The sequence below is a fragment of the Megalops cyprinoides genome, chromosome 24 (assembly GCF_013368585.1).
Source record: "Megalops cyprinoides isolate fMegCyp1 chromosome 24, fMegCyp1.pri, whole genome shotgun sequence".
In the NCBI taxonomy this organism is placed as follows: domain Eukaryota; kingdom Metazoa; phylum Chordata; class Actinopteri; order Elopiformes; family Megalopidae; genus Megalops; species Megalops cyprinoides.
In genome coordinates, this window is record NC_050606.1 from 14,338,433 (window position 1) to 14,482,611 (window position 144,179).

A 144,179-nucleotide genomic window follows, 5' to 3' on the forward strand; every position below is an offset into this window, starting at 1 on the left:
CATTATGTAGGTACAATGTTATTTAGTTGTTATGTGGGCTATGGAACACCAATTATAATTAGACCAATTCTCTCTAATGAAGGTCCTACCTTCTCTTTCTGCCCATTGCTCTTTAATATTTTTTCTTGCACACTACCTAGAACTGGTCAGAAATGTTTCGGAGAGCCTGCATTGATTCAGAAATTAAAGCTTAAAAACAAAATCTTTTGAAGTGGGTTTTATATATTAATGTCAGCGTGTTATTGAATCCCAGGGCAGGACGTCCCCCAGCCAAAAGCTGCCTCCTTCTTTGCCCTGTCTCTCCTCGGTCTGAATGATGCGGATTTGGAGCCTGATGCTGAAGGTGAGGACCTCGCATAAAAAAGGACTTGGATTTCTGGCTGTGTACATATTTATGCATCATTCCTTCATATTTAATAATGTTTCTTTGAGCATACTAAAGTCCACAAAACACCAAAAGAAATAAGTAAGTATGACAGTGAAATGGTGAGAATATGAAATCAAGATCATAAGGACTATGTTCCTTGGTATTTCTTTACTGTCCGCATATAAATTTTTAGTCCAAAAAGGAAAAATGTTACCCAAAATGACCCGATTCCAAGGTTCAGAAGCGCTATTAGTCACATAACGCAAACAGAAAGATAATTCACAGAATATCCTGATAAGCGATGATCACCGCTTTAGTAACGGAACTTGTGAATAAATTTAAAAAAGACACGGTTTTATCAGGAGTTTATCTGCATGCTGCAAACCCCCACTCTCGCATAGTGATGAACGGTGCCGAGCAGAAAATAAATGGCTGTTGCTACCTTCCCGCTTTGTCTGACTCTGCGGTAACCCACCCCCCCCCCCCCTCCCCCTCCTGCTCTCGTTGGCTGCAGAGTGCAGTCACACCTTCACCGTGTACGGCCCCGGTGGCAGGGGGAACCGGGAGATGCCGGCGTTGGGCGAGATGCTGCACTGTCTGACGGGGCGGTGCCCGCATGAATACGAAATGTACGGCTGCTACTGCGGGCAGCAGGGCAGGGGCCAGCCACTCGACCAGCTGGACAGGTGAGGACGGGGCAGGTACAGGGGGTGAGAGATGGACTGCCACTAGGTCAGCCTGTAGGCTTTGAGCTGAGAAGAAATTGTGCCATACTTTCATCATCACTTTTATTATAATACTCTTTTTCAGTTGATGCGCCTATCTGAATTGACTTGCATGGCGAACACTGTTTACATGTTATTCATTTATGCAGCTGGATATTTAGGCAGTTTGGGTTGAGTGCCTGAGGATGAAACAGCAGTGACCCAGCTGGGAACTGAACTGGAAAACTTTGGGCTACAAGCCCTCTTTTTCTACAAGAAAGGAAAGTGCACCTGCATGACGTTATCATGAGCCCAGGCTTGCTCTTCTAAAGTAAACGACGTTGTAAAAACTAATTCTTTTATCTTGAACGGAGGGGCACATAGGTTCCTACTGAATCAAACTGCAGGAAAGTCTGTCCTGACTCTGGAATACAAATTGGTCACTTTTTGCCTTGCTTATACATCATTGTGTGTTTGGCAGGGGCTGAAAAGAACAATGTTTCAGGACAAAGCATTTAAGGGCAAATGCAAAACAGTGCAACTTAAAGGGGCCCTGGCAGCAGTGCGACAGTGTGTGGGTGTGCATTTCTTTCCATTTGTCCAGCTCCTCATACATTTGAAGTGAAAACAAATCAAACTTCTGAGAATCCCTCTCACCCATTATTATTTGCTTGGCAATGCACCCCTGACAGAGTAATGGCAATATTTAAATATTATGTGATCATATTACATTATGTGTATTTTTCAATATGCCTTGGAATAATGCCAGAAATGTCTGACGCCTTGTGGCCATTTCATTTAGCATCTTAGAGGGTTTAAAATGAATACCATCATTAATGACTAGATTTGTATCACTCTATCCATAAAGAATGAATGTCTCTCTAAAATCATAAAAGATACTTAAAAGATTGACCCAAATTTTGTGTTTCTCAGATGCTGTTTCTTTCACCAGTGTTGTCTGGAGCAGATCCGGGTGCTGGGCTGTCGACAGGAACGCATGGTATCCGCACACGTCACCTGCGAGAATGGACAGGCCCAATGTGAGTGGCATGCCAGCTGTCACAATAACGTGGAAGTGCAAACACGAATGACCCTGTGCACTGTGACAGCTAACTGTGCATGCTATTGATTCCCGTGGCCTTCCCTGCTTTCATAAACAGGAATGATTACATGACGACCCACAGGGCAGAACACAAGATTATTTTTTTCTCCTCTGATGTCAGACTTCATTAACCTAGTGTTGCTTTCTTTTATATTCTGTAGAACAGGTTCTGCAGCGTACCTCTCACTTATTAACCTTAGGGTTGTTCTCAGAAAACCAAACCAAAGGGAAAGTGTTTGGTTGGACGCGCCAGTGTTAAGAAATTAGCCTAGTAAAAGCTGCAAACTTGGTAGGCCCCAATAAATCCAGCTTAGCTCTCCACAGGATCAATCTTCAAACAGTTTTCCCATTAGACCAAATTTATTTTTAGCCCTACTGAGCTATACTCGACAAACAACATCCGCAAGGTTAGCTATTGATCATTTTTCTGAGAACAATCTGAGGTTCTCTTCGAGGAACATCTTAAACAGGTAATCAGATGCGTGTTGTGAGCTGAAATTGCCATTTCTCACATCTGTCGCTTCTGGTGCGCTGCGTGTTGTCCCCTTCCAGGCTTCGGGACGAGCGTGTGCGACAAGCTGCAGTGCGTCTGCGACAAGGCCAGCGCCGAGTGCATGGCGGCCGCCCACTTCAACCACAGCGCCCCGCTGCAGCAGTGCCGAGGGCCCCGGGCCCCCTGCCGGCGCGGGCCCGTCGGGGGGCGGCCCCGGCCGCGCCCCCGGCCCCAGCAGCCCGAGTCCAGCGAGGAGAGCGGGCAGCAGCCGGGCGGCGGGCGCAGGGTGACCAATAGTCACCCGCCCCATCCGGTGAGCGCGGCCACCACGCCCGAGCCACCCGGCGGGGATGTGAGTGCAGAGGACGACTAGGCAGCGGGGCCACTGCAGGACCCCGGAGTGCTGCCACCACAGCCTGTCCGTCCTCTCTGACTCCACAGACAAAGCCTCCCACTGACAGCTCCTTTCTGATGCTCCTGCCTGGTGCAGTTGGATTATTAGGACAATAATCTGGAAAACAGCTCAAATGGTCATAAAATTACAGTGGAGATGATCAGCAGCTGCTGAAATGGCTTCAGTCCAGGGCTCATGAAAAAGGAATGTCATTTCTTAAGACAACATATCCATGACTGACTGCAAGGTGTAAAACATTGATACAGTATGTGTTCAAATGTGTTACATGTAGTAGTGTCTCAGTTAACTTCCATCTGTATAAGTTCTTTCATACATGGGAGACTGCATTTCATGTCATATGCACAAAAAAACATACCAATATGCCAACAAAAAGTTTTTCCTGGTGTATTCTGTATATTTTTACATATATTTACTGTGTAGTAAAAAGATTTTGTATGGAATATGTGAGTGTGGATTTCCTTAAGGGACTCTGCAATGATAAATTGACAGATTTGTGTATGCTTTCTACACAAATACCATTACAGTCCCATTATATTTATGATTGTGTTCATTCAGCTGTTCACTCAGCTGCAGATCAATTGCACTCTGTACAAAAGGAGGATTTGTGCTTTATTGAAAACCGATGATGTCGCTAACAATGTGTGCTGAAGAAATGTACAATTAATACAACGTGGTTCCTTTCTTCTTGTGTGACAGTACTTCTGTAATAACAAATGCTAAGATTGATTGCATCTTTTAAGTGAGAAACACCTCTGCCAAGTTTATTGCTGAATATAATTTTGTAATATTAAGCTCAATGCTGTTTTGTCTTACAATGGCTTCTGAGGAGGGAATCAGTGCATTGCATTGGTAAAAACAGCTGTGTTCCATATTGGGCCTGCCAGACTGACTGGAGTTGTAGATTTGACACACTCTGCTCAAGTTGCATTCCCCTATGGGATGTCAAAACAAGTTTTGATATCAGTGAACTGCTGATCTGGTGGGGAGTAGGAGATCAGGGCATTTTTTCACTTGTTCAAGGGTATCAGTAACAAACGCACACACACACAACCTTGAAGATTTTGATATAAAATTTTAATAGGTTCTTTATACTTCTCTAACAATAAACTGCACTTAATGCACAATGGACTATTGAAGGTAATCTCTGACATAGTGGTTTCATTTGCAATAGATAGTCTGAAATAGGCCAAGCACTAGCAGTTCAGTGGTTTTGAATAACACCACTGCAAATATACAAAAGACCTCTGAAGGCTAAATATTGAGCTGATCTTTTTGAAAAATAGACTCTAAGTATTTTCTAAAATATGAGAACAGGAGCATGAACATTGCATGAGGACCAATAGCCTGGTACAGTGCTGATACAGTGCTTACAATTGGGCTAACTTTAAATATCACAGACTCCTCTGAACAAGATGAAACTCAAGAAATTAGTTTGGTTGAATGAGCCAATCTTAGTTCACTGAACCATTTTTGCAGTTGACTTTTTTCTCATTGAAATTAAAATGGATTTCAATCTTTGATATACAGCTCTGCCAGGTGGCAATGGTAAAATACAGCTTTGGTATTTTTGCAGATGAAAACCTTGATGCTTTTGGATATCTAATCTAAAATTATGCTGTGCACAATTTCAAACAGTTGAAAGGTTCAGTTTAACAAGACAAGGGCACTGTTTTATCATGGAATAGTTTTTCTTTAAAACCTGAAACAGCCTACATAGCACACAGCTATTCAGCTGGTTGATAGTAGAAGTTGAACTGGAATGCAAAAAGATCAACCAATCTCTAAAAAAACAACATAAATAAAAAAATAAAATTCAACATCGTCTTAATACATGTAAAAGGATAATGCAATGTATATATGAAGAGGATCTTTCTGATAAAGTTCTGTCTACATTTCACTATAAAAAAAAATCTGCAGTGAAATCTAGGACCCAGAAACCTGGACTTCTATAAGAGGGTCTGTTACAGCTGTGGGACTTCCACAACTGGTCAGAACTCAATACAAAAGTGCAACTACAGCGACTAAGGTTAGAACTACAGCGTTACAGACATGATACCCTTACCTGACTCACCACATAAATTATGGTCCTCTACACCAATGCTCACCTCACCCATACAAAAAAAAAAAAAAAAAAAAAAAGACATCCACAATAAACCCTATTTCCCCACTGTGCCAGGCATATTGGTAAGAGTGCATATATACAACACTATAATCTTGATTTCAGCATGAACAGCAGATTATGTGGCTCAAACACACTGAGCTCAGTGGTGCGCTATTGCGGAAGTTCACTTTAAACACAATCACTTTCATTAATGCTGAACTGCATATTTGTACAAGAGAAGAAGGCAGAATTTGGATCATGGCAAATGGAAGCGCTCTCTATTGCCCTGGCAGTATATTTGCAGTCAAAATGTATGCGTTTTAAAAGCTGAAAGGAGATGTCTGTCAACAACGGAGTGCATTTTACAGAAGAACGGTGGAATGACAGATTGTAGACTCTATATAAAGCAGACGGATTCATGTCCAAATTGTGTAAAACAACTCATGCAAATGCTTTTTCATGGAAACGCTTTTTCACCGCAGCTTAGCTGGGGGTTTCTTTTCGTGCAAGTTTACACGATACATGCAACTGCCTTCTCATCTTACCACAATTAGCCAAGAGGGCAGCTGTTCCTCTCACAATTAACCTTAGGAAGCATAACAAAGCTAAGGGCTGTATATAGAGCAGAGGGATTCATGTTCAAACCATGTAAAATCACTTATGCAAACATTTTTTCCATGGAAACACTTTTTCATCTCAGCTTAGCTACGTCTTTTTGTGCGCAAGTTTACACAATTCATTCAACTGCCTTCTCATCTTACCACAATTAGCCAATTCAAGCTGACAGCCGTTCCTCTCAAAACTCACCTTAGGAAGCACGACAGAACTAAGGGCTGTGCAATGCCAGCAAAATGCAACCACGGACAAAACAGACAACTACTTCCTGGGCTACCAAACTTCCAGGTAACTAGGGGAATAAACAGGCCGCTATGCTCCACTGTGTCACCTGGCATTCCATGTCAATAACTGTACAAGATGACACAGGGCGCCACCATCCAGCCGCAAAGACAAATGGCAGCAGAAATGCCGAGTGATTCAAATCACTCCAAAATAACAGCTGGCTTGAGACAGCAGGCTCATTTTGTCTCAATAATATTATTTGTATACACTAGTGCTAAATTCCAACCACATTTCATTTTATGATTAAAGGATGTATATCTAAGGAAAGTTTACCACAAGATAAGACTATTGTGATATCATGGAATGGATTTCATTTTACACCTGGAGAAGACTGCATGGCGCACCTTCCTGAATGGTTTGTACACGCCAGTTTTAACAAATTGTTAGTATAACCCAAATAATTTAAATATTATTCCAAAACAATATTATTAAGTGCTGCTCTGCACATTCATTTTGAGTTTGTGCTTATGTCAGAATTACAAATCATTTGCTCACTTTTACAAGGGAAGAAGATCAGTTGTCAAGACCAGTGCTCTTCAGACTCAAAGCAGCTGTGTCACAGTTAAGTTTCTCATTACCAGATTCTACTAGTTCATTTCTGACATGACTTAAAATCCATCAGTCAAAAAATAAAAGGCTCTTATTCAGACCACAAGTCCAAATAAACCAATAAACATGTTCACTTCTCAGTCTTGTATGTCAGCAAATAAGTCACCATGACTTGTTTCTCACAATAGCTAGCACCATCTCATCAATCCTCACCGTCACTTTTTTTGTCACTTCCTGTTACTTTCCAAATAACCTTCACCTTCCTGTCACCTTCAGCTACTAGATCGTTGCTTGTGCTTTAGCACTTCCTGTCCGATATGAAACAGGAAGTTGTTGTTTTTCTGGATGCACAGTGCACTCTCTGCCTACATTCCTCCAATGTCAAATGACACCACAAGCTAGTAACGTTCACCAACTTAAAATCATTCTAATGCTCATCCAAATGCTCAAATGCTCATGCAATCGTATTCCATTCTGCAAACACAACAGATAAAAATGACAAGGCCTGCATTCAACACTTCAGCATGAGACACTACGCATGGCAAAATATCACAGAATACGCCGGAACTGTAGTCTTTCCAGAAGGCTCCACCTTGGCATCCTTTGGTGTTGTATAGCATGCGCTATGGTTATGGTATTCTAAATGGCAACTCAGGTTGTATGAAACACTGTTGACAGCATGCATGGCTTTCATTTGACACACGAGTTTAGTTTAAAAATAAGCTGACTGCCAGGATATGCACAGCTGCTGTGATGAGACACATGTATACACAGATACACAGGATATATGCTTGCTGGTATGTGGCTCCTATTGTGCGCCTGCAGGGCTATATAACGTAACATCAACGGCAATGCGACTTACAATACTGCCGATTTAGCAGAATGTCTCACACACTAGCATATTTTGTATCTTATGTGACATTGTATTAACACACACCAAAAAAATCATATTTATTCATTTTTGTAACCGTTGAACAATTTCTGTTAGATTAATAATCACTTTCTGTACATGCCCCAAGTACCCCCATACATCTTGTAAAATCTCTGAAAAGCACAGGAAGTGCTTTTACCTGTGGCTAAGCTGGAACCAGAAAATAAAAACTCATCAGAAATGCTTTTTGAAATACTCTTTCCTTTTTATACAGTTCTATAACTGATGATGTCATTGATAAGTTACACTTTGCTAACAAAGATAATCATATGATTTTTGTTCTATTGCCTATTGCCCAAAGCACCACATTGATCAAGAGCTGTCATTGTGCCTTATGAAAAGTAATATGTTTGTGTCTGTGTGTGTGTATATACACATACACACATACATATGGTATGTTAGGAGATAAAACAACAAATCATAACACAAAATAAAATAAAAATATATTCCAAAATCTACAGAAGACATTAGAAAGTATAGCAGTTACTGCCACTATCATACATAATAGATACATATAGTATGTTACGGAATGCATTTTTCAGTATTTCATTTTTCAATACATTCTAAAATGTGTAGGCAAAATTCATATGTGCAAGAAATAATTAGTCTTAAACTAATTATTTTTAAAATAATTTGTTTTAAAATATTGCTGTGCATGTCTGAAAAAGATTCTACAACCAGTATAATTTTGCTTTACACATATTGGGCGCAACAATGTATTTTTTCAGGTATGTTGATTAATATATTGAATATACTGTAAAATACATCACTTGTCATATTAATGTAATCATGACGCCAAGTACATTTTGCTATATATAATTTTATTACATATTCTACAATATATTCACCAAATTACTAATGCTGAGCAGCTGATATATTTTCTGGTATACATTATACATTATTATACTGACATACTTAAAGGAATTCTGTAGATTTTTTGTTATTTGGAAATATTACTTTTTCATAGGGCATGGATCACAGCTGATACGACATACAATCATTAGTCTTACCTCACAAGAAACCTCCCCATGGATTTCCCATGAACATCCTAAAGTTGAGTTTTACCCAGTCACCAATATACAGTACCTAAAACTTAAGATTCAGTCCTCGGGCAGTACCTAGGAGAATCCAGTAATACCAATTTATATGGCATTTTTAGATTTCAGTAGATCAGCATTGTTATAATAATATATGTGTGCAACACAATTTAAACTTTTCCCCTACAGATTTTAAAACAAGGTGATGCTATCCAAGCAGGCCCACTTCTGTGTAAGTGCTGGGGAAAAAAGAAAAATAAAAAAAAAAACTCATGTCTGTAATGAAAGTTTCCAACATGAGATTAGGTGACGCTCAGAGTTGCTCTAACACTGCAGTAAATAAAATTGATTTCCTAATTTAGCCTACTGAGTGATTCTAATGATCTAAACAGCTGAAGTCGGCTGCAGCCGTTACATCACAGGGGCAGGGGTCTAATAGACACACAGGTCTGGGAACTTCATCTCGTAGACGGGCACCGACTGGTACTGGGCGTGGCCGGCGGTGATCGTCACGGCACCTGACGGGCTGGGCGGAGGCCTGAGGAGACAGTTGATAAAAGAGGAGACTCAATAATCTTGGCATTGGTTGAAGATCTTTACAGTGATGGCAAAGTCACCATTGCAACACAACACCTCCTGACACTAATGTCCCGGATTTGTTTCATCTGAGTTCTCTGTGTATGCGTGTAGCATTTTAACCTCACTGCAGGTGCTAAGTGGAAAGCTACCTGAACAGGAACCAATGAATGTTCCCTAAAGAAACCATGTGCTCAATACTACTATCATTATTTAATTTCAATCCAAATCTTAATATTCAACACAATACGCTCTCTGCAGTAAAAGTACATGAAATAAAAACTTGGTTGAATGTACCAAGCACACACACACACACACACACACACACACACACACACACACACACACACACACACACACACATACACATACACATACACATACACATACACATACACAGACACAGACACAAAATTTTTGACCTTTTTGAGTATGAGAAAAGTCTGGTATATCCAACCAAACAGTGTCCCTGGGTTTATATTCTCTCAGAGAACGACTGCCAGTGCCCTTTAAGGCTGGTTGTTATGGCTACAATACTGATAGTGAGGATTTCTCTAGGAGCTTACTGCTGGCCCAAAGGATTAAAGTTGTTCTCCCATGTACTACAAGGAAAGAACATTTCCAACTGAACCCCTCATTGGCTCTGGCCACCAAACAGAATGTTCCTCTAAGACAATGTGTCCAGCCATTGCAGTCAAATTTATGGAACACTGGCTGCTTGTTCTAGCCTGACCTTTGCCCCCGCCGTGAGGGAAGGCACTGGCCTTGTTCTCAGACAATCCATTAGCCTTAAATTAGGCCAGTTCACAGTATGTCTGGCAACCAGCAGCAGAAACCTGACTCCCTATTCTCCTGAGAAACACCTAAACACACCCATGACTGCACCTGCACTTTCACACAGAGAAAAAGAGAGAGATAGAGAGAGAGAGAAAGAGAGAGAGATCAAACAGGAAACTTTCCTTGAATGTACACATTGTACTCAATAGTATATGTCAAAGAGGCACATGCATTTTGGCTGCTCCATATTCAGCAAACACTAAAGATGCCAATTTGGAAAACAATGTAAAGTTTACATTGGAGAAACCGTTGACATACTTACCGGATTGTGAGCTCAAAGATCTGTGCCAGTCTGTTATGTAGCATATTCGCCTGAAAAACCAATACAAGTTTCCTATTTAACCTAGACACCTGAGACAAGCCCTCTGGAAAAAAATTGATTCAAACATAAAAACACATTTTTGGTCAATGTCTGAAATGCATTTTATGAAGGATAACACTATTCAATGGCAAAATTGAAAAAGATTTAAGACGATAATAGAGATGTGCATTTCTGCAAAACACTTTTCTTATCTTCTTTTTCTTAAATCTCAAACTGATATAGTTGACAGGTGAAAATAACGCAGGATTATTTTTCAATGATGGGATGACTTTTTTTTTTTTTAATGTACTTGCAACACTGTCATCATTTAATCCATCTTTACTCATTTCAGGTTGACCCCGTTCACCCTTAATTGCTGAGTGGGAGTGGAAGAGTGTTTCACTTTGCTCCTCACCTTGGATTCGCAGTGAGCGGCGATCTCCTCAAATGGAGCCTTCTGGAACTTCTCGATCACTTGCCGCCTCCTCTCCCTCTCCTGTTCCTCCATGCCTGTGGTGTCTGTGGAAGAGCCAGTTACTCAGGCTTCACTGCCTGCAGGCAGCATATTCTTTTTTTTTAACAAATATATTTATTGGATTTCTTAAGCACAGTAACAAACATACAAATACAGAACACAAAGGTACATATATGTACAAAGGGACAAAAGTATTTGAAATTACATTTCCTTTGCTGCTAGTAAACTATGTTTATATGTTAGTACACTGGTGATAGCCAACAGGAGCTAGACAGTGTGCATGTATGTAGTTAATGAGAGTTAGAGGCATCAGTTTCCTTAACAAGATGCAGAGCAGTGTAAAAGATGATAAAACTCAAATGTTAGTTTTGGCAGAATGTCTACTCTTACGTACTGTTAAAAGCACTGCGCACCTATCACTGACTTATCTTCTTATTTGAGCAGTTTATTAGTTCACTATTGCTTGCAGCAGATGCGTATAGCCATTAAGTTCAGCTATTCAGTAAAGCATCCATCGGACATTTCAATAAAAAGGGTTCTTTATTGCTTAAAAAAAAATTGTATTAAGGCTAGCAAGCTATGAACACAATTTTAGCCAGCTAACCTCAGGCCAGGTCAAAGACAAACACTACATGCTATAAGCAACCTAAAAGGACGAGTCTCTACAAGAAGTATTAGAAGTATTAGAGTATTAGAACCTGTAACGGTAGCCTGTCTGCAATCCTGCTGAAGAAATTTGAAACCTTTGTTTCCTCACCTGACTGACTGAGCCTGGTGGCGAACGAGAGGGGTTTTGTAAAAGAGGACGCAATGGAAACCCAACCAGGAGTGCTGCCAGAGTTTTGGTTTATGGTTTATGGTTTATAATTGGAATTCTCCATGTCTTGGGTTTTTACAGTGGAAAATCCACCCTTTTTCAAACCTACTTCAACCTGTTAGAACTTTGTGCTCTACCTGTCAGTCATTTCCTTTCCCTATATAAAGGTGATAAAAATCACCAGACCAAATTATCCTGAAAATTAGGCAAACACCCTGCCAAAACAGATACTGTATCTGTATTGAGTAGGCCATCACAGAGATCGCTGAACCCAGTGTCAGGAACAAATAGAAGCTAGTCACACATGAACTTACAAAGCTGTGAGCTGGTGTTATAGGTATGGAGGTATGGAGACCCTGCTGTTGTGACCTTATATCAAAGTACTTCATCTGAACTGCTCGAGCACTAAAGTAATATCTACAGAATTCAAGTGCAACGGCCCATCACTACCAGATTGTGGTCCAATGTACACCAGCTGAACTCACCAATAGCCTTCTTCAGAGTCTCAAAGGTGATCTCCTCAGCCAGCTGGGACTACAACAAAGACAAACAAACTGTTATACAGGCAAACTAAACAATGCAGTACTGCAGCGTTGAAGCTGTATGCCAATTCCTGATTTACTGAATGCCCTTCGGCTTCAGCTGACATTGAGCACCCCTGTTGAACATGTCAGCTGGTAGACTGTCTAGACTTTGAGAAGGCCTTAATGGGCTGAGCAGGTGATAGGTTGAACGCAGCCAATGGTCTTAGTTGGGAAATTGAAGAAACAGTATGGCATAAATGTGTTGGGAATCCATTGTGGCTGTCAGATTGCCCAGCGTGTGTGGTGAAAAATTTAAGCTTATGCAGACATGAGCCTATTAAGCCTGAGGGTTTCTAACGAGCACCCCGCCCCACACACACAAACACACACACACACACACACACACACACACACACACACACACACACATCTACCCACCCATCTTCAGCTGTCTCATCACTGATCTCAATAAAAACTCACACAATCTGTTTGCCGATTCTGTGTGGTCTTATTTACACACAGAACACCATCTTGTGTAAAGCTGTGATGAAGGGTTAGGCTTAATCATAAAGCTCCGAAATTTGTCATGCATTTAATTTGACTTCTTCACAAAGAGCACAAGATGAGAAGCATTTTGTCTTAGAATTTATAACAGCGTGAAGTCTACTGCACTGAAAAAGCTATGTCTATCAAAGTTAATCAAATAGCCCATACAGACACTGAGCAGTAAGTTCCTCAGGTTTATTACACCTATATTTTAAGGCCCCATTTATACCCCTTCAAAATTTTACTGTTGCAAAATACATTTCCTATTTGATCAAAAATATCAACATAGCAGCTTTACTGCAAGCTTCTACAGCCTTTGAAAACAAACATTCTATCAATGTATAAAACCTAACGTATAAAATCCATTTAAAATATAAATCCACGCTCAGGTGCCATTTGAGTACATTTGAAGGCGGCTATATGTAAATAAAGGAGGCATTTCGTTATTGTATTCATAAAAGTCAGATGCAGGGGTCAGGGCCACTCTTGAAATATTTGTGCAAAGCTGCAGAGGCTAGTAATAAGGGATGCAGTGTACTGCTGTACTGAAACAGGATTTCTATTAGATAAAGCTGGCATTATTCATTTCTCCTTCGGCAAAAGATCATAAAATGGCATTACTGGTGCTCAGCCAGCGGGAGTCATTTTGACTTAACTCTGTCAAACTAATTTTGGTCTTCTGGTAATGCAGTCTGAGGAGCATTGATAATGATAATGACACATTTTCAATTTCATTCTGTACATACTAAAACATAGCTGCTTCACATTTTTCTAATATGGCCATTAAACTTGATTTTCTTAAAAGAATTTGTACATATAATGACGTTGGGAAAATTAGCAGATGATTATTAATATTCTGTGTTTCATTAAAACTTTAGCCAAAGCCCCTGAAGGTTCCCTTAATTAGAGAAGGAAAAAGAAGAAATTCATCAAGAGCATTTCAGCTAACTACCTCATTAACAAACCAACTAACCTGCTTTGCTATGGACAGTGAAGCATTTTGATTGGTCCAGATTAGTCTGGCACAAAGCATTTGGTTCAGATGGTATAGTGCTTTAACGATGCCCTGGTTTTCTCATCATAACAACTGCAGGGTCATAGAGGATTTTACCAATCGATGCATTCAAAACCTGATATATACAAGACGGTACATTACTCAAGAATGTTCTTTGAACTGGCTGAGCTAGGAACCCTGAAATGATTGGTTGTTTACCTTGTCTGGCAGGCTGCTGGGGAGGATGTCCACCTGGAGTGAGATTGTGTCAACAAAGCTCTTCCTTCTAGAGAGGCGGTCTTCATCTGTGGGGTGAGGAGAAATCTCAGGGGAGCTTCACAGACACATCAATCAACATCTCATTGGGATTTCCTCACTAAAACTGAGCATTCAAAGCGGTTTTCGAGCATGTACACTGAACAAACACCTCTGACATGTTTTACTTGGTAGGTTTCATAAGCCACTTCAGAAGGTGGACCTGCCGTCTAATGTCAATCATGCTGATCTGAACCAATCAAAAGATCTCACATTTGGGCACAAGAGAAGAATGACAGGAGCAGTCTGTGCTCCATCAGTGCTCAATCACTTCAGTGGGGAAAAATCAAATGCTGTTCTTTTAGACAAACTCATACTGAAATAGGTCAATGTTCGATGGCGCAAGGTACAGTGGTTTAACAGAACAATTAGATCCACACTGCAAAAATAAAGTTATTATATGTGTTTCATCTTGTGTAAGTAATTGAAAACTTTTGTAGGAAAAATAGACAAAATATGGTCTAGCATGGGAGAAATATTGTTTTGAGAACAATGGGAGCCACGAATGAAACCATTTTCTCTTCAGCAATAAAGCATGTTACAAACGTTCTTTCTATTAGATAATTAAATTATTTTTGCAGTGCATAAACAGACAACCAAGGCAACACTATGACAACTTTATGAAATACAAAATGATAAACAGAAAAATTGGAAAGGTTTACAAGACAGATGCATAAGTCTTAAGAACATTAAATTTTACTTCTGTATAAAGCAAACGTACATCATAATTACAAGGTGTACAACATGTTATAAACAAGAAAAAAATATCAGTTATTTTCACAAATGAATTACCACATATACTCAAAGAATACAGTTTTTATAGCTGGGGGTGTGGAGGCACACCTGAACGGCAGTAGGAATACAGCTATGTGAATGTATGGGCCCTTATGTACAATGCAAGCCACGCGTACTGTGTTTGATAGCAGCGACTGCTTGTATTGCACACAATGCTACAAAGCTAATGCGTTTTTTTTTTAAATACCAGGTTGGCTTTGGTTTCATTATTCCTACGTGGCGAAACTCTTCAGCGTACGACAGGTGGCGGGTCGAGACAAAAATTCGGGGGTGGGGTTGGAGGGGGGCGCAGTCCACAGGTGTTCTGGCTGCTGCTAATGACCCGTCAATAACTCGGCGCCCCGCTGTTTTAATGACCGGCTTGAAGAGCGGAGGCTAATCAACCATCAAACAGACTGGCGCTGATCAGTCCCCAAACTTTAATAGGTGAGGATATAAAGGGCCCTGTGGTAGACGGATCGGATAATGAGGACAGCGGAAGTAAAGACGCTGTGCGGGCGCTTTCATTAGAGCCGGTCCGCTAATGACGGCAGGTGCCTCTGTTTAAGCTCCCGCTCGCAACATGCGAAGGGCTTTTTTTGGGAAATGAAGGGGATCATTGATGAGCGAGCGATAGCCAGATTGCGCCACCTGGTGGCTGATGCCCCCTCACTTGCAGAGAGCAAAGCTACTGACCATGCAACTACAAAACCCATGTCTCTGTGACACAGTGACAAAAGTTTTAGTCTCTCTAGTTCTGGTGGCCAAGAACAGTGAATAAACACCTCTAAAGAAATTCAGAAGCTGAAGTCTGAGCTGACTGAAGGAAGACACTTTGCATGATTATACAGAAATCAAGAGAACATCCACTGACACTAGGGCACACGGTTTATTGAACACAACTTTTTTTTTTTAAATGAAGCAACAGGAGGGGATTCTATTGCACAGATAATCACATTCACTGACATCTAAGACCAAACAGTCTGCAGTACTGGGAGAAAGTGCTTACTCACCATACCGGACATCCATGTGAGAGCAGGGTTGTTGGAAAAAAATACTATTGAAGATTTTGGCCAATTTTTTAAACAATACACTGTGCTTTGGTCGGGAAGGGGAACTGTGATTTTGAAGTATGTTATGTTGTATTCTTCATTATTTCTGTGATGCTACATCTTACTTTGACGTGGAAGAGGCTGGGTGATTTATACCACTTATCCTATAGTATGATACACACATAATAGTAAATACTCTTGTAGCACTGGCTACATTCTGCAATACCAAGATAAAATGTGTGAGTGATGACTTTGCCCATAAGGGCTGATCCAAACGAAAGGCAAAGTGAGGAAAAATGGAAATCTGATTTTTTTTTTATTCAGCTATTAGTGCAGCTCATACAGCCTCAGTACCCTCCATTATTGATAGCTCGATAAGCAATCTCTTATCGTCATGCTAGTAGGTGGGGTATTCGTGTCATGCGTGTCACCCGCATACACTCTATCAGACACGTGACGTCTTTTCATTACTGTGAGACTAAGCATGGTATTTCTTCCCACTCCACTGCAGCATAGATATATTTGCGTGATAAAATGGACTTCTGAAAAATATTTGCCTCACACATTGCTCACTGACCCTTGGTTTGGATAAGCCATGAGGAGGGTAAAGAAAACATCTTAAACTTGTTAAATGAAATAAAACAGGCATATCTGCAATATATTTACATTTATGTTTACACCAAATTTCTGTCCATTACAGCACCCTGAATGGATGAACACAGAGAGAGCCTGAAATGGTACAATCTCTTCTAAAAATTGAAATGGTTTTTTATACACAGAGAGGTATTATTGTCTGACATTGACACTTCGTACACGTATGACTGCTGCTTTCCGTGAAGTGCCCAGTTCTGCAGTCTGTCATCAGATAGGACCGTGTCGGAATGAGAATGAGCGGTCCCTGTCACATGGCTTTGTGCGTGTGGCCAGGGAAAATCACACCAGAGGTGCAGTTCAGAGATAACTGGAGGCTCCTCTACAATTTCACTCACCACAGTTACACTGATTGCATTTGTCACATCCGAGGCCTGCTAATGAGGACATATTCATGGACATGTGTACAATGAAATACAAATGGGAGGATCGTGCTGCACCATCCACCTCTGAATATTTATTTAATTGTCATTCTAAAAGGTTGCTTGGGAATATGTGACCATGAGAAAGCATAGATGAGTTCAGATACTGACAGTTTACTGACAGCATGGTTTATATAAAGAATACTCCAGGATGAACTCCAGGATTCGGCCAATATTGGAAATGCAAACTGCGTTTTGTTGCTATAAAATGGGGACATGGTCAGTGCGATCATAGAGGTGACACTTTTCAGGGTGAGAGGTCAGTAAGTGAGTGAGTGAGTGAGTGAGTGAGTGAGTGAGTGAGTGAGTGAGTGAGTGAGTGAGTGTGTGAGTGTGTGAGTGTGTGTGTGTGTGTGTGTGTGTGTGCGCGCGCGCGTGTGTGCGCGTGTGCGTGTGTGCGTGTGTGTGTGTGTGGATGAGCTGGGTTTAGGGTTCTGGGATTTAGGGCAAAAGGGTGATCTCTACAGAAGCTACATCTGCATAACTATGGGGGGTTTGCGGTCTGACACGCTCGAGTCCACACACAGCTAATTGGGCAGGTTACCTCTGGACGTTTGTCTGCACCTGTGCAGAATCTTCCCTACGGTATATAGCACTGATTCAACGGATGGAGAAAAGAAAGAAACAGGAGGAGAAAAATAAGCCTTCTGTAAATCATACAGATAACGTTTCCATAACAGGGGGAAAAAGGGGAAGAAGACTTCAATACTTTCACAGTTTTGGGAAAGTAACACAAGCCACGTCCATAAAGTATAAAGCTCTCTTATTACAATGTAACCATCAGTAAAACAGGATGGCTCTAACATTGGGTTTCCATTTCTTTTGTATAAATGATAATGAGCCAGTGTCTGAAGTACAAACCCTGTAATTTCATAAATAGAATCGCCTAATGATGGACAGAACGATGGCAATATAACAAGGCAGTGCGATGTTTCTCCAGGCTCTTTAATTATTGCCTTTTTTTCCCCCCAACAACTGCACTATTTTCGGTCTAAAATCTTTTAACGCATCTTCTCCAGCTGCCAAGAGAGCAGATAATAATCCTCCTGCACGGGGGGATCATTTACAGGACCGAACGGACCCACGGTGAACTTGTAAAGAGCTCCCCTTTGAGCCCACACTTCTCCTAGGTCTGAATAATGGCAAGCCTTTGAAAAACATGACTGCCTCCATCGTCTTTCCTACCAGGGGAAGAACAGAACATTCCCTGCAAATCAGCAGGCTTTCAGGACACCTTCAAATGCAAATCTGGGCTCAGAGAGTTCTGTTCTCCTCGCGACTTAATACAGGTTGTCTCTTGTCTCTTGTTTCCTGCTGATATACCAAGCAATTAGACCCCTTGCAAGGATTAATACAGTACACGCTCAATACACAAGACTCCTGCCTGAGACTGACTTCTGAATAACAACATGACTTTTTGACTTTTTCGTCAGACTTAATTACTGGAATACTGTGCTACTCTATGCTGTTACGAGCACTTTAATTATCCTCAGGGATAAGCAGCTGTACCTTTAATGTTCAAGTGGATTAATTAATTATATGCGAACAGTCCTTCGTCCTCGGATGATGGTGATTAAATGGTTCTCTTTAGGGAAGTGGCTGGCGTGGAGTTGGGTGCTTACCTGTCACTTGTGGTATGTAGGGCACGGACAGCCTGTCCACGTTGTAACCAGGGCCCGCCAGCGATTCAGCAATCTCGCTGGTCTGGAAGTACAAACTCCTGTCCTCCTTTTCCAGGGTGCTGGGTAGCCTGTAAGGAGGAGGCAGAGAGCGTTTCACATGTGATTGGAGCCGTGCTGCAGCCAATCACAACACACGTCAGATTGTTACAGCTTTCCTCTAGTCAAACAGGCAGGATGCTTCATTGGAAATACATCATGTATGCAAACACATAACTGAGAGAGCAGTCCTAGATTATGGCTGGTCTGTTCAAAAGGACATCCGTTTAGACACACCACTCCAACTTAAATCCACTTTTTTGAATATACAAATCAAAAATGTGTGATTGGCAAGCATTTCAATGATAACAGACAGCTGTTTAATACTTGCACACCCACATTTTCTTTATTTTTTTTTTTTTAAGGAGACCCCATCTGGATTTTGAGAGACTGCTGGCAGTCAAAATATTAGGTCTTTCTTGTTTCTGAGCTGCAGTAACTCACCCTCATCAATCAATTAACTCTGTGCCAAGAGAACTTTAATTTACTCCTATCTGCAGCCTGTGTGTTATCAGAGTTTCGAGCCTCTAGCTTCATTAGCGCATATCCCTCACGCCGGAGGGGCAGCTGGTGGACTTACTGGCACTTCTCCCGGAAGATGTGCTCGGGCAGCAGGTACGGAGCCTCCAGGTTTCTCATCTCCAGGACCTGTGGAGGGAGGAGAGGAGCAGGGGGGAGTGAGCCAGGAGGCCGAGCCAGTCAGAGGGGAAACACACTGCATCTACAGGGGCTACGTGTATAGAAAGTTTTACCAAAAAACCCCCAAAAACCTGTGTATACCTTTACAATTTGAATTTAGGGAGGGTAAAAAAACCTAAGTGCAACATATATTTAGGCATACATGAATAAAATAAGCAAAATGACTATAAAGCAGTATTACCTTGCTGACATGCTGACAGAAGGGTGGGTTAGCGATCATCTGACTGAGGAAGTTCAGGTAGGCCGCCACCAGGGCCATGATGCTGCAGCGGATGAACATGGCCATGTTCTCCTCATTGATCAGGACCATATCCTACACACACAACAAACATGCAAACACATTTCAACCTATGTGTCCTTCACTCGCATGCATTCAGGACCACGTCCTAAAAAAACATGCTGGAACATAATGAGGTCCAATTTTTGTCAGACTCAAATTCTGGCCAATTTACAATGCACACAAACTGAAGAGGAAATCTTACAGCTGGGTTTATTTTATACCAGGTGCGAGATTTCCCCTTGCCTCAAGGGTTCAACCACAGGATCCCATCTGAGTATGTCCCCCAGGTGCAGAGTCAATTGCTCTATCTGTTATAACTTGCTATTTATCATTAACATAATGATTTTGAAGCCCTTTGTTGCTGGCTTTTCAGAAGGGGCGATCATTTTTCAAACGTGCTTATAAATACTGTGCCATTAAGTCAACACTGACACTGAATAAAATCAGTGCTTTGTGTCGGCTCGTGTATTTGTGACATGTTTTGAAGAAAGTGAATGAAACATAACACAGAATTCTTGTGACTGTGTCAAGAACCAATTGATCACTTGAGCACTATGAGGGCCTGGGAAGCAGTGGAATGAGATGCTTTGTATTCCTGACCTGATTATAGGAAATGCTCAGCACTGCATTCATTAACCCTGACTGGCTCTGAAGATGCACAGGAAAAGACGATAAAGGTTACAGGGCCATGCAGTTCCATCATCTTATTCAATGCACAATGTATGTTGGTGGGAAAGAACAGTTTCTGAACAATCTGAACCTAAGATGTGATGCCATGCTTGCGACAACCACAACTGCATGGCCATATCCACTGTATTTTTAATATTACTAGTGCTTGGCAACTGTTAACACCGAGTCCTTAAACTGCTACCGCAAGCAAGACTAGTCTCTCTGGATTTTTCCCAGCATCCATCACTCTGTATAATGTGGCCTGTGGTTTTGGAACAGAATGCCTGACATTACTGCAAGGAGTGAGAGAGTGACAGTAATTACTGTGGCACTGGGACGCAGGCATATTGATGGCCAAGGCTGTTGAGGCTCCCTGGCAGCAGTGCTGGCCCCCGCCGGCTCTCACCCTTTTAACTCCCGTCCCCTGGCTGCTCGTGAAGACACTCTGTACAACCATCCGTGGCGGCGATCCCCGTGCACTGACCCCGAGTCAGTACAAATTGTTTGGAGTTGGATTTACAGTTGGGTTGACTGGTCCTGGATCAGTGCCTGCAGATATTGGCTTCAGATGCTGGTAGTGCTACCCATAGTATATCTGAGCATCTATACCATATTTGGTGGGCAGGAGCTGTCATCATAAATCAGGTCATTTGTTATAAGAGGTAAACTTGCAGCAAAGCTAAGCTTGAATGCTCTGTTCAATGGAAATGTGCTCTGAGTGTGCCTCTCTACGGATCTGCAGTGCATTGCGTAAACCTATGGATCTATGTAGTTATTCTCCTTTTGAAAACTACATTGGAATTAAAATGTCTGGACAATGTCAGGTGTGGGCCAGATTACAGTGAATTGAGTGAATTCTGTATGTTGTACCTCTTTATTACATATTAATTAGTCACTGAGTCCCAAGATATATGTTAATGTAAATATATGAACATATGAAAGATGTATTTTAGTGTGGGGAAAAAAATGTCCTGTATCAAAATGTAGGAAACAGCTGTGTAAGCAATTCTTGGAATGCACTGTAAAAATGTGTTGGAATTTTACACCTCATTGAAGAAATAATAGCTGATAAGTGCAGAAAATTACATCAAATTTGCAGACCACTGTGACAGAACGCCACCTTTTAATCAGGCTAGAGTTTCTTCAATCTGAAGTGAACTCAAGTGAACCACTCCCATAAGGTCCAATCAGGAACCCTGAATATAAGACCAGGAGTATAAAATGGGGCTTGTCATGTTGTGGTCATATAGCCTAGGACCCTGCTCATCTCTGAGTCTCCACTCGGGGCCCTTGCTGACCTTCTGGCACCGCAGTCAGACAAGTCAGCGACTCACGCCTTCGCCCCCATTTCACCTCGCCTAGCCTCCACCCGAACAGATTGCCCGAGCTTTACAAATAGTGGCGACGATGACCTTTTCACCACAGAAACAATTTACTCACATTTTCGCAAACCCCTTTATTGGGATTAAAATGTGAGTAATCCCTCAGAGTGGAGGCGGCCCCCGAGTTTGTGTTCGCTCTTATATTGGTCTGACCTTTAAATCTGATCAAATGGGCTGCGCGAGGGGGAAAACAGACAGCGGCGGTGCGTGTGTGTGTGCTCCGCCCGGCCTCAAATCGCCTCCGCGCCCGCCCCGGGCTACGTGGACGGAATTATGACATTTCTAAACGGGGGCTCCGTCGCGCCCTCACCTGACCCCATGCTCCAGTGCCGATCTGATCTCAAATATGAAATGTCCATCCAAATAAAGCATGACGGCGTGAGACTGGCAGCACAGCCTACTATAGCAGTCCAAAGATCTGTGCAGGGTTGTGTGTTCATGAGCAGATGCACTATACTGAGTACGTTAACATTTCTGTACTTGATCTGCATTGTTCTTAAATTTTCCATTCTTTACCCCTTGGGCTTAATCACATTTGACTCAATACAATTTGTTCACAAAATAGCCACAACTTCCCTTATACAGGTGATATGGACAATCCTATAGCTAAAGTGTTTCCCTTTAGGTGTGCTGTGTGAAAGCCTGTAATTCATGGTCTTTATAAGCTGCGCAGTTACTTCACTGTGAATGGTTGGGGACCATTCATAAAACTAGACACTGGTCTAGACACTGGCAAGCAACGCATTCTGGCCCATAGTGCAGTGGCTGGGGAGTAAACCCACTACACAGAGTGCAGGGTCTACAGCCCAAAGCCTGCAGGTGCGCTGGCGACCTGCCCGCCGCTCAGTTCACCTGCAGAGCGATCGCCAGACGAATGAGGTCCACGACCACCTCCTCGTTGGCCAGCTCGATGGTGATGAGGGCCAGGGCGGTGAAGAGCAGCTCGAAGTTCTTGTGGCCATTGTCCTCCTCCTTGCAGCCCAGGTAGATGTGCCTGTACAGCTGCTGGCCGTGCTGGAGAGGCAGAGAGAGAGACAGACGCCCGTTAGCAACTGAGCACCTAGCAACAGCAAGGCTGCTGCCCCACGTCACACAGAATGGTGCTTTGTGTATGAAATGAAAATCTCCATTAAATGAACAAAACGCACATCAAGTATTATGTATCTGCCTAGCAACTCTCTTTATCCAGGACAACTAACATAGCTTACATTTTAGATGCCAATATCCATTTATACAGCTGCAATATATGGTGCACATGAACCCAGGTTTGTAGCCAGCTGTAAATATCAGTAGAATCTCATCCATTAGATCTGGTAAGCCAATTGTCAGTTTCAAAACAAAACATAGGTTGTCCAACAAAATAAGACACACACATATGAAATACATAATGGACACACTGAGAACAGTGCTGATGTAAGAATTTCACAGCATAAATATCATTAAGTTTAAAAATGTGTTGTCAACTGTGCTTAAGAAGTCAACTACCTAGCTTTGTACTTTGCGCTCTCAACCAAAGGAAAATCCAACACGTGTAACACAACATTTCTGAACCCGTCAATTGAAAACCGGGGTTTATGCTGGAGTAGAGGAGCTCCTCGTTCCGTTTCGAAATCCATTCTGACATGCGGTCTTCCTTAACAAGACACAGGTGGTCTCTGATGGGAAACAAGATTTAACTGCTGGCAATGAGTCTAACAATCAAAAGCAGTGCTTTCGAAAGGGATAGCTCTTTTTACCGGCCTGATAACATGCGACCAGGTGAATACCATCACCTCATTATCGGCGGGCTGAAGTGGCCTTCATTAAACCACAGCTGTGTGTCAACAGGGCCGCTTTTGTGCAGACCTCAGTGAAGACAGAGGGCCTAATGAAAAGTGAAGGTATTTCGAAGAGGGACGGAGCTGCATCCAGAGATGATGAATGCAATTAGACTCCATTAATTACCACTGTCAGTGGCTGGGATGAGTAAGGATCACATGGCCGGCAGCCAGGATGCCGGGTTTGTATTAAAGCGGGCGGCTGTGGATCCTGAGCCGGGAGAGCAGATGCAAGAGCATTGATGATGCTCAGTTTCCTGAGAGAAAATCCATACGTCTGGGTGCTCTGACTCCATAATCTGATAAACCAGCACACACATATGCCTGCAAGCACGCACAAAACACACACACACACACACATACACATATGCCTGTGCGCGTACACACACACACACACACACACACACACACACACACACACACACACACGTATACACATATGCACGCACGCACACACCAATTTTCCATTGGCCTGTGTTCTCCAATTTCACACATCTGTGTGGCAAAGCTCAGTTTCACCTGATACCAGAAATCCCACGGGCTGCATTATAAAAACATATTCTGCAGGACAGCGGGGAGCACCGCACACACGTGAAAGTCTGTACCCCGCGTCTGTGTTCTTTTTGCATCTGCAAGTGGACCCCCCCCCAACCCTGTGAACGCCTTCGGCACTATCAGGCAACCGCCGCTGCTTCTATGGATTTCAAACGCCTGCTGTGATCAGAGCTGTGTGGCTTTAAAGCCATTGCCATGGCGATGCCGTGCGCGGAAAGCTGAACGTTCGTCTGCAAGTTTGGGCAGCGAGACAGGGAGCATGAGGGAAATTAAAAATCTGACTGAATCCTGAGTTTGATAGATTCCCTCAACGGTATTAGGTCTGAGTGAACCAAGATCGTGGAATTGTCTTTAATTAGCTGCAGCATAGTGCATGTAGGTACAGCTTTCATTTGGTTCACATTGGCAAGGAAGGTCTGCACTAACGCTGACCATTTACAAAATTCCACCAAAAGCTTGACTGCCCACCCACCACCAGCAGATGGCAACAATGAGCTACCGTGGATCAATCAAGACATACTCTGTTAAAAATCATTGTTATCCTGGCCAAGAAAAACAGGGCAGATTTGTACAATACCAACTCATATTTGCAATACTTACTTTCTGTTTTCTTTCTGTTATTATATGATCAATTATTTATAGACATTTATACACACCTCTCTGAAACAGAACAGTTCAAGATCAGAAGAAAAAAAAATAATAGTGCATATGGATGTGTTTTACCACTGTGTTTCTGCACAGAGAACCTTAAATGGCAAAAATGACAGCAGCCAAACATACTGCTCAGTCTAGCGTTAAATCAAGAGGTCTGACTACCTAACATACACTGAACACTGCCCCAAGGTGAGTATTTGGAGCCTTCTGTGATAAGCCTGATTTCCATTATTTCATGCAGCTATCCGAGAGCCTTTACTTCAGAATTACCATAAAACATTATCACTGGAGCAGCAATCTGCTCATTAATGTCATATAGGACCATACCAGGAGAAAAATCCATTTGCATACATTTTTTGATGCTTAACAAAAGGTTCCTACCATGAGATCATAATATCCTGTGCCATTTCTTGATGGGAACAGGACTGATATGAAGGCAGAAAAACATCAATTCGTGTAATTCATTGAATTAATACTCAAAAGACCACCAAAAGGGTTTCTTTGGTCAGAAAACTGTATAGCCTTTAGTATACAGGCTAATTAAGATTACATGCAGCTATCACATACAACCACTGCCAACAAGAGTTAAGTGGAGTCATTAAGGAATGATTAAAACCTTCTATGCATAAAGTATTTTGGCTAATACAGGTAAAATTCCAACATGGCTGTTCCCTTATAAAGCTATCATTCAAACACTTGACAGATATTTCATGTCAGGAACATCTCTGTATATGACATAAGAACTACACATATTTTTTTAATTGTGTTCCTCTGCTTTAAAATACAACTTCCAAAGGAGAACATTTCCCTCAAGCACTTTGTGTCTGGTAGAAATAAATTATTTCAGTGAAACCCTTTATTAAAGGTAAATAAGACCACTCACATTAATTTAAATCGCATCTTAAATAAATTGTTACAGTAGACTGTCACCACTTGAATCAAATTAAAGCATTCATCTGTCTTGCGGACATTTTGCACTAATTGTGAGCTCAATTAAACTGAATGTTACATTGCGAGCTAATTCAATCAGCTTTTTTTCCCCTTGTAATTTAAAGACACATCGTGAAACTCCATTATGAACAGTGTTGCTATTTTTAGACGTCATGCTCTGTCTTGTAAAACAAAAAAAAAAAAAAGTTTCATCAAGCTCCCAAGGAAATTGTGAGTAAAACACAGATATTACCCGTTTTCTTGTGTTGCCATTACCTGGGACACAAAAAACAATCAAACATGGACTAAAAATGGCAATGTAATCATGCCATTTCTTTAAGAGTGTCTGCGTACGATAATGAACAGCTTGTTCATATCAAGGAAAACAGACAGCACAGAAAAGTAAATGGATTATGTAGAAGGACACCAATTTTCTGTGCAGCCACAACTGCTACCATTCTTGGAACATACAAACATGTCTGATTTTAGTAAGTGGCTGGTGTGATTGAGATCAACAAGATAAAGAAAACGGGCACAATGTAACACCTCTTACTCATTTAGTACGTGAGCTCATAAAGTAAGAGCTCTGCTGGATCTAAGAGCCTTGAGCTTTGTCGTAATCTTATCCTAGAGAAACAAATTTAAGCAGTGCTTTGTTCCAACACCATGTTGATGCGCTTCTGTCTGCCAAGGAACAGAACGTAGTGTTCCCCTTCTTTGAGTTATAGACAAAGCAGGTTGGTAAACTGGTGAATTTAACCATTGATATAGGAGATGGAAGACGTGACCGGCTCTCCAAAGCTCACGGTACAGGCGGAGTTCAGGCTGATTTGTGCAGCAACAAGCAGCATGATGTACAAGGAAACCCAGTGAACAGGACGGCCCTTTATCACAGGGCGGAGAACCCAGCCCATCTGTTTTAATGCTAAGCTGGACACCGAGAGGCGGCAGGTACCGTTTCACATTGTCTGGCATGACTAGTGACCGTAAGCACCTTTGATTAATGTAAACGTGATCTCTTCCCAAGTGTCCAAGAGTGATTAACTCAACAACAAAAACAATAAAAAAAAAAATGAGGTCGGGTGCCAGATTTGGTGATTACAGTCCAGTGCCAGAAGCCCTGATCATGTGGCTTGATCTTATTAGACCTGTGAGACAGCATTTTGAATTGCTCAGTGTCAGCGCTGAACAGTTTGATAGGGGGCAGATCATGTAACGTAGTCTGCCAATCAGAAGCATACACAGAACTGGGTACCTCTCACACTGTAAAGTCAAGAACACACCCTTTTCCCTGTGGTGAGTGAGTGACAGGGAAATAACCAATCATTCACCTCACCAAAACGTAAGTGTGGAGTGCTAAAGGCCAAACGTCAACAGCATGACCTTTTCCAGATGTAATGGAGGACATCTCCCTGAGCAAAATACTTAGTTTGAATGCCATCAGAAACATCCAGGCATAAGAATGGACAACATACATGTGAGACTCATGACGTACACATCTCCTTGGACAATGCCATCTGATTAGTGAATAAATAATGCAATACCCTGTGGAGGGTAAGAGTTAGGCTAATGGAGAAAGCAGGGGCAGAAGAGCTAGTGACTATTACTCATAGTCTAAAAGTTGATTAACCTGGCAATGCGGATTTTAAATTTTAAAAAATGGCTTCAGGGCTTTGGAATTGGCTCTGGCGAAATGCATTTCAATAAGATGAAACTGTCCTCATTGCCCTGACCCTTCTCACTAAGACGGGGTTGTCCCGGACGTCCACAGGCACGGCCGCCCGGCTCTTCCTTGCCCCTCCACGACACCCACACAGTGCCTCAGTTGACTCAATGGAGGGCGACTGTATGCCCAGTGGGGTGTTTGGCTCTAGGACAACTCGGCCCACTTGGACCAGGGATGGGGTGACGTGGAGAAACTGCACACCCACAGCATTCTGAGTAAAATAACAGACTGGTGCTCACTTGTGGTGCTCCAACAATGTGACATAATTCGGCGCAACCAGCTTATTCAGATATCACGGGGCACGCTGCTATGGTTATTTCACTATCTGCATCTATCCAGCTTTTTTTCTGCATGAGGTGAGGGAAGTAACCTAACCTAATCAATAGGGATTGCTTTTTGCTCCTGGCGTTGGGGTTGCTGGGAAGAGGGGAGAGTAAATATAAACTCAGGGCCTGAGATTTCGCCAAGAGCAACACTCACTTCACGCAGTTCCTTTTCTCGGAAACCACTGCGTTCGGAGCGTGGTCCCTCGGCCCCCTGCCAGGTGTTGGGCTAGGTTATCGGCATGGCTTTCCGAGAAGCTGAGGAACGGAAGCGATCCAGAGGGGAGGTGCACAGGGGCGTTTCCCACCCTGCGCACGACTCACAGAGGCGATCGACTCGAATACTAGCACCCGTCACGCACCTTCTTAGAGCACTTGGGTGGTTTGAACGTGGTGTGGCTGTCTGCTCTGTGTGAGTTTTTTTTTTTCTTCTTTACCTTTTTCATGAAACTGACATCCTGCTTGGAGATCTTCTCCCTCTTGATCTTCAAAGCCGCCACATTAGGAATGATTCTGGAACAGAGGCAGTGGAGGTATTCCTTTACTTAGCATTCATTACAGACGACACAGCAAGTAAAATTATGGGTCTAAAATGTCAAGGTCATTGCTGTTCACCCCATTCACAGAGATGTCAATAAGCAATTACTTGGCCTTAAAAGTAAGAAAAAAAAGAACCAAAGAACCATTACAGAGAAAATACAGAACCAAATACAGAAACATTCTCACACCTAAAGTGAATTCTGTCCTTATTTCAAACCATGAAATCCTCTCTCCCCTTTTCTCAGTATGTATTTTGCCTACTCCTTTGATAAAACCAAGGCTACTGCTATCCTTTTAACCAGCTCCAGCGCTGTCTTTTGCAGGTCTAAAGAGGGATGAAACGACCCTGTTCCTCTCCTCTGACGGAGGGCGGGGCCAGGTCCTTGGCGGCTGGCATTACCTGATGCCCCGCAGCTTGGCCCGGTTGTCGTGGCGATCGATGATGTTGTGCAGGATCTCCAGCACCAGCTGCCTCAGCTCGCTGTCCTCCATCAGGGAGATGGAGAAGAGGGGGTCCAGGAAAGGGGCGGGCAACGCCGCCGACATGGTCTTCGACTTGAAGCCGGACGTCACCTGGAGCAGGGGGGGAGCCAAGTCAGCGGCACGCTCAAGCACTCGAGAGAGGCAGTGCAAGCCTCTCTGCTCGCCTTCACCACTTCACCTAAAACCTCACACTGACTCAAAGTCTCAGTTCTAGCCTGCGATGTCTCTTGGTCTGTCCCTCTGAAGCGAAAGCCTCTTCAAGATACAATGCACTGCTTGTTTTTTGTGTTTAACCAACAATACAATCGTTCTATTACTATGTTAATATTTACATCGTATAAGGACTGAAAAAAACTGTAATTAATACAATTAGTATTACTGACACTCCTGGTAAAACTATTACTAATAATAATAACAATAATAATAATTATGAGTGAAATTATAATTAAAATGTTGACTGAAGGGAAATTGCCCTCAGACTCAAGAATCAGGGTGCCCCAAACTTTCAATGCCAGCTTATTTTAACTTGAGCATGTTGGTGAGGTGGTGGAGTGTAAAAGCGCATATTGAATCTTGCATCTTGGATGTTTGAAACTGGCAGATGGCTGGCATAAATTACATATCACTGCCTGCAGTGCTGTCAGCCCTGAGGATCTCACTTATTTTCTGTTATAACAAACAGAGTTTATTTAAGAGTTTTAATAGAAAGCTTGTTTTTTCTGGGTTTCATCTCTGCCGCCGGTTGTGGCTGGTAAAAATAAAAAAAAATAAATAAATAAATAAAAGGGACGGAACGTTCCATTTTAAACCAGACGAGAGTCCGGGGGGTGCGCGTTTATTGCAAAATCCTCTTAACGGAGCGTCTTCTAATCTTGTATCTTCTGATTAAGCGCGGGTGACCTTTTGGCTGCTTCGATCGGCGTCCGAGGGCGGCCACGTCGCCTTAGATCGAACCTGCCGTTACCGCGCCGAGGCTTCATCTCGCCTCCGCAGCTGCGGCCCGTTATAAATAGTTTAACCTTTTGGCATTTCCAGAGGCGGAAGGAGGGAAGAGGCGGGCTGGCTGAGGTAATTGCCCTCCGAAAGGCGGCCGGAGCGCCGCCTGTGCCGTGCGGGCCCCCGTCCCGCTAAAGCGACGGGACTCCTTTCTCGAGCGGCCGCCCGCGCCGAAGCTCCAGGTCGAACCGAATGAACCTGACTGCAGCAAGATGTTTTTGTCGGAAGTGGTATGAGACAAAAAGTTGGACAGTTCATTTCAGAACATTTCCTTTCAGATCACTGCCATAACGCTCTCCTGAGTCAACAAACAAAAATACTTAAGTTTCTTGCTTGTAAGTTTGAAGAAGCGCATGTATTGGCAGGTATTATAGTCCCATGTACATGATTGGTGAAAAGAGCAGCAAATAGCAAACAGCAATAAAATGTGTGAGACTGCAGTGAAAAGGCCTTACCATGATGAGGGAGCTGAGCAGCATGGCCTGGATACGTTTGGTGCCCAGATGCCTGCAGAAAACAGGGTCTGATGAGAAAGGTGCATGAGTGAGGTATGCTTCACCACAGTGTACTCAATTAGCTCTCTCGCAAACTGCTTATCAGGCAGGACAACTAATCAGAATAACAAAAGAAATGCAACCAAAGATTCTGTCTGAATAGTTTAAACTGTTGCTTCCAATTTATTTTTTATAACCCATGTTATAAAGAATAAAAAATCTCGGCTAAGTCGGCTAAGTGCTGCTTGCTTTGTCATTAACTTGGCGCACTGAGTTCAGAAGCGTTACTTTTTCTAAATTCATACAACAGCGTGAGCTTGGCAGTCAGGGCAATTACCAACTATTGTGTTAGGCCAAGAAACGTGTGAAACAAAATAAAACAAAAAAAGAATGTAGCACTGGCTTTGATTCCCTTGTTAAAGTTAAGAAGAAAGGATACTGCGCCTTACAGAATGAAGGGTTCGAAATGTTGAACCAACAAGCTTGACTTCACAAATCCAAACTCATTAAGGAAAGGGAAAAAATTCGGAAAACACTCTACTCACAGAAAACGAATTGCCCAATATATAATACTATAATGAAATTGGTAAAAACAGGAACAAAAAATGGAATTGTCTGTGGGCTTTGAACGCTGATCCATTTAAAGTACTTAGGAAGGGCTGCAATCAGCATGTCTGCAGTGGTGAAAAACACAGGGAATGAAATTCTCTCCCTTCCAGCAATTAACACACCCAGGGAAGCAAGGAGGACAGCGCCTGTCCTGACGCGGGGGGGGAATGGGGGGGGGGCTGAAATGTTCTTTTGATTTTGGATTATGGGAACATGCGCCGGAGACCCTGGGGATTAGCCGTTTGAAAGGAGTGGGGATGATTCAGCGTGGACCTGCTAAAAATGAATTCATTTTGGGGGAGTAGAAGAAGAAAGAAAAATTGCGCTGCGAGAATAAAGCTCCTTCAGAAAAATATATTTTTTTAAGATGATTGGGCTAATGACCAATTTCGCTATGGGGTTTTAAAGATTTGCCACAGGTTAGCAGCTGGAAAGGCCAAAGTAGGAGGCGGGGGGAAACAATTTAACAATAGTGGGGCCTTCTTTCGATCCAGGCTCTCGCTCCCTGTTCCCCTGATGAAAAAAGGGCTGTGTTTTCGATGAATATTTCATTTCTGAGCTCCATCTCTAACCATTACAACTCTTTTCTTCTCCTTGAAACAGGCACAAATCAATAGCCATAGTGCATTTTCTAATGATTAGAGTATATCTATATAGAGTATATCTATATGACTGTATTTCAGAACCTTTCAGTGCAACATGTTCCTTTCTAAAAAGTACAGGTGGCACAAAAAAGTAAACCATTATAACTGACTGTACCAGATACAACAAGCTTTGTGTGGATACTTCCTGTGGACCTTAGCCTCAAGCGACATACATCTTTGAATATCATACATCAACTTAACGCAATGCCTGTTTTCTCTAAAGGGAGAAACTATGGCCTCCGCTCAATTTGTCTTTCGTGTTTTGTCTTTAAATAGTGCATATAAGTGAAAGTGAGGTGCGAAAGCTCGGCAATATAAAAACACAGACTTATTTTAGTAACTCGTAGCATGCACCCAGAAGGTGTAAAGCCGCCTGTCTCTCTCCCATTTCTGAGAGATGTGTGTGGGAGCCGGGGGACCCCATCTGTTAGATCGCAGACTAAGAAAAGGAAATTACAGCAGGCAGGGAACGTGTCAGAGATTTCTCTCTCTCTACTAGCCGACACCAGCTTCTTCTCCCATACATTCTCTGACAGAAACAGACAGGTCTGGATGAGACCCAGCAGCAGCAGTAGGCCTGGTGAGACATGGAAACTATCATTGCTCAGACCGTAGCTATAAAATATGAAATAAAAACATATGAAAATGATAAGAAGCAAGATCTGGCTCTCTCTTGCATCGCGGGCTGCTGAGATCGGTGGAGGCTATGGCGCGGCGGCCTGTTGCCGTGGTTACGCACCCGATTTTCACCGTATCCAGGGTGTGGCAGGGGGTCCCGTAAACTGGCACTTTGCCCATGATGAACATCATCACCTCAGCGCGCTGGTAGTCTGGCAGGTTGCCACCGAAGAACCCTGCAAAGTTTCCAAAATGGAAAAGAAATCTCACACGCGCACACATTCCACCTGGGCTTGCTAAGCGAGTCTACATCGGAGGTCTCATTTAACAACTCTGACACCTAAATTGGTTCTTATATGATAACAGAATTTTTCATATGCACAAATTTGATGAAACTCTTTGTTGATAAATGTCAGCTGCTCTATAACTGTGCCTAGAAGCTGAACTTTGCACAGAAAACAATTAGCCTTTTACATCCAGCCCAGGACCGGCGCATGCACTTCTGCCACTCTAGGCGAAAAACAATTATGCCGCCCCTCTGTTTGCAACGTACCATACCAGCAACAACACACAAAGGCCAATATGCCATACACATAACGCAAATAGTCTAGTGCAAGGCTAGTGTGTTCAAAATATCAACAATATGCAGGTGCAGCGTGATTGACACATTCCTCAGCAATTCATATATTTTTTGAATAGTTGGCCCACATTTTGCCACCCTTGCCAAAGTGCCGCCCTAGGCAATTGCCTAGTTCGCCTGTATGGACGCACCGGCATTGATCCAGCCTATTGACGCTGTATTTCCTCAATGGAATGCAGCCATCCAGCAGAAAAAAATGTGAGGGATGGATTTCTCCTAATGTGTGGTGGAATCTGTGGTATCTGAAGTGGACACTAAAAGAAATGTTTTGCTTTTCTGCCATGGTTTCATGAGCCCGGCAGAAAATGACATTCCGTTATTTCAGCTGAATCAGAATGCTGAATGAGGCAAGCCAATATCACTAACAGTAGATGAGGATGTGGTGGACAGCACTGCTAGTCATCCTACATCATGGCACTGATACTTATATGATACTTATATACAATGATACTTATATACACTTATGTTCTATTGTGCTGAAAGTCATTCTGGATGAGAGCGTCTGCTAAATGAATGTAATGTAATGATATGGCAGTAGCTGGAACCACCCTTTGTCCAACACTGAGCATCTCACACAGCTGTACCATTAAACAGTAAGCAACAGCAAGCTTCCTCTGTGTTTCAATTTCAAAAACCTGATGTTCATTTCTTGGCGCTTCAAAATTAATCACAGCTCAAGCATCGATGTCCTTAATCTCTGCCCTGCCCCTCTGACCCGACTGACCAATAGTCTGAATGATGGCATTCTGGACGATCCTCTCCTCGTTCTCCTTGGACCTCGAGGTGACGCTGGTGCCGGAGTTGCGCCGGGAGCCCTCGCCCAGCTCGAAGTCCACACTCATGCGCAGATGCTTCAGGAGGGTGTTGAACACCTCCAGGACGGTTGGGCCTGCAAACCAAAGGGCTCCGGGGTGAGACACCAAAGCCCCGCCTAACCCCCCTCCGTGCTCAACCAATCACAGAGCAATCAATTACTTACAGTGATCACATGTTTGGGACATAACCATAACAATCAAAAAATATAAAATGTTTCTCATATGGGACAGAATTTACATGAAAATTCAAATAATTTGGGATAAATTAATTCCAGTAAGAGGAGCACAGATGTATTAAGTGGTTGTGAGGCTGGATCTTGCAGCAACTTTTAATCACTGTAGAAAAGTAACACTGGGGACCATTCACAGCAAACAGAAGAATAAGAGTTTTGATTTCACATAGGGAGTGATTAGGCTATATTAACTTCCTGCAGATGTCAATGGTCTGCATGTTAATGTTGCATCCTTTAACACATTATATACAGTCTTCCTTTGTAGTCACCCTTATCCAGATCAGACAGTATTACTTATATTTGACTTGCATGGAGATTGTAATTTTAACTCAGCCATTCCAGCTTCCTAGGGTGCTCCACGGCAGATTCAAATCTATTACCAATGGCTGCACATTTCCTCCCACCACTATCCATTTCTGAGTTAATCTAATGTGCATGAAGAGGCTCTGAAGCAGACATGTGATGTTCTGACAGAGGATGCTAAGACACGATGTGACAATTCTTTTCAGAGGACTGAGTACAAGTGTCCGATGTTCAGCTGTTCCTGAGGACATTATAGTCCAATATGGCGTAAAGATTAAAATTAGACTCAGTCAGTTTCTGTTCAGCGAGGAGCAGCTCTGAGCTCTTTTTTTGTGGTACAACTGATTTGTATCTATTACTTCTGGGGGAATTGTGTCATTCTTACTTTGCTCCAAACAGTGTTTTATCTCTACAACTTATCAATAACCCATTATCCACTGGGTGGTTAGCTAACGACCAGCTAATTACAAGTATCATTTGATTAAGTAATTGACTAGTTGGCCTCTTTTCAAGAACAAGAGCTTCTGTGTGGTCAACTTAATACGAGAGAGCAGAGTTTGCAGACTTTTGCACTGTGTTCACTTTTAATCCGATCTTCATCAGCTCTGCAGTGAGCAGTCTTGTCTCCTGACAGTAAAGTGATTCCTGAAATGATATGAGGTGTAGCTGCTGCATCCTAGAACAGTTTGTTCAAGCATGTTTAGCAGTGCTATTTCTGCTATGTAAAAACTTGTACCAAACAAACCCTTTCGGCAGTTCAGTTTTTCACTCGAAAACTGTGCTGGACTGTACCGACATTGAAATTATTTGTTTGAATCTGACAACCTGAAATGGTCCTGCATCTATATAAAGCAGATGCTGTGCAGATCCACTGATATTTATACCATCTGGATAGGATCATTTGCAGACACAGAAACACATCCATGAACACTGGTGGATCTGTGCAGCATCTGCTATGAGCAGATGCCTCTGAGTAAACAGAGCACTGATGCAGAAGCATTCAGAGTTGCAAAACCTAGTGATGGATAACGTCACACTGGTCATCACCGCGCCACAAATCAGGACGCTTTGTATCCGCATGTTCTCCAGTACTTCCAGACTTTGTAAATAACTCAGTACAGTCTGTACTTAATGAAGTGTTCATGGCTTTACAATTCAGTTTGGACCAGCGCCTCAATGTAAATGTAAACTTTAATTTCTTTATATATCATTTTGACATGTGCCACTGCTCAGTATGATGCAACTTCAAATAAGCCATGACTCATTCATAAAGCACAATGTTAATGTTAATGCTTTGTACTCACGGAAGCATTAATGATTAACACGGAAAAATACATTTGGTAAAAGCTTTGAAATGTACCAAACTGTTAGGAGGAGCCCATTCAGAGATCAGCTTTTGCTTTTTGGTGTCATACTACTTTTCATATTTTGTTGCACAATGTACGACAAGTACAAGTACACCAAGTACAAACCAACTCACATACATATACACATTTGAGGCTTGAGAGTGAAGGAAATTAGGTAGCCGAGGGGGATCTAAGAATGGGAAAAAACTTCTGAAAAACTACACCACTACAGGAAGTACAACAAGCTACACAGTACAAGGAATTGAGGGTCTAAGGAATACAGTTCTAACCTAAAGGGGCACATCACAAGGTCATTTCTACCTCAATACCGCCGATACTGGCTCGAAACTTTGACCCACTTACTATGCCCAACACAAACTGAGCGACCTTGCTGCTGAAACCAAAGGTAGCTAATTTGTCAGGGGTTTGTGGTTTCAGAGGAGCATGGGGTCAAAGTTCGGATGTGGCGAGGCTCAAAGACCTTGAACATACCTAACCATAGGTTTGGTGGGGAAGAAGTGGGGTTTATCCAGGTGTACGCGTTAGTGCTTTTCGGCACGGTCAGTCCTGCCGCGAGAGCGTGCCATTGAGAAGCAGGGAGAAAAGGGGGTTGTCAGATGCAAAGAGCCATCAGTTGAGGGGGTGGGGTCTCCAGTGAGATTGACAGGGAAATCAGCACGACTCATGTTTTTAGACAGAGAACGTGCTTCTCTTTACTGCTGGAATCCACTCTGACTGGCCTGCTTTTTTTCTAGGAAAACAGTCCACTGCAACTCATATCCATACTGACTGCCGATTAAGCATCCAGCAAAGTAGTCTCAGGTTACATGTAGGGTCTACTACAATGACATCATTCTGGGACACAATGGGAGAGGAGGGCTCTTTCCTGGGGCATGTTTCAGCCAGCCCCATGTGGTTTTGACACATGTTCCGGTGTTCAGACACACCCTATTGCTTGAAACCAGAAACTGTCTTTAAATTCATTCTTCCAAGCAGCAACTATAAAGTGGCTATATGATATCCGGGTCTTTTGAGATATGGAATATTGAACATGAGGCTCCTCTACTGTGGTGGTGAGAAATTTCAACCATTTTGCCGAGAGACTGAACTACAATGCAAACAGACACTGAAGGTCACAAGATTTGGTGAACTCACCGACGGACCCTTTAGCCGCTATGGCGACTGTTTCCAGGAGGACTTGCACAATGCCAGCTCGCACACGGGGTGTGTTCTTGCTGTGGGTGTCCAGGTGGCCCAGGACTTGCTGGATCACATGGTGTGAATGCTGGGCCTATATCAAAGAAGGAAACAAACAGTCAACAAAAAGGGGTTAGGAAAACTAAAATGGGACTTTCTATTGGTTTTCCCCCATTCAAAGTAATTGTGCCTTTCTGCAGTTGTGATGGCAGAAGCATTCAGGAGGCAACCGGAATTCTTATTTCAATGCAAACAAATAAGAGACATTATTGTCCGGGATTCTTATTTCCAGCCCATTGATAAAGTCTTTCCTCCACATCACACAGTTACTGAGCTCACAAAAACCTTAACTGGACAGCGTGGCATTTGTTAATTATGTTTGTTGAATGTAAAAAACGACAGTGTTGTATTTAATAGCTGGCTGCGTGGAATGATGTGCATTACTTTTGACAGCATAAACAGGCCTTTAAAATAGCATGACCAATTCCCCAAAATAACTTCTGAGTTTGTAAAACTGTCAATGTGTCATTATCAGCGACAGGAAAGGAGGTACACCGTGTTCCCAGAACATTTTATATAACAAACTCTCATAAAGTTGAAGATGTGAACAAATCTCTGAGCACCCTGTTCCAAATTCCACTGGCTCAGGCCTCTGGATGTTTCTCTCTTGGCTGGCTTTAAGAAGCTGTGCAGCCCCAGGAAACATAAATCCAGACAGATTACCCAGAAACCCTCACATCTGCTCAAACCAGGCTCTTAAAAGACACTGCGGACGCCTCCTCCGGTGCGAATCGATCGGCACTCATCTTGAAGAGGAGGTGCTTGCCCACCAGGGGACCCTGGACAAACCAGCCAATTAAGATTGCAACAGGTGAACAATGAGATGAACACGCCGGTGTCCCACAGCAGCTGGGGCTCAGTCAGAAGGTGTCTGGCCTGAGAGGGACAGCACCCATAGTGAGTGAGAGAGTGATATGCCAGAAGAGGAGGGCTCATTCTCTCTCTGTCTATCTCTATCAATCTCTCTCTCTCCATCTCTCTCTCCATCTCTCTCCATCTCTCTCTCCATCTCTCTCTCTCTCTCTCTCTCCATCTCTCTCTCTCTCTCTCTCTCTCACACACAACACAGCACTCCCCGTGTACATTTGTACATTTGTTCAATAAAAAACAGTCCGAGCGAGTTCAAAAACAAGCCGGCTTCTTGACGAATCTTTACACGGGTGCCCACTCCTGCATTTCAAAGAGGACACTGTCTTTGAGGCACCGTGAGGAGCGCACCAGGAGCGAGAGTGGGAGTGGGTCGGTAACAGCTTCGCACTGAGCAAAGCCCCACGGTGGCAGAGTTTTGCTGGATGGGACGTGACTCACACAGACTCCCCACTTGCTGACAGGGCTCCGGCACGACTCCTGTCTACAACTTTTAGCTCTGAAGTCAGTCTCTCTTTACAGCTAATGGGATGGAGAGAAAGCAAATGAGAGGGACTGGATTTTGGGGAGGCGCGGCTAAATTATCGCTCGATTCTGCCCGGCAGTGCCCTCACTCTGAACTTTTTTGCCCTCCTCTCGATACAAAATAATTTTCTTTGTCCTCTAATTTTGCGACAAATTTAAAAAGTGCTACAGCACTTTTTTCTCGCAATTTATGTTAGTCAACTTCTGCAAGTGCCAAACTCAATTTTGTGTGAGAAATTATGTGTATGTTTAAATGAAATAAAGCCTCTTTAAATGTGTTGAAATCTAAGACGAGCTGATGCGTGGTTACATTAAACAGGAACACTATTCTGTTAACATGCCCCCCATTTGCGCAGAATGAAACAAATCAACATGGACTAAACGACAAATATGCAGATTGCTCATTACTGGAAGATTCAAATAAAATAATGACATTCTTAAGCTACAAACGAGGGATGCAGAACAGTTAAAAATACAAAAAGAAGAGAAAGCAAAACAGATCAGATTTAACACAGGGACAGCTGTGTAAGGGCTGCCCTGTGCATCGCTGATTAACAAACTTAATCTCAACATGATGTGTGTGTGTGTGAAACAGAGCTATTAGAAATCATTATGAAATCCAATCCATGGAGGTATTGTGTCATATCTTCTTTGCAACTCTTCTGGGTGTCGGTGGACACTGCAGATTGTCTTTTTCCCCTTCACAAGTTTTGGGCATGAACTCTGGCCAAAAAGGGTAAATGACCTCGGTGTGTGGCTTGAGAACAGACTGTATTTCTGGAAGGTCATTCCTTATCAGGCATCAAATGTATCTGATCCGGTCTCTTTGGGGGGCTCTGACTTGAGACCCAGGTACTGCTGGGCCATTAAATATTGATGGCGCAGCAGTGCTCTGTACTCCACTGCCAGGCTGCGGGATATGCCTTCAGGAAGGCTTCAAAAGTGACACCCCATCCAGCAGACACAGTCGTCTGGCAGGGAGACAGGGACCTGAAGGTCAGCTTCAATTTCCAGCTCTGATGTGGTGATGGAGACTCTAAAATCGGCAACAGTGTGCTGTACCAGTCAGGGGAGAGGGCAGGTTGTTTAAATAACTAGGTGGGTGGGAAGATCAGAATCTGCTTAGCGGATGGGCAGGTTAGGGTGTGTTCAAGGAAGTGGACTCGTTGGGGTATGTTTAAGGAAGCAGTGAGAGGTGTGGTTAGGGTGTGATCGAGGAAGTCCACTGGTTAGGAGGTGGTCAGATGAGTGGGCAGATCTGTGATTAGGGGAGTGGACTCATTATGGAGTGAATAGAGGACTAGACACAGTAGGGATTGGATATGGAGTGGTTTGGGAAAAAGATTATTTATTAAAGATCTACTCTATACATGGATGTTATGCATGACGTCAGGCATTGTAATGAAGCTGCTGTTAGTGGTGTCTTTGTCTGAGCTTCACTATTTCCCTCTCTACCACATTGGAGAGATGGAGGAATACCTCCCTCCATTTTATGTGCGTGTTTAACTTAGGGTCATAAAACCAGACATAAAACTAAAATTGGACTGCGCTGGGATTCGTAGCAGGTTTGTGAGTTTATGGAAGCAGCTGGTGTAAACTGCCAGAGTAAACACTTGCATATGTATCCCATTACTGAAGTTTCTGTGGAGCAGGAGAAGCCCAGAATCCAGCAGACCTTAGGGGCAGCCACTTAAACCCAGTCTGCATAAGACCTGTGAGAGCCTGTTTGTGCTGTAAACACGGGGATATGTGATCCAAATTCAATACCCGCTGGCCAGATATCCGTTCTATATTTATGTCCTCATCAGGTTAAAACATAGGGCCTGAAATAAGAAAGGAGGTCAAATCTGTTTAATATTGCATGGGTCACTCTTAGGGGTGTTTTACAGGAAACTGAGAGCTGTTCTCAAAGTTAACCACCACCCGTTTCCACGGCCAGAACTTCCAGAAGAAGCATCTTTTGACCTGAGAGGAATATTAAGATTAATAAGAGAATTTAAGAGATTGTTAATTAAGGTTCATTCTCATTGGCTGGCTCTAGTCTCCTGCCACTATCCATCAGCTTTCATTGGAATGGTGATTTTATGCAGCTATTTATTAATTTTAAAAAATTAATCATTTACATACTGCTACCTCCACCAGAAACCATCCCACTGTCAGCATATTAGTCAGACACTGTGGGCTACTCTGACTAATTTTGCCTCCGACTCAGGCTTATGGAGTTTATTGAACTGCAATGCACAAGGAATGGGCCACGCAGCTGGTCACCATCCAGTCCTCTTTTAAACAACACCACCATCTCACTGTCTACCTCAGCATGCCTCCGACACCAATAGACCGCAGCTGCAATGTCCTCGGGGGTAATATCTGACAGTCAATGGCTCCTGTCTGAGTTTACAGATTTCTGCTATTGGGCAGGAAACTCAATCGATGGGGTTCAAAGCTTGCCCAACAACTCCTGACAATAAACCCAAGCAGCGGGGTGGTCTTCCTGTTCGCCGCGCGGCAAAACAGCCAGCCGAGAGAACAGTGCCATGCTGGGCTGTGAGGTTCCGCCTGAATGGAGTCCCCGTGAAGTTCCTTTCCAAAGGCTACACACCTGGGAGGAACAAACGCCCACTGACATAAACAGACACACCGCCTACGAAGCGGCGCTCCTTTGGTTTGCCGTCGGCTCTTCGCGGTGACGCCCCCCTCGCTCTTGCCGTCTAGTCCCTTTTTGCCCTTCGTTATGAATGTGCTCCCTACCCCGTGGTGCTCTGTATGCAGATACCGTGCCGGGGCCCTTAAGCGTTGGACGAAAGGTCAGCGTGGTGTGGCTTTGGGTGATCAGCCGTCAATCAGGCCAAACCTGCATAGGATACTCAATGACTTTTCTCTTTTGCTGCTCAGGTGGAGGTCGTCACCAGGCCTTCATCAGAGATCATCCTTGTCATCATCATGACAATTGCTGTTGCCATCATTATGACCAACATGTCCACACTCTTGGCTTTTGTTCAATATAATCAGTTAACAGTTCACCGATTCAGGGGGAGGGGGAGGTCTTGAATTGCGATGCATTTCACAACTAGCTGGCAGCATGTACGTACTGTAAGTGCTGATAGAGCAAACTCAGGCCTTACCTGTATGGAATACATGATGATCCGGAAACAGGAGACGGCAAACTCGTTGGGGTCCCACAGGTGATGGTTGTCTAAATGCCTGAGGGGAAGGAGGTGGGTGAGAGAGAGAGAGAGAGAGAGAGAGAGAGAGAGAGAGAGAGAGAGAGAGAGAGAGAGAGAGAGAGAGAGAGAGAGAGAGAGAGTGTTATGAATGTCACAGAAGACCATATAATTTCACTTAGTCACAGAATGCTAGCTCTAATGGCAGTTCACAAAAGACCCAGATCACTTGGAATCAAATGTATGCTTTCCCTAGCCTACTCATGCATTATAAAATTAGGACAAATAACGTCTTAATGATCAGAGGAATGCACTACCTAAAAAAAGCCCACGGTTTCTACTCTGCAGATATCAGATTCCCTTTGTGGTGACAGTCTTTGATCGGCATGTGGAATTGTACATTTCATCTGTCAGCAATATTGAAGCCAGTCAGCAAAAAGCTCAATGACAAAAATGTAACAGTTAAGTAGCCAAAACAGCTGTGCATTCACACTGTAACAATTGTTACTATTTAGGCACACAGTAACAACTATGTGCCTAAATAGTAACAATTGTGTAACTATACAAGCCATAAAAAAGTTTGACAATTGTAAGTACTATGTGACAAAGTGTATGTACCCAGTAGTTTCACTGTCTCTGTATACAGAGGTAGCAGCGCTACTTACAAGTAAAGTGGGCCCTAGACCAGTTTACAGTGTTGAGCAGGGTGGGGTTGGACAAATTTACTGCTAAAAGCGAGGCTATTTCTGCAAGCAGCACATCCAAGTCAGATGGAGGAAAAAAACAAAATCTGGGGTTTTGTTTAATCTAATGTTTTTTTTTTTTGGCAGAGGAACCGAGTTGACACAATCAGCTCTTGATTAAAAGAGGCAAACAGACTCCGGAGCACTATAATGGCCCGGAGTCAGCCCAGAATGAACGTATGGAGCTGCGGAGAGGATTTCACTGCTGAGCTGCACTTTCTCTCCAAACAGGATTGCCGTCACTGTAAAATGGATGTCGCCTGTGTTTTGGCTGAGACAATAATTGTATAAAGTGCCTGTGAATCAGCAAAAGAAAAATGACTGTGCCACTGCCAGCCTGGGAGGCATGCGTATGCTCGTACAGAACCCTTCGTTACGGAATAAAATATGAACACAGCATCAGATAATGGAGGTAAGAGGTCATGGCTTCCACAAGGGCACTTAGCATGTAGGGTGGGGCATAAAATGCTGGGGGGGGTAAATTAAAACCTGCACTAATATTTAGCCTATCCACTTTGAACAGTGAATGACATAGTGGTCTAACATCACATGCAACTGCTTGATATGGACAAGGATAAGCTACAACAGGCTTCCTATCTTTGGGGGACTGCTTTTGGAGGTAGAAACTAATGGCAACACCTAACATGGTAAACCAATTACAGACACATATATGAATGCAGTTCTCCTTCATTATGGAACTGTTCGCTATATATATATATATATATATATATATATATATATATATATATACACATATATATCTATATATATATAGCTAATGGATTATACTTGACCCCCTGTATCATAAATACAGCACTCATGGCCAAGTAATCCAAAACATTATCCTTGGATAGTAAGGGAAATTGGTTCATGTTTCAGTAAAGAAACCCACAGAATTACACCATAATGTGAATATGAAAGAGTAAACTTTAGATTACCTGGTTTCAATTTGCTACATGACACAAAGTACAAGTAAGAATGGGGACAGCTGGCTTGCAGGTAAGGAACAACAGAAATATTGAATTCCAAAGATAACTTTTCACTGGAGTTCCCCTTTAACATCAGGTGTAGAGTGAACTCCAAAAGGCTGTGTGTATGAGAGACGGAAACTAGCGCTCACTGTGAAAAGAGAGAGGGTGCTGCACAGCCTTAGGTGAACATCTTCACAACTGCATTGTTGGCGGTTCAAATCACTCCGTGTTGTGATTCAGTGTTATGACTTGATTTTTTAGTGTGGGACGATAAAGTAAAGTCTTCTTTGAGCTTATAATCTCAAACCGACTTCGGTATTGACGAAGTTGCTGAGAAGTTCTAACTGGCAGAGAGAGGAGGCGGCAAATGAGATCCCTGGGGAGCCGATAATGATCTAATCTTTTTCCCATTTTACCAGGGCGAGAGGAAAAGCGAAAACCACTCCTTCTGTTGGAAATCAAGATGCATTAAGCAAATACATTCATCATGGGGAGAGAGCCACTGTGAAATATGGTCTTTTCTGGCTACTTTCTGGCTAATAAGGAAACAGATCTTTCCAGAACATTTCAGTTTATTTGGCGCTACAAATAGGATGCAGCGAGCAGCGAGTTGTGCAATTTGCTTTATGCATGGTATGTTATGATGCATTAAATGCTCTAGTATATTCGATAAAAATGCACATCACAACAAATAGTCATCAAGGCTTCAATTCATTAGTTCAATATTTCTCATTATTATACAGTTTTATCTGAATATTGATAAGATAACACTTGCATACACTCACACAGCCCATGCACTCTCAAGCACAAAACATGCAGGCAGGTACCCACACACACACACGCACGCACACACGCACACACGCACACACGCACACACGCACACAGGTATACAGACACACACAGACAGACAGAGACACACACACACACACACACACACACGCACACACGCACACACAGACACACACGCACAGGTATACAGACACACACAGACAGAGGTGCCTGCATTCACACACCCTTCCCTCACACACACCTCCTCCACCAGCCTCCCGTCAGCACCTACAAAGTTTCCCGGCGAGCAGCCAGCTTTCCCCAATCCTGATATTAGCACTACAGAGGGGAACCTGTACTTTAATTAGAGCGGGGAGAGAGATGGGAGCGGGCCCCTTTTTATCTCAGTTTACCTTTGACGCTCAGGAACATGCTTGCAAAGATAAAAGAGCCAATTCCATCAAACCTCAGAGCGGCGATCATTCAGAAGTGCGGCGCGCATCCCACCATCAAACGCTGATAAAGGGCCTGGACGCTGTGTCCGCCAGTGGGGGACGGCGTCCGTTTGTTAAGGGAGGGAGGGGACAAAAGGGAACACTTTGGCGTTACGGGGAGCTGCACCGATGGGTCACTCGGGTTTGATTAATCGTGTCTGGTGGGACTCAGGGGATCCCCTGCTGATACCGAGAAACACGGGAACAGAAGCAAATGCATTTCACTTATACCAGGCCTTTCAAGAGCCTCAAAGAGCTCAACGGCAAATAGGGAGGAGGCAACTCACCTGAAGCATCATCTGTGATCTACGTGTTGAAGGGACGTGAGCATATATAAGGGGCCTCTGTTTACTGTATAAATTATTAAAATGAATGATTATGTGAATGGCTGGTCTCCCCATCATCTCACCCCTTCAGTGTTTATTGCCACTGAATCTCTCACAAGATGATTAAGTGTCCTATCCAAGCCTCTCGCTTTCTGGCTCAACCTTAAATCAGAGCAATGCAAACAAATTAACACCTACCGCAAGACAATGCGGTAACGCTGATTCGGCTATATAAAGCCAGCCCTCGGTAGTCTTTGAACAGCCCTGCGTCTAATTTTCAATGGAATTTTTTTTGCCTGCTCAGAATCTCAATAACTCAGAGATCCCGTCAAAGCAGGAAGGCACGTCCTCTCCCCCGCTCCATAACCCTCCATGATTGCATCTTGCGTCCCTGCATATTAAAGGATCGTTCTGGAATTAGAATGCAAATCAGGTGTTATGTGGGGGGGGGGGGGGGGGGGCATGGCAGCCGGAGCCATGAATCAAACCTACCGCCACTAGAAAGCCTTTCAACTGGTGACCGCGCAGCGCGCAGAAAGGCACACTTTGCTGGGTGGTTTGCAGCCACTTGCACCCACTCGAGGTAACTCGCCTCACTGCCCTCCGCTCGGCGGCCTGACAGCCCCCTCTCCGCTTCTTTTTGTCACTCGTCGAGAGTGCGGCCCTAATGATAGCTATCACTCTTGTTCTTATTCGCAGCCAGCCCCTGCTGACAGTAAAGTCACGCCTCCTGTCCCCACCCCCCGCCTCTGATATCTTGTCGACAAATTGCCGGCCGCTTGACATCGCCCTGCGCCGTGACCTTGCCCACCTCCACCTCCTGGCCTGCTGGCACGGCGGCCGCCTGTCAGTCACTCTCGATGACCGCGAGACAAACGGACTGCTGAGAGAGAGCCTTTTTAATGCGCATCCAAGGGGAGCGCTCAGCCTCCACTGGCATCAATTATGCCCAACTTCAGATCATTTACAGGAATATCACTCGACAGTGGGTACACCCTGTTCTTCTGAGCGTCTATGAAAGCGAATCACGGCCTCTGTATCGAACAACTGAAATACTTATGAACACTGGGATTTTCTAAACTGAATAGGGTGAATTTAGACATTATTGAGGGAAACAGAGGTGCTGTTGGCTTCCTTTCCTTCTTCTAATCATCTTCATAAAGTTAGCGGTTTCTCTGCATGCCTCACACTGGAAGGTGTTCTGGAAGGAAAGAGACTTTCTGACTTAATCTCTTCAACTATAAACTGTGCAGTTCAGAAAAATAACCAAGCCATAATACCTCTCTTATGTGAAATACACACCCCCTACAGTGAGATATAAATATCCTCCCACAGGGAAATATATATACCCTCCCACAGTGAGATATACATACACTCCCACAGTGAGATATACATACCCTCCCACAGTGAGATACACATACCCTCCAACAGGGAGATGACATTGCTGAAGCCAGAAATTGCCACATTCACAGTCGTTTGATGTTATGTTTAGAAAAAAGCATTTGTGTTACAGAGCAGAGACGTGAAAACTTTTACAACCAGTTCCTGTAATTAGGGACATGGGTTTTTTAGCCTGCCCAGCTAAGTAATATTTACATAAATACTTCAATAAAATGGCCAATTTCAAAGTTTGTTTACAGCTATGATCAGTTACACTTTATTTATAATCTCTTTGATTACTACACATTAATATATAAAAAAAAATATGGTAATAATGTTGGGTCAAAACAATATTAAGAACCAAGTGAGACAGTTCCAGTTCAGTGCTTCTCTTGTCTTGAGAAGGACAGCCCTTGGAATTTAACTGCAAGGTCTCAACTCGACCAGATCTTGTCAGATCGGATTTTAAAGACACGTCAAATGGTCCGTCGTGTATTCGCAGGATGTGGAAACGGAGCGTGGCGAACAGACCGTGCAGAATCTTGGACAGCACTGAAAAAGTACATTTATATGCCACCAGAGACAGGCTCTTGGAAGCACAGTGTAGGCTTCATTTCACTGTATTCTGATCTAGGCCCTGGCGAAGGATTGCGACAGTGATGAGAGAACACAGTTAGGAGAGACTTGATTCTGACTATAGCCTACGGCCTGTGTTGTACCCACACCCGAACTGTTTCTAGCTGTGGGAGTAAGAGATCCTCTTATAAGTTAACTGAATTAAAGGCACACAGAAGTGCCCTATGAGAAAATAAAACCCCAGGGAAAGTGTTTGGTGAGACAACACACCTGTAAAATAGATATGCAGGAGATATATGTTCTCTACTCTATATGTGATCAGGATGAACTTTGTTGTCAGAATAAACATTTTCCCTCAAGTTAATTTCAAAATATATTTTTTTTTTCCTTCTGAGAGGCTTCACACAAATTCCAGTCCCCTGTCAGACACAGCACAATGTATATGATCATTTAAAATTAGACCAAAGCAGTTCTCGGAAACTACCCAAGGTGTCCCCATAGTTACTCTCTAACAAACTGTAAGTGGACATGGTTGCTCTCCCTCACCCCACCTCAACACACACACACACACACACACAACACCCTCACAAAATGAAAAGGGGAGGGGGAGAGAGAGAGAGCGAGAGAGAGAAAGGTGGCAAAGAGGAGAGGCAGAGGAAGGGAGAGGAGAGAGAGAGGAAGACAGAGAGACAGAAATGGAAAGAGGGTGAGAGAGAGAGACTGAAGAGAACACAGAGAAGAGGAACACCGATTTCCTGCCAAACACCTCAAAATAGAACACTGCGGAGACCAGGAACCATGACTTGCCCTTGCACTACCTCCCACGTTTGAGGGAAGGGAACGGGGCAGGTGCCGTGGCCGGGCACGGAGTCCAGCTGGGACATACGCCGCCCCGTGGCCCGTGCCCCCCCCCCCCCCCCCCCCCCCCCAATGGGAATAGGGGTGTGTGTGTGTGGTGGTGGGCCCTGGCATTTGTCTTTCCCCGTCGGTTCGCCAGCCTCCCCTGATGGTGCGGTGAGCCCTGCAGCGGGTGCCGGTCGCCCCTCCGCCCCCCCTTCCCCTCCACCCCCACCCCCTCACCGAGAAACCCAGCCATCGGAGCGGATCTGATCCGAGAGGCGGCTTGCTGCATGCTGATGAAGGCAGCGGTGACGTCAAACGGGCTGGAGCCAGCCCCCCCACCCCACCCCCACCCCCCCCCACCCCTCCCTCCTCCGATCCGCGCTATTTTTAGCCTGCCTTGAAGAATGTCTTCGCTCCTGCTTCTATAGATTGCCCCGATGCGGTTTGCAGCCACTCCGTGCCAACACCGGGTGCTCAGGCACGCAATCCGGAGGGGCCATTAACCCCCATTACACGAGGTTTATAAAATGTACATTTCACTGACATTTGGATTATCACCACTGGCTGTGATAATATGCTTGTGCAAACACACGCCTTTCCTCCCCGGTCACTGCTATGCCACAGAAGTCAATAAACCTTCCTGCACCTTCACCATTCCCACCATATCAGGGGTCTGAGAGGGACTCTGGAGTGCACATAATCTCCCACAGTCATTCCGCAGACATGCTCCCCTCGGATGGAATTATTAATACACACACACCGCGCCAGTCCAAGGTAGCGTGGGTCTTCGCAGGAAATGCACATAAATGGAGCCGTGCTCGGTGGTGTAAATATGGAGGGAAGGACGGTGAAATGATTGGGAAGTTAAAAATAAAGCCTGCTGATCCCCCCCCCACAATCGAGGCTCCTGCGAGTTGGATCCTAGCAGCTTTTTGATTTGGAGTTTGTTATTCAGCTTGTCAGTCCCAAAAGACAACTCCCTTTTATTTACCACAATGTCAATCCAATTCAGACACAAGGAGAAACATGGAAATCGCACCCAGTAAATATTCCTCTTGAGTTTTTAACTCAATCGTTGTTTTCTGACGTAAATGATCAGCAGCACTTTTATACAGTCAATATATATAGCCAATTTATACTGTCATTTTTAAGGTCAATTACTGATATAATCATTATAGGGAAAAATCAGTAAAGAAAACGTGTGTCTGGAAACCAACTGCAGGAAGAAGCTGTTTTAACCTGCAGTGCAACAGTTTCTATGACTAAGACTTGACTGGCTTGCGCAAAGCCATGTAACGCCGCGACTCAGAGCATCTTTAATTGGCTTTGCAGCGACACCTTCCCCGAACTGTGACCCGCGGGGCGGCGGCGGCGGCAATGTGATCCGGTGTCACCTCGGTCGCCCGCGGAGGTGGTGGCAGGTCGTCACATCGCGCCCATTAAACCGCTTCCTCCGCCTGTCGCCCCGGCTTTCTCCGGCAGATGGCCCGATCGACATTTCCGGCTGCCCAGGTAGACGGTAGCTATGTGTTCATTGTTGGGGGGGGGGAGATGAAAACGGATTTAAAGGGCTGGGCCCCGTTCTCTGATACAGCCTGAGAAGGGCTGAGGAGGGGCTTTTGTGTGTGTGTGTGTGTGTGTGTGCGCTAAGACGGATGTGACCCCACAGGTGGCATATTCCACTGTGCTGCCACCATTCAAAACAGTTCAGTGCTGTATGAGCCTGGGTGACACACAAATACGTGTGCAATCCTAACAGTGCATATGTACATGTAACAACATGCGTGTGAGCGGCTTTACACTTTCAAACTTTGGCCTGTTCGACTGTTACTGTATCTTTGCAAATAGATACAGAAGGGTGACTCCACACACCTTCCATCAGAGCCCATCAGATTATTATAAAGAACAAGCAGAGCGTATCTTCACTGCAGGGCTTCTCTCTCCAAGGCCCTGTGCTGGGTCCAGGGAAGCCATCTCACACCCCACACAGTTTTTTTTCCCTTCAGTGTCAAAGGGTTTGTAGAGGATTTTTGTATTGGCTTTGGACTCCACTTCCCATCAGCCCCATTTGTAACTGAGCTCATCCTGGGCTTTCAGACATATTTGGTCCTTTGCAGGAGCTGTCCGTGGTACTGATGCGAGTCTGTGGCCACACTCCTCTCTGCAGTCCCAAAAAGCCGCTGAGGAGCCAGCTGCCGGCCCACGCGGTCGGCCGCCACACGTGCGGAGCGCGTGGAACCTTCTCGGTCTGATCTCACAGTCCGCCCTCAGATACAGACTGTGCCTCCACTAAAAAGCCCATTAGTCATGTTCAGCTTCTTTCTGCTCCTCATTAAGGCTCTCACCCACCCAGCACTCCCCTCCCAATTTCCTAAAAGTACAATTATCACAGAAAAAAAACACATTCAAAAGGATGTAAATGCAGCAAGAAAAAATAAATAAATAAGGAACTCCATCAAAGAAATGGAGGGGGGGGGTGGATTTGAATGCAGCAAGAAAAAAAAAGGAACACCAAAGAAATGTGTACGTTAAATTTATCTAAGAAATGGGTAGGTTTACCTTGATGATAATGATGATGATGATGATCATTGCTGTTGTCATCGTTGTCGTGGGCCAGTCTCCTCTACAGAACAAAGGCTTCTCCTGACATTTTACACTCTGCTCTGCTGGCTATTGTGCTGTAACTTTAACTATAGCCCTCATCCCTTCATTGAGTCTCTGGCTGCCACACAGTCACTCTAACTGTCTACCCCATATTCACTCCACAGAGGATGTGACCTGCCCCTGTCCATTTCTCCTCTTAAACTGCAGCAAGCAGCTTTACTTTCATCTGTTCCCTTATCCAAGAAGTTATTTTATTCGCTGCTTCACTGCCCCATTATCCCTTGCAGAAGATATACCCCCCATTCTTCTCTGACAAACTCTAAAGCTGAGATACTTCGAAACACTTTTGTTGCTCAGGATTCTGAGTCATACATTAGGACAGGAAGGGCACATGGATTATATAACTTTCTCTTTAACGAGAGTTGCTTGTCATGATGCTACTTTATTGAATGCCTTAGTTCTTTTTATTTTCATCCTTGAAGTATGTGGGGAAGCACCTGGTGATTACATCATGTATGTGTGTGTGCATATTTTACATATATATATATACATATATATATACATATACACATATATATATATATATATATATATACATAAGATTATATATACAGAGATATATATATATATATATATATATATATATATATATATATAGACACATATTAGTTTTTGTATATGTAGTTTTTTTAAAGAGCAAGAATAATGACAAGCTTTAAATGACATTCAGCTAATTAAAACGCACAGCAATCACACAGTTCACTCAATTATTTACTCTAATAGGGCCATAAAAGCTCCAGTTTTTATCATATTTCCCATTCCCGGTGGGGGAGTTCTGTCTGTACGAACAGACTACATTATTGGTAAATGGCTAGATGGATATGTGACGACAGCGTCTGATTAGGCCCCGCATTTCTATTAGGCGTGTAGCAAATTAATTTTCGTTGTGTGCGTCAAAAGCGAGCGGTAATGGCCCCTGAGTGTGGACAGGGTCGAGGCAGGCCACTTACTCATAGGAAGCCATGTCTAACGGAAACTCGTTATCAGAAAAAAAAGAAAAGCTGGGAGAAATCTGCGGATGTATTAAACAAAAGAGGACTTTCATTGAAGTTTCTGTTGCGAACGCGATCGGTCTTTAAAGCTCCCACTTGACTTTGGATACAAAAATAATACAGGAGAGCATAATTGGATGTTATGTACAACTGGTGCTCCGGCCAGTAATTGAAAGTTCTCGTGTCGGTAATAAAAGGCTATGGAAGTGCGTTGAGTCATCTTTGCAGGAGGCTCTTCTAATACTTGTTTTATTCCTAAAGCTGTCTCTCGTGTTCACTTACCTGGGCTTACCATTTCAGCGCCGGATGCAGTTAAAATGTTTCAACATTGTATTTCAACATTTCAACAATGTATTTGACAAACACACCCAGTATGTATGTCACTGTACAGTCTCATATTAAATGTAACCTTAGAAGCGCAGGAGTTTGACACAACTACACAAAGCCAGACACAGCGCTTGTGTAGTAGATATGACTATAACCTCTAAACCTAATGCCTTTCCAAAGAAAACGGATGATAAATTGGACGCCCTGATTTAACATGGGCATTTACATTTAGGTGTTTTAGATTACTCTTGATGTAGTGCCCCCATTGGTCTCATTGTTTCTCCTCTACATTCATTGATAGCACCGCTTGTGTCCCTCATGTGAGTCCAGTTCATCCACTCTAAACTGGTCCAGTGAACCCCTCACTGACTTGTGAGCCTTTGCCTATGTGCGGACTTTGATGAAAATCCTGCTGCATTGTGAGATTTGTAGTGTCCTGCATGGTCGCATCCCTCACCTAAGACTGAGAAAATGGGCCTCCATGCTCCCACACGAGAGTTAGCGGGCTAAATGTCCTCTGGCGCAGTTGAGGAAACGGCTGCATTTTCTGTCACGCCCGTGGGGAGCCAAACTGCCAGGGTGCACCTGCCACTAAAGTCACGCCTGAATGGCTGGCTCATTCCATCAAAGAGGGCTTGACTGGAGTTCCCGTGAACACAAAGCGACACTGGAAGCACTTCCGCCGATTAGAACCCAGAGAACGAGGCACCTCACTCTGAATTATGCGCAGGAGTTCTGCACATGAAGTGCCGCATTACCATTTTAGCTATATAATAGCGAGCCAATGGAGATGGAATCAATTAAAAGGCACTTCGTGGTAGGCTTTTCTGCATCACACAGCTGTCATCAGTGTGCGAAGATTCCCTTCGCCTTTGATTAGCGGAAAAGCTCGTTTTAATGGTCCTGATCCCTGGAGAGGCTCAGGGCTCCTCTGCAGAAATGGAAGGAGTCAACGAGATAACTCCATTTGAAGGGAGAGGCGACTAATCAGAGAGGAGATAATGGTGACAATGAAATGCAAGGAGCACCTTTCACTGCAGCGGGCAAAAAAGCTCTCTGTCCTCTGTTTTTAAGGAATGTTCAGTGTTTACTGGGGTATGTGGTAGGTCTTTCAGAAGGTCAACACTGCAGTTCACTTCTTTCTGGCTATTGATATTGTGTTGATTGTGTTGATTTGATTGACTTGTGTCGATTGTGTTGATTTGAGTGACTGTATCAGCACCACAGATCTCTGCATCATGGCAAAACATAAAACCACTTATCCTGCAATATTTCACATTCTGGAATCAAACGGGAATCAGGAATCAGCCGGTGGAATTCTGGGTGAAAGCAGGACATTATCATGACTGCACCCTGTAGGAAGAGTGCCAAAGCAGGCATTTCGGTGGCGCGTTTCAATAAATGGAAAAGCTAGCAAACTGCTGGAATCAGCAATTCTGACACGAGCCAACATTCACAATAAAACTTCCCAAAGCCACATTGTGATGTTTCACACAACCACTGCAGAGGATCTTGGTACATTTGTAACGGAGACATCTGCTAGCTATCTGTTGAAGTGATAGAGATCTGTTATCTTCTCCCAGCACCTTGTAACAAGCCATATACAGACCCATATAAAAGTCCCCTTTCTGTGCTTTTACAGGATACAACATATTTCCAGCTGCGTAACCATATTGATCTAAGATGTGGATGTGGAGTACATTCATGACGTACACAGGGGCACTTGATTCACTCATCCCATTCTAGACATGTACTATCTACAGAGCATCTTTGGCTCAAAGTTCACTCAGGATGACTGAATATCTTCAGACTTTAAGGAGTGTATTTAGGGCAGGAGAATCCACAGTGAATTAAAAGCAAAGGCCACCTCAGGGCTGGCTTAGCAATTAGAATGCATTATCATCCTCCCAACCACATTACCAATGTAATCAAAACAATTAGAGTAGTGCCCACATGCATCATAGTGCTACTTTACCTCAGCATCAAGTGTAGCGCCGGTACCCTTAAGACCACAAGAAAGCGCAACGAAGAAAACCTAGCCATTTTCCCATTAGCTCATCCTGAGATGGAGTGCGGTAAAAAAACTGCAGTCAACCTGTCAGCATCCTAGATGCCATCTCATTCATACCGTACAGGGTCATTGTCACTGACATGCGGTGGCAAAGACCTGACAGTCATTCACTACTATTCACAACTTCTGTTTCCTTGTCAATGGAATAAAAAAACTTTTTTTTTAAACTCACTGCACACTTTCGAAACATATGGCAAAAAAAACGTATGGCAACCCTTACTGTCCCTAGCAAACAAGGTTTTCCCCTGTGATGTTTTAACAATCGCCAGGTACCACTGCAGTTTTAGTCATTCACAGATGCTGCCACTTACAACATTCCAAGTATTTACAGAAATCCTCAACATGGAACCAAGCACAGTCAAATCATTACTGGAGGGACACTTTGATCAGACACTTGTACTTTTAGACCGGGATCTAAAAAGCAGTGGAACCCATGTTCCACTGTCTGTTCATCGTCTCCTCCAAATGTCTTCGTTGTAATGCGGCGAGGCCGGATGTTTTTCTCTTCTTTTATTTATCATTAAATCCCATCTTCATTTGATCTTGATCAGAAATGACAGAGTAAATGAACTTAAAGGGCCCCGGGGTCAAACCAATTGACTTTCGCCACCCGGAGCGATGAAACTGAAAAGAATACAATTGTGGTGTTTGATAGAGATGTCTTATCAGGAAGACAGCCACAATGTATTTCACTGACTTGTCTGAAGTCTGCTGATGATACCCCTACACTTTAATGTAGAAAGGCAGTGGCCCTCTGAAGGGTGCCAAGACCAGAATGAGAAAAAGATATTAACCTTAGCCTTCCAGCCATTTCCATTTTAACAAGGAAAAGAACCACTTCCAGAACTCATCTCTCTCATCAACGAGACAGCCTTAAAACATATTCCAGCTAAACAACCAATTTAATTTAATTTCTAAAATTTCATTGGCTGATACTTTTATGCACGTTAAACTGTAAATTGCTGCATTTGCGTCTAAATGGCAGAGATATGCAGACAAACAGGTATTTATACCATTCTTAAGCCCATTTCCTCTAGTGTTTATAGCTACGTCCTCAACCCAAGCTGTCTCCCGCATGGCGGCGGAGAGTGCTGTGCTAACGACCATTTAAATGGCTTTTCTTGCTTGATGGTCTGCATTAGAGCGAGAGCCAGCGGGCGGCACAGACGTGACTCGAGGAGTGGCCCCCTGCTTCAAATGAGCGCTGGCGTCAAGAGGATTCGCGCGTCGCTCTCCGCCCCCAATCCTCGGCTGAAACGGCACGCGGGGCTGAGGAAACGGCGCGCTGAGCCCAGGGGCTTGTGGGAGATGAGCGCTGGCTCTTTCCCGTCTCAGCATGGGTCCGTGTTGCGTGCGCGCACAGATTTAGATAAAATACCCGCGTCTGAGGAAAATCAGCACGCGGTCCTCTAGAAGCACTACAGAAGCCACTGCTGAGACAATGGCGGATGGTGCGTTTGTGAGCACAGAGACAGACTGACTAGAGGAGTCAGCAAGGGCCACCGTCAAATGAATGCAAAAGGCTGTTGGCATGTTTGAATGGGACAGACATGTTTTAATGGGACATTTGTGGTATATTTTGTAGAAGTGGCTCGGATTACTGTGTGCAATGTCATTTTGGATATCCTGGTTTTACACACATTGCACAGAACTACCGATGGATCTAGAGAGGGTCTGTGTCTGTGTGTGTGAGTGGGAGAGGGTTTTTGGGGGTGTGGAGAGGGATGCCTACACCAGCACGGGGCGGACGGCGTTGTTCATGTTGCCATAGGCGGCCCTTCCCAGCAGCTCCCGGAAGCAGCTCTCGGCGAGGGCGGCCGGGTTCTCCTCACGTTCCCGTCCCGAGGGGGTGCTGGGGTGCCCCGTCCTGGACAGAGAGAGAGGAGAGAGAGATGAGAATGGGAGCAGGAGGAAGAGGAACATAAAAGCCCTCTGTCTGTCCGCTTTCAGCTGGGCCTTGAGGCAGAACGGCCAGGCCTGTGCCGCGCCCGTCAGAGAGGGCCGCAGAGAACAGAGCGACACGTGTCTGCCGCAGGTGTGCCCGCTTCCACAACATCTGCCAGGATGAAAGCAGCAAACACAGCGAAGGCACCTGTCAGCTCTGACTAGACTTCAGAACGGGAGGGAAAACTTTACCAGCGATGAAAAACGGGGCACACAGGAAATGTTCTAAAAGCAGTTGCTCATTCGTGACAACACTCCGGGTTCTTTTCAAAACTTTATTTGGACTTATTTACACTGCACCGGTGGAGGTGCCTTGGTAAAAGTCTAAGAAATCAGACAGGTGAATGAGGAGAAACACAGAGTGCAGGCGTGCCGATATTAAAAAGTGAAGCGCGTCTCCTTCTAGGACAATTAGATGCCAAGTAATCTCCCTGCAAAGCAGCAGATGGTCTGTGGGCAGTGGTTCCTCAGGAGAAAAAGCATTTCATTCTCCCCCGCCCACGCGCTGTTGGCGAATAACCTCACCCCTGTCAGTTTCTGAAGTACGAAATCCTCATTCTCGCCAGTTGTTAGACTGCTTCTTGTTTGTACCCTGGCTCCGTTAATAGCTGCTGTGGGGGACGCCCCCTTTAACCTGGCTCAGGGACAAACTCGGCGCAAAACCCGGCGGGACAATAACGCACAGTAATGCGAGGTGCTGAAGATTCTTCAGACTTTAACCGGTTTCAACGGCCGCCCTAACTGCGACCTGCCGGAGACATCCGACAGGAACATCACATGAGATTATTACATCAAAGTTGTTATTTGCAGAGAGTAACTGCTACGCTGTTTACATTAAAAAGACAAATTGGTTGATAAATCTGTCAGCGCCAAGGAACAGACAGCATTTCTGTTCCTTAATTGACTGAAACTGTAGGCATATGTGCGTCCACACAGACGGAGGCAGCTTTGCATCTCGCAGACGGTGTCTGCTTAAGCCGCAGGGCCTGCGCACGCTGCCAGCGTCGCATTGGTTTGCGCGCGGGGGAACGAAGCGGACGTACAAACGCAGAGCCACACCAACGATCCAGGTCGGCGCTTGCCAATCCTGTGGGTGAAAGTGACCAATGCGGCACTTTATTTTGGTTATGCTGCGAACGACAACACAAAGCTACCGTCAGTGCCAGCGGAAGGCAGAATGCGTGTGTATCACGTGGGGTGCCAACACGGCTCTTGGCAAAGGCCACCTGTAGGGGGGGGTGAATAAACACAATGGCACAGCTTGTTCCAGCTGGGCGCTATGCTACTGTAGCCAAGCTATTTTTTTACATTACTGGCTGAGAGCTTGTTCTGGACTTCGTCGTCCCTGGAATTAATTGAAAAGTTTATTCACCGTTGGGCTTCATTAGACTCCTTTTTTTGAAACTTTTGCGATTTGTGCGTGTCCTCGCAGCACGGGGAAGGAGCCCTTCCATTCGGTTCCTCACAGCTTGACAGAAATATAATTACACTTCACACATGGAGCTCTGCTGGACCGTGACCGTCCTCACTAAAGACCTTAAGTGAAGATTCTGTATCTGCAATAACAATACCTCTGGAGGTTTAATTTTATATCTGCGGAGTTCTCCATTCCGACAGAGTAGTTAAAGACACTAAGTAACCAAAGCAGTCATCACAGAGTTGAAGTCACGTTTGTTTTATGGTCATTTAATGAGTTTGCTTGTTCTGGCTCTCTCTACCAACATATTCCGTTGCCAGTACTATGTATGGATGTATTTTCTCTCTCACTGTAATTAGACAGTATGACTGCACCGCAAACAGCGATATGGGACTGTATAAAGGCTTGGGATGTGACATTCGAGTCCTGTGATGCTTTCTTTGCTATTGCGCAGCCAATATATGCGCACCACTAGACAGTAAACAGTCAAAGAGATCTTGCATCCGGTTCTCGGCTGTGGTGGGCATTAAAAAAAAAAAAAATATGGGTGGATTACAGTGCCCGATAATGGCATAGCAATCCCACTGTAGCCAAGGCCACGGACTCTCTTCATCCCCGGAACGGGACTGTTTACAAAGACAGGCGCAGAATGACAATTCATTTGAGGCTTAGGCCATTCCCAGGCTTTTACAGCCACCTTTCAGATTCAGGTCACAGGCAATTTCCTGAGAAGCAATTAACAGAATCAGACGTCCTTGAATAAAGCTTTCCTGGAAGCCTTTTCAAGCTCTTTCAATGCAATCTCGAGGAGTTGCTTTCAAGGCCGATCGTTAGATTAAGTATTCAGGTAAATGCACCGTTTGATTAATAGCTGCATTTTCACAGACGTGCTTTTAAAATCTGGAGTTATTTGATTTTGCCTGTTAAGAGTTGAAAAATTATGGGTGGGGTTCAATCTCCTTGCTTTAGTGGCTTTTTCACAGCTCCAGTATTCACATCCAGCACATGGACAAAAAATCTACAAAGCCGTGAACTGTTCTTTTACAGGGCATTTTAGATGGAAGGGAGGAATCTAAATGTGTGGACTTTGTGGTTTTCCAGTGCTGAGAGAGTACAGTGGCTGGTTTGAAAACCCACTGTGATGGGGGGGCAAATCTCACCCTCTCAGTTAAATGGATTTTAAATGTGTTTTCAAAGAACTCGCACTGAAGCACAAAAACGTTAAAATTATGAGCTGCATTACACTATTACCTTGGCAACCATAGTGCAGATAAGATGCTTGCTCCAACATCTTAAAATAATGTGTGCTTTGGGTGCATGCATTCGCCTCAGTAGATACAGACTTCCTTTGTGATGTGTGTTTTACTTCTGGGGTCAAAGGTCATCACTGATCATCAGACAAACAGGTACAGGAATATTATCTTTTCATTCATTTTAGTTATTTTCCAGAAAGCCAAGAACGTAAACAGCAATACCCCTAAAGAGATGGCACCCTCTCACCTCAAAACAATATTCAGGATGAATTCTGCAGTTGACACATATGTGCTCCTGCTCTCCAATCGATTGTCCTTTAAGACACGGATACTCTTCAAGCGGAGAAATAATAATGGAGTTATACTGCCCTTGCCAGGGGATTAATGGAAATCCTGGGACAGTGATTGGGATAAGTTCGCAGCTGGGATCGGATCAATGCCCGTTTATAGGCATCATTCCCTTCTTAAAACCTGCTCCACGTTCCCCCCTCTCGTGCCTCTTACTCAGAGTCCAGTCACGTCCCCCTCCTCCTCAGAGGCCATTAGCGGAATCAAGGCCATGCTTCTCAGCTCTGCATGTGTATTATATCTGTTTTACAGTCGCTGCTCGGGGGGGGGGGGGGGGGGTTGGGGGTTTGGGGACATCACATCTGGAATGGTCCAATCAGGAGCCGGAGCCTCTGACGAATATTGACAGGGTGGAACTTGCGCCCCCCCACCCCTACCCTTTTGTTTTGATGTTTTCATTTAGTGCCCTTTTGTTTTTATTTAGTGCGGCCTCTTCCCTTCGATCTCCCCCCCATCAAGGCTGGCTTTCCCGTGACAGTGCTTTTCTGCCATGGGTAGTCACGTTCGCACAAAACGTGTTAAGATAAATTAATAAATAACAGGAATTTTTAGTTGGCGGAACATCAGAGGCTGCCACATAATGCAGCAGAACACCTTGCAAAAAGCATCTCCATATCATAGGACCAAACAAACAACACCTTTTCCTAATTGGAGAGGCAGCAAAAACAGCTGATTCTCCAGAGGTCTCAGAGTGGATCTCAGTTTGTTCCTGGACACAGTGTCTCGGTTTTCAAGAAATCAGGCTGTTGCGAGTACAGCTTGAAAGGTTGCTGTCTGTTCAGGGGGTCATCGAGTTTATCACTAGCATTTATTCAGCGCATGGTTAACATCAAATTCATATGAAAATTAAATTGTGTTAAATCAAACTGGAATCCTGTCCTCATCACTAATCGTTAATTATGTTCACAGCAGATCATCAACTAACCATAGCGCTGTTCTCAGGTAAATGCAAAAAAATCAGACCGTAAAGGTGGACTTAGCATAAATTTGTATTTCTGATAAACCATATGATTTGATTCAATTTAGCCTTAATCAGTCTGCCCTTACCTTGGTTCTTTTATAATCAAAACTCGTGCTGTTTTTAACTCATTTTAACCAGCTGTCAATTATTTAATCACAAAGATGAGATTTTTTTGAGACTAAGCCACTTGGGAGCCGCCAGATTCCTGCCGTGTTTAAGAAAAAAAGAGTTTCCATGTAACTTTCCTACATTTGAAGAAAGTTAAAAGGCTGAGAAGTGCCTCATCATCTGTTAGGAAACAGCCAAACAGAAGCCAGCTGTCTACACAGGCTGTGAGAAGAGGGGGGGAAATACTGTCCACACCTTTAGGGGGAGAAGCTCAGAGACAGCGCACTGTGTACTGTGGAGCAGGAAGTGTGACCATCGCAGAGGGCACTGGCAGTGGGGTAAAGAAGACCGCTTGTTCCGAGCTTTGTGAATGGAAGCGCCGTCTTCCGGGGCCCACAGATGTCTTCACAGACTCGGCCGCTCTTGTACAGAGTGGCAGCGAGATAAATGGGAAAACCTGACATCCTGATCCCTGGCCAGGAGGCCCAGACACACTGGTCTTCACTCCACTTTTTTAATACTGTGCTGCCAAAACAGTTCAAATATTACAACAGTTCACGCGGGAAGCATAATTCCATGAGCTGGTGGGTGTTGGAACACAGAAGCTTGCTTACTAAGGACCACAGCATCAGAGTGGACTGCTCAACTCTGCACCCTTATGGACTTTCATAAGGCAGCAAGCACCAGTGCTCCACAAGGCCTTAAAAAAAATGCAGGACATCCCAGAGGTCATTTTGCCCCTGGGTGTTGAGAGCTGGAACTGAGCTCTGGTGGATACATTGAAAAGCAAGTTAATGAGGATGCAGAGACAAATAGAAAAATCACAAAAACTGCTTTAAACCATTCATAGCACCTTCCTCGAAGCCTCCTATGCTTGCTCCTCCATGCTATGAAATATTAATCAGAGGAACAACTGGAGGTCTTCATCACTAGGGATAAATGTGATGACCAAAGACAGATACATGACGAATGCTTTTTACTGTTGGGGAAGGGTGCACACAGAATGGCCTACAGAGTGCACTTCCATGCTGTGATCCCAGGTTCTCCTCATTTAAGCTGTCCGGTCTTTGCCTTTGTGCTCTTGCACTTGAAATGGTCACATTCAAATTTCCTTGGTGCCTGTAAAGCTGTTGGTAAAATGGTGTCAGTCCCGCGACGAAAATAGCTTGTCCTCATGGAAAGAACCCAGGGGGAAGGAGTGAGCCAAAAAAACGCTGATATCCCGGTCATGTTAAGGAGACATCAGAGCCGGTGGTGGGTGTCCACTTAAAACTTGTCCTCTCTAATAATACTAATGCACCAGGTACCAGTGTGTCCCGGGGGCCACACGATTTGTACGTGAACTGAACAGAAAAAAAAAAAAAAAAAAACTCCTCTGGCCTTATTTGAATGAGATGATCAATCTCTGCAGATTACACACGCTGAACTTTTACCAGTGCCTTGAGGACTCTTCTAATGGCATGGATATGAATAATTCTAAACTTGCTCTCAAAGGCTGTACTTAGGCCCCAGATATGCCACCAAGGCTACTCATGGGATAAGAAGCAGTGGCGGCTGGTGAGCTGGAAACAGGAGTGTCTGAAACGTTACCTTGTCGCTTTCGCAAGCACACAAACTACAGACAATCTGCGCTGTTTCGTGAGCATAATCATTTACTCCATTTACACGATTGGTGTCAATTATTCTGTGAATTATTTGTTTTATTGTTAATAAAGGAGGATAAAGGGGAACAGGTTGAAAGTAATGACAGATTTAAAGGTAATGTTTCAGCCTCCCCTGTTTCCAGCTCACCAGCCGCCATTGGTAAGAAGCTATCTGAGGGTGAGCTGCACTTAACTTTAAGCATCTCAAAGCAAAGAGATGAGCTTTACCATGAAAGGGAGGGTGACAGGACTAGGAAGCAGCTAACCAAACTGGTCTGGATGCTCAGAGTGTTAAAGGTTTGACTCCTAGATGAGACACTCCTGCTGTGACCCTGAGGAAGACGCTTACAACCGCCTCAGCAAATTTCCAGCTGCATAAAATGTGTGGGTCAAAATGTAAGCTATGGAAGTTGCTGTCACTTAAGATGTCTGTTAAAAAAAATGAACAGGGCAATGAGAGAGGTGAGATGAAGCAGAGCTATTCAACCTTTGTGGCCATTTTGAAATGAAACAACGTTAAAGCTGCACCGATAAGACAAAAACCTGAAAAAAATGATTGAAGCCAATCCAGAGACACCATAAAAAAAGGAGAAGAAAGGCCCTCACAAGCCCTCTGTGAAAGGTTTCCAGGAAACTAGGCTGACTTTATTGCACAGGGAGGCCTCAGATCGATGCTGAGCCAGAGGCCACCTGCAGTCTCTATTGCTTTCACAGCTGGGGCCAGGGGAGGCACTGATCTCAGATCAGAGGCACCAGTCTCTCAAGCCGGGCGATTATAGGTAGCTCCAAAGCGAGTGGCCTCCACTCTCATCTGACTTCACAGTGCCAAGGTCAGGTCTAAATCTGAATTTCACCTCATGTGTAGACGGCTCAAATTCATGTTTTGCTAAAACGTAAAAATGTTACTATTTTGTCCTTGTTCTGGTTATTTAGACACCAGGTGTAAATTGAAACATGGGTTAAGGGGAACCTTGGGAGATACTGTTGACTGGGCTGGAGGAAATAACTAGCACTAGCCAATGATCTGAATCCTCCTTTACACAATGGCACAAAGTGCTGCAAAAGCTATAGAGAAGAGAGAGGCAAAGGGAATATGCCTAAACAGACAGCAGAAGAGGAGAGCAAGTTAGATCAAAGCTGTACACACACACACACACACACACACACACACAAAGAGAGAGAGAGAGAGACAGGATGGGGGGGATCAGGGTAAAAAGGAAAAGAAGAAAAAAGAGAGAGGGGCCAGAATTAATATGAGCACAAAAGCTAGTTCAATTTACGCCATTTGTCCTTGGAATGGGTGCTTTACATCTTCAGTGTTACATAAGACCCCCAGCAAAGCTCGTCTGATGCGCTGGATGGGAAGTTCGGGTTTGAGCGTGGGTGTCTGCGGAAGGCAGAGAGAGGTAGTGGGCGGAATATCGTGACACAGCCAGAGGATGGGGACGGGGCCAGGGGGAAGGGGTGTGCAACGTGGGTAGCGGGAGCCGCCCATCAGGGTGGCGGCCGTGGCACAGTCGAGGCCAGGGGAAAGTAAACAGGCTGATTCATGAGCAAGCCCACATGCGAAAGGCAGCAGAGGAGGAAGGGGAGGGACAATCCTGCCATTTCCTTTCTTTCCAGAATGAGGGGGAATAAACAGATTTCCTCTGAGGGGAAGGCTTCCCCAGTGCCTGCTCTCCCCACAGGCTGTGACTGACAGAGAGGGCCAGGGCTCATTGCTCTATACTTCTGTGACATTTCCTCCCAGTGACTCACAGGGAAAATGTGGCATCTTCATAAGTGAGATTATGGATTTTCTAGCATGAAGCTGAATGCGTGTGCGAGCGAGTGAGTGAGTGAGTATATGGGTATGTGCGCTTGTGTATGTGTTCACATCTGTGTGTGTGTGTGTGTGTGTGTGCGCGTGTGTGCATTCACATTTGAGAGTGTGTGTGTGTGCGCGCGCGTGTGCTTGTGTGTGTATGTGTTCACATTTGAGTGTGTGCGTGTGTGCGTGTGTGTGTGTGTGTGTGTGTGTGTGTGTGTGCGTTTGTGTGTGAGCACGCACGTGTCCATGTGTATTCCTGTGTATACGCAGGGGAAGAGCGAGGCTATAGCCATCTGGGCATAATGGTCTGTGAACATTAGCTTAGGCCAAAGTGGCTGTGAGTAATGGAAAGAGAGGCTGCCACTGTGAAGGGAGACTGCAGACAACGCAAGGCCAATCGCTGCTAGAACACTACAATTCACAAAGGTTAAAAGGCAATCTAATACAAGCAAACCTGACTCAACTCGGATATGCCACAGTTACACAGAAAGTGACATCTTTGCAGCTGCACCTTTTCCTCTGATCAACTCATGAGCAAGGGCCCAGGTTTCAGTTGCATTTCCTTATGTAGCTGAGCTCATAGTAGATAATGTGGTGTTAGGTTACAACAGGATTCAATTACACTTACTCATGTGGCATTTGCCACTCTATCCAGAGGGACTATAACAAAGCAATAATGCTACATGCACAGAAGTACATGCACAAGACATCAGACCACATTTTCCTTCCTCACGCAGCCCTGTTTTTGGAATTGCCTATTAGGCTAATCTCACTGCAACACATCATCTTTTGTGCAGGAGCACTGGATAAAGACAAAATATTAATGCAATTCTTCAACAGACTTACATGCAGCCAATGACAATAACTAAAGCATAACATTTTTCTTTATATCAGGAATACTGGAACTATAAGTAGGTAACCATACAACTACATTGTTAACATATGTTATTATTCTTCAGATTGGTGTATGAATTATGTTTGTGTGTCTGAAACAGTGTGGCTTTATTTGCTTATGAAGCACTTACCTGTTCTAAACTGATCACTGCAATAGGTGACAAGTAAGACAATGCTGATGCGTCATCCTGAACGTGGTAAATAATTATTTATTTTTTCTACACGTGCGTTGACACACGTAACCTTATTCACATGTTGTTTTCTCAGTGGAAAGTGGAAAATATTTGGCCCACCATTACAATTTTTGGTACGTTGCTGTATCTGGCTCCTGTGACGAAAGCAGTTACGGCCCCTGGGTTACAGTTTACAGGGCTGGTGTGGTATGTCCAGGCTTTTAAGTACCGCCGAGTTTGAGCAAGCTTGGTACATCAAAGTGTTCCCTGAGGTTCAATTCCAAACACTTCCTAACTTTTCCCCCCCAAAAAATCTCAAGTTAATTTCAAGCTCGATTTAACCACATGTTAAATGATATTTCAATTACTGATCAGAGAGCAGCTTGTGCTACCCTTCCCTACCCTACCCAACGCGTGAAAAACACAAACTTTAAGCTGCATTACTCATTGAAGAGGACGTACAGAACAGCGCTCTTCATCTGTAGATCATTTTAGAAAGATACATTTCTGATTGTTTAAGGACCACATTTGCTACAGGATGCACTTTGAACGCAAGATGAATAATGACATTCCTTGCTACCCTGCTGCTGGACTGACACTGCAATGTGCTGGGATTCTTTGCAGGTTTGTGGGTTTATGGAGGTTGGCAGGTTGAGATTGTGGATTCCGGGATTCTTTGCAAATTTGAGAGCACTGGTGTACCCCAGACAGAGCTTGAACACCCCACCCACCAACTCCCCCAATCCCAACCACTATAGGACAAAGCTACACCCCCCCCCCACCACCAGACAGAGCTACCCCCTGACAGCCCGTCCTGTGACATCACCGAGCCCTGAGTCCCACCTGTCAAAATCTTCTGCCTCCTGCATGTTGAAGAGCATTGAGGGGATGAGCTTGTCCATGTGCTGGGGCTCCCAGATGATAGCCTGGAGCTCATCGTTCACCGTCTTCCTCACCACGCCCTGGAGGCCCTTGATCCCCGCCATGCGGATCCTGCCGATGGCAGAGGGAGAGAGAGGCGCTACAGCACATGTGACACAATGCGGCCACGCCCATAATCCCAGGCAACGACCTGGGGGGGCACATGTTGCATGATTACTTGCGTAGTTTACTGTGATCTAATCACGAGTGTGCCAAGCTCCTCGCTGGAAAACCGGGGTTACAATCACGTCCTTGCTCTTTTCAGACAAAGGCGACGTGCTGGGGAAATCCGGTTTGTGAAACACCGACTTGTGGCGGTCCCCAACAGTTCCGACTGAAACAATAAGGCGTGCTTTATTGCCTCTCTCATTTGAGGCTTCCTTTGGTTCCAGCAATATTATCACTCCGGATTCCAATTTCAAATATGAGTCCTCTGACTTGCTTCCCCTACAATACCAATACTCCTCTGTGGCACAGCAACCGAGTCTGTCAGACTGACATTGGCTTTTTTTAAAAACTGTAATATTGAGACGCATAATCTGAACCCCCCTATGATTCAGCTAGGCGTCTGAATATGATATTCTTTATTATATCAACAAAGAGGAAAAACTCCATGGAATTTCTGGATTTTATATATACATGTATTTTTGGAAATGTCATTTTCTGGAGGTGGGCGTTTATTTGGTTTTTCTGATTTCCATACATTTTGGATCTCACCAACAGCTGCTCCAGCCTGCATAGGGATGGAGATCACGGACGCAGACGCAGTCTGTCAGAGCTACAGTCACAGTACACGCTGGGATCAGATGTCCTTGCGTTTTGGTCTTGTGTGGAGTGACGTGAAAAGAACATCGCTGCCGCCTAAGCCCAATTCATTTCCCAAGCTTGGCTTGAGGCAGAAACAGCCCTGGCCCCAGTAGACGCCAATTACAAAGGGCCTGCCACTAGAGGGCGAACACGTGTCACGGAAAGGTGGGGTGATGGCGCTCACCTCGTCTCGGCTGCGGGGAGAGAGAGAGAGAGAGAGAGAGAGAGAGAGAGAGAGAGACAGAGAGAGCGAGAGGGAGAGGGAGAGGGAGAGGGAGAGGGAGAGGGAGAGGGAGAGGGAGAGGGAGAGGGAGGGGGAGACGGACGCTGCTGTCCGCATGTTGCAGTCGGCCCTGTTGGGGCGGGGGGGGGGGGGGGGGGGGGGGGGGTGCAGGAGAGAGAGGGCTTGCCAAAGCCCCTGCCGCTGCTGGTGGAACACTCCTGCCGCTTCCATTTCACATAGGAACTACGGGTCTGGGAGAGACACAGACACCAGCAGGCAGGAGGCAGGGCTCTGTGCATTACACTGCATCGTTGAAGGGGGACTAATCTCAGAACACGTCTTTGGCAATGCATCTTCATGCTGAATTAGTGAATGCAGGAGGTTACGAATCCCTGCCCCCAGACCTTTTACCCTTGCCTTCTGACTGCAGGAGGTTAAGTCCAATAGGGAGACACCGAGATACTATCCAGATTGCCCCTACTGTCACAGTTATGAAATATGAACCGAGGACTGTATTTTATGCTGCCTGGAGGAGTTTGCTGTGGATCGCTGCTGTACCGGTGGGTGCAGCATGTGACACACAGAACAGGTACAGTGTGTGACACATAGAACGGGGGCCGCTGTGGCTGTGTGGCGGGAGCTTGACTCGGACAGGAAGTGAAAGGGGGCTGGCGAACGCATTTCCTGTGTAGGCCGACCCGCCCAACCCCGCGAGGAGGCAAACGGGGTAGGCGGACACGCGATTCAGGCAGCGGGTTTTTTTTTTTTTTTTTTTTTTCCCCAGAGCGCACCGGGGTCACGGTTCAGACAGCTGGGCTTTTCAGCTCTGACTCACTGGGGTACGCCAATAACTCCTGCTTTTGGATGCAGGCCACGCTGGCTTCTCTCCTGCAGCGCTCCACTCACGGAACTTAAAATCACAGCACTCGCGCATTAATGTACACCAAACCTAGGTGCCATTGCTGTCCACAAACAGGCAACTTTGATAAGGTTCCAAGACAAATGAGCCAATAAAGCTGGCAGTCGCTCATGGTGAATACCCCGTTTGCGACATTATATTAAGAGGGTACCATTTGTGTCCAAATGTTCACAAGCCAGGAAGTGCCTTACTGAGCACATCTGAGAATAAACGTATGAATGCTAGAGGGGCAAACAGCAAACTCGTTGATGTCACAGAGGGGCGGAGTCTGACAACGGTTAATGAAGTGACAAATCAGATGGCTTGCTTGATTGCCTTTTTTTCCTTGCCAGGATTGCTCCTCGACTTGTGATTGCTTTGTTTGAAACCAGGCAGGATTTCTAATTAAAACGCTGAGAGTGGCTTGCCGAGCGATGAACTTCAGGATCTGTGTAATACAAGTGCTGTCAATTTACGGCTTCAGTTGTCAACAAAGTAAAATCAATCTTATTGATAGAATAAGAAGCAGCTCGTGGTGTTCCACCACGCTCAGAAATGTGTGACTGCTTAAAGCAAGCATCTAAATATTTAATTGAACGATAACACAGACAGGTGTATTATCAGTGTGTATGCAAACACACACACACAGACACACACACACACACACACACACACACACACGCACACACACACACACGCACACACACACACAGCTGCCCATCTAAAATGTCAATTTCCACGTAAAATAACAGAATATTCTCATTTATGCAAGACTGTTTTCTGTAACGGTAAATTATAAAAAAAACAAGGAGACAGATTTTTTGTTTCCATTCCTGGCTCTTTCTGTTGCTCTCTTACTTTCAGCCTTTCACACACACAGACACACAGAAAAGCTGATTATCCAGTTCCAGTCTGTGATAGGCCCTGGAGCATCAAATCAAAATGAGAAATCTAGGACAGATTCACCTCTAATTTCTGTCCAGCACAAAGGGTGTGAGATCAGGCTAAAGCAGAGGACCATGGTGACAAAGGTAATGACAGTCAACAAAAGCATACTGTACCATTTCTCAACCTCCCCCCATCCCTCCCCCCCAATCCCTCCAGCCCCCACCTGCCCACCCCCGGTCTGTCTCTGTGGGAATCAATCACAGGGAGGACACTGCAACCCTGGCACACTATGTACAGGAATCTGCTGTACAATTACACTAGCTGCTTCTGGTTTCTGATGTTGGTTTTTATTTGTATCATTCGTATATTATTTAGAATTCAAAGCATGATGATGATGACAACAAAGATATCATCATTATTATTATAATTATTATTATTATGATTTAATATTTTATTATTATCATTATTATCATTGTTAGTAGTCGTAGTGGTAGCAGCAGCAACAGTAGCAGTAAAAGTTGTAGTAGCAGCATTATTAACATATATTTCACACAACAGAAATCTGGCTATTCTGCAACTCTACGATCCATATAGTTGAATATTATTGAGGTCATCAGAGAGCTAAGGCTTAATTAGCATGAGGTACCAATCCCTGGCACCAGTCTGCAGCGCCCGTGAGCCCACCTGGTCCTGGTCGCCGGGTCTTCGTGGGTGGAGTGGCACATGGCACTGAACTGAGACACGAAGAAGTCGTAGCGGCGGTGGTAAGATGGCGTGTCCTCCTCAATGTTGGCAAACTTGACAAACTGCGGAGGGAAGAGGGCTGGTTAGATTAATAATAACAGTTAGAGAAAGCTTAACGGATAATGGCTAAAAAGAAGTGGAAAATAGCACCAACGGGGATTTCTTGGGGGGGGGGGGGGGGGGGGGGAGAAATCGATAGAGAGTTTGGATGGATGGAGAAAGCATTTCCTAAAGACCAACGGGCAATAGAGCATGTAATTCGTCAGTGCTTGATAAGTTAAACGATTCCCTTTTGCCAAACTTTCTAGGAAATTTAAACTCCTTTCAAGCTATAACACACGATATGATAGAATGCCATGGGAGATGAGTTCAGAACAGTCATGGTGATGGTGACGGTGATAACAGCGGGGTTACAACTCAGGCACAGAGCCTCATAATGCAACTGATGCTGCGCTTTATTCCTTAGAAAAATTAAAAACAAAAGGAGGAGTTCATGAGTAATGCCATTCCCCCAACATCCCTCATCCCAACATCGATCTGTTGCAAAATGTCAGTTACCAAACAAAAGAACATTTTGGGCCTGCCTCAGACACCTAAGGGGAGAGTGGAGGACCCCTGTGGCGTAGACGGATACAGCCAGCATTAGGACAGGAAAGACAACACTCTGCAGCATGGGGCTTGTCTGATGCATTCAGCATTCTGTATGTAAAAAACATCCTTTTGACTTTTTAATTTACTCTGTGGGGTGCTCTGCAAAACAAACAGGCTGGGCTTTTACGAGGTCCAACACAGGCGAGGCCGCTCAAGGAGAAAGAAGTCGTCCAACTTCTTAGCTTTTTTTCCTGTTTGGAGAGAAAGCAGCACATGCAAAAGGGAGAGTGACAATTAAACAGGCTTGTTGTTCTCTGCTTTGAAAACACAGAGGAAAATTGCATTTCTTTGCCCCCCCCCCCCGCCCCCCCCAACAGAAGTGTATTATCTCAGTTTTAGTAGCAAAACAGACATGGATGATTCTGTAATCTGTTCGGCTTTGCTGTGGAACCTGGTGGAGGTTTTAGCTCCATTTCTGGAGGTTCAAAACGAATGGACTTGAAGAGGAACACCCGCTTGTCTGAGTCACCATTTGGCTGTGTCTACACAGCGGGTTGTTCACTTTTTGGTACTGTCCTCTGCATGGCAATGGAGCTGCTAATAACAGGTGAGCTTTGTATCTCCAACAACACAGATGACGAAGCTGCTCTGCGCAGCAGTGTACAATGCGACGTGTCGGCGTCTGTCCTCAAGCCATCCGTGCGGCCCGAGAAAGACGCAGGTGCACACCGATGTGGGCCCGGCTTACAGGCTGTAGGACAGGGTGGAGGGAGGGAGTTGGATGGGTTGAAAGAGGAACCAGATCCGACATGCTGACAAGCTGTGGTCAGAGCCAAGTCACTTGCCACCCTTGTGATTAACCGTGGCGGACAAATGTGCAGCGTTAAAAAAAAAAAAAGGCAAAAATCAAAGCTAAATCTGAAAGCTCGCACATGTGATGGCAAAGCATGCCTGGCGATGACGGCGCCCCTGTGTGCCGCTCTCAAGTGGCCCGATCGCTGCACCATTACAAGAGCGGCCCCTACAGTGCCACCACTTAACCTGCCGTCTCCAACCCTGCAATTCAGAACCAAAGCCTGCCGATTGTCCTCGGCGGACAACAGCCAGGACAGCCATTCTGGCCACCATGGTAACTATAATAACACGGTATTACAGTGAGTGGTTGCTCTGCTTTCAGTTGTCAGCTGAGGCTCTCTCTCTCTCTCTCTCTCTCTCTCTCTCTCGATCCCCCCCCTTTTCTGAAACTGTAGATTACGCAACTCCATGTTTAACTGTATTCACACACGCACATTGTAATATTGGGAAATACAAATCGTTAAAAAAGGTTACCCAGCTGTAATTGTATTTTATGACTATAGTTTATTCTGTCATTTCTCTCTTCTCAAAAAAGTTGGTTAGAGAGATGCTGTACAACATGGTTAATCACAGATTTAGGATAACATTTGTGGACAAAACAAAACTGCTCCTGGGTGCAGTCTGACGTGAACTAGGCAGAGACCAGGGGGAGTCAAAATCTTCAAATTTCCAAACTGCAAACTGTTAGAGACAAGGAATCAGGCAAACTGTCTTCATTTTCAGAACTGCAGCTTGGGGGGGAGGGGGGCTGCTTGGATAGGTTAAATTTAGTGCCCCTAAACTGAGAAAGAGGACATTTTGAAAAGAATGAACAGATGCTCCAGATGGCAAGACCAGGGCGGCCGGAGCCAACGGCCATCTTTGGACGGGAGATGCCAGGGAGAGAGATCACGTAGCGTTGGCTCACTCTGCTCAGAAAGCCGTTATGGGGCCATTTGTGATCAGCATGCAGCCAAGACTCACAAAGAGAACACCGCAAAAACTAAAACTCAAACCATTACCACCCAGAAAACCAATTCTGCATAAAATCTTGCCTCTCCTACTCTCACGGTCTGGCTGAGGTTTTAAATGGTGTACCTTGTAAGTGAAAGTCAGGAATTCAAAGAATATGATCCTATTTTTTTTAACACTGGTTCGGCAGGACAACTCACATAACTCATATGACAAGTATTATTCTAATACAACTGGCTATTGTGCTGAGGTCAGAAATCAAAGGGTTCATTCTCGGTTTTGCCTGACCCTGACTTTGAAACATCCGGATGGGTTATATAAGGCCCCGAAGGTCACTGGGATCCGCGCTCTGCTGCTCTGCGCAATCAAAGGGAACCCAGGCAGAAAGGTGACATGTTTCTCCGATTCGACTGGCCTTGCAGAGGTGGGAATCAGAGGGAGGCATGGCCTTCGACCCGGAGAGTATTCCTCTAGCGTGGCCATTACAGGCACGGCTCTATCTTATACCCACATTCCTTATTCATGGTTCTTACTGTGTATTTGACAGGTGCAACATGAATGGCCTCACTGAGGCTAAACCAAGTCACTATCCCTTATCTGCAATCAGAGCTGTTCTCAACTGCAAATCGCAATGGGTTCTGACATTAAATGAGCCAACATTTGTGCTGGTTTTGGCATTTCCAATTTAGCTTTCTCACCGCTTCAGGTCACAACTAACTACACGGACAGCAGGACGAGCCACAGACCTTTCGGAATGACCTACAAAAACACTTCAAAATGCCCCGGCTTCTACGTATCGCTTACAGAGGGCGAGTCATGCAAAGGCTTTCAAATGAAACTCGGATCACTGTACGTCTGTGACCGGAGGCCATAGATATCCCATTCTGGAAAAACCTGAATAACAGTGCCACGCTATTCATTTCATCCTTGAGTGATCCTTTGCTTGTTGATGGCTTCCATTTTCCGACGAGTGAGGACACATTTCTGTCAATGAAGACATTGACGCACATCGCCAACATGACAGCATATATGCCAGTGTGTAAAATTGCATAAAATCCACAGGATATAGGATCCACCCCAACCCCCCCAACCCCCCCATCCAACATGCTGTTACAAATCAGAGTCAGCAAGACACATGCAGCTTAGTCGACTTGCATAAATGGCATTTAAATATCTTATATATTTTTTACTCAGTAGATATAGAGAGCTGGAAAGCCTAGCAGATTTGTTAAGACCATTACACACCTGCTTCATTACAGATGACTGATCACTGAGCAGAAAAACAGGAATTAAGGGGGTGTTTTTGAGATGAAATTTTGGAAACAGAAAAAGGGCTGTCACACAACAGCTTACACAGGAAAGGAAATAATCAGTCGGGGTACTGAGGGTGTGATTCTACAGGGAGGGGGTGGTTGGAGGTTACTCAGCCAGAAGTAACATCTCCACCTCCCCGCAGCGTATCACAGCAACACCTCCGCGGCGACGCGCGGCTCGCTGCAGCAGGAGGCTCGCCGCCTCTCGTCCGCTCGCTTTGCAGTTCATTGCCTCTGAACCCCCAGCGTCCCTCTCCTCCGAGAGACAAAGCCCTCCCTGTCCGTTCTCAAAAGACCTCTGTTGACCGCACCGCGGCAGAAAAAACGGCCCTTTTAACGTGCCCATGCGGCACTGCCAAAACAGCGCCAAGCCGCTGCCGATGCTGCACCAACAATGGCGGTGTCGAGCGGAAACACCGAGGAATGGGGCTCATTTATCGAGTGCTGCCCTTTTGACATTAGCTAATGAATGCTTAGCTGCCAAATACTGAGCACCTTAATGAGCTGCGAGAATAAAGCTGGAGTGAGGATTATCAAAGAGAGTTTTTCAGAAGGAACAGACCCAAAACTTTAATGTGCTCCATGCTGGGAAAAAATGTGGCTTCATGAGGGTGTGGAGTTATAGATTGTGTGCTTGATCGATTGATTGATTGATTGCTAGTTCGATCCGTATCCTTTGCTTGACTTAACCTTGGCTGGAAAATAGCATTTGGAGATCGACTACAGAAAACACAGAGAACTACTCATAGCAGACAGGAGAAAAATGACCTGAAAAGCTAGTTATAGGAAACAGAACGACCCCTTGACACACACAAACACACACACACACACACACACACACACACACAGGGTCTGAAGTGGAATTATTAGACCATGCGAGTATCAGAGCAGGCCTGACAGAGACAGTGTTGTCCTGTTATGGAAACCAAATGGAAACAGAGCAGCGATTTAATGGAGAAATAACTAACGATGCATCGGCCTGAAGACCCATCGCGGGCCCGCACACTTCAGCCCCTAATGGAGGGCCTTCTGAGCGCCTGACATTTCTCCTGCTTTTTCTAAAAAGCTTTTTATCGCCGAAACGCTGCTTAACCGCATGCAGCCACCACAGTGCAAAGAGGCTCTGCCCCACAGAGAAGTAAATTAAGAATCAGCACAAACAGATGAGCCGAGGCACGCTCTCCTATCCTCTGCACCCCTGTTGCACGAAGCAACATCTGGGTCTCCACTGCACCTACATTTTTATCCTTTCTTTTTTCTTTAAACCAAAACCTCATGCTGCATTTGACTCTGAATATCACTCCTACATTTATGTCCTTGTCTACACCTGTCAACAGAAAGAGCCAGTTCTATTCATTTCCTCCTGAGCAAAGACAATGAGGTATGGTGAGCTGGTCTTTACCAAGCGCAGCAGTGTACTGGTAGTGTCTGCCTTGAAGTGTCCAAAGCTTTATCAAGATATAACTGTCACAGAAAAGAGGCGGAAAAATATGCATAGGGAACCAGAAATGACAGCCAGATCCACACAACAGCTCCTCTGAATGTCCGTGCCATCAAAAGCTCTGCGCCTTAGTCTTTATCAGCGGCCTGTACCATATTAAGGAGGACATTTAATTAATACCCCTCTCACCTCTGGGGCTTTCTCCCCCACCTCCTCTGCACACCTCTAAATACCAACCATAAATAATGGATAGGCTTTCACATCTGAACAGCCCTCTCGATTTCTGGATTAGCTTCACTGGCAGCTCCGAGGGAGAGAGAAAAAAAAAAGAAAAGAGAAATCCCTTCCACAGTTTTCACCTTCGGAGTCTGCGAACTGCGAAGGAGAGGCGAGCCAACACGGATTCACATTTTACTGCACTCGACAAGGTGACAGCAGAAGACTTAGGAGGTGCCATGGAATGTTCTCGGAATAACCAGCTTCATAACCTTAGCACGCAGTTACAATTTAACAAGTGTACACCAGTGGAGCTTGACAATATAATTGGAGATTAATCTGAGGCTTCTGGGGAAAAAAGTCAATAGGCATTTAGAAATGAAATGCAGAGAACACGCCAAGCCTTGGCCCTTCCTAGGCTGGTTTAAAACTGTCTGACATCCAGTCAGGTACGTTTCCTCAGCTTTACCATCTCACAGTAAAACACAAGGTGACTTCAATGGCAATTCATAAAGTAACCTGCACTTAGTTCCCAATAAGCCAACAGTTTTGTTGTCTTACGAACCACTACGAAACACACTACATCCCATTCATAAAACTGGTAGCAGTCCCTTGTATTGATGCTGCTGAGAGAACATTACCTTCCATCTTGAATTCCTTCAATGCAACATGCTCTGTAAAGTGTTCACAACGATATATATTAAACAAAACTGGATTGACTGACAGACGAATTAAGGAGCATTCCCCTGCTAGTAATTTAAAATGCCACTCATTTGTACATAAAACAAATGCCAAAGAGTGACATGTTCTGCATTTTTGTTTGAAGCAGCCAACTAGCTAATCATTAACAAGTAACAGAGCATACATTTTACTTCATAAACTGAGTACTCTGTACCATACTACACAACAAAATTAAAGCAAGACTACAATTTAAAAAAATAATTTGTATTATTATATACCAGTTGGTGTGTGGGTGGGGACAAGGTTATACGCGGTCAAACAGAGAGAAGTACAACATCTACATTATCAGGGGAAAAAGAGAGAGAGAGAGAGAGAAAGGAGAGAAAAATAATGACATGAGCATTAGCTTTCTGGGTTCAAACGGGTAAGTATTTACCATAGAAAAGGACTACTCCTTTGATGTCAGGTTGCTGGAACTATACAGATGACCTTTGAGCTAGATGGAGAGCAGCACTTAATTCTCACATCTAGAAAGGTGAAAGCCAGGTGCTCCCACCGTGGTTATGATGGCCTATATAATGAGGCTCTCTTGTGAAAAAATACCAAACCACCATCGATAAAGAGCTTCCAATTCTCATCTGTCATTCACCACAAACCACGCCCTGTTGTAAGCACAGATTTTCGAATGGTAATCTGCTACCGCAGAGAGCTGGTTACGATGCGTGCGACCTTTGACCCCCGCATGAACGTCAGCGTGCTGAAACCTCCTAATGAATTCCCTGCAACGGTGACTTTGGTCTTTGGAGTCTCCTCGCTCCAGGCGGGGTGACCTGAGGGGCAATGCTCGCTCGCTCCATCGCTCTCTCGATCTGCCCTTTGGCCCTCTTCTCCTCATTCCATCACCCCCTACTCTTGTTCCTTCTCCCTCCCCATCCCTCTCTCCTCCCTACTTTTCTCACAGCTCCTTTCCTTCATCTACCTCTCTGTCCCAGCTCCCGTCTTTCCTGCCCTTCTGCCTCTATCTTGTGTCTACTTGTGTTTACTTCTGCTGGATGTAAATGTAATGTTAAATATACTCACATCTTTAATGGATAACAGTGTCTGCTGGGTGTAAATGTAAGATTAAATGCACTTGTATACCTTGTATATCACTCTGGATAGGAGCATCTGCTGGTCAAATACAGTACAGGTTAGAAGTGTTTTGAGTTTTTTTTTTTTTTAACATTCTAGAATAAAAGAAAAGACATCAAAACTATAAAATACCACAAATGGAATTATGCAGTGACGAAAACAGTATTAAATCAACCAAAACTCATATTTTAGATTCTCCAAAGTAGCCAAAGCTATTTTGTAAAAAGTAGATGCTTTTTGGAAAGAAATCCACACACAGACAAATGTAAATAGTGAAGTCAATGCCTAAGAAACACATTTCAAGCATTTAAGTGTTTAGATTAAAATGTCTTTGAATGCATTTTTCTCATGATCTTAATCAGGTGTGCCCAAATTTTTGACTGGTAGGTCAAAGTAACGCTAAATGTACTTGCACCCTGTACATTGCACTTGGTATGAGCGTCTGCTCTGTACCCAAATGTACCCAAATGTTGTGTGGCGCTCTGGATAAGTCTGCAAGTTGAATGTTAAATGTAGTAACACCTTGTATGCTGCTCTAGATAAGAGCATCTGCTAAATGACAAAATGTAATGTAAACGTGAGCAGAGTTAATCTGGGAAGCAATCAGTGCCTGCAGTCAGCCATGTGTGTCTGTGGGAGAGGGTGACACCAAGGAGGGGGTGACTCTTCACTTCAGTCCTTTAGCAGAAAATCAACTACAAAATGTACTCCTAGTGGATACATAATGAAACATAGTGCGAAAATCAAACTGCCATATTTAACACTGCACAGCTAAGTTTGAAGTGTCTGTCTTTGCAAGCCCAAGCCTGTCGGCAATGGGTAGTATATGAGGGTGAGTGATTTATGAAAGGGCAGCAGTAGGCACCCAGGCATGCATATTTTCGGAATAAAGAGATCTGAAAGTGTCTGCAAGAAGCAAAGTCAAGAAGAAAGAGCACAGTGATACTGTTAACTACGCAGTCATAACTAATACACGTTTTTTAACGAACCCTTTTTTCAAAATACATATTCTCAGTCTGACCCCTTTATTTAAATACGTTCCTTAGCCATTGGCAAAAATGAGAGCCAGGATATATCGACTAGAATCACACGCTTCAAAAAATATTTCAATTTCATTTTCAATTACCATTATGATGAAGCGGCCGTTCAAAAGCGAGACACATATGGAAAAAAAAGCAATCACCATGTCACTCTGTAATTACATTAGGGTGCACACATTTAATTTGTAAGCACTAATGTGGGCATAATTCTTCTGATCTGATTAAACTGTGCTCTGTAAAATGGCTGCCACGGTATGATGTGTGGCCTTGTCGCAGATGTCTACATAATAGATATGACGTTGGACCAATGCTGCAAGGGCACGGTATTGTCATGAACAAACACATATTGAGAAACCACACAAGTTTGTGTCTTGAATGTTTTATGGCTTGGGCCATTACCTCCAGTTTGTCTCCATTGTATCCTGCTGGCAAATGGTGCCGACACAAACAGCAATTTACATTCATCAAGAGGCAACGTGTCAACATCTTAATACTGAAACCAGAATGTAAGCCTCATATTCTCTGAACCTGCTTTGGGCATTGCCGGTCCTGGCCCATCTGCCAGGTCGAAGCGTTTTGAGTGAAAGAGACTGAATGTGGGAATCATCAGGTTTAACCTTGAATAACCCTCCCCGTTCCCCTTCACATTCCCGCTAACAGCCCCGATAAAACATCAACCGCCTGCCAGTTTAATCGCCAGGGTAATAAAGGAGCTGACATTTGGGGGTGAAAGCGGCGGTGTGGCCAAGAGAAAAACAACAGGTTGAGGGTGGAAGGGCGCTGAGGAGGGAGAGAGAGAGCGGTCCCGCACCACTGAGAGGAGACCTGCAGGGTTTATAAGTGGAGCAGGGAACAGCTGGAGCCTGGCTCGTCACGGAGGGAGCTGGAGAGCCGCATGTCCTCGACAACCTTCCCAGAATGCATCTGTGCACACAGCGGCTTCAAAGAAACTCGTGGGCCACGGGCGGGATTCACAATCAAGGAGGTGGCGGGGTGCTGCTAGGGCGAGGAGGTGGTTGGAGGAAGGGGTGGGGCGCTCACCGAGTTGGTTCCGAGGACCTGCAGATCCGGCTCCCGGGACTCCAGCAGCTTGGCGACCATGTGCAGGAAGCTCTCCACGAAGGGTTTGATGCTCTGGGAGTGGCAGGCCATCAGCAGCTGGTCCAGAGCCTCCATGGCAATAACTACATACCTGTGGACAAGAGAGAGATAAGGCCCTTGTGTTAGATAGGGACCTAATGCTGCCCCCCCCCCGCTGCCCAGTCCGACTCCACTGTTTAGAAGACAGAACAGGAGAGCACCAGCATCCAAAAACAATCCTCTGGGGGTGCTCCTCAAATAGGCCTACAGCAGATATTAACAGCACAGTTAGCAGTACAATAGGTCTGCAGTAGATATCGCCTGTACAGTTAGCAGCGCAATAGGCCTACAGAGGCACTCTCCTGTACAGTGAGCAGCACAATAGGCCTACAGTGGATATTAACTGCGCAGTTAGCAAAACAATAGGCCTAGAGTGGATACTAAGCAGGCAGTTAGAGGCAGTGTCACATCGAATCGGAGAAGGCACGCATGGGACTGAATCGGCACGTTAGCGAACGCTGCAGAGAGTTGGGAGGGCCTGGAGGTCTCAGCACGGCGCGGAAAATGTGCGCGACTAAGCCCAAAAGGGCCGCCGCCCTCCTTGGACTCCTTTTTTATTTTTTTTGTTGTTCACCCCTTCGAGGTTTTTAAAATCGCGCCCAATTAAGTCTAATTTCCACTGCGGCAATCACGCGGCCGTAGCTGCACTGATTGTGTGAATTCGGCCGAGCTGCTCTTCCCCCGCCCCCCCCTCCAAAATCCCCCACTGGGTCCTTCTATTTTTGGCTTGTGCTTCCATTTTAATTACTTTCCTGAAGGCATTGCTGAACAACAAATGACTCCAGATGAATGGCTGAAGACGCAGTGGGGGGGAGGTACCTTATTAAATAATTGTCTCCATTCTGACTCCGGCGGAACGTTCCCCAATGGTCTTTTCAGATTGTGCCCCCTGACTAGAAACCAATTACTGTATGAATAAGGTTGCGGGGTGTACGCGCGAGATAGTGAAGTGCTTTCATTCAGTTAATTTGTATGCCTTATTTTTACACTCTGAATCCTCTGGAAGAATGAGTGGTCATTGCCTCGGTTGGAGCAGACAGCGCCACGCCACTGGGGAGCAATACCTATGGCATTGAGATACGGATTACAGGGGAACTCAAGGGGGAGGGAAAGAAAAAAAAAAAATCGCATTCGCCGATGTATACTTTTCGATATATTCATATAGCAACAAATGATCCTTTATCAGCTTAGGGATTGGAAAGTGATTCATTTCTGCTATCAAGAGTCATCCTTTTTCCATTGCGCGGAAATGCTATTCCACGCTTGCTCTCGGTCTGGGAGATTAGAATACTGAGGGAGAGCACAGCAGCTGAAACCAAATTTTCTGCTCCTAAAGCTAAGTCTGGGAAATGGGAGCGGAACGAGGCGGGGGGGCAGACAAAGGGATAAAGAGAAGCAGACAGAGAGCATGCGCTAGAGAGTGAGAGAGCTTTAGTGTCACCTCTGGGTGACATTGCCTTTAGTGAAGGCTCACTGAAGACCATGGTCTCTGTTCGGTGGACTTCATCTTTTCCTACGGGGCCATTTGAAGCTTCGAGATACACTGCATTTAGCTGAACATCCATGTGCTACATACATCAAAAACAGGTACTGTCCACAGACATCTTCATGCAGCTTCTGCAGGTTGAAGCGCCCTTTTCCTTTTCAAGAAAGCTCTACATTCATGGTCATGACAGCGAATGTGAAAGGCTATAGTCTGCACCCTCCTCAAGCCGCCATGACCTCCTTCCATGGCAGCACGCGGCCTACCCTGCAGTGGTGTGTTTCTTAGCAACAACGCGCGCAACGGAAGTCCCTTCTACCTGCATTGAAGAGAGAGCCAGCACGATGTCTACGTGCAGCTGCGTTCGTAACAGGCAGATATTCTGCTCAGACCAAATGCATTATGATACTTAATGCTTAGCGTGCTTCACATGCACACCCTGTACCGACTGGAAGGCAACTTAATCAATTCAACAAAAGTCTTCATGGAGAAGACTATGAGTGAATTAATCTCCTCTTTTTTTCTTTTCATAGGTTTTAATTGGCTTCTTGGCATGGTATTACACAGCCTCCAATCCAACATGGACTGCACTTTGTGCATAAGTTTGTCCTCAACTTTTGATTAACTTTAACAAGCTAATTATTGTCAACAGAAAACTAATGCCAACAGACAACTATTCGGTATGACTGAATTTGGGACAAAGACACTGAGAAGGAACTGGAAAAATACACTGAAATGGAACTTTTGTAATATTATTTGCATTTAGTGAACATGTGTCTCTTGCTTCTGGGAATATGCACTGATAGACCCTTGTGAACCTACCACACACACACACACACACACACACACACACACACACACACACACACACACACACACACACACACACACATACACATACACACATACACACACACATACACAGACAGCTGATTTTTGATGGAACCTTCCCAAGGTTTAGGAAGACCACTGGAAGGACGGATTCCTGTCAAACTGACAACCCAGCTCAAAGCTGCATTGGACTGTTGCTTTCTCTGAGAATTGGTGGCCCTACACGTGATGGTGCTCTACAAAAACGTGACTCTTTGGGAGTCGATCAGGCACTCACCCGTAACGATGCCTGACGACATCCCTGCTCAGCCTCTCCGCCAGGTAGGCCCCAATGCGGTCCAGCTTCTCCGGGGCCGACACTGCATAGAAGGTCAGCTTTTCCATATCTGATTTGACTAGGCCATCCTAGTGGAAAAGAGGAACATAACTTCATATACTCAGAACACTCTGTGTCATTTCCTTAATTAATCAGATATAATGCGCCTGAACACTGGGTTTTAATTAGACTTGTTAACTCACAACAGTGAAAGGTGTGATCGCAAAGGGTGTAAATCTACTCAAGGTACTGATTAAATGTCTTATGCCTCCTTACCTGTGAACATTAGACACTAAGATGGAAAGACACTGGTGTGAATCTATTTTTATTAACTGCTTGTTCTTCATTTTAAATTATAACTTGGGGTTCCTACCAAAGAACTCAGGGAAATCAGCCAGGACACACAGTGTCTGGCAAAAGTATTCAGCCAGCCCCCAGCCCTTTTTTTCACACAAATGATTTCCACAACCTGAGATTTTGAGTAATTAGACAGATTTGTTTTTTTTTTTTAACTTGTGAATCACTCAACTCTGCAACAGCGCAGCACAAAAAAGAAAAAGAAATAAAACAAAAAAAAAAACAAGAACTGAAATGTGAACAATTAATAAGCATTCATTCCTCTCCTTTAGTACTTGGTTGAACCATCTTTCGCAGCTATAATATCCATCAGTCTTTTTGGATAAATCTGCTAACATGATGGAGCAATATTACGGACAAGAATGTGCTTTTTTTCCAGCAAGGGCTTCTTTCTTGCCAGTCTTCAATAAAGGCCCTTCTTGTGCAATAGCTTGGAGATTGTTGACCCATGGACATCATTTTCAGTTGCAGCCACTGACTTCTGTAGCTCAGTTAGAGTGACAGTTGGCGTCGCAGTAGTCTCTCTGACAAGTGCCATTCTTGTTTGGTGACTAAGTTTAGGAGGCGGCCTGCCCTAGGAGGTGTGGCTGTAGTTCTATATTTCTTCCACTTCTGTATAATGGACTGCACTGAGCTCTGAGGTATGTTCACCTGAGCAAGGTTATCTATATTATGAATGGTATGAATGCTTTTTGAATCACAATGTTTTTTTTTAATTTTTTTTCTAAATATTTTAAAGGTTTTGGACATTTCTTTTGAAGTAAATACTCCTTTTAGGCTCACATGCCAATACTGACTTACTGGGTACAAAAATCAAACTCAAACTAGATCCAGCTTGCTTAATTTCTATTTAGAGTGATCTAAACAGGAAATAAACACCTCTGTTACATTTTAAATGCATATGTACTGTGACGTCTGTGACATACTTGATCAAATACATGATCCTTTGTGTAATTGTTATGCAGACCTGTAATCAAATACATTACAAACTACCCAGGATTAAAATTGTACATACTCCTGAGCAAAGCAAATGGCAGGGCTTTTCATGTTAGATACTCTGTGCTAGTCTGAGGGTAAGAAAAATTGCAAATGTGTATAATAATAAGCATGCTTGTGTAATGTCTTAAAAAAAAAAAATCTATAGACTGTCCATTGGTCACAGCTAAAAATGCTGACCGATGAACAGTGGAAAGAGCAGCAGATGCCAGGCTGCCATAAAAAGGGCCATCTTTCCAATTGAGATGCAGCAAGACCCTGACAGAGGCAGAGCTCATTTATCATCTGTGAGCAGCCACCTGGAGGCCCTGACTACTCCCGTGACCCCGGACATGCCCGGAGAGAGCTGTCAGAGCGCTAACCTACACGCCACGGCAACACCTGATACAAGAGAAGCCACGCCTCTCTCTGCTTCTTCCCTCTGAAGTCACATCTGTGCTGATTTTCCTCAAAGTTTGTCCATTCGTTCAAACTACAACCCCATGAAGCTCGGCACGTCTTCCCCTTGCTGAAGCGTTATATAACAAAGAGATCTGTTCATCCTACCATCAAAGTCTTGAACAGTCTGAGGGGAGGGGGTGTTGAGGAAAGATTGCAAGTGTGAATTTCAAAGGATCCCTTGTGAGCATAAAAGCAATGTGTGGGTTTTTATTTCTTTCTGAAGCAAATAGTTTTTTTTTTTTCCTGTCTGTGACCTGTGGAGATTAATGGATGTATATATGAGCACAAACTTCCCACATCTCAGTCTTCATTTCATCAGCACTGACAAGCTCCTCACCATGACAGATACAGTACGTACAATGGAGGAAACGACACACGCCGAACATTCAAGTGAGCAATCGAAGGAAACGCCCTCAAACTGGAACCATGCATGAACATTTCCATGTTACATTACATGCATTTAGCAGACCGTCTTATCCAGCACAATAGGACATAAGTGTATCCATTCAAGGTAAATGAGCAACAGTGTCAGACCAAGCTAACAAGGCTCACAGACCAGTGAATGTGAGCACAGTGCAGTCTTGGAAGGCGTCTGTTGTCCACCATGTTCCACCAAGCTCTGCTGGTCCACGCAAAGCCTGAACTTTCCAAACGTATCCCTCATGCCTTTGGCTGCCATACGCTTCTTTCCCCACATATGTGCTGGTATAACTCAAAACACCTCACCCAACTGACTCAACTAAAGATGACAGTCAGGCAGCACCCACCACCCTGGGTGCTGATTAAAATTAATATCTGTTAGGATCTGCAGCCACTCCATTGCAGTGGTAGTGATTTATGAGACTATAATCTGAACAACTGTGAACGATGATTGGGTATCACTGTATCATTAAGTAGTATTGCATACTAGAGCCATGGCCAAGAACCTAAAAGACAGGCCTACTGTGCTTCATGAACCGCACAGGGGGAGGCAGTTCAATCACTGCCAAAGCAGAATAGTAATATGACAAGATGACAGAAAAAAACCTTCATATTCTACAAACCTACACGGCATGTTGGGGGATTGTTCAGAGTAGGTTTGAGATGGGGGCGGTAGGTGGAGAACATGGAATTAAGTATGTGTAAAAAAAAAATAGGATGGTTTCCCATTAAAACGCCCCCTGAGAATTTCGGGCACCTGCAGCTCTCATGAGTGATAATTAATCCGACGAGGTTCTGACTGCCTTAACACTAACATTCCCCTCTGTAAATCTTTGCTTATATCCAAGAGCCCCTTGGGAGCGAAGGAAGAGTCTCCTGAGAGAGGAAGCGTTTGTCTATTTATAAAGTCCATACATACTTGCATTTTAATTAACAGGATCAAGGGTTGGAATCGCAGTTAATGAGTTTTTTTCCTTCCCCTACTGGCTATCAGAACCATCTCTGTGTTCAATACTATAGATTTTCTAATATGGACAATGCATACATTATGGTGGTCTAATCATGAAGCCAAATGAAGGACAGCTTCCTCATCCTGGGAATGCGATACAGTATTCTTGAAAGGAGAGAGCTACAGAAACCACTGCAGCAGGAATAGGGGACTACAGACAACTCTTATCATTCACAGGCAATTATAATGGTGGCATCATCACTACAAATAATGTTGTTTTAGTGTGAAATGAGTAAAACTCAGAGTGGTTAAAACACTGCATAAACACATCACTGGAAAATCTTAATTTGAGATGCTGCATCTACTCCCCATTTACGTTAGATACTTATGATGTTGTTTTGAGGTAACTTCACTACGCAGCTAAATGGAACCATTCTCCAAATCGGAGATAATTGTGACAAAAAGGTGCAAAACCATTTTTGATGTGTTTTTCTAGCCAGGACTGTTTAAACACCGTACTTGGCCACACCCACAAGACATACAGGTATAATAACCCCCTGTTGCCTTCGAAAACACTAGGCATGGGGGGAAAAAAAAAATTAGAGCTTCATGAAAATCTGAAGCACCTGGTAGAATCTCTTTGTTAATGATTGGCAGGGCTGAATGATCGAACAGCACTTCCCGTTACAGCAAATGACTGTAGTCGTTCCTGAAGCGTCAATCATTAATGAGAGGGTTAGGTGAAAAGGTCCGCGGTAGCTGGGTGGCCCAGACTCTGCCAAGCAATTCCAAAGCGCTGCTGCCAATGATGAAAACCAGCTCTCAGACAATTTCTAGTGGTCAAAGAACTAATCTTTAACACGTGTTTGTCGTCTGCATAAATGCGGAAAAATCGCAAGGGTCCGACAGCATTACTGATGAATGGGAGTAATCAGGATTCATATGGACGGCCTCAAAAACAGCAGGCAGCCATGGTGGATTGTGAGTAAGGGTAATGAGGAGTGGTGCACGGCACCACCTGGGGCTTTTCTCTGAAAATATACAGGGGGAGTGGACAGCAGAGCACGCATAAAAAATGGAGATTGAACATACCAATAAAATGTTCATTAGGTAAGGTTTGGGTTGAGTGGAGAGCCCACTGTATGTACCCCTGCATGCAAACCAGCAAGCAATCTGATGTTTCATCAACTCCTTCCTCAAGGGAAGAGCTCCCTTAAGAGACTTAGCAGGAATTGTGGGTGGTGCGCTGCCTGTCTGTTCAAGTCCTTTTTTTGTGCATGCTGGGATTTTATTAGACTTTTAGCATTAATCAAAATTAGTCAAAATTTAAATGGATCTTATGATTGACTAAGTCAAAGTAGGTATGGGTATTCGAAATCAGACCCCAAGGAAGGTGTTTAGCTGGATGGACACATTCAGTCCATCACCTTTGCAGGCCAGAACTATGTATGTGTGACTCATCTTATTTTCTCTTGGTGTTATAAAGAAGAAGATGAAGGAGGAGGAAGAGGAGGTGGAGGATGACTTTAAGCCAATCGAATTATGAAGCGTAGCAGTGAATTCACTTGTGTCACAACACAGCTGGAGCGCAAGTTTCAAGATGGCTCCAGAAATCACTAAATGGAAAAGGTGTGAGCAAGTCAAACAGGCAGGACACAATGGACCTGATTTCAGCTGAGCAACATGCATGAACTGTTTTCAATTCACATCCCCATAAAAAATACATAACATGAAACCATTTGTAATGTATCCTGAATATAATAAATGTAAAATCCCCCTGAAGTCATGCATGAATTTATATAGCTTATAAAAAATGTAGAGCTATGCCTTTTGAAATATCCCATAGCAGCATTTCTGCAATGCTTTACACTGATCATAGAATTTGCAAGTTCTCCTGGGAAAAGTAGTTTGGCTTCAATATGGCATCAGCTGAAGGAAAGCACTAAAGTGCTTTGCCAATAACTAAATACACAGAACAATATTACTAGGGTTTTTGGAACTACTTTGGGCACAGAAGAGCAAACATGTATAAATTTAGACATTAGTTTTTTGAACTGTTCAGCTGATGGTGTATACAACCTTCAACCTACACAAAAAAAAAAAAAAATCTCGGATCATTAACAAAACTGTCTGTAGCTAAGGGTAAAAGGCGTGGCCTTTTCTAATTACTGTGCCACAGTTAAAATCAAACATACTTATCAAATTTTGGTGGTTTTCTAAATGTATTTAAAATATCCTCAACAAAAATGTAAAAACTTCTTGAGACTTGACCTGCAAGGAAACATGTACAGACTAATACCACTGTCATCACCCTCGGGCATAATGACAAGGTAGTGTACTGTGGAATCTAGCTGTGCATTACTTACCTATAACCACAAGCAGTGGCAGGGAAAAGTGCATGGCATTTTAAATATCATCTATTTATAGAAAAGGATTGATAAAGACAATTCCTCACTAGTACATTGCTCAATGAAAATGCAACAGTGGCCCACTTGGGATTTGAATCCGAAATTCTTTCTAATTCATCTAACTAGTATTCTACCACTCCATACACCGTATTAATGACATATTTGTGTGTACACATGAGCTTCAGATAAGATTTATTTCCTGTGTATTTGTCCATATGCTGTACTTGGCAGTTTAATATTGCAACAATAAACAGTATATACAGATGTCGCATACGGTCTAAGCATGCTTATCCCCAATATATGATGCAATGCAATCTTTTACTGAAGATAACCTTCTGTGGAGATGTCTTTAAATTCCAATTAAAAAAAAAAATGCCTGCTTGATCACGTGCTTCCAGAAGGTGGAGAAGTGCACATTTCTAATTTTCACAGATGTTCTGTCGAAAGCAAACTGCTGAACCCCTGCACTGACATTTAAAGTTACCCATAGTCCTGCATGTGTGGTATGAGTCAACTGTGTTAAACAACCCCATCACAGAGACTGCTGGTATCTGAAGGAGGGAGAGATCAATTTCACTATGTCTGCATGAAATTTTCAAATGGTAAATGAAATTAAGTGAAGGATACATGAATAATGAAAGCAGAATACAGGGGAAAAAAAAAAAAATCAGGCGGTTTATTGGACAGCCTGAGGAGGAGGGTCTGTCTGAGGCAAGGCCAGTCATTGACAGGTGACAAGGGACACTCACTTTGGGGTCCTCGGGGAAGATGTTGTCAACCAGGCGCTTGTACCGAGGCCGCAGGGGACCACAGCAGCCACATACCCCTGAAAGAGAAGAACACAAACGGTGTCCCTTCGGTTAGCATACCATTCTACAGAACACAGTCTAGCATAACACTGCAGTGTGTGGACTCGCCATTGTGCTAATTTAAACCGCACATAGGATTAATGACAATAAAACTGAACAGACAAAAACTAAAAAAAAAAAGTACCACAGAACAAACTGCGTAATTCTAATTCATTCTGTCATTTGCCATCATCAATAGGATCAATGCACCCAAAGGCACACCGAAAGGTAAAGTTTAAGTAGTTACATGGGAAGCAGGATTAACAAGCGACTGTCACTGTTTTCAGGACAAATGTTCTTTCAGGGACCATTACTACATTTCCAATTCCAGGATGCTGCGGAGCAAACAGAAATAATAGGATTGAAAAAAAGAGTCATTTCAAAACATCAAAATGAGCTGTATACAGAACAGTTGGCCTCCGATTCTTGCTTCAGGCAAACCTCCAAAATTCAATTTGTTTGTGTTATGGTCAATTACTGCTGCCAGCAAGGACAGCAGGCAATACATCCAAATCTTTGGGTGACATAATACGTTTCATGGTAGGCAAACAGCACCCAAGGGTTCTTCTGCAACACTATCAACCTGCTGCCTTTTTAAGCCAAAAAAAAAGTTAACTTATCCATTAGAGGGCAATAAATTCAGCTTTTTTTTTCTCCCTCTCCGGTCCTAATAAATGATCAGGGAGAGCACAGAATACAAAGTTAATTCTCTTCTGGGAGACAAATGAAATGTCTAATCGAGGAGTAATTTTCCATACCTTAAATCTTGCTTTTTTTTTTACACCACTGAAGTTCTCTCATTTCAAATTCAGCTGCGGTCTGCTCCCGGCGGCCCATCAGCAATGAACTGTCAAACCGAGTGCATTTTATGGATTACATGTAACAAAATGAAAGGCGCTCCGCTGACGCAAAGGTCGGGGCGGCACGGCGAGCCCTCGCGCCATAGATCAATGCTGAGCCACAAAGTCAGAGGCGGCCATACGCAGTGGCCGGTGGGCAGTCACAGCACGCACTCCTGCGGCGGATCGATGCGGGGCCTCGCCGTGAGAGCCACAGCACGCCCTCGGCCCCGCGCCCCCCTCGCTAAAACCATGAAATCTTGAGAGGAAGCACCCCGCCTGCTCTTCAAGGCCGTTTTTGGCAAGGAGGCGGGCCGGGGCGGCGCTCCGCTGTGCCGAAATGGGTTTCCAGAAATAAACCATGGCCAATGCGGACGTGAGGTGCAGGAGTGTGGGGGGAGAGAGAGAGAGAGAAGTTCCAGCAAATTCCAGCTGCAGTGCAGTGAGTTTTTTGAAAGCGCCTTCCAAAAGCAGATGTGAACCGACTACAATGTGAGCCCATTGCGAAGCACGTGGTGTTGCTTTTTTCTCCATAAATATTAAGCTCTGAGGTCCCGTTTAAGGCTCTGGACTCTGGACTGGGATCAGTCCAGGAAACAAAACTGCCTTTCTTAGACTCAAACCACTTGCCCTCAGCAAACTGGGTGTGACAACTGATGAACAAGCCAATGCCTAGGAACAGGCCTGTTCAGGCATGACAATAACAAATATTGACCCAATGGTTCATTATATTTGCCTACACAGTCTTGTATCTAGTAAATCGCACACAGGGGCATTTTGAACATGATCAACTTATACATATGGCTATTTGGCCTATAATGCTGAGCAGATGGCTGTACTGAAGCAATTCACTGAAACACATCAAGGGCTTCCGATGATGGAACATGAGATTCAAACCCACAACCTTATGGGCTAGCCAATACTCCTCAGTATCCTTTCCCACAGGTTCAGTCATTATAGTGTGCACATTGTGAGCATCCTCTGCTCTCTTGGCAGATGAGAGCTAAAGGCGTTCTAAAAGCAGAAGGTGAGCAAAGATGTGAAAATTCGGGGGAGGACGGTGCCCCCAGACAAACCCAACGCACCTTACAGATAAGAGGCCAGCAGAGAGAGCTTCATCTCACCTGTGCTCCTTTCCCTGACGAGCAGCGTTCCTCTGAGGGTTCGTTTAATGAACGCTCCCTCTCAGGTAAGGTCAGCAGCAACCCGCTGGAGTCATTTTTACACTGAGCAGAAATGGGGTCCCCTGGGGCTGCAGATTAATGCAATTCATTACTGTTCATTTCGCAGGCCTAACGATGGGCAACCTTTAAAGCCCCAGCTCAGACATGTTCATTATGGGTATTGCACTTTCCTCACACACGACTGCAGAGGCTTTGGTAAATAATAAATGAGCAGGCCAGTATAGTTTTTTTTTTTTTTTTTTTTTTTAATTAACATATATCCTCACGACTGAGAGAAAGAAATTGGTTAATAATGCACTGTGTGTGCATTTATACTTTGGTCATCACAACAGAACTGGATGGCAAGGAGAGATTTCCTCAGACTAAACTGTTGATGTGCATTCCCAGATTTCACTCCCATGATTCCCTTTGAGTGACATGCGCACGCATGGGCTTCGCACTGCGATCACATGACCGAAGCAATTCCCTCTGGCTGCTCAAAGATGATAAGAATAATTCATGACACCCCCCCCCCTCCAAAAAAGTCATGAAAAATCATGACATTCCTGTTAAAACGTCACATTGACGTGTTGTTGGTTTACGTGACGATTTCATGTGGTTACAGTCTCAAAGTGCGGCGCTGGCCAAAATTACTCAACAAGAGACACAAGAGACTGATTGAACCCCAGTCAAATTACTGCAGCAAATGCTCACTTCATTACCCCTAGGTTTAAATGACTCGAGTGAGGCGCACAGGGACGTGGCACCGTGGGTAAAAGGACTTGGCCAGGAGAGTAAACATTTCACCGATATAATCGCGTGTAAATTAAAATGGATTATAAGGACCCTGATCCCCAAAACTAATTTCCCCTGCCGTTTCCCTAGCGACTTCTTATGATTAAAATGTGATTAACTGAATCCCTCGGCACTTCAGCGCCACGAGGGGAATCAAAGCCCATAAACTGCGGCTTCCTCCCCGTCTCCTGGATTGGCTTGCAAGTCGGTGCCCCGGCAGTCGGATGGCTGCTTTTTCTACCTGCCCGGATCTCCGGGTGCCCAGTTCTCTGCGGCGAAAAGCACACCGCGCCCTGGAAGGGCAATTAAATATTCAGCGCCAAGGGACGAGGAGGGACGTGGGGGCCGAGCACTCGCCCTACGGTTGGCCACACTTGCAGGGGGGGGGGGGGGGGGTTTATTTCCGCTCAAAAGCAGACAGCCTTGTTAGTCACCAGATCGGGCGCTTAAATGATTTCCCCCCCATTGATGACAAGGACAAGCAAAAGAGCAGCCGGTGCAATTTAGCGCTCATAAAGAGAGTTGTGCAGGCAGTGGGGTTGTGCAGATACCAGAGCGGAGACTGCAAGCAAAGGTAACTGTGCAGTGAGTGCCAATACGCAGTAACCCCAGCCAATCCCCTCTGCAACCGATATTATTATTATGGCACGTGTGTCCCTTTTATAGCAGATGCCCTGATATGGAGAGAAATAAATGGTAAACAATCAATATCATTCATGACGTAGTGGAGCAAACCAAGTCAGGCATCAGGGAATCAAACCAATAACCTACAGACCACAACACCATTTCCTTCCCCCACCGCACTACACAGCCCCCTAAAGAATAATAAGGGGTCACCTCTGCAGTGCACTGCAGCCACCCACCCCCACCCCCCATGCTACCCCACCCCGTCCAGGAAATGTGTGAATGGTACAGCAGCTATATGTCACTGACATATTGAATGCCTTCAATTTAATAATACAGGAGTGGCCTGCAGTAATCTGGGGGAGGCTGGAACGTATTGATGAGTGACACCAAGCCACTTTGCCACGTCTCTGATTTATTCACAGCGGGTAAAAGCAGAGGTGAGAGAAATCCATCCGCATCAGCAGATCTAGTGAAGACAAATGGGACGTAACATGGAAGTGTATCAAGTGAAGATGAATGGAGGGCAACGTGGATATGTATCAACAACCCTGATGGGCATCTCCCAGGATACGCCGCAAAGGGAGAGACGAGCATTACGCTGCAGCTATCCTGGTACTGCACCCGAGTCAGCGGCACATCTGCTCCACACCTGGATCAATACGCTTACACTGCACCTGGGTCAGTACAGCACCTGTTTCCCCCACCTGCATCAGTATCATACCTACCCTGGACCTGGGTCAGTGTCTTCTCTGTACCTCTCCTGGATCAATGCCACATCTATCACACAAGCGCTGCACCTGGGCCAGTGCCGAACGTTATGCAAATGGATTAGCATACCTATAGTGCACCTGGGTCAGTGCTAGATCTGTTACGCACCTGTACCAGCATCACCCATCACACCTGGATCTACTGCACCTGGGTCAGTGCCATGTGTGTGCCCATTCTACGCTATGCTTTCACACCTGTAACACACCTGAGTCAGCATCACACCTAGCCGCTCCTCCTCCTTCATCTACCATCTGCACTGGTTGTCACCGAGGGAGTAATGCGGCACATACATCAGCCCAGGTGTAGCGCCTGTAACACCTGCAGCATCACCTCATGTGCTCTGCAGCTGTGGAGACTATCAGAGGGCTTCCCCCAACAGCAGGAGCAGCAGGCTAGAGGCCCCCCTTCCCTGCAACCAAACAGCAGCTCCACACAGCGATGTCATCTGGTTACCAGGATCTACACGTCACTTAACCCAAGGGACTCTGGCAGTCCCTGCAGAGTGCCGTCCTGAAAAGGGGACACAGCAGAGCCAAACCGTTTCCTGTCTTTAACATTCCGGGGCAGAGACGCTCATAGAGTCCTCTTCTGTACCCTTCGTCTCAGTGTGTGTGAGGTAACTCCGATAGAGAAATGTCAATGAGATGCAGTCCATCTACATCCACTTATTCTTTAAATAGTTCACTAAACAAATAAATGAGAGCGTGAAGCAAAGCCCTCTTGCGGTCACTTATGGTCACACTGATTGGCAAAATCACGAGTGAGCATTTAGTGCTTCGGGGAAACTGTTTAACGGCTCTGCCAGCACAAAATCAATCCATTTTCACCGAAACCCCAAAGGTGCGAACAATGAACAAAGCAATCTCATTTTGTTTCCATCTTCCTGCCGAAAAAAAAAAAAAAAAAAAACGATTTTGTGATTACAAAGGATATCCCTTCCCAGGTACCCATTTGATTCAGTCAAGCACTCACTCAACACCTGAAAGCTGATTACTCCGCATGCAAATGTCACTTGAAAAACAAAAAAAAGTCCCCATTAAATAGTTCAAAAAATTTCAGAAAGTCCAGTCTCATTGGTTAGCTTGGGAGTTAAAAATCCCACTTCATATTTCTTTCTTTAAAAAAGCCTGGTGTCAGGAAAGTAACAATGGACACAATCAAGGCATATCAGTTAGATCTCAAGGCAGAGAAGTGCAGCACTTACAGAAAGATTGCTAGGTGAAAGCCTGTTTCAGCAGTGACACATTGCTCATAAGTGAGACCATTGTGCCCTTGAGAAACACCCTGAGTGGCAAAGGAAAAATGGCTTTGATTCCAACAATGATTTCTTTACTCGTAATCGAAGCAAGCAGCTTTAAGACCTTTAGCCTTAGCGGGCTGTCTAACGGCTCAGTGGCCGACTTACCCAAACTCAGGAGGGGGTCCTCTCTCCGGGGCCCAGGCTGCGGCTTAAGGCTCCAGCAGCCTCAGAGGGAGGAACCCACCTGTATCTCCTTATGTCCGCCATCCCGGGGAACCCAGAATCGCCCCTGTGGCTCTTATGGGTCGCCCTTCTTACATTTACATTTACATTAATTCATTTAACAGATGCGTTTATCCAAAGCGACGTATAAAAGTGCATATAGTGGGCAAACAGGCACAGGCACGAGGGCAAGATGTGTACAGCTCATACAAAGCAGATAGTGCTGAAGCTGAGCACAAGGTCAGTGTAGTGAGACAGAGCTAATCTGATCTAGGGGTACATATATCAAATACAATCATTGGGACAATAAAGTACTGCTCTGCTACCTAGGCAAAAATGTGCTACAAATATAAGGTAAGGGATAGAGCTACAAGTACATGCCAAGAATCTTAGATCTACAAGGTCAAAATGGCAAGGGTGTCAGTCCAGGTAGAGTCTGAAGAGGTGTCTCTTCAGGCCACGTCCGAAGGGTTGGATTGAAGGGGTTGTTCTCAGGGGGGCACGCAAGAGTCCACCAACACTGTCCCTTGGCAATGCTTCTGAATAACAAGCCGTCTATCTGGGAGGCTGGTTCGCAGTTACCAATCTCCGGCTGACATGTATCGGTTGCTTTATAGGACGTCCCCTCGAGAATCTATATGTGGGACACATCAATATACCAGAGAGGAGAGGAAAAGGTGGACCCTAGGCTGTTTATCTACAACATGGCTGTCCACTTTCAGACTGGTTATTGGTCGGGCAGTGCATCACCTCAGCCTGCCTGTTCCCTCCATTACCGAGAGGAAGAACTGGAGGAAAATGACAGTGGATTGGACCAGTTTAGTTAGTGGATACTTTAGTTTAGTGTTAATTTAAATAAACTGCTTCATCCTAGTAACAGACCTTGAATACTGGCATTAAAATTTGTGTTTGTAAATGATTTTGTACTTTGAAGTGTATTTCACACTTGCAGCTACCAATCCAGAAAATTTGCCTGGATAAGGGTGTTGGCCCAATCTACATATTCAGAATTAATCAAATATCTTCCAGTGGTGAAGAAAACTGTGCAGTTCGCATGGAAAATGGAGGAGCCAAGTCTTCCAGTAGAAAGAGGTCTGGGTTGAACTCTCATTCTTCTGAAACAAAATGGATGCCATTTTCCTCCTCCACATGCCCTCAACAGAAATTAATTTTCTTTCATCCGTTGCTCCCATCAATCTCCTCCAGGTATATGAATGTGTTTTGTTTTGAAAAGTAGGTAGGTTTGTGATCATTTTTTCTTGTGACTGATGACACTGGAGAACTGGAAAGGAATTCCCTGTCTAAGGTGTCATCCCTCTCCCTCCATTTAGATTAAAAGCCTGACTTGCCCTATTCAAAGACTGAATGCTAGCAGTATGCATTATGGGGCTTTATGACAAACACAATTGGCCAGCTTCTAATACTACCAATAAAACCTGTACCATTCACTATTGTTTCTTTGTCAACATGCTCAGATTTTCTTAATATTGATGCATGCACATGTACACTGCATGCTTTCCATCCAAAAGCATAATGAGACATCAGTATGAGCACCAACGGATTGTGTTTAGACTATGCAATTAGAATCTTTCAACTTGTGGCCCATAACCACCCTATCATTAATTTCCATGGCCAAGTGAAGCAGATCACATCCTCTGTCATCCACTCACAGCCAAAGTGCTCAATTAACATGTCAGCAAATGGATGGGCTCTGGTTACGTAAGGTATACTCAGTGCATTAAATTCATCTTGCCCTGTGCAATTCATCAATGGCGCTTCACCAGGCTGAATGCCAGGGAACAGCACATCCAGACAATGTGAAAAATATGCTTGTCCTTGAATTATTAAAAAAAAAAGATACATGCAAGGCTGAATAAATTTCAATGCAAATATTTGTCAACAGAAGACAATGAGGAGAGAATGCTAAAACCGTACCTGACAGAAAACGGTTAAATGGCAGTTTCTTCAAATGCCAGCAAGGGCATAAAGGGCCACAAAACCAACACCTTCTGTTCATGCACAATCAAAGGGGGTGGGTTGATGCAAATTAGAGCACTCCACGCTTTGCTGCACTGCTGCACCTCAGTCCTTACTGTAATATCAAAGACACAAAAGGTCCTATGCAAAACATTTTCACCTATAAAGAGCAAGAGGGATCTGCTCTCTAAAAAGCATCCACAGTTTACAATTATAATTTAAAGGCTACCTAAAGTGGTTCTCTGTAAAACACAGACCCAAGGAAAGTGCTAGTTTGAATCCCGTATAAAGACTTTTTGTGAAGGCAATAATAATACACTCCAATTAGATCATATTATAATTCTAAGAACAAGGTTTGAGTTTTTTTTTTTTTTTTTTTACAGTTTTTTTTGAAGTGTCCCTCTAGGTTTTTTAGCATTTTATTTTCATTTTGAGTTGTCTTAAATTAATAATACAGAAATGAAAGGCAAAGGCATGAAAAGCAGCCAAAGATTTTAGTTGAACATGCCAGGCAAACACAACAACAACAAAGATGGCTATTATAAGGAAGATTTATGAATCACTGGCATGCCAAACCAAGTTTCATTTTCTCAGAACAATCTTGGGTGCTTCTTTGAAACATGATGGGTTGCTACTGCTTCTAGGCTTGAACAACAAAAATGTAAAATGTGTTGAATATACAGGACAACCTTCAGTGGTTATCTTTTAAAAGAAGTGAATAATGGTCATTATTTTGTGGGTTCAATTAGTGCTTGGAAGTTCGCATCAACTTTAATCTGCACTCTCCAAAATCCATGCAAATTCTAATCAGGATGATAAAAACGTTGCTCTGATTAATTCTCAAGACCTCAGAAGTTATACAAAGCTATAAGAGGTTTGCGGTTAGTGTCTGGGACACTATATTACTAAAAATGACTGCATTTTGAGAGCTGCTTTCTGGTCATATTCAAGACTTCAAAACATCTAACTCAGAGATATAGAAATGTATTCATTGCAGACAAAGTAAATACTGAAAAGGGTATGACCTCAGTGCTGAATGTGAAAATGACAACAGAACTTTGTAACTGCATCAATTAAATGCAACATGTGGAGACCTAGGGGGCTCCTTATATTGCACATGGAGAGCAATATGACAGACATAAAGGAAAAAATCAAGGAATTAGAAAGTTTTAAACTTTCTAAAAAAATTTAAACTGCTTTAGTGACACTGACATTCACTTTGACAATGTTTAGTATTATACTGAAGAACAGGTCTGTGGAAGGCATCATCTACTGATATGAAAACTATGGCTACATGCATTTCATACCAATGAGGGAAAAAAACCAAAGCAGCTGTTGAAACCCATGGTTGGGTCCCAAATCATTACAACTTTATTAACCAATGGACATGACATCTACACTGCATAAAATATGGCACTTTGTTCATCCAGTTGCCTCAGGTGTCTGCTTTATGGCCCTAAGATTTGTGAACCTTGAAGGCCACATGTAAAAATAGATGATGACCCATAAATCTCAGTCCTCATAGCACAATACAATTCGGCCCTGCTGGTGTCTAAATTTATAAGGCAATCACTTTTACACCTGTTTAATTTTAGCCACGCTCAGTGCTCAGCTGGGGTTAATCTCCTGCGATTCTCGGAAAAGGACAGTGAGGTGTACCTGAATATGGATCAAAAGTCCCCTTGGAATGCCCCTTTCCATCAGTCTAATCTCCACAGATAACTCTGACCATGTGCAATCCCGTGAATAATAAAGCTCACCTTGCTGTGATCTGGGGGGGTGTTCGGGGTCCGATCTAGAAACCCGGAGTGCGTCTCAGGCCGAATGGGATCACACTGAGGCTCTATGCTTCCTGCTGACGTCTCGGTGACCCACAGCTGCAGTCTGGCTACTGTTCCCTCATCTATAGCCTGTGCTTCACCTTGAGGATGCCCTTTCATCACCTCAAGAGGTCTCAGGTTTGAAAAGCTGGCCAATCCTTAGGAGGCACCAAGGTCTCTTCCAGAGCAAGGTGAAAACGTAGAAACACCTGCGTTAATGTACAGACTGGTTCAGCTAACCCAGTCTTGCCAACATGTTTTCAGCCATAATCAAACAAATCTATGAATAAATTAGCCTCTCCATTCCTTTATGTATATGGGGAAAAAACCAGGCATCCTTCAACCTGTGGGGTAAGGTGATACAAATGGGAGGATATGGCAAATCCCTGGATATCCACTGCAGAGCCCAGTCTTGATTGCAAAGCGACACCATTCATTCTGGGAAGATTTACGCGGGCTGAATAGTGTGATCAGCCACCAGCGAGAGGCAGTCAGATGAAATATGTGACCAATATGTATTTTGCGCACCCCACCCCCCCCCCACCCTCCCCAAGCTGATGAATTTCACAGAGCAGCCAAAAACCCCATCCATCACGCCGCCTCAATCTTTTCTAATTTAAAAGTGCCGTTTCAAGCCAGTGGCAAGTTGAGACAACAGTGCTAAGGTGGAAAGAGTGCGGCAGTCACTATGGGGATTGGTAACCTATTGTCTTCTTTTGTCTGCACTTTGATATATGCTCTTCACTTTATCCCTAAAACTCTATTTCCCTACTTTATCTGAAATGAGGAAAACACACTTTCCATTTCATTTACATACAAACGTTTTTATAGCATTGTTCAATTCTAATTCTTATTTCTGTTTAGACATGCATGGATGCATGAGAATATGAAGGCCATTTCTGATTTGATCCACACAATTCAAGCAACATATGGATCTATGTCATTTATGTTTAAGTCTTCTCTACTGAGACACTGATAGTTCATAAAGCATTTTGTATATGCATATGAAGTGGTTCAGCTGTGACATCTTTATTTCTTTACTCAACAAAATTCCTTAACTTTAAAATGAGTGTCCTGGAAAAACCTGAGATGCCATTTTAATTTCTTTTTTTCCTGTCAGCACGAGGCTGACATCTTAGTGAACAACGATTATCTTGACATTTCCTCAGAGTCACTTTAATTTCATTCACCTTCAAACCTGCAGAATACAGAAGTAAAAATATGATTGCCTGCACTCTATAAAGATGATTTAGATGAAGTATTTCACAAACAATTCCTTAATTTAAAAAATCCAGTTGGTGGGAATATTGCAGTACCCCAATAACATATTGCACAGACCTTTTGCCAGACTCATCCAGTCATGTATACAGTATACATCTACTGTATGCTCGACCTGTTGACTGAAAACAACACACCAAAAAGATGGAAAAACACATCTGTAGTCACCCTCCCTCCCACCCCAGCCAATCCCAACAGCACAGCACATGTCAAGGCACTTTTGTTCCAACTTCTCCATAGCTCTAGACAAATCCCATATCCTGGAAATGAGACATTTGTAATTTGCAGTTTGATTCTGGCAGCAAAAACCTAATGGAGCTATTAATGACTTCCACCAGGTGCTGTTACCAGAAGATAATGAAGTCCGTAAACACTGCACCGAAAGCACTCTCCAGCCGAGATGTTGTCCTTCCTTGGCCAGCGGGAGATCTGGTGTGCAGCTTGGCTGCCCCGAAGACCCTGGCAATTTATGAGGGAAACTCCACAAACAGCCAACACAAGGCAGGAGCCGAGGCAATTTTAGCTGGGAAAGGTCGGGGAGATGACATTGAAACTGCAAAGCCCTGCGGCTCGCGTGGGAGGGCAGATGGGTTTCTGGTTCCGACACCTCCCTCACCTGCACTTCAGTAAACACAAAGGCAAAGGTGTGTACTGATCTAGAGGACAGACAGCACACCCTGCATACAGCAGGTGGGGAGCCGGGTGGGAGGATGCAGGTCTCCGGCTCATCCGATAATAAGCAATTTCACCTTGTGGAGTAAAACACTGAGTCATACCCAAATCATATAACAATCATGTTGTAGGGCCGCCTCTCAAACTCATGATTAACCTTCTAATCCCAGAGAAGTGATTTGAGGGAAAACTTGCCAACCAGCTACTGAAATGGAGGTGAATATCATTCACCAGTCCACTTGACCCCACTCCACTGATTCTCAAAAGATCAAAGACCTTTTGCGTTTCAGAATCACGTGCCCACGTGCCCAAATTCCCATGTACAAATTCTTACTTCCCTCCAGACCCTTTCTGAGCTCTGTCAGAGCCCGCTCGCTTGTGTCTGCTACTCACAGAACCACTTCCTCTTATTACTGCGCAGTAATACCAACAAGAGCGTATGCCTACCTTCAGAAAGATAAAGCCATACATCTGCCACTTCTTCAGTCATGCCTCTCTCTGCCTAGGACAGCGTACACACATTGACAGCTGATGAGGAAAGATTACCTGGCTTTGTGTGGAGAGCGATTAAAATTCAGAAAGGGCAGGCAAAAAAAAAAAAAAGACTTTGTAGAGATGCTTGGAGAGTCATTAATAAACCATGAAGGATATTCCTCACTGGCAACAAAACCTTTTTATGAGCGCAGCACGCTGCTAAACCTCGGGGTCCAATTAATCTTCCCTGCGGATTGATTCCCTGTCCTTTGGCTCCCACTGCTGACACCAGTGCAATGGTGGCGGGGCCTCCGTCATAAGGCCAGGGGGCACAGATAGCTTTTACGAAGTGAACAGTTGCACAACACATTCTACCTCATAACAAGGCTCTGTGCCAGAACCTTCCATGTCAGTGAGAAGATGGGACTGTTGGGCGCATGAATCTACGTACAAGACGCTCACATCCCAAGTTACTGATGTTTCATAAAATTGTTTCACAAATATGCACTGCCAGACTTACAAAGCCCCATATTTATGGGTTTAAGAGGCAATGTCTATCCCTACTTTATGAATTGCACGATTCATATACTGGTTTCTCTAGTGTTCCCTGGTCAATAGATCAACAAAGAGCCTGACTGGAACGTAGGAACCTTGCCTACTAAGTATTTACCCAGGGAAATGGAGTTTTAGTCCCTGGGAATCATGAGGTGCTTATAGTATAACGCAAGGGATTTTTTACATAACAAATAGGCAATTTTGGTCTCCAATTTGAACACAGGCCCCAAACTAAGGAAAGCAAACATTTAGTCAACTGAACATTATGGTAAGCATATTTTAATTGAAATAAACCAGCACTGCATGCGTTTTCACAGAAGCATGAAATTGTTAAAGCTCCATCAAATTTTCCAGTGAATTACTTTTGTTCTCTGGTGCACAGTAACAATCAATAGTGTTCCTTGAATCTGTGGATTTGTGCAAACCATCCATTTCCTGAAAAATCCTTGTCTTGAGCAATGTGTAGATGAGACCCACAAACTCAGCCGCCAACAGCGTGTACTTGAGTAGCCGCTGTTTTTTTTTAATGAGCTGCAGCTATGTTTCTGCCGTAGTGCGCTCCTTGCTGGCTGTGTTGGCGAATGCAAAGGGCCCTTTGAGCCTTTTGTCAGTCAATAATGAGCACACATTCCTTAGATCAACTGAAGAAATGTTACCTCAGGGTATCATTTAAAATTTAAAATGGAGGATAGTGAACTGAACTATATTCATTAACTGTGTGACGACCAGCAGGACAAAGCTGTAAAAACTTACACTGGGGACTCAAATGAGAATTATTATTAACTATTAACTAAGTTTCTAAAATCAGGAAATTGATATTTGGGATGCTATGGCACACTCTATTCAAATATTTCATTCTATGGCGTAACACATACACCATAGATGTTTTGCATCGTTTTATTTCTCAGTCTCATCATATCCAGTATCTGCATAAAATATACACCTACAGGGCGAAGACCAATGCATAAGCTTAAAAATGGTGGAAATTTACAACTCATTATCACTACATGAATATTCCTAAAATGCTCAAACTCAGGACAGAGTGTTTTCACGTGTTCTATGAATAAAGGCTGAGATAATCAGCAAGATCTGGATTATAGAAAAATCTGTTTTGCAATTTCTTGGCAGGTGTCATTACCCAGTGTGATTAAGAGAGCTGTACATTTTACGTAAACAGTTAGATTTCTACACAGGAAATCAAAAGATAATGTTTCACCTGCAATTTGTAGTCAAGCCCAGTGCTCTAACCACTACTGTGCCACATGAATTTGGGTCAGAACTGTGTTATGGCTTTGACACTTGGGCCATGGTAAGGGATTACTCGTGTCCAGAGCTCCAGTATGAACTCATGGTTGTTGTTCCAAAGAGTACGGACCAAATCTAACATTGTAACAGTTCTTTATTTATGGTGACTGGGACTCAAATGCTGACATCAAAAATCAGTATTTTCATAGACATTGCTTTTCTAATCATTGATAACGTTAAAACGTAGATATTTTCTGTCTAATAATGAGTGTTGAACATAATACTTTACATCCTCATAAGTTATTACACACATCTAGGGACTATGGCCAAATGAAATTTGGTAATATTGTTGAGTTCTGGGTGTAAGAAAGAAAAAACCCCAACCAAAACAGGCTTTTAGCCATTCTGAAATGTGATTTTCTGGTAAAGAACATAATCTGTGTGGTTGCATGAGGGCTTGCATAACAAGAAACTAACAATACAAACAGCATGGCAATGTTTCTTCTTCTTTCTTTCATTTGAAAACTGAACCCACAGAACACAAACATGAGTCCAAGTACACCGACTCAAACCAAGGATGCAAACCAACACTCATGAGTAAGAAAAGGCAGCAAGAAATAAACTAAATCGGACCCAGCACACACGGCACAAATTACACACGCCTCATGGTTGTGGGATACAACTGACACTAGAACTCCGCTGGCCTGCAGTTTGTGATTAGCACAGGAGTTAAAATTTGATTTAACCTGAGGTCTTAAAATGGTCACACACACACACACACCATATTTCAAGAGGCAAACAATTACCAAAACCAAACATTTATCGTCAGCATTAGAGCGACGGCCCATATTTTTGCTTTATTGCCTTCAAGGCTCCTTTTTCCCTGATGACAACATTAAATTGTCAGCTCCTGGTGATTTGCTTCCAGCCCTGCATTCAAGCACAGTGGAGCAAGTGGCACAGCAGTGGGTTGCTAAAACCCTGGCCCTGGCTCACTACAGTACCGGGATCCACAGACTTTCATTCTGGCCACTTAACAACCTCCTTCAATAAATCACTGTCCTCACTAAATGGATTTAGCTCATCTCCACAGTTCTGAGAAAACCTTTCTGACAGAGGCTCTCCAGAACACCAGAGAAGTCCTTCTTCAGTTTAACTTCTGAAGCAGAAGGTGCGTCTTACTTCCCTGTGCACGACGTGAGGTATCTCTCCCAAAGAGATCCAAAATGCTGGGAGAGCTAGATCCATTTGTTCATCTAATTCTAATGGGATCTGAAGTCTAGAACTCCGTGGAAAGGAGTCAGTGTCGCTGAAAAACACTGATTCACATAGACTGAGCTACATCTTAAGTGATCAACAAATGTTGACAGTAATTTGTGGTCATTCAAACAAGTTGCTGCTCTTTCTTTACCAATAACAGAGGCTCCTGGGCCTCCCATACATTACTACAGGACACCACATTCATGACAGTCAAACCAGCAACCTTTTTGGCTACCAGTCCTGCTCCTTTAGACTATGCTACACTGCTGCCCTTCACTGCTACATAATCCATCTGTAGCAATAATTAGGCAGTTAATTCTAAGGGCTATTATTTTATCTCTGGCTCTCTCCAGACACTGAGGAGCACAAAGCAGCTCTGAAGTATTTGCCATATAATTTAATGCAAACAGACAGAGGTGGATGCATGTCACTGCAGGCGCTGAACAGAATGTGTACTCTTGCAGTATTAATTGGGAGTTTGTTTGTCTTATTTACAGACTTTTGATGTAATTCATGCAACTGGGTCAACCACCACTGGGTGGCTATGAAACCGAGCTTCGGCATGTCCCTGGGTGATGTCAACGTAGGCCTTGGTCTTCTGGGACACGCCAAGCCTCGACTCTGTGTCATATCTAATCACCAAAAAAAAAAAAAAAAAAAAACAAACACCCACCCAGCTTCTGCCGCATCCTTACATCATAAACAATCCATTACCCGCCCCGTTGAAAGCTCGGCAGCTCGCGGACTCGGAGACACCGCTCTCTGAAAAGGACTAATTTATTCCCCGCTCTTGTCATCCGTACCAGGTATTTCCACCGGGGTGCGATTCCCTTGGCGCGTAATCTATCGGATCTGCCTGCGGTTGGCTCCCGGGAAACGCGGGAGAGCGCTATGGAAATACCAGCCTTAATCAGGAAGCTCGCTGCCGGGGCCTTGTGAACCTCCCCTCGCCTCGACGGTGCTCTTTGGCTTTACGCGACGCGCTCCAGGCCCTGAGAGCAGCCCCGGATTAAAAGGCACACGTGCGCGATTCCTTGGCGGATGAGAACATGATCGGCCTCGCTGGACTCTGGGGGAGGGCCAGGCTGCAGAAGTAATCCTCTCAGGTTCACAACACAGGCTGGGCTTGTTCTCAACCGTCAGAGCGCCGCACTCAGAACTACACGCTAGCCGTGTCCCACTGCGTCACACCTTTTAAGCAATTCTTCTGTTCCCCCCCACATCCATACTAGTGTTCTCTACATTGCACACCATTTAATTCCAAACGTCGTGTAATTTACTTGCTCTTCCATCTTTCAAGTCAAACCATGATTTTTTTTGATGAGCATGTCATTCATTGCCCAGGCAGGTAGTTTGACACAGTATGAAATCCATTTCAGGTTCAACATATTCCTATTCCATTATGTACAATACATCTTCGACTGATGTAGGTATATCGAATATTGTGTGAATTTTCACTGTCATGCATTCAAGGTCACCCCGAATAAGGGTGCCTGCTAAAAAAAAATAGCAAGAAGAAGAGGAAGAGGAAGAAGAAGAAAGGAGCAGAAGAACCAGAATTTAACAACAATAGAATAATCATGACAAACACATTTCAGAGCAGTGGTGATGGGCATTAAGTAGGAGACCATTTTCTCCATTGTCTCATTTGCCCTCTACAGGCAAAAGCAGCAAAAAATAAATGACAGGATGTCCTCATGAACCTCCCTGTGGCATGCCATATAAACACAAACATGACCAAGCATTTCCAACCACGTCTAAACAAATTCATGGATAAAAACATCGCCGGAGCTAAATCAAATTTCCCTTGGAATTCCCCTTGTAGTGCTTAATGCAATATTCCAACTCAAATCATCTGTGTCATGGAGTCAGAGGACGGGCAGTTCATCAACATCCACATTGAAAAATTATGTAAATCAGTCACTCAGGACGCAAGATAAACAGTAAACTGCATTATAATAAGCACTTCGCTGGCCAGCCAGCACTCGTGTGATGTGTGCCTCGCACTCTCCTGTTATGCGATTCATAACTGCTGGCTATCTCCTCCCCTATGAGACGGTCAAATACTCATAATTTATTGCTGCGTATTAAAGTGCCCGCTCGTATCCCGCTCTGTCAAGCCACGCAAGATGTCAGAAATCAAGTATACAAGTGCGATTTTCAAACTGCACACGATCTTTAATGCCGGATGGTCAGTATGCACTGCGTATGCCATTCACTAGGATATGTATAATTTGCAGTGGTCTTTTTTGTCATGGGCTCTGCGTGTGTGTGTGTGCGCGCGTGCGGGATCCAAGAAGCCCTGAGGAGACAGCAGTGCCTTTTCTCCAGCGAGGGACCGAGCGGGTGCCGTCTGACTGCGGTCTGTTGATGAAGGGCTTAATCGTGCATGAAAGACAACAGATGACCTCGCCTCTGCCGCAGCCCAGCAACCAGCGCCAGATGCTGCCTCGGTGAGTGCCGGAATATGCCGGCACAGCCACGCCGTTCGTTCAGACAAACGCAAGGCAGGTTCAGGTACATCTCTCCTTTTAAAAAACAACAGCAAAATGGCACCTCTCAAACAATGCTGACTTCTCACGACAGGGCATGAAATGCCAGCCTTACTCAAGGCTTCAAACACTGGTCGATTAATGGCTTCAAATTATGGCTGACATCCACTTCATGTCAGAAAGTACAGAAAGCATGAATGTTCAAGTGTATCTCTCTCTCTCTAAAGGGAAAATGAGTAAGACTGGAATGCCATTCAACCGCGCAATATAATAGTTCACTAAGACGGCACATTCACTGGGTTTGTTCCTATGCACTATAGAGTACCACATTTTGACAATGAGGGGGAAGAGGCAGGTACCTGAAAGCCAGGATAGCTTCAGGCCACATTCTCCCCACTGGTCTCACAAACCACACTCTCCACCCCACACCTTGAGTGAGGCTGAGCCCTCATATCAGCGGACAACAGACTACAATCGAACATCCAATAGCACTACAGAAAAGCACTTTGAGCCCACAGGGGTCTTAGAGAAAGATAGACCTGTAGGCTTAGAGGCAGTAGAGGACATGCAGGCAGCATATATCTGTATACATGCAGGCAGTATGTATGTGTATTGCGGGCGGGTCAAAGTCAATAAACAGATACGCAATAAGAAAACCAGCACTGTCTGGGTCCGCCATTGTCCCTCTGTGTGTCCCCCCACACACACACACACACACACCTGCAGGTTTAAAAGGCACCATACCAGCATTGCCGTTCTGAGAATCCATCTCGCTCCCGGCGGTGAGGCTCCCTACTCTCCTCAGGCCTGGCGGGTATCTCCCTTCCCTCAGCTACGGGCTTTTCGTCTGTGACCTTGCGACAACGCCGTTTCCTGTCCTGGCGCAGAAGCGCTGAGTGGTGCAGGTAGCTGCCCCGGTGGCCTGACGCTGCACCTCACCTTCCCCAGACTGCTCTGCTCCCTCGCCTGGAGCTCGAGCATTCTGCATACATTTCTATTTTTCGGCTCCAGACGCAGTGCGAGAGCAAAACGCACCACAAAATAACCGATCTGCGATAATAAGCAGCCTTCTGTTATCCGCCCCTTTTCAAGGTTTGCAGGAATTTCAACACCTTCAGAGAGACTATTGAATCTGTCTGCCCTCGTTCAAGAGTGCGAGCGGTGTAGAGCATACAAACTGGGCTATGCCATCTTGGACTCGTGCTGGGGGGTCTGTCTGGCATTCCTGTGCAGTATTAATGAGGATGAGCTTGAGAAAATTGTTTTTAATGCAATGTAAGATCCATAAAGCACAGGCTGGGTAGCATCCAAAAGACAGCCTTGCATACTTTCCAATGAGACACCCGATTCCAGATATTTACCATGGGGTCACGCTTTACTCTTACAGTGAAACAAGCATCAAGCAAGGCAGGTGCGCCTGTGGCGTAATGGAAGTCCTTGCGAGAAGCACCACAACAGTCTTTTCATTACTGCTCCCCATGACAACTGAGGCATTGGGAGAGCTGTAGAGAAAGGGCCAAGGGCTGTGTCATTTATTTCTCTTGCGGTTATTCGGTTAGCTAATTCTAGCCAGAGCGCACGACAACAGAAACGCCCAGCAGTGAACCCTGGCTTTGTCACGTGACAGCAAGGCCCATGACCACGGACCTATAGTGAAAGAGTTCTTGTCCGTGCCTTCCAAGGTGAGACCGTTTTTCAAACGTCGAACGCCGCAACGAAGACGCACGCTTTTTAAACAATTTTTTTTTTTTTTTTTTTTTTTTTAATGAGAGAAGTTCTGGCCAGGTTCTTCACAAAGACACTGCACCTTTGCCCCACTTAGATGGTGCGGAGAGAAATAGCTTTCTTAATGTGTGTGGTAGGAGGCATTTTATAATATAAATCTTTTATTTGCCAAAAAGATTATAAGTGATTGGCTTCAAACACAGTCTCTGGAAGGAGAGGAGTGCTTTAAAAATCTGAAGAACACAAAAGTCTCATTTCAAGCAGGAAGGTGGTTACACAACAGGCTTTTTAAATGCTCAGGCAGATGTTTATTTTTATGCCTGAAAAACTGAAGTGGGGGAAGAAAAAACATCACATGCATGTGAACAGATAAAAAAAAAAGTTAAAAAGGATATTCAACAGGGTAAAATAGATCCAACAGAATATAACAGTGAGGTTATATTTAGCTTCAAACCTCCTTTACAGAACATGTTTCGTAATGCATGTAAATTGAAGTTTGCTAAAAAGACACCACGCCTTGATCCTGTTATACCAGAGCAACCGTACATCTCCTCTATGGCAGATCAAAAAAATGATAAGCTCCAAAGACATAATTTCCAATATTGCTTTTGAATGCGAGATTTCAATGCAATTTCCATCTCAAAGAAAGGAGCAGCATCAACAGGAAGGGATAAAAGAACACAACTTGTCGGGCAGGTTTGCAGCCATCTGTTCTCAGTAGCTCCCTCTTGAGAAAGATCCTCTTTGCATTTGGGAGGCATGACAGTAAACAGCCATGCTGTCCAGGCAGACCCAGGGAAGAAAGAGATCATACCAACAAAGGATTTTGCGTCAGGAAAAAAAAAAAAAAAAAAAAACACACAAACTCAAACACTCATTCACTTTGGTTTCTGCCTGATGCTCACTGAATCTCATCAAAGCTCAACAACATGGACAGAAAACTATAGTTTCCAGCATAGACTGAAATGTTCAGAACCTCACAGAAATACAAATTGTTGAGGCTTTATGAGGCTTGATGTAAACCAGTAATAATAATAATAATAGTCATTATGAATAAACCAAATTTGTGTGTGGTCTTTTCCTGGATGATACAGTATTCCCTCCTGAATCCTGTGTTTTCAGGCGTTATTGGATAAAGTTCACCTTACTACAAAGTCATAATAAGCCATTATGAAAGGAGGGGGGTTATGCCCGAAAGCCAAAAAAGGAGAAAAAAAGCCACACTTCACGTTTCATCAGAGACAGGCGGCCATTTGAGGAGGGACATGGAGCGTGCATGCCGTACGCAGCCCGACCGAGACTAAGGCAGGAGGCCTACTAGTGAATTAAGAACAATGATCCAATCAGCACCCGCCCCTCCACAATGAAGCAGTGTCCAGGCTGGTGGGCAATTGTGCAGAAAGAGCACTCCACTATAATTAGGCCAAAAAAACAGGTCCTCCTCATTTACAGGCCTGAGTGAATAAAAGGGAAATCCTTTTAGTTTCTAGGTACACAAAGACCAGGCTCACTGGGGCTTAAGGAATGTTGGCAAATACCATCATTTCAAATCACGAATTAAATCAAAATGCATGTGCACAAGCGGATTAAGTATTTTTACAATGGCAGCAAAAAAAGGCCAACTTCAGATGAAAAGGATCTGAAGCCTGGCCATCATCTTTTGTCATACCCATCTTTATCATGGGACAAGAACATAATGCAGCCATTTCTATTCATCCAGTGATGTATGGATTAAGCATAAAATCATTACTCTTTCAACCAGAGAGCATATAGACCATATCAGTCAATGTCGCTGCACAATCCCATGCTGATCTTCTGCTTTGCAGCCACCAGTAAGAAATGAAAAATTTGAATGCATACATGCAAACTACATACTTTGCGTTATGTCAGGTCAGGACATTAAGCGGCACATACCGTACAGAATTCTTATCTCCACTTTAAAAATATGCAGGCTGTTTCCTTTCCAACAAAGACTACACTTTTCAACCCTTGTAAGTATGAAACACAGCACTTCATCATGTCTCCTTTTACATCATTGGCAAGTTTGTGACTTTTCACTTTGACTCGGCTTCAGTTTTGTGCAATGTAAGAGTATTAAACAAACAATGAATGTATTGTTTAATGTTCAGTTATGCATTTGATGAGCAACTGGGATATTTCTGTGTCAGGTGGTAAACGGCACCTGAGGGTGACGAGGGACTGAACGTTTGCTCGATTACCATAACCGAATAGTAAGACAGCCTTATCTCAACGAAGTCTTCATCCTTGTTTGCATTCTTTAATCAACTATGCTTTCAGAAAAGTGTGCTTTAAATGCGTTTTCTGTATTCTGAGGGATGCTGCTAACACAATGATCTTACTAAGAGCAGGTTCTTACAGCACACAGAGGCGTGGATACAGATTGACAGATGGTTTTTTCCAGCAGATAAAAATAACACTACATTATTTTACACCCTGTGGTAGAACTATTAGCTCACTGACAAACAAAGACTGCTTCAATACATTTAACAACTTAATCAGGGCTACACTGAAGTGTCACAGTTTTAGTGTGCTAGGCTGCATTAATGCCATTTCCATTTGTTATGGTTTTTGTTTTTAAAATATGGGCAATATGGAATATATGTGTGATGTACAATCATGTAACTGAATGACATTATTTTAAAATAATGTGACTACACTACAACAGTCCTCCCCACATAAATGCTGGTGCAAGGTTTTCAGGTTAGTTGATCATGTTCCATATTACACTTCTACAGTGAATGAGCCATGAACTCCAACCCACTCCATCTCATAATTCTGAAAAATAAAGTTGCTTGCGGCATGATCTTTTCAAAAATTATAACTAGCTAGCACGCATTTCACTACCAATAATCAGATTTTCAGACAAACTGCTATCAGTTTTCAAAATGAATCAGGGAACGCCTAACATTCCATTTTGTTGTAACTCAAACATTATGGACACAATTCATTGGCTTACAAGCATGGAGAGAAACACACATTTCTTGGCTATTGTGCATAATAAAAGGTAGCCTACAGACAGTGAAAAATAACATAAGTATTAATACTATTCATGGGCCTTCATCTGATAAAGCTGATCAAATCCAAGTCATGCAGCATATTTCTCTAAACATTTTACTGATTACTTCTTGAACCGATTGGTAAATTGGCTAAACATGATTAAAAACGAAACATTACACAGTGTCTTAAGAGCAAAGTGAAAATGTATTACTTTCTTTTTCCGATGTTTTATCCACCATAAGCTAATTCCAAAAGCCTCTTAATGTGGTCAAACCATTCTGATTTTGAGTCATCTGACTGGTAAGGTTGAATCAACATAAATGCATTAAATCCATTGTTTTGTCCATAATAAACATTATTGTTGTACATTCCTTATGTTGAAAACATGTACAGATTCTTCTCACTCCATACATGGTTTCTGTTCTCTTAAGACCACATTATTTCAGTGCATTCCGCCTTATTTATTGTCTACAATGTCTACACTGTTGTAAACAATTTAATTACCAACACAAGAGACTTGCATTTAAAAGGCATTTCATAAATGTACCACTGTTGTCCTTCAAATCCATTTTCATGTTATGATCAAGGCAATAAACAGGATGTTAATAACTATAATTATGTTTGAAGTATTGATACACACATATCTGCCTGCCTTATCTGCCTTCTACTCTGTTATTAACACAGAGATCCTTGATGTTTCCTTAATTAGGCTGTGAAGACCGCATCACAAACCATACCTTGGTTTTCATGCAAGGACACATGAATTACACAAATGTCCTTAGAACTCTGCATGAGAGCAACCCTTACAGGGTTCATCTGAACAAAGCAATTTACATTTTTAAAAAATAAATGTTGAAATCCTTCAGTCCTACTTATTATGCAAAAGAGGTGCACGATTTTTGTTCTCTTATAAGACACGAAACTGCTGAAAATTCATGGCAATTTTTCTTCAGACAGAACTGCCGAAAGGGTATATCAAATGTCTTGTACATGACACTTAGTGTAGATTAAAGCAATATTTTACTGCAACCATTTATCTATCCATCGGTGATCACTGTAAGAAGAAGATATCACATTCACCATTTCAGTAAGAGTAGTCAGTAGAGAGGTAGCATTTGAGATTACACACATTAGCCATACATGGCACATCTGAGACACTCAGGTTGTCAAGATCTGTTGATGTCACATTTATAAAAAGAGTTCATCAAGTGTTCTTTACTATGGTAAGAAAGACCTCACAAAAAATTTAAAAATTATATAGCCATAAAAAGAATTTCCTTCTCGGAAGTCAGATATGAAAAGCAATTCCCATAAGGCTGTCACACAAACTCTGTTGGTGTACACAACATTACTTTTTCATACAATATATTTGTCAGAATAAGTAACAATGCATACTCTGCTGGATTACTTGTGTTCTTCCTTCGTTATTATTTTTTTAATGGGCCTATGATGTTGCCATTTCATTTAACTATCTAGTCTAAAACATCTCCATCACCGTTGAAATCAAAAACCCTTCCATCAAAAACATGAACATGTCAAGGACACCACACAAAGTTTCTCCTCCAATGGAGACATGCAATCAATCAGTTTTTTTTCCCCCACCCGCGGAGCTCTGAGACACGGAACCAACATGTAGCTGCTCCGTAGCCACTTCCATCTGCTAATAAAGCAAACCTCCGTGCTCGGCCTGTGGAGAAAGGCGAATTCCACACGCCCTAATCCCATTTCGCATTCTCCTCCCGCTGCCTGGGCTCAGAGTCGACAGTAAAAAAAAAAAAAAAAAAAAACCCTCTAGATTTTCCCTTTAATCCTAAATCCTCTCAAGCAGAGGAGGTTAAAATCAGTTGGTGTTAACCTTTGTGCCACAAACTGGGAAAAGTAATAAGTTTGCTGGGATCTGCGCTAGTGCGGCGCCCACTCCCTGCGGCAGTCCATTTCTTAAACACTTTCTCCTGCCTGAGCTCCTCCTGCTGTGCATTACAGCCAGAGCTCTAATCATTTATTGCTCAAGCTAGCTTCAAGATCTAGGGTAGAGAGCATGGGGAATGGTGACCTCACTACATGTGCAAAGATGGACTGAGTTACACTACGAGGAGGCTTTGCATACTTTACGAAAGCTGCCTGAAAACAGAGGAGCATCTGGTCACCCGAGCAAAGCACTGTTTTAATACAGGTTGTGATACGCAACCATTTCCAACACCACTAAGGTCTCTGTGTGTCTAATTTTGATACAATGTAGGAGAAACCAGAGTCAGATTTACAAAGAAAAAAAAACAGTAATTGAGTGATTGAGACAATACACACACAGGAGGTGAATGTGTTAAACTAAAGAGAAAAAAAGCAAAAACAAGACAAGGGTATGCGTCAAGTGGGAGGTACAGTGTGCATTTCAAAATGAGACATGGTTTCAACATGTTGGAAGCTCAATGGAAAATTCCACAAGATGTTACTCCTTGGCTTCCCCAAAATCCAAGTATTTTGTAAAATTTGTCATTTAAACATTCTGTAACACATTTATACAACTGGAGATTAAACAGTAGCCATTGAAATAAGCCATTTAAGGTCCACAGCATACATCAAAGCTTTCACAGACTCACAGCAGGGAATTAAAGAATACAAAAACTGGTGTTGGGGTGAAAGCTGACAATCTGAGACACACTTTCATGCTTTTTAATCTCATCTGTTGCCACAAATGGCTAGACTGAAAAGTCAGCCAGAACATATATGCACCCAGCAAGGATTCCCAGTACACTACTGTAGACAGACCTTTGGGTGAATACCGTAATGTAGGCAAACAGAACAAATAAACACAACAGTGCTGGCTATTCAAGGAAAACAGTTACAATCTGTTAGTGAATGACTGCTCATGTACAGCCTTCTATTGAACAACAGTAAATGAGAACAATAGAAGCAATGCAAAACCAAGCGCTAGACGAACCAGCTGTGGTTGCTGGACTCCATGAGCCAGTCCGCAATTACTGTCAGGCATTTACAAAAGCACCAATTTCAGACAATGGCGCTGGGTGTTGGACTTCGGAGGGAGGGCTCCGCTGCCGCGTAATTACTTAATTGAAACTGTTAACACACTTAACAATAATGAAAGCCTCTGACCCGGACAACCGGAAGATGCTGTGGGGGGGGGGGGTCCTGAGGGGAAAAGAGTGAAACTTGGCAGCTCTAATGATCTGTTAGATCAAATGATACCCTCGGCTCACCTCGAAATGCACTTGGGAAGGAGACTCCAGGGTCACACTTGAGAAGCATGCAAGGGAAAATTCACTCACTCCCACTCCCACTCCCACACACACACACACACACACACACACACACAGCGATTCTGTCCAGCTTGCGACCTACATTGGCTGAAGAACATGCAAAAGGAATTTCCTGCATGGTTCTCCACACACACACAATGATACAAATAAATATAAGCAGAATACATTCTTTTTAGCCCAAAATTTTGATTGACAGAGAAGGTATCCACTTAATACCACTGACTCCATCCCATATTTAGGAACTGGGATGGCCAGTTAAAAAAATAAGGATTGATAAAGCATTCCTTCTACAAAAGAAGTAGAAACAATTATACTGAATAAACAAATGGCTGAAACCATCAAACCACTGATGTGGCTGGTGTGAAATACAATGAGACCTGCGAAAATTTGGAACATCAACATGATTTTTTTCTTTTAATATAATATAGCGAAGCATACAATCAGTTAAAACCATGGGTAATTCTTCAGTATCTTATTACATGGCCTGCATGCCAGGCAAAGGTCAAGCTGACTCTTCAGCCCAGCACTCCACTGCACAAGTCACACCAGTCAGCAGTCCTCCTTAATACTAATGCCACCATGCATATGCACATACCACCCCTAAGACCTTCTTATCTAACTGTAGTGTGCCTTGTACCCTACATAGATCAGTGGCAGCTGGTGAGCTGGAAACAGGAGGGGGGGGGCTGAAACACTAAGGATGGCAACTTGAACAATTAAGTGGCAAGTAATCCCAAAGCTTTCTCTTAAATGTTTCACGTTATAGCTTTCTTGCGTTACAAAATTCAAATCACAAAACGGAGATAAATTTAGTTAGATCGATTTAAATTACTGAGAATAAATTTTTAGGTCAGGTTGAGTGCAATGAACAACAACGTTTAGAACACAGACCTCACGAGCATTTAACGTAATTTAAATCGATAAATGCCATCCTTGCCAATTAAACAACTCACGCCGTAGATTTCGCAAGCACACAAACTACAGACAATCTGCGCTGTTTCGTGGGCATAATCATTTACTCCACTTACGCGATTGGTGTCAATTATTGTGTGAATTATTTGTTTTACTGTTAATCAAGGAGGATAAAGGGGAACAGGTTGAAAGTAATGATAGATTTAAAGGTAATGTTTCAGTCTCCCCTGTTTCCAGCTCACCAGCCACTACTGACATATATAAACAGATGGGTTAAGTAAATGAAACATTCTTAGACACCAAAGCAACACTGTTGCTTCAGTTTTGAGATCCCTTTACAAATGTTGCGTAGGGATCAAAATGACAAAACCAAAAATCACTTACAGTTAGACTGAATACAGGTCTGTGTAAAATTAACACAAACACACAATAAATACCCCATTCACTACAAATACAGAGCAAAAGCGTTTTCTGATTAGTACAGAACAATTCTACACAGCAGATGCAATCTGGTATTCTTACATCTCTACGATAGGTAGGTAATGAGAGAATTTCGATGATTCACCTTGTGAACCTAAGAGTAAGAAAAGGAAGACCAAAATATTTTTTATACCCTATTAACATAAATAACTAGGGCTGGCAGAATTCGACCTTTGCTTTGATCACCAACACTTGCCTTTAAGATTTGCTTGCCTTTGCAATTGCTTTCTGATCATCACAACACTGTTCAATTCCATTCTTAAGTCGGATACACTTGCAACCCTGTGGCTAATTTCTGCGGTGTTCTGCATTGCTGGATATCATAATTATTGCAGGGGAATTACCTTCAGCAATGCAGAGCTGCTGATATGAATTCCTTACATTACCTCAAAATGCGCTTACAAGTGGAAATCGTCAAAGGATTCTGTATGTGGATACAAAAGTGAAAGTCATCTTGATGCCTAATGTGACCCAAGAGATCTAATTTAATTCATATTCTGAATTCATAAACCTACATCAGAGGAGGTTTCAACCTGCCATAGTACAGGAAACACAAAGTTCAATACAGCTCAGCTCTTTTCAAATTAGCTACTTTACTGGATTGAATAATTTTTGTATTAAGAAATTATTGAGGCCAACTTACTGTTAGGAGAGCATCACATGATCATAAACAAATGGCAAATCCAATAACACTAAGAAAGATCAAAATCTCTGGTTGTAATCCACAGTGATTAGGGGAACAGTAGACTGAAAGGTTGCCAAAGGGAAGTCTCAGAGAACTTCCTCAAACCACATCATTTGTTTTTCAATAATGTCTTATGTAAATGTGCCCATTTAACATCCATTCCAAGGTAGCCAAAAACCCCTGTGGCTCAAGTCAACCCCCAAGTGGCAGAAATCTATCTGACCCACATTAAGGTCAATGGGAGAGCAAATCAATCTAAGTCTTGGGAAATTGCAATAATTGGGTTTTATGGGAAAGCAAATGCTCTGGCCTCTACGGGCAGCACCATGACACACGAATCTGAGTGGGAAACACAGGGCTGACAGTGCTCAAAGTGTGCAAAAATAACTCACAACCAACAAAGACAGAGCAGCAAAGGTGTGTCCTGTTATTGGATTAACCTGCCAAACTAGGGACCTGTAACATCACACCTACTTTGTCTGTTATTACCAGGACAAAAACAGTTCAGGCCCAAAAAGCAACCCCAGAAGTCTTAACTGCTGTGAAATGTCAGCACACCCATTACATTTAAGACCAATGACATCCAAGACTGTTGCCAGTGTATTTTTTACAAAAGCAAAGAGTTGCTTTTGCGGCCATTTTCAGCTTCCTTGCCATTTCACTATCGACTATCTTTAATGCTTTCAGAAAAACATTCGGTGACTCACTTGTGCCTGTTGAGAACGAACATGTGTCTCCACTTTGAATTTTATATAAGCATATCCATAAATAACTGGATTGGCAAGGATAGATCTAAGCACCGCCTGACAGAAGTACCTTGGAGAGATTTTAATTTCCCCACCTAATCTTATTCCGTGAAGCCACTGCCAACCCTGTCTCGAGTCTATTTATTTAGCTAAGTAGATGGCAATATTCTATAATGTGAAATGTATTTCAATAATTACTTAATGTGACAAACATTAGAAACTCTCTAATACGGACAGTGACTGAGCACAAAAAAAGTTCTTAAACCAAACTTCTGTCAAGCGGCGTAAATCCATGAAACAAAATCTAACACCATGGCATCCAATTACAGTTTTATCAATTTCTTATGTATCTGTCCATCTATCCATCCAGTGTGTGTGTCTATTCACATATCTATGGTTTTAGGTGTGCGATTGAAAAAGTTATTTTATACTGCAGCGACACGGAATTCTGTTCAGTGATACCTGGACACTCAACAGTATCCCCTCAGGACAAATTACTGGGCTTCTGAACACAACTGCATTACAGCATAATGTGATATTGTAGTCTGACATACTGCATCTTTGTGTAAGAAAAACGATATATTTTTGAAATGTTTTGCTGTTTAACACATTTGGTGTACTGTATTTAAAATAAGTAGGCAGAGTCTAAGTTGACTCTATAAAACGACTCTGTAATACCCTGGTGCATAAATTAAATGTGTGACTGACTCAGACGCATGTTTCTTAACTGGATGCTGGGTGGCTCTTATATATCACTTGTACACAGCAAAGCTTTGTTCTAGCCGTTGTGCTGCCTGTCACTGTGCTTAATTCTTTGTGGTTATGTCGTCCAGATTCCATTATACCGCAGTGAGAACGGTAATGTGCGTGTTAGTACGTTGGCTAGTAACAATTCAGAAGTCACATTGCTTACCAGCAGGCATTCTTCGTAAAATTTACTGCAAGGTCCTTTGGCGAGATAGGTTCTTAAGGATATGTGGTATTTTTCGAATTCACAAGTGTCGAGTCTCCGTTACTTCATAGTTTGGCATTGAGTTGATCCGGGAAGGGCACTACAATGTAAAACAGCGAAAATAAATATATTCATGAAACACAGCGTTTTATAACACAACCACACACCTGTTTAAATGGTAGACAGAGGCCGGCATATTACAGTATTCATTTGCCAGCACCTAACGTGGCAGCCTTGTCACCTGCAAATCGGACACACATGACTGTAATTAGCTGCTATTGTGGCTACCAGTGCCAAGACAAGTCCTAGATTCCTCGCTATACCGCCTGTCGCTTTCGTGTCCATTAACTATCGCCATATTGTTTTAAGTACCAGCTATATAAAGAGCAATGTTCGGAAGCTTTGATGTTGAATACCTGTAAACGGTGTGGATTAACCCCTTTAGACAGGCGCTTCCTGTAAAAAGTCCGCTTTACCTTGTTGCGGAGCAGAGCAACACGGAAGTAGGAGTTTCTCTTGAAACGTAAAGGAGGTCCTTTTCCACCCGCTGTTGCCTACATTCGAAATCCGAAACATAACCCCATTTTTTTTTAACTGGAAGGGCAACAATTGCTTTATGCGGGTAAAAATGAAAGTTAGCTAATAGGATCGGAACGGTGCGTATCGGGATGTAAAGGGTGTCCTCTTCCGCTGATGTCAACCCTGTCAATCTTTCTCTATAAATAAGGAAGTGCGGATACTCGAAGCAGTCCCTCCCACCACTAGCGCAGACGTGTTGAATAATAACGTACCAGCAACTGCTGTGCCAAATTGCCAACAATTATGAAACCGTAAGGGCGTTCACTGCACAGTTGTCAAAATATCTCAGCCGCAAATTTTTGTGATTCACAACTACAATATTTTGCAGTGAACATCAATGAAGAGCGATGTCTCTGCATAATGTTTCGCAGCAAATGATAGATATTAACCCTACACTGGCGTTCAGACCCTCACAGAAGAAGTTCGGATTGCGTAACAGCAATTGTGTGAATAGAAAAGCAAAAACCTGATGGTACAACAGGTAACACGACATGCAATAAATAACGTATCAATCACCACTACACAAAGTCTGTAAACATTAACGTCCTTACCTGAAAACGTCTTCATCCTAAGAACGTGCAGTTGGGCAGAGCAGTGCGCAACGCATCATTAAATTAAAACGTTTAGTCCGATATTTGGGTCAATTAGTTTCAGTCCACGTGACAAACATAGCATGAACTAGATGGGGAGGGGTGGATTTCCTAATTCACATTCCACTGATGAGCAACACTTTTAATTAATGAGTACAGAGCGGCGAAAATAGTGTTCTGCCGCTAGCACCTCCTTGGTCAAACAAGCTGTGGACAATTTGTTGTATAGGTCGAATTTACGTGGCGCATACACAGTGCTTTTGCGTGCATTTGGCTGCACTTCTTCAACATAACTGGCCCTCATTTTATTATTAATGATCCTGATTCAGTGACCTTTTTTTTGCTTCAAAACAGTACATTTATGCAGCCCTGATGTTGCGGCGACTGTAGCGAAATTTCACAGTACAGTGAATTTGCGTTTTATTTTGTCTACGGGGTGAAATATCAAATGTCGTGTTTGCTTAGAAAACTATTTAAGTTGTACAATTTCTAAATCTTGCAAAGAGTTGTGTTGACTTTTATCATTACCATTAACGGTAGATGTTGGTAATTTAAAAGACTGATCAACTACCCGTTTTTTCTTGCTGCGAGTTATGGAATGGCGAGACAGCGGCCGAAATAAGCAGGTGAATAATGGTTATTCTTTCACAAAGTCAGCAGCATGGATCCATCAAAAAATTAATCACGATTTACAGTCACGCAATAACTTCTGTGACTGTAGTATACATTTTTGAATATCTTTCACTTGCATAAACTTCGGGGATATTTGAAAACATGTAATAGAGCTATAGCTAGTATACAGTTTTTATATGTGAGCTTTGTATGCCTCAAACTAGAAATATCCGTGCAGGTTAAAAGCATGATGTATCCATATTGATTGCCTTTAAATAAAAAAGACCATATTTTTAATGATCTGCATGGTTTAGACTGATGAGTATGTACACAAGCGATTATTAGCCATTCTTGATGACGCTATCAAATTTTAAAGAACTATTATTTTTTTTTTTATGTAATTTTGAGATTGACCTTGAAAATTGGTTGGTTTGTAACATGCTCTCCACTGATTACCTGTGTGGTGCAGTTGGTGGCATGGCTGTTCACTGAGATGGAATCCATCTGAAGATCTTCACACAAAGAAACAGATTATTTTCATTTACCCCCCCCCCCCCCCCCCCATTTAAAGAGAGTTAATGGGTACAAGGACTGCATAAACTGTGGCTATATGCAGCTTTCCAGCAATCCTGTTCATTAGTCATGAGAATGTAATGAGAAGTCATACTATTTATGTTCATTGTATTCCACTGGCCTTTGTCAATTCCTTTCACCAAAATATTTGAAAGGTAATATTAGGACCTTCCTACACTGGAATTCATGGCAAATAATTATTGTCTGTAGGTGCCAGACTGCTTGATTTATGGTGTGTTTAAGGCAGACTGTTTTAACATGGTTGACATAAACAGACACAGTTCTAGAAGGGCATGAAATGGAGATGTCAGTGTATTAAAATATATGTTCAACTAATTGCTTGGATTGCCCCATGTAATATTGTTAAAGGTTCTCTCATGGGTAAACACATGAGCATTATTAAAGCATTAAGCTTTCTTTCATGTGTTCTTGGTCCCAAGAGGGGACAGTATTATGATTTTACTTAGCAAGTACTTATCAGGAATGACTCACAAAGCCTTCCTGGATTCAGAAAAGCCCATTCTCTCACAAGTGAAGAGTAACCATAGCAGGTGCCCTTGTAATCTGCATTATTAGCTACTGTTTATGTCACTGAGACAACAGTTGTCAGGCACTCAGCATGAAATGGTGATTGTGAGGCTTTTAAAAAATACATACATAAAATTGAGTATGATGGCCCATACAGTGAGTAACAAAATTAAGCAAATGTTAGTATTTTTTTTACATTATTCATACATATATATGTGTATAATTGTTTATATATTGCACAGACAGTATGCATAAGACATTTGCAAAATATATTAAATGTATAAATGAATTTCACCGTACTTTACAGTATATAATTTCTTTAACATATTGTAGAACTGAAAACAGGCTTTAATATATTGTAGAACTGAAACAGGGTATACCTTATTTTGTTTTCAGTCTCAATACAATGAAACATAGCACAGAATAAATGTGTACCAAAATTTAATAGTAACAAATGAGCATATATGATCACATGAAGGTAAACACAGATGACTGATTAGGTGTTAATGTGTTCTGGAGGGCTCACATATCTGAGGCAGCCTGAACATTTCAAAAGAAACTTATCAATAAGCTATACACAGTCATTTGGAATACATGTTTCTTCTCAACGTTGGGCAAAAAGCTTCAGGGCCAGGCTTCATGATCGTGCAGCGATAAGACTCCCACTTGAAATTTGAAACTCCAACCTTCGACTCACAAGCAAAGTGCTCCCTTCACTACTTTGTTCTCTTGGTGATAATAGGATGGTAATATGATATCTAAACGCATCCCCAAATAAGGATCCAAGGCCAGCCTTGGTCAGGAGAGTTGAGGGAAAGCAGCTCCAGCATATGAATGTAATAGGAGACTTGTTTACCTCTGTCTGCCTGGCTTAGGCTGCAATCCCAGACACTGCTGTTGCAAGATAAAATCGCGGCCGCCCCTCTGGTTGTGCAGAAACAACACTCACTCACATGCTGCCCACATGTCCTGCAGACATACAAAAGTAGCCCTCTCTGGCCCTCAGGGCATGGAAAGAGAAGCTCTACAATGTACGCAAATCCCAGAGTCCCTGCTCGCGGTCATCGATATGATCTGATCTATTTCACTGTGGATGATGATTGCCACTCTTTCCACCACAGTCTCGGCTGGAGTCATCTAAAAGCTTAAAAGGCTCCTGGGACTGCTATCTCAAAAAACCATCATCAGTCACCTTTGCAGTCATCTTTTATCACTGATATTTAACCAGAGTTAAAAAGTTGCTGCATGTTTTCTGGAAGAAGTCAGTAAGTGTTTGAAAATTAGCTCTAGAGAAAGTACTCCGTTGTTCATATTAAGTCTGTGACCATCAAAAGGCTGATTAAAGAACACTTGGTACAGCCAAGTGAGTACTTTCTCTGAGTTTTGTTTTCCCATGGGACCATTCTAAGAACCTGTTAATGGGGCTTGTCAGGGAAGAACTAACTGGAAATGTCTAAGGTCTCTTCAGATAAGGTACAATGTCCAGACTTCAGTGCTGGTGGGATTTTCTTGGACTTCAGCCAATTTATTTTTCCCATAAGAAACCTTTAGGAAAACAATGAGGGCCTCAGTGGGGCAACAGTGTAGCATAGTGATAAGGAAAGGGGCTCATAAAAAAGGTTGCAGGCTTGATTCCCACTGGGGCACTGCTGCTCTGCCCTTGGGCAAGGTACTTAAACTGAAATTGCCTCAGTAAATATTCAGCTGTATAAATGGACAACATGTTAAATGTGTAAGTTGCTCTGGATTAGAGTTTCTGCATACCTTTACATTACAATAATGTAATTTAATGCCTCATAATAAGGCCATGTTGTTATATGTGATCTACCAGCTTGATTAATTGTTTCAGTACACCCTTATGAGTATTATTAGTATTTAAACTGAGTACAGTATCACACATTAGATCCAAAGTGAAGTAATACTTATTTTGATTTATGTGAAAATATACCATTGACATGTTAAACTTGACCATATACATTGCATAATGCTAAAGGACCACATACATGTTAGAAATGAACAATATATTACTAGCAGTGGAATGTAAACATATTAGTAATGGACCACATACATGTTAGCAATGGACCATATACTGTACATACTGTACTAGGAATGGACCATGTACATTTTAGAAATGGATCATACAGTAATATTAATGGACAATGTACATGTGTAGAGATTAGACTAGTCAGGGTGTCCTGTCTGCACTTCTGTTTTACTTACACTGCCGGTCAGTGTTAACAGTTGCAGACAAACCCGCACCTGGTACTGTAGGGGGCCAGTTACAAGCCAAAGACCACTAGGTCCCAGCCACCTCTATGGACCTTCACCAGTATGCTTTTCTCCCTCATTCTCTCTCTATAACTTTGTATACTTTTTGTAGTTCAAAATTACCAAGGTTGCTATGGGAACAAATCAACTAAAATATCCTTGCTTGATCAGGGCAGAGAGTCATATTTTGTTTATATGAGCAGAACTTACTTGCGCAGTAAATCATTCTAAAATAATACAGCAAGTGTATGGTACATAAAAATGCTACTGCACAGAAAAGTACAAAAGTGCAGCTAGAAGATATTCAAAAAGAGGTAAAAATGGCAGAATATTTATGCAAATTATCATCTTCAGGTAGCATGTCATTAAAAGAATTACAAGCATCACTGACAACAACAATCACCCCCAACAAAATGTCTCCCCTATTCCTGGCAGTGAAGGGCATTCCTAGCTGCAACTAATGTAACTCTTTGCAACAGTGCCACCTATGTCAACTTCCTGTAGTCAGAGCAAAATTCTTATCAAAATGCTATCCTGAAACCACAATACTTGTAATGTGGAATATCACTGCTTTCAGGATGGCAAAACAATTTGGACCAAGTTACAGCTGAGTGATTGCTGACCTTGACACAACAACCCAGATGGAAATAATTACAGTGTATTGTGCAAAACAGCACAGCTGAGAAAACCATATTTTGAAATTCATAAGTCTACGATCATCAGTTCATTACAGCATATAATGATTACAAAATAGAATATCTAAAGATGAACAGACACTGATTAGTGCACTATAAATTCAACATGTCTGTATTCTGTTTTTATTTTTAACAATGTTTTTGGTACAGAGCAATGCATTTTTATTACAGGTTTCTCAATCAAGCACAACTTTCAGACTCTCAGAGAACAGGTCTTATCAGCCGCACACAGAGAGCTTCACCAAGAGGAGAACTCTATATGGAAAAATGTGGATTTTTGAGCCACTGCACAACTGACAGACATTTTCAAGATGAAGCCAGGAGGGACAAGGAGCAATAGCATTCCATGCTTGACTTTACACTTGGCTTCACTGAATGTGGCTTTGGAGAGCTGCTCTGCAGGGTCATGTCTGTTGAATTGGCAGTGCTTGTGAGTAGTGTGGAAAATAAGCCTTGTTATGACACCTTGATGTATGTGAATACTTTAGGGGTTACACAAGACTATGGGATGGCATTATAATGGATGGTCAAAAATATACTGCTGGCAAACCACCTGGACAGTGTTGCCATACCCTGAGAATGATGAAAGCTGGCAAAGATATTGGCTGTAAGGAGTAGACAAGGTTGGAAATGATTCTGTGGCCAATACTCAGCAGGAATTGAATATTGCGTTGTTCATGCATCCTGTTTTTTCAGTGTAAATTATGTTAAATGTTATGATGTAAATGGTGATATAATCTGTTATGTTTCCTCTGACATTTCTCAAATCCAGCAATGTAGCTGATTCTGGCATCTCACATTCTGTTCAAGAGACCAAGAAATTTCTGACATTCTGCAATATCAGTGACCATGAGTAATGAGACCCATGATGGTATCTCAGTAAAAAAAAAAAAAAAAAAAAAAAAAAAAACAGCATTACTAATGTGTTTGGCCTCCCTGTATTTACCAGTATTACACTGATGGCAACCAAGGTAAAAGCTCATGTGACCCACAGGTGAGTTTAAGCATTTAATAATACACTCAATTATAGTCTGAATTATGGGTGTAACATGGTGTCAAGAACAAATTCATCGGGTTCACTCTCTGGAGTGTCAGTGTATGCTTACCTCTGTCAGAGTTAACGTGGTAACACAGCAGGTGTTGATTTAAAGCTCAGCTTGCAAGTGTTAAAGAGAAATGACACTAACTAGTGTCAAGCCCACATCAAATACTATAAATACAAGGTGTTAATGCAACTCTTTGCTTGTGTTGAAAAAAAAAACCAATGCTTTCAAAAGTTGAAATTTAACACTGCAAAGCGAGAAAGAAACCTTTGGCTTTGTTTTGGACTTGGTATGTGAAATAAACTGCTGCAAACCAATGATCATGCAAGTGTGGTTTTATAATCCAAAACCAAATCTGGGAAACACTATGGAGGTCATGTCTATAGTCATGAGCCTGAGCAGAAAGCTGGGGAGGCTTGTGAGGATGATCCTCAATGCAAACAGCAGTGGCATGAAGTGTAGTTTTTAGAGCTTCCACTGGACAGGCTGATGGGAATCTAGGGAAGCCTTTTTTTGCTGGAATTCAACTGAGTCCTCTGTTTTATATCCAATACTAGAATGCCTGGGAAAGATGAAAACTTGGTTTAAAAAGATTTGTGACAAGCATTGGCCCACCTCATTTTCTCATGCATAGGGATTGTCTCTCAGGGCTTCATAGTTAATGGTTCTGTCTCAGCCGCTGCCTGATGATGTCATCTTTCCATTTGACATGTGGTGATACCAGCTAAAGAGAGAATGCATTTCTGGACACCATAATTGGACTGCAGGTAGTATTTACAGTACTTGTGATGGAGTAAATGCAGAGAAATTGCACAGAAAACTGTCTCTGCTAAAGACATACCTGCCTCACTGGTGCCCCAAGAAAGACACTGTGTTGTCTTTGGTCTTAGTTTAAAACTGTCCTGCAAGACAAGTAGACTTTTTGTAGATCGCAGAGAAATAAATGTATGAGGGTATTTCACATGTCATGACCCAAATGGCCAGTGCTGATTCATTGGAAGCACTCTACATTACATTTTACATTATATTTATTCTTTTGGCAGATGCTTTTATCCAAAACGACTTATGAGTGAGGCAGAGTACAACACAAGCGGAAACCTATACTCAGAATCACAATATTAGAAGTGCTGCATGACCAAGTTTCAATAGTTGGCCAGACAAGGCACAAGCTAGCTGGTAGAGACACAAGTGCATTAAACCATTTTTTTTTGTTGTTTTCTAAAGGAAAACAGAGTTTAGGACATAAGAAATTGCTTTAGGTGGTAGTGATTCAGGTGATCAGATGAGTGCAGAAGAGCTGTGTCTTCAGATGATTCTTAAAAAGCATCTGTGAGGGATTCAGCACTATATGAGATTTGGCACTTTCTGCTCTTAAGGAGGATAAAAAATTAAATTTTTCCTGGGATTTCGCTCGAAGGGAAAAAGGCTATGAAGGCAACAATGTCTATTTGAAAGCACCAGAATGAGTTGAATTTCCATAAATTATATAAATTATACCCTAAAATGGACTGTTTAATGTATCTTTAAATAGCTGGCTGTTCTCCGATAGCAGCCAGGCACTTTTGAATTCAACCGTGGTCATGCTTGTACTTAATTTTGAAGATGGGCTTGACAGTCATAACACTTTAAGGATTCAATCATGCAGTGACCTTTACTTGAGGATTGCATCTTAACGAACCCATAAAAGGCATGTTTGCTTACAAATGAATGTCCCTCTAGTGTCTCAGAACTTTATGGGAATTTGACAAACAGGCCACTTACTGGGAGAAGATTCCTCAGCAAGGAGTATGCTGCACAGAATCTAATTTTCTGTTAATCAACTAATCAATTAATGGATGAAGACTGAGTATTATTTGATACAATATTGCTGACAAAATAATTCTCACGTAGTGGTTTTGTAGTTGGAGTGAAATAACATATTGATTGATCGTGTGCTTCAATATGATTGATAAGTCTAATATTTTGCAGCACATGGGACAGGATGGAGAAAAAATTACCCTCAGTCTTCCATCATACCCTAATCGCACCTGGGCTCATGAAGTCGATTTGGACTCTGCAGTGCTCCTGTCTTCCTGGACTTTATTTTGCGCTAGAGGCGCCACCATTAATTTCAACACTTCCCAGTAACCGATGCAGGACTCTTCATTTTCTAAATCGCATATTTTCCTGTTTAAATGATGATCATAACGATGGTCAAAAAGATTATGAGCTGAATGAACGGCAGCGGAAACTTTGCTGGTGGACGTAGTGAGCAGCGTGTGTCCGCATCTGAAAGGCGACGCTACTCTTCAGTCTGGCTGTGAAGTCGAAAATCATCCGTGGCAGTGAGCTCGTACAAAATGCACCAGCTATGCGTTAGCTCTGCGTTTAATCTCTTAAGGACTTTTGCTGCATAGTCCAATGGACTTATCTGTGATTAAAAGCTTGTGTCCTACAGATGGCATTGACAGCGCCTGGCATTACAGCTTTGCTTTCTGACAGACAGGCCAAAGGCTCAAGTGCAGGGGAAATTACCTAATTCCCAGATTAGGCCCTGTCTTCTGGCACGGTTTTTAAACAATGGTCTTTTAGAACGCTGGGGAAATTTACGAGCAACGGTCGCTGTGGATTCTGCCTCTCGCGCAGGTGTGCAGCTCTCTCCATACCGTCCACAGCGCGTCCCACTATGAGCCAAAGCAATGACTCAGACGAGAGGATTACAGCGTATGACTCACCATGCTTCTACTACGACAGGCTGTATGAGCAACAGGGGAGGGGCTTGTTTTGCTGTCACACACAGCTCCCTCACTCGGACCGGTTTCAGCCTCCCCGAACAGGATTATCTTAACCAAGCCATCAGACACCTCTTCATTCCATAAAGGGCGTTGCAGGTAGCCAGCCTTTCTGTGACCACTCGGAAAGGTTTGAGCAGGATTTTGGAAGATTAAGGGGCCGCATGTGGGGAACAGATTGTATGACAAGGACAGGATCTTGATGATTGATCATTAGGGCTTGAGGCATTAAGGATGTAATATCAGTGTTTGTGTGTGGACTGCCTGTGAGAGGATATGCTTATGTGCTAGAGTTCTTCTCTGCCATATTCCATAGTGAAATGCAGCTAATATTTCAATTTTACAATTCAAAATCTAAAGAATATACATACTGAATTTACAGTATGGTGAGTGGGACCACATAAAATTATAAAATCAACCAAGCATTGCAGTTTTGTCCATGTGATTTTGTGTGCATTTTGTGTAAGGTAAAATGAGTGACATTGTAAAATGTATTATACATGAAAAAACTGCATCATATGAAAATGGCAATAATGTATTTTTCACCCAGCGGTTGATCTAATCTTTCATCACATATTGACGCATATTACTTTTTTCCAGAAAGGCTGGTGATGCACTAGATTGGATACCTAAATATTTAAATTGAAAAATTGGTGCAATTTCCCTGTATTATGCAATTCAACATCCTTGATGCAGTTGCATTCTGTATGAAATAATGCTGGACACTTGCATGGCATCTTGGGTGATTGTCTAATACGGGTAATAAAGCAGAATTCATCAAAGCAGTGATGTCCTTGTGTGCATTCATCTTGAACAGGACCTTGGGGTCCCATGAACACCAAGCTGGAAATTCTAATGAAATGTCAACCAAGCGCAATTTATTCATAAGAATCACAGCAAGGAAATATAGTCATTAGCTGGGGAAATATATCACTATCAAGACAGCAACTAATTTCCTCATTCATGGAGTAGGCATTGGTGGGATTGGTGGGTGGGAGGATTGCTTCAAAGTAACCTTTCAAGTCAGTGTGAGCAAACATATAATAATTTAGCTGCTGATTGTGAACTAATAGCATTTTATCATGCTGACGGTTATGTTGGGAAGGTTAATTTAATGTTATAAGCTTGCATTGCTCTAAACTGGACACAATAGAAGTGGGTTGTCTAAACATTATGAATCATCAAGTGTGCTTTTGAAAGGGATGTTCAAGTCCCTAATAGCCTGGATATCACTGGCACTGTCTCATTAAATTGTCTCAAAAAGCAATGCCTCCCAGTTACACAGTCAACACAAATAACTCACCTAAAACTGATTTGCTTAGTCATGGAAGTGCATTTGTATGATACATTACATGAAACCATACACACAAAACTGAGATGCTACACTGTACAGTACCACACCTACAACTAAAAATCAGTTTGAGAAATCTTGAGATGTTGTGTTATGTTATTGATGGTTCTGTATCTCCTCAGTATTGGTGTCGAACAAATAGCTGTTGTAGCAGTAGCATATCGCATGCAGTGTTCACAGTGGTCTACTGATCCCAGCGGCTTCACAGCACTCTGCTCATGTCTTTTGCAGTACAGGCCTAAAGGTTTGCAATGACATTAATTCAGGTGACTTGTGATGGCCAACTCATAACCCCAAATCCTGTCTCCTCAAATCTTGTCCCCACATTGCTGGAACTGGGACAATCAGCCTTCCCCCCTCCTGTGCCTCTGATGTGTCCTGCCTACATACATCACAGGAAAGGCCAAATGCAGTCCAAGGTCAAAATGCATTGTTTACTATAGGTGTGTGGGAGCCTTAGTGGATGCTGAGATGCATATATCTTGAATGCTGGAATTTGTGCATCAATGGTCACCATCCACGCACAATCAAGGTGAAATGAAAGGAATCTGTCAGGATGTGGAACCATGCTGCTGCACACAAATATGTAATATAAAGAGGCATTTCTGTGGTGGATGGGTGTCACAAACTGAAACATCCCATGCACATGGAGTGCAGTGCATGTATCTATAGACTAATTCAATTTTATGATACAAAACAATTTTTCCCTGCAAGAGCCATTTATTGATGCTCCACTTACAGTTGTTCAGTTGAATATTCCCTGGAAACTTATGTATCTTGTATACCTGGGACACAGGTTGATAATTAATTTGCTTATAAAATTGCAGTATTTTACATTTAAATAAAGCAAAATTAAAATTAGCAAATTAAAATTAAACCCAGGCTCTTCATTTACGAGGCTCAGTTCTATTAAATATTTGTTTGGTCCATTGGGGTCATTTTTAATGGATTTCACCATTTACAAAAAACTCCCCACCAAACCCCAGGACCTGAAAAAATAGCAATAATAATGGGCTTAACTCCACTATAATTAATCAAATATTTTTAAAAAAACCTCTCTTCTAAAGCAAATACCATTGTGAGCAGAGCACATGTGAAAAATTGTTGAAATATCTCTTGAAATATCTATTGAGTCATACCCGTGAGTATTTAAATGGATATTTGATATTTCCTATAGTGAATATAAGCAACTCATGGACAAAAAAGGAGAAGAAAACCCAATTAAATAAATGTAGTTGGCACTCCTGCACAATGCAGAGAGGAAACGGATAGAATCCAAGTAGTCATTCTGAGAAAACTCGTTATATTCTACGCCTGACACATTATAGTCACCAGCAATATGTGAGTATTCCTGGAAAACATTCATATATTAAAAAATATGCAAAACACTGTCTATGAAATCTTCAGAAGGTATAGCTGCTATGGCATATCATTCCATTTAAATGCAGTTGTAGCACCTCAGAAGAGCGCAACTTGCATCCTTTTTGCAAACAGTAATTTGTGAATGCTGTTTGGTTATAACAAGCCGAAGCCACAGATGCTCAGTGCCCTTCGAGCGCAAGCAGCTCTTCAATTTGCGCCATTAAAACTGCCAACAGCGTATGACTCTGATGCAAAATGCATGCGGCATTAAACAGGGCAATGGAGGACAACGTTGCGAGGGTCCGTGCCTTTGCTTCCAAACCACCAATTTTTACAAAATACCTCAGAGATTGCATTCAGAGGTCATTATACCAATTCTATTCCACACTGTGTGCTCAGAGACAGTGTTGACTGTGTCATTTGTCTGCGAAACAGTTGTGCTTAATCACATAAAACATGGTGGGGGACTTCACACTTCACCCCGAGGCAAATGCCTTCCATTTCTTCTGAAGTGTCACACACTTCCCTCTCGATTTATGAAGCCATTAACATCCTCAAGCCTCATCGAATGTCATCTTTAGACAAGACCACACATGGAATGTATTCTACTCTACTAGAGGTGCTCTGTTTATAGTAGCAAAGGAGGCTGTTATGGCTGCCACTGTCATACAGTCTTTTGTTTTAGATATCTAGACTAAGTTTTCTCACAGATGTTCTGTGGACTCGTCTATTCCCACAGATGTTCTGATAGTGTAGCTTTTAATTAAGAGGCTTAGGGAGATGCTTGTACGTTACAGTAAATGCTGCCATTTAGATGACTGTATCAGCAAGGGTTATCTGAAGCAGATGGATCATCGCCCATGATTTGGAGACATTTCTTTATATTTTTGGGCCTCTTCTAATATAGACTGCCTAGGCTGGGACTTCAGACAAAACCATTACAATTATTCCAGAAGTATGGATAAAATGAATAAAATATTTTATGGATAAAATCATTTTATCAAATCATTTTATGGATAAAATGAATAAAATAATAAAATAAAAATCCTCAATTTCAGGCATGCAAACTTCAACAAAGCACATGCACATGGAACATGGTATATGTTTGAGACTTAAAGGTAAAGATTTCAAACTAATATCAATTTGGTTTGGACTTTTCTTTTTTTGCATTTTACGATTCCAATTTCGGTCTTCTTATGATAAAAAGTGCACAGTTAGTAAGCAGTAAGCAGTGAAGGCTAACATGATTCTTTGTCCGTTGTGTACGTCAAAAGTCAATCCAGGTGCATGAAGCAGCATAGCCACACCCGACAGAGCAGTAAAGCGGCACGATGGAAATTGCGACGGATACCTTTTCAATGCTGCCAGTGAGATCTCATGCACCTGATACTGCAGGGTCACATAGTCCCTCCGGGAAAGGGAAACCCAAGCATCAGGTGCCTATGACATGAGAAGCCTGATTTCACAAATTAAGTTCAGTACCTTTTCAACAGAAGGCCTTTGCTCAGTGATCTGTTTTGACAATAAAGGGTCCAATAAGTTCAAGATCAAGTTCAATTTTATTGTCATGTGTATTAAAAATACAATGAAATACTTGCGCTCTGACTCTCTCTACCTTAACATGAAGGGCGCACCATCACAAAACCAACAAAGAAGGACACTACAGACTTACATTGACTATGTACACCTTGCACACATAGATATACATTATATACACAGAATACAGTACACAATGACATTACATATTATACAACGACGGCGTGCGGTGCATATGGTTATGTCAGCTGTTCAGCAACCTGATTGCCTGTGGGAAGACACTGTTACTGGGATGTGTGGTGTGTGATTTGATGCTCTGGTAATGTTTTTTAGATTGAAGGAGTGAGAACAGAACATGAGTGGGGTGGTTGGTGTCCTTAATGATGTTTTGGGCTTTCCTTTTTCATTGAGTGGTGTAGATGTTATGAAGAGTGGTCAATATGAAGGGACAATAAAGGTGATTCTTCTCTGAAAATAAAGAAATAAATAACACACTGGTAACACCTCTAGTTGTACACAGCAAACATGAATAAGTTAGCTTGGTAAAAGGCATGAACTTGGTGATAAGTAAGTCCAACCAAACAGTTTCCAAACAGTATGTCTAAGATTGGTGATACTGGGGGTGTAACAATTCCACCAAGGACTCCTGACTCAAGATGATGATAATTATTATTATTGGCATGAAATTTAGCAGACAGACTTATCAAGGACGACACACAATGACACTCATTCAGAATCAATAATTATATTTTAATAGAATTACAAATTATTTCAAAGAGAATCACAATTAATATGCAAGCAGTTGAACCTTGTCCCACAGCTGTAGTTTTAATGTGCCCTTGAGCTTGACCCTGAACAGCAATGAAACTTTACCTGCAAGTCTTTAACCATTGAACCAAAAAAAGATTGATTAAAAAGTTGGTGAGATACAAGTCATTTGAGTTCACTGAAAATAATTAAAATCGATCTACAATGTATTACATGATTCTTTTTTTTTCATTTACCAAGCATGATTTAAGAAAAATAGGGACTTCTTGATGGGAGTCAAAATTGGTCAATGCAAAGTAAATTACATCGTGAAAAGTTAGTAACAAATAAAGTGAACAGCAAACAGGAAAAGTTAAATCTTAGACACATTCTGTATTTAAAGTACATGGATGTTTTTTTTTTTGCCAACCTAAGGCCAAGTACAGAGAGACAAAATCCATAACATGAAGACCCATAAGCTTTCTGAGAAAAATGAGCAATATTTGGCGTATATATCCTTAAGGAATGGAAATAAGACAAGCATTGCATGACAGCAGAACTGTCAGAGGCCCAGGTGTCATTTTCCATCCATCAACAAAGGTCACTCTTGAAAATGGGACGTAAAGGGTATGTTGTGGCAAGTAAAAAACCCTGTTAAGAACTGCAAACAAAACAAAGAGGTTAACATATTAAACCACATCTTCAATATGTGCAATCTTTATGTATAACAATGAAAAATGTCTAAAACCTTTTCACAGATTTCTCATGAATTCCTATATGTTCATGAGCTATATGCAAATACACATATGCAGTGGTCAGATTTCTGTCACTCACCAGCAGAAATAAACAAGTCTAAACCAGGCAGACCTACACTTGCTAACTGCAGCTCCCTCACGAACAAATGGTGCTACAAGTTTACATGAACCTTCTACAAACATTACTGATTTTTTTCAGTATGTTATTTCAGGATTGGTTTTCACACATCCGCATCATATTTCAGATGTTGTTTCACAGTTATTTCAAATAGGATATTGTGTCAGGCCACTGCATACCAAATTTTCTATTGAAATGAATTAATAATAACGTCAAATGTTTTTCTCAAATATTTTCCCCAAAGCAATTTTTTTTATCATTTAACAGTAAGGGTCTTGTTCACACAGTGTTTTTGATCAAACACATCTCCTTACATAAGCGTCTTGATAAAATGATCATGATAAGCTTTGCCATGACAACAGTCAGGCTAGATACTGATGAGATGAAAGCGAATCATTCATTAAACTGCCTGATGAATGTAACTATCTGTGCTGGGATTCTGATGAGTACATGATAATGCAGAAAATACATTCCTGTCTCTCAAATGTCAGTGTTTTCCACTCGAAGATAATGCAAATGCTTTGGATACATACAGACCTGGGGAACATCAATAATGTATACCCTTCTGTTTGACCTCATTGATCAGTCATCATACTTGGTTCTATATTAACCCCTTGCCTGTTAGCAGTGGGAAAAAATTACTCATTCAGTCATTTAATTAGTTTGCTGTTTTGTTATCCTTAGGATAAACCAGTTTAATACCATATAAACATGAAAACGTACTCAAGAAAGCATACATTTTAACAGCCTTATCTTGTTGTTCTCCAATTTCACCTGAGCAATCTTCCGACTAAGCGCAATTATTAATTATTGATCATTAATATTGTACTGTATTCCTGGCCCATGGACACGTATAAAAGCTGCATAAACAAAGTATCCAGCAATGAGATCTACTTGCCTTTTGCATGTGGATTAATCTGCCGTGCAAATTCCTTATTCCATCTGGTCCTGGGATGTGGCCATGTAGCACGGTCATTTTATCATCTGCCTGCAAATGTCATCAAGCCACTTACCCAAGTCTTTTAACACACAATTCCTATAGAGTGTGGCAATGAAAATTTTCCAAAACCATCCAAAACAATTCCAATGTCACCTTAACTGAAATATCTGCGAACTGGCCATCATTCGGCTGCTGTGTACGATTGATGTGCTTGAAAACTTGCTGTGGTTTGTCACTCTGTAGGCATGTGCAAAGCCTTAGTGACTGCTGTCTAATAGCAGACGCGACATCGTCAATCTTTATACTGATGTGTGTTGCTGTGGGTCCCGTTCAGGTACTGTGTGGCACAGTGGGTAGAGTAATGGACTGTATAACAGACAGGGGGGGCTGCTGTGTACCCTTTAGCAGAGCCTCAGATGGTCCAGTCAATCGGATTAAGTGGGATGCTGAATGTGTACTTAAAATGTATTAGGCATATTAGATTATACATTAGATTAGATTATAACTAAGAATGTAACATGCAGTAACTCATTTCTCATTATATGGATTGGTCTGCAGTTGGTTTTGAAGGTGAGTTGCTAAATAAAATAAATGATTGTTAGGATGAAGTGACAAATATCTATGGACTCATGACAGGATGAAAAAACTGTATTCTTGCAATTATTCACTTTGAAGACAAATTGCTCTTTTCTGACTTCATGGTGGAGCAGTGAAATCCTGAGAACAGAAAACTAAGCTTTGCACTGCTAATAATTATGTAATTATATGTTCCTTAAAAGGAATGGGCTCAACAGAGCTCATATGTGATCCTCTGGGCTTTGTCACCAGAACCATCAAGGATAGAGGCTAGTCTGGAGAATCTACTTCCCAGCCAAGAGGGAAGCCAAGGTTAGCCCAAGCTCCTCAGAACAGCATATCCTAGGGAATTCAGATAGCAGAAGGGAATTAATTTCAAATTGTTAGGATAAAGCTGGGAGCAGTGTGTGAAAGCATTTATATATATATACACACTATATATATATATATATATATATATATATATATATATATATATAGTATGTGTGTGTGTGTGTGCATTTGTGTATTATTGCATTTCTCCCATGTATTAACCAATCAATCTATTATTCACAATTATTACTACTTTCTTTCACTTGTCATTAAATGGGTTGGTGAGTTTCCAACTCGAAGTGATATCCCTGAAATGAGACACACCAATGATGCCTGGGGTACCCACACCTGCTGCTTTTGCACCAGGTGGGATGTTGAGAATCTTAAGAAAGCCTTGCCTGAGAACAGTATGGTGTCCATGGGCAGCAGACAATGACATTTTCCAGCAGAGGTCATGCAGTATTTTTTTCCTTGCTGGTAACAACGAGATCTTAAACTGCACTGAGAAAAAACTTTCATTTTTTCCATAAAGTAAAGGAATGCACTGAATATGGGATTCTATTTTTGATTCAGCTGACTGTCTCTGGGCTCAGACATTTGACATGCTGCAATGCCTGCTGCTAGAGTGGCTTATTTTTCAGGTACTTTTCTGTCAATTCTGTCACTTGTGGAAGAGGGAAAAATTTACACTTTACACAACATTGCCACTCTTAAAATATCTGTATTTGAAGCATCATCTGGAGCATAATATTTGTTCTGCCAGTGGAAGGCTCACAAAAAGTACTGACAGCAGTGGCAATAATGTGACTGACCCTGCCTTGGGATTCTCAACCACAGAATTTCTACAGCATTTCAGACCATGCTGCCAGATTTTACAGGCAGGCAGTGGACTTCAGAAAACCCCCATAAAGGAAAGTTTCATAGATATACAGCCCTTCCATCTTGTGCAGGATGACTGATTCCCTGTATCACCCAAGGTGAACAATCCCCACCTTTGACAGAAAAATATTCAACATGAACAAGGATCTAGAGGCTACTTCTGCCAAACTGACAGTACTGAAATTAGCATGCAGTGGACAAACATCTCAGTGCACTATGCAGCCTTAAATCAGGTACTACTTTTGAAATCCAAAAACCCCAGCAGCCTGCCTGATAGAATACATACACTTTATACATGTAAAGAAAAAATATACATATCCATATTGTAATCAGATAGATGACTGCACCATTTGTGCTGGCAATCTTAACTGGAAGTATTTGCTGTAATTTTATAGCATATACAATTCTTGCTGAAACAGAGCTATTCAAGACAAAATAAAAGCAATGTGAGGGTTCCACTGGAGACTTATGTAACGGGGAAACCGCACTGCCTTCCTAAAATACATCTGTCAAAGCTCTGTTACAATATGGTTGCATAACCGGCTACCTGCATGCAGACTGCCGCTTCGGCACATCTCCTGTGCCCCACAGCCAGAAGCCCAGAACTCCTGTAAAAAAAGCTATGCTTTGCATTTCAAAGGCACACGTAGGTGGAAGACAGATGCCTCGAGTGGAATAGCTGTCCTTGCCAGGGCTTTAAATTAGGGGGGGGCGGGGGTGGGTTGGGGGTTAGGGATTGCTCAAGCCGTAGAATCCCTCTGCAAAGCGTTCACCGAGTCCATTGAGCTGGGGGTGGTTGGTGGAAGAGCGGGGAGGGGGGTGGGGGGAGGGCTCTCCCCCATCCCACTCCTCCGACTCCACAAGCTTTTGCTTGATTGACAGCCAAGGATCTGCAGAGACTCCATCCTCGTTTCCAAGCAGACCCTGCCAACTTCGTCACCCCCCTTCACAGAAAACTTTGCTTTCAGCCTGCCACCACGTGAGTAAACAGTCTCCTGTTTCCTTTTCGCTGTGCAGCTCATCGCCTTCCTTCTTTTTTCTTGAACCGGAGAGTGTGGCTGGCTATTGCTTTCACATGACATACGAATACAAGCAATCATCTGACTTATTTGCGGCACTCTGCCCCTCGGGACAAAAAAAAAAAAGCTGCGTCAGTGTCAACAGGGAACATTCCTGGAATATGTAGGATCCCAAAACCCTTCAGGCCTGTTTTGTACTACAAGAATTCCCACATCTGAACAACGTGGAAGTCACTTCTCAGTGTATATGCAAACTATTTTTTGAATGAATTAAAATATTTATGCGGTATTTTTCCATATTTAATCTCAGTTGTCAGAAACAACAATATTTCTGTGAAGAGAAATTCCTTTGGTATCAGAGAGAAATAACACTTTGAATTAAATTTAGAAGGAATATAATCAGCAGCGCTGCTCTCACTGATGTCAAGTAAAGCATTTCCATGAAATATATTCTGCTAAAGCTGTTTCAGGTTTTACTCTGGGTGGTTTAATGTCTCAGTGAGAACCCTTTATTACTTAGTCAAAAGAAGGAATGTTTTTCTTTTTCAAACCTACCCTGGTGATGTCTTTCAGGAATCTAAAAATGTGGACTGTTACACTTCCAGAAAACCATTTTTTTGGCCCTCAGTTGAATATCCCAGATAACAATATTACATTGTCACAACACTACGTTCGATTCAGAGTTGAAACAGGCCTTACTGTAGCAAAGTGCCTTACTGTTTTAAAGAAAAAACAGCTTGGATCTTTCCAAACAAATTGAAAAGGCATAGACTGACTGGTTGTATTTAAAAGGACATAAGCAAGACATCAAAAACAGAAGGAATGCATCATTAAAATTTCTCTATACTATGCATACACTCTGAACAATCCCTGAAGTTAACTTGCAACTGATGTCTTCACAGTTGAAGACACATGCATACTGCAATATTGAAAGGCTTTCTTGTATATTCTCAGCCTTCCATGGAAATGCAGTGCTTTTCAGATTTTAAAAGGGCTTACTGCCACAGTCAATGTACAAAGTAGCTAAAAAAGACCTTTGAAAAGTCTTGAACTGGGAGTTCTCTCTATGACTCAAAATAATATAAATCTTTGGAATTCGTTGAAGAATGTATTTCCTGTAAATGTATTCACCGATTTACACATGAATAATAACTGTACAGAAAATGACACAGTACAATACATGTACAGTTACATGATGTGTAATATTTAGGATTTTTGGTTGCTTCTCAGTGTTGTCCATGGTATAGACTTTTTTTATGAATTCAGCACATAACAACACAGGTCTTTGAATCCAGATAAGGACTTATTTTAACTCCTAAAAATACTATTGCGTGTGACGTTGTGACAATGTCAGATATGTCTTTGCATATTTCTGTAATGTTACAAAGTTGGGGTGCACGAGGTTTTATTCGTACCTTCTAAGCCACTACTTTACCGCTGCTTGATTACAATGTCATGCATGTTCAGGCAAATATCCCATTGTGTCAGGGTGACACAATGCTGTGATTCTTTCTCTCTCTTACATACAGTGCACACAGCCGTGAATGCACACAGCATACAACACAGGATACAATAATTACGTGGCCGTGTCGGTGCTCAAACAAATATAATGAAGTAAGGCCACTCTGGGAGTACTCATCTGCCTTTTATGCATTCTCCGTCTGGGATCTGTCTTATCATCACTTCAGGAAGGCACAACATTGCTTATATATATAATATTAACTAAATAAATGTGGCATTCTCAGAAAGATATTTGCATCTTTGTGTAGATATTTTGATTGAAACACACCTAATAAGTCAAAAGCAAAATGTTGCGAGACATTAACATTGCAACAAGATTACGCCTGGCAGGCAGGCAGACAGTCAGTCTTATAATGGACAATGCTCATTAAATCTAGTTTAGTGGTCAACTGCAAAGTCAATTGAGAAGACGTTAACAAAGGCCTCATACCTCTGACCACTGACGAATGAGCAATCTGCGGGTGTGTGTGTGTGTGCGTGTGTATGTGGGAAGGGGGCTAGAATCTCTTGTGAACAAATGTGGATGCTGCTCACGGCCGATGCCTATGACATTCACAGTCCAGATGGATGAGGTTGACCCGGTGACATGGTGAGACGTCCAGGCCTCATTCAAGATGGCTCCCTCCTTCTCCACTTCCCCACAGCATCGGCGATCTCTGATCTGTGCCCCACAAGTGGGCGCTTTGCGTGACTTTCTAAGCACTGATCTGAAGTCAGGGCTGCTCAGGGGAGGAAGGAATGAAGAAGAGTTAAGGAGTTCAGTGCTGCTCAGTTTTATGGCTGCATTAAGAGCCAGGCCAGATCGTGCATTCCGGTTGGGTACATCCAATTTCCCCCACCTACTGCTTTCGTGAGGTTTGAATTTGAATATTCAGATTTCACCTCAGCGGGCTGCTGTGCTGAAAACAAAGAGCAGAAGTGTAAAACATTGCAAGAACTGGAAGGTGTCATTATTTCATCATTCCCCAAAAGCATGAACTTAAAGGGGCAAACGCCACCTCTGCTCTTAAAGGCATGCAAAGGACTCTTTAATCGCACCTCATGTCACCTTCATTTCAGGCTCATTAATTATACAGACACGTTAGTCATCTGTTATCTCTGTTATCAATTTGTCCATTATTTCTGTTTTGACTGGCAGCCTAGAATCTAAGTTCTCCGAATAGCAGCTGCTGGTTGCTGATTGAGTAGTTCAATGCAGTTTGCTTAGACAGTAATTGTTTTAATAATTTCGACATTCCTCTGTGCATTCACGCTTGTTCACATAAATTATAGTTTTATCAAAAGTTACTCATCCATATTTACTTAGATCCTATTTTATCAGTATGCATAGGATCAATGGCAAAGCACTAGCATGCACTTGGGAGGACATCAATTTAATTTCAGGTTGTCTGATTGTTTGAAAATGGAAATTGCCATTATTGATGTTTTTCTTCTCTTGTCAAATCTGGACAAAATTGAATTACGATTTTAGAGCTTTGTGTAAATGCTGTTTTCCTGTTAGCACAACAAAAAAACATATGGGGGAACCAGATTTTTTGTACCAAACCAACGAGTTGAAACAAAATCAAGCTGTGCCTAAGTATACAAGCAGTCTGCAGAATTTGCAGGACCACAAGAACCACAGCAGCCCACTGACTCCCAGTCTAAAGCAGGCCAGAGCTCTATCTCCTCTATTCATTTTTCACTGATTTACAGCATATGGCAGGCTTTTGACAGCATGTCGATACAATGGATTATTCCTGGCTGAGTGGTAAAGACAGCTTATCCCGGGACATTGTTTTCAGCACTTTTACATGACTCTGGAGGATTTTCATATTTTCCTTTCCGCCTCGTCCCACACTGGGCCAAAAAAAAAATAAATCAATGCTCCCTTTCAGGGAAACGCTTTTATTCCGTCCATATTGGCTGAAAAGCAGCTAAAAAACCCCTTTGATTTCTCCATCCCTGAAGTAGTTGACATTTATTTCACAAACACTTGACATTTGGAAAACGGTCACCCTTGTGACTGGTGCGGAGCTGTGTACAAGTCCCAGTTGCTATTGATGCGCTCCCGGCTCCGGGTGCTCGTCTGGTGCTTTCAATGGATTAGCGAAGACGTGTTGGCTGGTCCGATCGGAAGGCGGGTAGCCCCCTCATACAGACGAGACAAATTCAAGTCAGTCAGTAAGTGCTTTATACATGGGCCAAGTGTAATGACAGGCTTGACTTCCAAGTCTTGCTGTCTGTAGGTGGCAATATATATCTGTCATTTAATATCATCTATCGGCAAGGCCTGGGGAAACAGTGCATTGATTGGATGTTAGATGAGAAAACTCAGTTGGTATGGGTCAGCAATGCACCTCCAGAAGATGAACTGACTCCTGACTCCTTATATGGCTATTTGCTTGTGTTGTACTCTGCCTTAGTTCTGGAATGACTGCTTGGCCTTGAGCTGGTGAAGACTTCCATGGAAGCAACCATGTGTTGGAAACTGTGATTCTTTACTGCAAAAATTGGAAAGGAAAAGAAGGAAATTGCAGATCTTGGCAGCCTTAGTTTGACTCACAGCGTTTTACAAAAAGTTTGCAAATGGGCCATGACTTTCAGTGTCCTTATTGCAAGCAAATTGTTTTTGATTGCACCGTTTTTGTAACAAGGACTTTGTTTTAAAAAGTTTTAAAAATCATATGGCATCCCTCATAAGCTTGATAAGGTACAGAGTATTGACAGGCCTAATGATACCTTGAAAGAATAAATACATGTTTTTTAATGTTTAATGTTTTTTTGTTTTCATTTGAATATCTAAATAAATGAGAAAAATCTCCAGGGTACTGGGTGAGATTTGTACAATTCCAATGTCTCAGCGTAATCATGAGCTGGCATTGGCATTATAATATCTACCTCACCGGATGTACAGCAAAAACAATATTTCTCCTTTATCACTGACCACGATATAGTTAGAATGATGCAAAATTCACCTCCTCTTGAGTTGAGATGTACAGAAAAGTGGTTATGTTTCTAGGCCTTGCCTCCTTTATGATATCGCCTTGTGTCAAAATTCTTGGGTCTGAATTCACACTTCCAGGTTTACAAACTGTGCTCAAGACGCTTTATTGCATGAGAATCTGAGAGTGACTGACAACTTCTTGAATCATGTGTAATTACATTCCTTTATATTTCAGAAAATTGACTTTTTGTCCCCCCACTGATGAGAAAATAGTGCACTCTATGTGCAAGGTGAGGAACCAAATCTATTTGTAATGAATTTAGTACATATTAGCATGCAATGCAATCAGACCTCACATTAGATTAACCACATTAAAGCATTCCAAAGATTTTTTTCCCCCTTAATGTTGTTCTAATGATTTGGCAGCGAATTTAAAGGAGCGCACACCACACACTCAAGCATGCATTCCATAACCATGCCTTCATTTCAATACATTTTTTTTGTTGTCGAAATACAGTTTTATCTCAGATTCTGCCTCTGAGTCATAAAGGACTACATCTTAATAACCAGCTTTCTTCACAGCAAAAACAGCTTAAACAAATTCTGCCACGCACACTTTGATGCCAAAAACAAAAAAAAAAACAACACCCTGGGCTCTGTGTTGCAGTACAAACAAAACAAACATAATTCACAGTGAATATGCCAGCCCTCTCACAGCCCTCAGTGGGACACAAATGACGAGCTGGCCAGGAAAGGGGCGGCTTCCATGAAGGGTGGTGTTTGCCAGCCAGCCAATGGAAGAGCAAAGGGGTGAGGAATAGCAGAGGTTGCCTGTAGTGCGCTTACAGATATCTCTCAAATGAAGGTGATTTGGCATATGATCTATAGTAAATTCAGTCTATTTAGTCTGTGCTGGACCCTCAGGGCACGTGAGGTTGGGGCTGATGCCTTTCAGGGAAAAGGACCAGCTCTTGCTCCTGTGTCACCGAGCGCCCTGCCATTTCTCATAATTACTTTGCTGTCTCTGTGTGGAGAGGAAGTGACTCACTGCCATCACCGTGGCCTGCGAGCGGCCACTCTCCTCCGAGCCCTTGCCGTTTCACCCAGGGGTTGCCCCTCCAAAGACACACTCATGAAATGTTTCAGACATTCTCCCCTTTTGGCTCCCGGGCTAGCTCCCCGAGCACATACATGTTGCCTTGGTTAAATTGCCTCTAGGTTGGAAGACTTTCTACATCATTTTTTTTCCTCCCATGAAACCTTGTACTGATTAAAGCTTGGCACTGGCAGAGGAGAGAAGTGTTTGATGACAGGCTTTGTCATTCCAAGCGATTGCAGAGAGTGGGTGTGAGAGAGAGAGAGAAAGAGAGAGAGAGAGACAGAGATAGTGAGAGAGAGAGAGAGCGAGAGAGAGAGGAATTCACACTTTGAAGCTGTTACCCCCACAGACATTCTTATTGCCACTCAGAATTAGATTGAGTTCCAGACTCTGTGGCACCATATGTTACTGGGGTAGAATGATTTGGTTGCCATGCACTGGTTTGAGTGACACTTCTTTGCAGGCTTGGAGGGGCACTGTGGGTATTCTGTTCATGGAGAAAACAGATTAGACAGAAAAGTGAGAGAGAAGGAGTACACTACACAACAAGCCATTTTGAATACATGTTCTTCTACTCTTATTGGTGCTGATGAGTTGTTTATGAGAGTGGTATCAGAACACAAATTTACCCCTTTTGCAGCAAATCTATTTAACACGATTATTTTCATTTGTTTGGCAGATAGCCTTACACAGGGAAATTTGCATTGCTTACATTTTATGTATTATCCAATTATACAGCTGGATATTTACTGAAGCATGTCAACTTGACGTCCATACTCAAGGACATGACCAAGGCTGTTCTCTTGCATGAATGCCACTTATGCACACTTTGTTTTATCAGAGAAGAGCACTTAATTTGTCCTTCAGAAACATTGCTCAATAAGCAGGAAGAGCTTTCTGTAAAATCTCTGAAATATGCTTCCATTTCAGTGTGTTCCTAACCACAGCCAAAAATTAGCACACAGCAACACTTGATCAGAGTAGATTCCATTCAGAGTATTTTCGACCAGTCATCTTTTACTTTACAGCAAATTGGCTAATGGCATTGCCACCCGTGATAACATTACCTTTCTATAACAGCTACACCATAGTCATATATGATCGATTACCTCACAAGAAATTCATCAACTGCTTGTAATGCCTGGTCTTACCTGCGATATTTCCGCCTTGCAAAATATCTCCAAATGTTTCTTAGAACAGCCCATCCAAAACATAAAATAATGAATCGGGCCTATTGACCCACACCGATTGTGTTGGCCTCCACTGACTTTTTTAGATTTTACCCACCCAAGCTACCAGCCCTCGTCTCCTTCTGCTGTGAATGCCACATGGGTAATTTTACAGAATTAATTTTGAAGTCATATGCACCTAACTCATTCCACCCAATACACAAAACCCAGAATACAAGCCAAAGAGAGGGTTTGTATGAAATACCGTTTTTTTTTTTTTTTAAATATTCCATTTCTTCTTCTTCTGTAGAGTCCCCTTGCAGCACTGGAACGACGATGATGTCTGGACGATGACTTTGATGAATCTTTAATGGGAGCTTTTAACATGATTTAAGGGGAGCATTTCAAGCGCTGCCCTTTTCAAATGGAAATGGTGTCAAAGCGTAAGGGCCTCTTTCATGAATACTAAGCCCGTTACTGTGACATATGGGGACATAGTGTGTACTGAGAAGTGAGTGGAAAGCAATGCTGGGGGACCATATATATTTGTGAAGTGACCGTGCTTTCTGATGACCATGCACTAGGTACCAAACAAACTGATGCCCAACCATTGCAGTGACCACCCAAACTAATTACTTCACACCATACTGATTATATGAACTGATGACCATGTCTAATAGTTACCATGCAGTCTGATAAAGATGTATTACGGCAACCATGCAATCCGATATCCACACATTACAGTTATCAAGCAGTCTTATGATTTACACTACACTGACCATGCATCCTGATGACAACAAATTAAAGTTGTCAAGCAATTTGATGATTTCATGACCACCCATTATAGTTATTAAGAAATCTGGTGACCACATATTTTGACCATGCGACTTGATCACCACAAACTGGTTATCTTGAACCATGCTGCATTATTTGCTGTGTTTATATTGTGAAAGTAATGCAGATCAATACAGACTAAATTCATGCTTTCATAGTAGGATTATGTATATATTTACCTTACCTCTTTCACAGTTTCATCCTGTACAGAAATAATTCAAAACAAGCACCCGTATTCGGCCCCTCTATACTGGGGTAATGAAAAAGTCTGGAAAATTAGCAAAGAATTAACTTTCTTACTTATCTAACTATCAAATATGCCTCTGGTCCCCTATTGATTGATTACTAGGAGGGACACATGCAAATAGCTAATTGGTTAAGATAAGCACTGTCCTTGAATGTCTGCATGATTGCCTACTACTTTTAACATTGAATCCTACTGTCTGCATGTGAACAGGAAAAGGTCAGTGAAAACAAAGTATGGTAAAAATACATGGTTTTAATAGATGCTTTGGGCATGCTCATAAGGAGTTTTGAAAAGGGCACTGTCAAAATATTTGAACATACTCTTACCCGGAAAGAGCTTTTTTCAGCAGCATTCCTGATTGCAATGGCACAGGAGTGTCATTTGTTTTCTTCCAGTGTGCACTGTCAGAAAGATCAGTCTCGTGTAACTTTAATGGACCAATGATGACAGCCGAACATTTTGTTCCAATGTATTTTTATATTTTCATTTCAAAAGGCGAGAGATTTAAGTTTTTTTCAGTCTTTCATCTCTTTTTTCCGTCAGTCTTTCCATTTTTTATCACTTAAAAAAAAGCATCAATTCTCTGTTCAGATTACACCTGAGTTCTTTCCTGAAACTACATATGTTGGCCGAGACAACACTCTGTCAGCATAAACTGACAATAGATTTGCAGCTGACTTGGATTGCATTATTTTCTTATTTTGAACTATTGTTAGTGTAATTTTAATGATAAATGGTAAAATTATTCCAGTTTTATTCATTCTCATTCGTATAGTACTGTTGTCTCATCCAGGCTAGTTGCAAGTTTGTCACTCCCGTCAGTCTCTCTTTCCTGAGTTTTTTAACGCAGTGACACTGCAGTTGTATCATCTTCTCACACTGTTGCTCCACTTGGGTACGTATCTCTTTGTCAGTCACAGGACTGCTTCCGGCAAAAGCCCGGATCAGGATTCCCCATGAACAAAGATCTGCTGCCCCCACTCCACCAACAGTTCCAAATCAGGTCACTGCACCTATGCATAACTTATACACCATAGCACATCCACATAACCTGTACTAAAATGGAACACAGCAAAATACAAAATGCAGTGTTTATAGGGCTTGAATATGTACCATTGGCATGTGGTAGTTCAGAACATAAACATGA

The 144,179-nt window shown here is 43.0% G+C and overlaps 1 protein-coding gene across 4 annotated transcripts; it reads right to left on the minus strand.

Annotated features, from left to right (window-relative positions):
* Window positions 1-8,219: 8,219 nt before the first annotated feature.
* efr3a (EFR3 homolog A (S. cerevisiae)) lies at window positions 8,220-117,354 on the minus strand. 4 transcript variants are annotated; one of them, XM_036518771.1, is made up of 24 exons: window positions 117,113-117,354; window positions 115,944-116,082; window positions 86,664-86,740; window positions 80,305-80,432; window positions 77,615-77,765; window positions 68,295-68,416; window positions 64,717-64,866; window positions 55,055-55,189; window positions 41,129-41,207; window positions 36,513-36,648; window positions 33,385-33,549; window positions 32,142-32,256; window positions 30,111-30,162; window positions 28,577-28,749; window positions 28,074-28,149; window positions 22,484-22,645; window positions 19,482-19,613; window positions 19,182-19,249; window positions 18,506-18,633; window positions 13,889-13,974; window positions 12,091-12,139; window positions 10,729-10,832; window positions 10,275-10,324; window positions 8,220-9,137 (listed from the first exon to the last, which is right to left on the minus strand). In XM_036518771.1, exons 2-24 carry the CDS (start codon window positions 115,951-115,953, stop codon window positions 9,032-9,034), a joined length of 2,454 nt encoding a protein of 817 aa, XP_036374664.1. In that variant the 5' UTR covers window positions 115,954-116,082; window positions 117,113-117,354; the 3' UTR covers window positions 8,220-9,031. The 4 variants fall into 4 exon arrangements, with proteins under 4 accessions (XP_036374664.1, XP_036374663.1, XP_036374665.1 ...); XM_036518770.1 differs by lacking the exon at window positions 117,113-117,354 and adding an exon at window positions 116,459-116,727; XM_036518772.1 differs by lacking the exon at window positions 117,113-117,354 and adding an exon at window positions 116,399-116,479 and having other exon boundaries at window positions 13,889-13,968.
* Between the last annotated feature and the right edge of the window lie 26,825 nt (window positions 117,355-144,179).

Excerpts from the sequence above, each read along its gene's own strand:
- efr3a (XM_036518771.1), bottom strand. Across the intron at positions 55,190-64,716 it reads GAGGCAGAAGATTTTGACAG|GACGGGGCACCCCAGCACCC; the intron begins GTGGGACTCAGG and ends CTCTCTGTCCAG. Across the intron at positions 36,649-41,128 it reads TCATCATGTATTCCATACAG|GCCCAGCATTCACACCATGT; the intron begins GTAAGGCCTGAG and ends TCTTTGATATAG.